At 40.8% G+C, this 103,494-nt stretch overlaps 1 protein-coding gene across 2 annotated transcripts; it reads right to left on the bottom strand.

Moving 5' to 3' along the window:
* Positions 1–274: 274 nt before the first annotated feature.
* RGS7BP (regulator of G protein signaling 7 binding protein) lies at positions 275–89,528 on the bottom strand. Of its 2 annotated transcripts, XM_031445903.2 has the most exons (6): positions 88,635–89,525; positions 87,560–87,726; positions 29,335–29,465; positions 14,541–14,688; positions 12,316–12,386; positions 275–1,301 (listed from the first exon to the last, which is right to left on the bottom strand). In XM_031445903.2, the coding sequence occupies exons 1-6, from the start codon at positions 88,797–88,799 to the stop codon at positions 1,210–1,212; spliced, it is 774 nt and encodes a 257-aa protein (XP_031301763.1). In that variant the 5' UTR covers positions 88,800–89,525; the 3' UTR covers positions 275–1,209. The 2 variants fall into 2 exon arrangements, with proteins under 2 accessions (XP_031301763.1, XP_010973219.2); XM_010974917.3 differs by lacking the exon at positions 275–1,301 and having other exon boundaries at positions 12,312–12,384; positions 88,635–89,528.
* Between the last annotated feature and the right edge of the window lie 13,966 nt (positions 89,529–103,494).

Raw genomic sequence — 103,494 nt, 5'->3', positions numbered from 1 at the left:
TCTTTCAACCCATGGGCAATTCTGTCTGGGAAATGGGCCAAAGGAAGAACAAGGGAAAATACCACCAGATCTGTATGTACCAGGTTACACATTTAGTGGAGGAAGAGAACAACAAAGCCGTGAGCAGAAAAACAAAGCGTGTGGCCTCCTCCTGTCTAAAATAGACTATTGCTTAATGTGTCCTGCTTTCAAGATTCTAAGCATAAGACAAGACACCAAGTACACATTGGAAAAGTCATATCTGCATAGTCATCTAAAATGAGACAAGCTTAGCTTAACTAAAAAGAATTTTATTAACAATGTAAAATGTTAAGTATTTTTACGGTCTGAGCTAATTTCAGCATGCCCTATAAGATTTAACACTAGGCTGATGTGCAGACATCATGCTTCAGATTTCAATTAGAACAAAATGTGATAATATTCAATTTTACATTTGAGGATAATTGTATATGTTACTACACCATTTTCTAACGGGATTACTTCATTCTCCAAGAAGCTGAAAAAGACACCATTGGATCAAAAGGAAATTAGTTGCCCAGATGCATTGGATGAAGGTATTAGGGTTATTGTGTATTTACAAAATTTAAATACTTTTCATATATGGTGTTTGTTGCATTATAAATTAAGGTATTTTTATGTTGAAGCTCTTAGATTCTGACAGAATGGAAGACTAAACGTAATTAAGTGCAGAGAAAGCAATAGGTGAGGTGGTGTATGTTCGATTATAATACTATTTCTAATATTCACTGGATTTTTGAACAGTTTTGCAGTTTTCAATAGATTTCTATGTTGAAAGACTCTCATATATGACAAATTGTTAACATGAGATCAGCAAGAGCTATAGATATACTATTATACATGAAATAGTTTTTCTCTGTATAATACACTTAAAAAAACCTTTAAATAATTTAAAAATCATAATTCCTGCATCTGTCATGGTGTGGTTTGGAGCGGACATATGCAATGTCAGCTTTAAAAATCCTTTTAAAAACAGCCTGCTTTTTGAATCTGTTTTTTTTTTTTAATCCCTTGACAGCAGCTGCTTTCAAATGTAAAATCATTTAAAAGGGCAGGGGGAGGCAGATAAAAGTAATAAGGAAGCATAGAAAACATAGTCAGAAACCAATAACTGTGGTTCAGCTGTCCGGAGGTCCTCGGGTCCTTGAGATTTTCAGGTCTTCCCAGTGGTGGGTTTCCAGGAGGCATCGCCTAGCTTGAGACGAGACAACACAGCCCAAAGAACCTTCTCTTCCGTCTTCTAACCAGAGGGTAGGGAGTTAGGTTCAGAAGGCTGCTGTCGTCTGTGGGGACACAACATACGTAGGTTCAGACGAAACAACCTGTATTTTATAAACTGGCCTTAAAAATCCACCAGCTTTGAATCAAAGTTTCTTGACCTCAGCAAATGTCAGCACTGTTGACATTTTGGACCAGAAAATTTGGACAATTCTTTATTGCTGGGGGCTGTTCTGAGCCTAGCAGGGTGTTTAGCAGTGTCCCTGGCCTCTACTCACTAGTTGCCAGTAGCACTCCCCTACCAGTTGTGACCACCAAAAATGTCCCCAGATGTGGCCAAATGTTCCTGGGGTGGGGTGAGGGTGGAGCAAATAGCCCACAGTTGAGAATCATTGCTCAGAATTAAATTTGAACTGCTTAGAGGCAATCTTTCAGTTGGGAGATGTACAGCTTCTTAGAAAGAGTCCATGCTTTGGAGTAAAGTTGGCTTCTTCTCTAAACTCGACTCTATTTACCAGCTCTGTGACTTTGAACATATTACTTAAGCTCATTAAGTTTCATTTTTCCCAGATGTTAAAAAAAACTTATCTTAGGTGAGGATTAAATGAAATAATATGTGAGAAATATTTAGCTTGGGTGGGGGACCTTGGTGCCTAACATGGAGGAAGCATTCGATAAATACAGTTATTATTAACTATTTCCCTTTACAAAGGACCATTGTCTTATCTCCATTCACCTACTTTATGCCTCAGGAAGAAGTTTCAACTATTCCTTGTTGAGTCTTTTCTATAGATATCTGCACACAAGGGCATTTAGAGAAGATTGTCAGCTGTTGAGGTCCTGTTTTGTTTTGAAATTTTTAGTACAATGACAAATAGAGAAACAGGTGGGGGGCATAAATTAGGAGTTTGGGCTTACATATATACTCTGCTAAATATAAAACAGATAAACAACAAGGACCTACTGTATAGCACAGGGAATTATACTCAGTATCTTGTAATAACCTATAATGGAAAATAATCTGAAAAAGAATGTATATATATGTATGTGTATACACACACATATACAACACATAAACACACACACACATATATATAAATATATAAATTAATCGCTTTGCTGTACTCTTGAAACTAACACAGTATTGTAAATCAACTATACTTCAATCAAAAAAAAGATAAGTAATCTGGTTTGAGCAGCTGGGGTTTATGAAATAGTGTAGTTCAACAGAGAGGGTGGTAAATACAGGCTGTTGGAACAGAACTGGCCAGTGTGGGTCCAAGAGGCTGGAGAAGGACCCCAAGGAAATAACCTAGACATTGCCAACGGGTACAGCACTAGGATATGGTCAGAATGGAACCATGGGCAACAAAACGGCTAGTTGGCTCTGGCAACTCTTACATACATAAGATTTGCCAGGACTAGTTGCACTGCCCTCCCAGAGCAGAGCTAAGATGTTCCCTCCTTTCCCCATCCTAATCTTGAAGATACAAAGCCTTGGGAAAGAGCTCAGAATCAGGAGTTAGATGAAGAGATGGGTATAGTGAAGAACGTGCCCGTCTTCAATAAAACTGCCTTCTAGAAGAGGTTGGTGTTCTTGATTATTGAGCCTTAGATGCTCAGGAAACTGTCAAGAACAAAAATGAGTCTTGGCTTTCTGGTTTTCTTACATAAATTGTCATCCAAGGTCCTGGGCTTTCCCTCCCTGTCCCCAAAGGCTCTCATGTGTCATACTTATTTGCAAATGAGTGTCACCCACCGAGTTGACAGTGTTCCTCGGAATGCTCACTGTGTTGTACACTTCGGTGCAACTGGAGTAGCAAGTCAGAGCCAGGGGAGAAAACAGGCGCCCCAGCTGGGCACATCAGATTAATCAAACACAGCCCACTCACCCAGTCTCTGCAGATTAAGATCCTCTCTTAAGGCTCATGCTCTGTTTATGTGGAGAAAAACAGGACCCTCTTTGTCCTTTTCATAGTGAAAAATAATTCACTACAATCTGGATGTCAACATTTGGAGACTAAAAATAGGACAGCTCTTTTTTTTAACAGTTAAACTTGCCCCAAATAGTTAAGACGCTGAAAGCAATGTCAAATCCTATCCATAAGCCTGATTTCTCAGAAGAATCTCTCAGAGATGAATCATGATATATTTGGAGCAGAAAGAAATGATCACCATACTTTCTCATCATTTTGGGGACTTTTACTTCTTTAACCACCAAGTGATCAGTGAACTTAACCTAATTGGATGTGGCAAAGATATAGCAGACTCTGAAGGGTAAAGAATTTTTTATCTTTTGGTGTCTCTTTGAATACTGACTACACTTCCTGAAACTCAAGTTCAACTGGAATTCCATGCTCCTTGGGACAGATTCACCAAAACAATGAAGATACTAATAGGAAAGAAAGGTCTTGTTTCTATTTCTTTGAGACTTGGAGACCTATTTCCTGAATTCCCCGTATACTTCCCCTTTCTCCAAACATTTAAGAGATTTGGGGGTGACCTCACAGGTATTTATACATTATAAAATGCAATTCTGATACGTATTGTTCCCATTATTTGAGGAAATGTCTACGTTCACTTGCATGTTGTATTTACAAAAAAGTGTGCGTGTGTGCTAGGCTGGTGTATTTGCTCCCACTCTCTCTTTTTTATGTGTTAAAAGCACACAGGTATCATACAGGAATTATGAGATTTCTATCAAGACTGACCCTTGTATCTGTGGTGTATCTGTGCATTCATCACGGTGAATCAAAAAACCTTTTGTGCTATTGAAATTCTCCTCATTCAGCCTTCTTTATATATATATATATATATATATATATATATATATATATATATATATATATATATATATATAAAAACATTCACCTGTGAGCGCTATATGTACACATGAGCACACACATACACGTATAGCATTCACAAGTGAGTAAGAAGTGTTATAATTGATGAGAAATTGCTCAGATGTTAAGCAAAAGACAGGCTGCCTATTAAGGACGACTGCTGGGTTGGGGCATTTTGTTGAGCATTTGTGACACCTTTGCCTAGCCCAGAGCTTGTCTGATCATCACCTAGGGCTGAGGTGACACAAAAGCTCAAAAAATTCTTGGCAGAAATTCACAGCGGCTTTCTACACCCTAGGAAGCTGACACCTGCTGTAAATGCTGAAATTTCACCGAGCAGTAAGGATGCCTGGAATGGTTTGAAGTGCATTCTACTCCAGGGAAAGGTGTCCTTCCACATTGACTGAAATCCTGTTTCTGAAGTGAGGGGCTGTCAACAGAATGTGAGCAAAACGCAATGTTTCCCTACTCATCCTAAACTTTCTGGGCTAGCCCATCTGAACTTGTTGGGAAATATTTGATTTTTATTGCAAATGTTTGAGACTTTTATAGTATCTTTTCTCCAAAGTGCATACTCTCAGAGAACTGTAACCTAGGACAGTTTTAAATGTGAAAATAAAAAGTGAAGCAGGAAAGCACAGGAAAAAGTGAAAGAAAAGGAGGTTAGGAAATTCAGCCATCAGTAAGTTCAAACCCCAGTCATTCAACGTTTAATTCTCAGATACTACTAAAGCCAATGACGCTGGCGTTCCCCAGGGTACAATAATACCATTTCTCCATAGCTCAATTTTCTTTTGCTAATAAAAGTTTTCCTTACATAGATGCTATGTTAAGAAACAGAAGGACATGACAATTCAAATAATAAACTGAGTGTTTGGATTTAAAGCTATGTTCTCAAAGTCAAGAGAAGTGCTTATAATGGACCTGCAGTTGCAAATTTCTATTCCAGACAAAAAGAGATCTTCAGTTAATTCCCTGGGTTGCCAAACCTTAGCTGTGTCAGCTTCTTCTGAGGGGCTTATTAAAGCACATATTGCTGGCCCCAACTCCAGAGTTTCTGAATCAGTGGGTCTGAGGGGGGCCAGACAATGCGCACTTCTTACAAGTTCCCAGACCTGCTGATACTTCTGGTCTTGGGACCACAATTTGAAAACCACTGAATTAATCAAAGTCCTGCTAAGTGCAAGGCTCCATGTCAGGTGCTGGAGGGGTAACACCAGATGGGTCCTAATAGAAACATGATCCTTGGCTCCCAGGATCTTTGAGTAACTAGGAGGCTTCTTTAGAAATGCAATTAGAGAGACATGAATACAATGCTATGAGAATTCCCGGAGCGGGGAAATTACTTCCATCTGGAGGAGAAGAAAGACCTTCATGGAAGATGCCTAGGGCCTCAGTGTTCATGCTGGGCTACAAGAGATGCTGAGAACTTGAACATTTGGTGAAGTAGGGGGGCAGGCGTTCTGGCTGGAGGAAGCAGTGTGAACAAGACATGGAGGTCAAAGGCAGCTTGAATTTGGGTCCAAGTAAACAGTCCATCTGGCTGTAATGAAGGGCATATGAAGGCAGGGATAGTACAAAACAGAACTACTTAGCGTTCCCTAAATAGGGCCGTACCTTCCCTTGCCTCCTTGCCTTTATGCATGCCATTTCTTTTTCCAGAAAAGTCCTTTTTTAAAATTTTTCTTTCTTTTTTAAAAAATGGTTTCATTATTTTTAAATTTTATTTTTAGGGGGTAATTAGGTTTATTTATTTATTTATTGCTAATGGAGGTACTGGGAATTGAACCCAGGACCTTGTACATGATAAACAGGCACTCTAACACTGAGCTGTACCCTCCTTCCCTGGAAAAGTCTTTTCTGACTGCTCCAGGCGTCTGCCTCCCTCCACGCTTTCATTCATCTGTAGACAATGGCTACAGCCCTTGGTACACTGTCTGCCTCCAACCCTGTCTGTCCACCATTCTATAAGCAGCCCTTTACGAAAATCTTAATAAATTTCCCTGTGCTGCCCAGCTCTTTATTTCCCACTCACTCCTCAACCCTCCTTAATGAGGCTTCCACGCCCCAGATTCCAAGGAAGCTGCTTTTGCCAACATCACCAGTGACCCCGATTGCTGAATCCTATGAACACCCTCAGTTCCTGTCCAGCTTAACTACCCCACACTCAGCCATCCTTCCTTTCAACTTTCTTATTTCATTATGCTGACTCTTTTCCTCAGTCCCCTTTGTAAACTGCTCTTCCTTCCCCTCCAACTTTACATTTTGGTATTTCAGGGCTATTCCCCGTGCACACTCGCTTTGGGTGGTTTCAATCATTTTTAGGGCTTCAATTACCACTGTGCTTATGATCTTTAAATCTGTATTTCCAGCGCTTCCAGCTTGCATGTGTCCCTCAGCATAAGCCTTGTACCTTCACTACAACCACTGAGCATTGCTCTCGGGGTCCCCCCACATCCAGAACTTCAGCATTCCGCTTCCTACCTCTGCTGCTACTACTCTGTTCTCTCTGAGTATTGACACCATCATTCACTCTGCTTTCCAAGTCCGAACCCAGGTTTCTTCTTGATTCTGCCTTCTCCCTTACATACTTCATCCAACCGGTCATATCTTCTTCCCCAAGCCCCTGGCTTTACTTCCAATTGTAAGCATTTCTCACCGGGCTGACTGCACTTGCCTACTAACTGAATCCCTCCAATGGCCTCAGGGTAAAATCCAAACTTCTTGCCATGAGCTACAGGGACCTTAATGATACAGCCACCTTACCTTTCTAGTCTCTCTCTTAAGCCTCTTTTCTAACCATTTTTCTGATGAAATAAGTGCTTGTAGTTCATCAGAATGCCCCACTCCTTCACCTTCCCACACCTTCACATTCAGAATCTTCTGTCTAGACTGCCTTTTTCCAAACTTTTTCTCTGGCTAATTTTGATGCACCTAAAAAATAATCTCAGCTCAGACACTTTTCAAAAAGCAATTCTCAATTACTCCCATGCCCTCCCTCCACATTTACAACTAAAATCTGGCTAGGTGAGAATCCAGTATGCCCTTGTGGTAATTGGTGTCTATGGCATTATGGCATTGTTGTATTTTAAGCACTATTTTTTTTTTTTTTTTTTGGTCTTTCCAATAGAGTGTGTGTGTGTGTGTGTGTGTGTGTGTGTGTGTGTGTGAGGTGTTTCCAGAATTCACATGCCATATCCTGAAGGCGCCATCACAATCTCTGCAAGGCGAGGCAAGTTTGTTTCACTTAAAAAAAGCTTTCCAGGTGATTCTCACTCCATTCTTCCTGTTGCGATGGAGAATCTCTAGGAGGAGAGACATCCCCAGCACCTGAGACAGAACATGGCCCATCATAGGTGACCATCACATGTTGGATAATGGCAGGGGCAATAGATGCTGAGGGGAGAATTCTGTTCTTTCTTTGAAAGACAATATGCAGGCACTTAATATTTGTGAGGAGAGGCTCAACATAATCAGAGTAATGTATTAGGAAAGAGATGTGTTATCAGTGATGAGTGTGTTAGATGGGAGGAGAGAGAGGGATTACATATGTCATGCTGAATCCTGGGAAGGTTGTAGAGATTGCAAAGGATACAGGGCAACCCATAAAACCACCCTGAGTGACAGCTGGACACCAGCTTGAAGCACAGCAAGTCTTTCTATGAGGCCCTGGGGAAGGACCTAAAAGGTCATCTCCAGGCTAGCAGGTGGCATAACTGCCCAGTGTTCTTCACTCTGACATCAGAGAGCTCTTCCGCCTGCCATGGCTAGGTTGTTTCCAGTTAGATGTCCTGACTGGAGTGGATCAGGGGTGTGGGGAGTGGGGAACTGTTCCTAGACCCAGTTTAGCCTGGGGCAGGGCTGTCCCCATGCTAGAACAGCCCCAGTTCCTGACTGATCCACTTCAGATGGACTTTAACTTATTGTATCAACAACCGAGTTCCAGGCAAGAGTAAATGTACTGACACACCACACAGTGTTCATTAAGTCAGAATTTTGGAAAAGGTGAAACTGTCTTTCAGGCTTAATTTATTCCTGCAATGTTTTGTTTGATTACAGCCTGGATTTAGAAGATGCTCGTCCTTCACTTCCTAGTCTCCTGTTAGCCTTTGTCAGTAACCTTGCGGGCTCTCCACAGGTGGTTCCATTTGTAATCCATTTGACACAGCAAGACTATCATAATTAATGAAGCTCCCTACAGCACTGCCAGTGACCCAGAATGTAGGACAGGAGAGGCGCTGATGCAGAGGGAAGGACAGCGGGCCGAGAGCCAGGAGACCTGGGCGCTGTCGGGAGGCTGCTGTGGAGCCGCCGCAGAATGAGAGAGGCTAACCTCTCTTTTGTGCACCTCTTTGTCTTAAACTGGAAGCAAGGGAAGGAAAAGGCCCTATCTCAAATGCAGGCAGAGTCACTAACCATTACAATTTGTGCTCTTGGCCACCTTCCTCTGTTTGCCACTGAAAATCAGTTTAAAGCAGATTGTTGCTGAGTCAAGTTTTGATTGTAGTGGGACAGGGAGAGGGGTGGAGATACAATTAAATCTTTAAATGCTACAATCAACATGGAACGGTTTCTGAGTTGAGGACTGGGATGCAACCTGGGGAACAGGGAGATCTGAGTATTTCCACTGCTGGCTCCCCGCCCCTGCTTGCCTGGCAAGATTTTCCTATGGTCAGGGTTTGAGTAGGAAAAAGAGGGACCAGGAAGGAGCAGTATCTTTTCCTTTTTTCTCTCTGCTTAAAGCACACATGTAAGTAGGATAAAAAGAGAAAGGAAAGAAGCAGCCAGAAGGAAAACAGATGGCTTTCTATAATGCTTTTCATCCAGTCGGAATTATGTTTTGACAATACGGTCCTGCAGAAAAAGCTGGAATACATCTTTCCTCATTACACCCCACACCATTTTCTGCATAGATAGACCTGTATAATAAATAAATTGCCTGAAAAGAATTCCAGGAAGGTTCTGGGTTAGCCCCTGTGCTCTATGTTGGCAGACACAGTCAGAGAGAGGAAACTGGCTGATTAGTTCATAAAATGGTGCTCTATGTATCTGCTAAAAAGTCCTCCCAGAGTGACTCCAAGAGACCAACTCTCCTTCCCTCAGGCCATCTCAGACCCCTCCAGTGGAGATTCACATCCCCCTTCTCCGCTGGTCAGCTCCCAGTGACATCCTGCTGTGAGCACCCATTTAACACTGGGGACAGGGATGTATCTTCACCTGCTAAGGATTCCTGTCTCTCCCTCAAAGGAATAAACCTGAATTTCCCATCAGATTTCACCTCAATTTATTGTTTTAAAATCACACTGCATTACTCCCTCCTGAGGAAGTCCTTCTATCTCCTAGCGTTTTCCTTTTCATGCCCCAAATGCATTTAAGGTTTGAGTCCTGGGCATCCCTTTTTTGGATTTTTCCCTATGACTTGTGTTTTTACCTAGAGTACCGATCATTCATTACTATTATTATATTTTTAAACTGTTTAAAATTCAAATGACTTTTTCTGTTTAAAAAGTAATACAAAGTTACACAAAATAGTTCTCTTATACTTTTTATGATTGCAGATATGTCCTAAGTAAAGAAAATACAGTTTCTGCTTTTCCACTAATGCCTGGTTCAGAAGCTAGTGGATGAACTCACTACATGAAGAGGGAATGTTTCAGATGGTTTCAACATATAGGCTCCATAGCACCCATGAAATCTGGCCTGGGGGGCCCCGGGTAGTCATCCTCCTGGGGTAAAAGCAGAGGCCCATGTGCTGCTGATCGGGGGAGACTTGTCACACACATTAAGGAGCTGAGGCTGGCTTCCGACATGAGCCCCATATCCAAAGTCTCAGGGATCAAGGTTCTGAAGAGTAGGTTCAAGGTCAACCTTTCACGGACCTGATACACAGCCTGCTTCAGAGTGAACGGCTGCCAGGCTTGTTCTGTTTGATGATGATTTGGAGTTTTCTGACATGTTAATTTCCCAAAGTTAAATGACTTGTCCCAGGGTACAAAGCCGGTCCACGGCAGGGCCGGCATTGGAACCCAAAGCTAGCCTTACCCATGCTGATTTCTAGCAGCCAGCTCGCATGCTGTGGTTCAGAGGGCTCTCGTCACTACAGCGTGCGGTAGTAAAACACTGGCTTCTTACAAACCCTACGAGGTTTCCCAAGCACTATACCCAGGGCTCAAGTCATCAAGCCTCGCTCACCGGGCCCTCCAGGGGGTGCTTGCCGTTAACCTGCAGCACCACTCCGCCTGCCGCATTTTCTGACGCCCGCCTCCATCCCTTGTGGCTCGGGTCACACTAGTACCCAGCCTCTTCTGTCTGCTGTTCTCACGTCCACCTCTCCACCTTCTGCCTCTCTGCTCCCTGAGCCAAGCGGCGCTCCAGCTCTGCTGCCAAGTCCTTTCCCTCCGCACTCAGAGGCAAGCAGCCCTCTGTCCTCCCTCCCGCCTAGGCTCTGCTCCATGGAAACAAGAGGAGTTTCTCCTCTCTAAAAATCCTTTCCCCACCCTCCATGGACCACTCTCTGAAGCTCATGCTTCACCTAAGGCTGCTCTGGCTGCGTTTGCTTAGTGAAAGTGATGATTACTGGTCCTTTGTACCTGTCTTCAGACTCTGGGGTTGCAAAGTTGGGTGCAGTTTTAACAAATATTTATCTATGCTGGGTGTTACTCTACGTTCCAGGCATTTCTCTAGGTACTGAAGATACAATAGTTAACAAAAGCATACAGAGGCCCTCACAGAACTTACATTCTCGTGAATCTCCCTGTTGCCTTTCTGTGTTAGGGTGTATACCTCATAGGGTGGTTCTGGAGACAGACTATCCCAGCCTTTCTACTTACAGTTTGTGTGACCTTGGCCAAGTTAGTTAACCTCTCTGTGCCTCAGTTTCCTGTAAATTGGGAACCATGACTAGCATTTCCCTCAAAGGGGTTATTAGAATTAAATATGTTAATTTGGTTAACACCTCTAAGGTATTTAGGATAGTGGCTGGGATATTGTGATTTATAATGAGAAATATATCCACCTAAATAGATGGGGATACAGATACAGATGTAGATATAGATATGGTCTTTGACCTCATTCCTGGTACAGAGCTACTAAAGCTCTCTAGGAACTTCCTAAGAGAGAAATCAAGGTGTCTTTTGTTATGTTAATGGTGTGACTTTTGGGAAACATCTGAGGGTGGGGGCTAGTTGGTAGGAAAACCAACCGTGTGGTTAGAGGGCTGGAACTTTGAATCCCACCCTCTGACCTCCAGGAGAGGCCCTGGAAGTTGAATCAATTGCCAGTGGCCAATGATTTAAGCAATCATGCCTATGTAAGGAAGCCTCCATAAAACCCCAAAAGGACAGGGTTTGGAGAGTTTCTGAGTTGGCAAGTACAGGGAAGCTGGGGAGAGTGGCAGGTACTCTCTCCCCACACCTTGCCTTATGCATCTCATCCATCTGGCTGCTCCTCCTGTGTAATAATAAATGGTGATCTGGCAAGTAAAATGTTTCTCCGAGTTCTGTGAGCTGTTCTAGCCAGTTAATTGAACCTAAGGAAGGGTTCATTGGACCCTCCAATCTATAGCCAGCCAGATGGTCAGAAGAACAGGGGACAACCTGGAATTGTGATTGGCGTCTGACGTGGCAGGGCGGGCCGCCTGTAGGACTGAACTCTTAACTTTTGGAATCTGATGTTATCTCGGTTAGTATCAGAATTCAGTTGACTTGGAGGACGCCCAGTTGGTGTCCCAGCATTGCTTGGTGTTGTGGAAACCACCCCCCTCACATTGGAACTGGATGCAGAATCACAGTGGCACACTGTAAGTTCTCAATATATGTTAATTATTACTATTACTTTTTTTAGATAACTGAACATCTCGATGACAGGGATTTTCCTTTGGAAGTGTTAAGTCTCTTCCACCTTAAAGGCAAGGGCCAAGTCTTCAGTCCTTTTGTGTTTGCTACACCTGGTGTAGAGTTTTCACAGCATGGACAAGGAATTAATGCTCTCGATTGAAGGGGCCAGTGAAAGAAATGTCTGTTCTGGGATCATAGTGTTTCTCGGCTCCCCTCAGAATAGAACTGTGTTCACCTGATAAACTATTCTCAGTCTTTTGTCTTCTTGAGGACAGACAAATGTATGCGCAATGCCTACTATTATTTGTGTAAACAAACTTGCTTTAATTTCTTAAGAAACAAGACCCAAGGTTATCATGTTAAAAGCATCCTCTTCCTCAAGGATAAATGACAAGACTCACCTTGATTTTTCAGTGGTAAAGGCATAGTTTCCCTGAGTTTGCTTAAAAGGTTTTTCATTTCTCGCATGTCTCTGTAAAGTTGATAAAAAGAAAAAAATTAATCAGCTGTAAGTTTCTGAAGTGCAATCTCATACTGTTCTCTGTGTCACCTGAAGGCTAATTGTACCAGCTCTACCTTCCAGGAGGCATATATTGAATTCATTTTGCTTTTATAAGAAAAAAAAAAATCTGAGACAGGTTGGCTCTGGAAGGAAGAAGCACTCCTCTGACAAACATTTGCACCGGCGTTCTGCTGTCCCAGCCCTGGTCTCTGCCTTCAGCTGGACCCGGCTGAGGTCAGAGGAGAGCCTCTGGTGCTGAGGACAGTCCTTCCGATTGCCAAGGTTGGGGAAGGACCCACAGCTAGAACAGCAGGCGGACTCTGAGCAAAAGTGAGGCCGGGGGACAGCATGTCCCAGGCCCGCTGGTCAGAGGGCTGTCCTGGTTCCATCAGTTCACTCTCCGTCGTCTCTCGTTACTGTGAATGGAATTCAGAGTAACGCAGGCGTTAAGCATTCCCAAGGGTCGACAGTTATTAAACTGACTTGGACTGTTTTTAAAAAGTCTTCCTAGTAATTTTATTCTATTTTTTTAAACCAAAATCATTTTAATTAATGAATTAATGGGGGTGGGGTCCTTGATTTTTTTAAATTTTTATTTAATGGAGATATTGGAACTTGAACCCAGGACCTCACGCATGCTAAGCATGAGCTCTACCAGTGACCTCCCTGCTTCCTGTAATTTTAATGTGCAGCCCAGAGTAAGACCCACAGATCTCTTGGGGCAGAGAGATGGGGAAAGCGAGGAAGCTGCCCTTCCCAGACCAAGTCTAATGTGGCTAACTTCTTCCAGTCACTCCCACCTCCTTTGACCAGAATCTGGACTTAAAGACTGAACTGAAATCCCGCCAACACCGAGGGCTTTTTTCTCCTATTATCATTATCAGCCGTAGCTTGCTTTCTGACCAGCTTACAAGGCTTGGATCACGCTTCTGTACAAGGTTTCCGGAAAGGAAAATGGCTTTCTGATGGATTATGCCCTGACTGTGGACTCTAGTAGATATTTCTTCCTGGAAATAGGACAGAGCATTTTCTACTTTATAAATTAAGATAAACCACTCCCTCATCATTTGTCTCTAGTTCTATCAAACTGTGCCAAACAGCTTTATTGTTTTGAATTGTTGGATTTCCAAGCTTATACAAAATCCAAGTTTTATTAATAGCTCATAATTATCACATGCTTCAATTTTTCTATAAACACAGAAATTTGGTAATTAGCTATAGAATTATATTACAACTTGAAAGTAGACCCACAATGGCTATAAATGCCACTGTGTGTTACTTTTCTAAAATTAAAAAAAAAATCAAATCGTCATCATCTTGTCAGTGACTCAACCCCGCACATACACAAGAGCACTCAGTGAAACCGCCCAGTATTTATTCAGCTGCTGTGTGCTGGCTCTGGGGACATGAGTGGCAAAGGACAAGATATCAGCGTGAAGGCCAGTAAAAAAGAGGCTCATCCCTCTGCCTCACAGAATGGAATTTTTAGCATCCTGATGCATTTATTATTATACTATTATTATTGCTCCCTTTTCCCAAATGAAATAGAATCAGTGTAGCATCTCTTTTCCCCAAGAAAGTCCCTCTAGGAGTGAGCTGCTGCTTGTTCAAACAAATGCATTAACGGGCTTTGGCCACTAAGGGGCCATCAGCTGCATCCTGGGAGAGTAAGAGAAGGGAGCTCTTGGAAAAGCTGTCTGCGAACTGGACAGAGCACTCAGCCCCTGACTGGCAGCTAAACAGGCCATTCCATACACCTAAAATCTGAGAATCTACTGGAGGCATCTTTGCACGACTTTGAATTCTCCCTTAAACAGATGGAAATTGTGGGACCCAGGCCAGTGGGTGAGCTGTGATGGGTGTGTAGATCCAACTTCCTTCCTTCCCAGGGAAGCACGCTGTTTTCATTTCCCTGGAGAAGCAAGGCTGGTGGAGTGAGATAAGCAGAGGCCCGGAGTCCATGTCCACTGGGGGTTCTGCTTTCATTCCACGGCAGGATTTGGACCCCTCGTCTCAGTTCACTGAGAGCTCTGTTTTAGAATCTGAAAGAAAATCTGGACTCCGTAGCCCCTGAGTTTAACTGGAGGAGGACTGGCAGTCTATGTGGGGTAACTGCCCACTTACCTTTCAGTGTTCTCGATGTCTGTGGAAACCTGCCAGGAATGTTGCTGAATCTCCATAGGGGATGATGAGGAGTCCTCTAGAGCCGGTGTGTCAGTGCACTCCTCAATTTTGCAATCCAGACTCTTGGTTCCCCCACCAGGCTCCTTTCCTAAGGGGGTTGGTGTTGGAAGAGAGAAGAGATTGAGAAATCATAAATGCAAGTACTACACCCAAGACATCATTGCAAAGGTTGGCTATGCTTTGAGTCAAATGCTCCATTAACCCTGAAAACTTTCCGAATATTAAAAAAAAAGAAAAAGTCTCTGTGTGTGGGGGGGTAGGGGGTATGTGTTCACAACATTCTGGGAAAGATATTTTGAGGTCCACATGACCTGAAGATCAAGATAAGAGTAAGGGCCCTGCCTTTGATGGAGTATCAGTGCTTTGTAACCCATTCTTCTTGAGCTGGATCAGGTGAGCTTGAGTGAGGGGATTCAGCCTGTGAAATCGTGCTGGTTTCTGGTCCTCAGATGCAGGCAGGGGCAGGGAAAAGGGCTGGGAGCAGGTGACACCCAGCGGGAAGGATGGGAGCTCCAGCCGTTCTCCCTGATTCTGGCGCCAGTCCTCTGGGCCTGTGGGAAGCAGTGGAGGCGGTAGACCTGCCTTCCGCTTCTTGGGCTCTCCAGCCTCCTTCAGGGTGTCTTTTTATGAGGAAAGAGCCTGGCTTCAGGATCCAGCCTTACTCTGCGGAGGCCATCAAGTGCTATCAACTAAAGCACCATGGCCTGGGTAGCTTCAGACCAGCGTACTGACGACCCACTAAGACTGTGTTGACCGTGACTGATTTCAAAGGAATAAATCAGTACTTTCTGGAAATGAATTATCCAATTGATTAAGTGAGAAATTTCAGAAATTCATTTGAAATTAAATTGGAGTTACAGCCCATGGCCCAAGTGTCCTGTTAATGTCTTTTATTCTGCCTTGAACGTGTGTGTATCTGCCTGGGGGTAGAGGTACCTTGGTATCATGGGAATGGCCTATGAGGCCCAAGAACTGGGTTTGAAACCTGCCTTTGTCAATTGTTCACTCACTCACTCACTCACTCACTCACTCATTCATTCACTTACACAGATTCCTGGGTGTCAGCTAAATACCAGGTACTGGGCTTGATGCTAGAGAGAAAGAGGTGAAGGAAAGACACAGTCTTTGTCTCATGGAGCTTAAAGTCCTGGAGCTGGAAAATGTAAAAAAATTATACAAATAATTACAAAGCTGTTGTATAATGTTATGTAGTCTGGTGAAAAGGGCAGCTATATTGTTTCTTCTATTCTTTCAGCCAGCTTTACTTGTATTGTGTAGCTAAACTCTAGACTAATTGTTAAGAAATTGTTACAGCCCATATCACGGAATATTTATGATAGCAGATACCCCACATCACCTCTTAGCCTGGGTTCCCTAATCATGATATGACTGTTTTTGCATGTTTGAAAAAACAAACCAAAAATAAAACAAAAGCACTTGTGAAGAAGATGGCTGTTCATGGTAAAATCTAACGGGAAGCTTTGCCCTTGGATTCCCCTGATCTGAATGGGACTAGCAAAAATCTTGCCCCTATCATTTATAACCCACGTGGTGGTAACACAAGGGGAAAGCAATTAAGTGGTAATTAACTGTGCACCGTTCATCAGCTTGTAGTAGAAATGGACCTCAGAATACTTGGCCAAAGCACAAACACAAGTGGACTGATGACAACTTGAACCTTTTGTGTGGACTTTGTGCACACTGATCCTGGGTGATGGAATCGCTTTTTCAATTTTATGCTATTGCCCTTGGGTAGAAATTAGTTAAGTACATAATTTAGCATATTACCATTTCCTAGGTGGGGGGATTGACCTCTGAAAAGCATTTGCTTTGCACCTCCTGGCAGATGTACAAATGCAGCCTGTTGGGCACCCATTTCTGAACAGTTCAGACTGAGCGAGTGTGGTGAAGACTTGAGAGAGGGACAAAAGGGAAGGGATATCTCTGAAAAACAGCCCTCTGCTTTTCAAGGCTCTGAAGGATAGGACCATTTGAAAGCACATATGGCTACATTTCTACTCCTTCGGGGTTGAACTTCCTAGGAGAATGGAGTTTGATTTGGGCAGCAAAGGGAAGAGGAAGAAGATTCACACAAAGAAATTCTCTGCTTTATGGACTTTGCTTGGCGTGGGGCCACAGTAGCCCCTGTCCCGTCCAAAGCTTTCATTCATGGGAACAGGGGAGGACCCACGGCAGGTAGTATGATGTTCCTTCATGGAGTCCTCTCTCTGTCTCCCTCACATGTACACCTTGTACACACGAAGGCATACAGAGTCCAATCCACAACTGTTTACATCTTAGCTCGTGTTCATTCTACCACTCACACAAGACAGATACCATTCTATACATTTCCAAAATAACATAACTATTCATGTATTCCTGAAACACTCCTATGAACTTGTAAGGCCAAGTAATACTCCCCTGTCCCTCATGTTCAGTGACTAGACCTAACTCTGCTAATGTGGATGGACAAAACAAAAACCTTGGATGCTGGACCTGCAGTTCCGTGCTTTCTGTCAGCTCACAAAATCTCTGCAGAATTTTGATCATGTTGTATCCTCTCTGGCTGAAAGCTCTTAAGACAGGAGAGATCGATATCAATTTCAAGGGTTTTCAATTCCAGAACATATGTGCGGACCTCATAGTTGCCCTCCTTTACTGATGGCACTGGCTTAACGCTGGGCACCCCTTCGCACTCCAGTCACTGCTTATTGCCTTTGTAGAACTTATCCCAATCAGAAATTATCTTGCTTATGCACTTGCTAACGAGTTTATTTTTTACCTGCCCCAACCCCACTCTCATCTTCCATCTCCAAACTGGATATGTAAAGTCTGTGAGGCCAGGAACTTTATCTGCTTTATTCAATTCTATAAACCCAGAATCAAGGACCCAGCCTTACACATCATAGGATTTCAATAGATACACAGCATTAAAAAAAAATAGTAACTGTACTACGTATGTTATCTGACTTTCTTTACCACCTTAGCATGGCTAGAGATACTTTCATGTTAGCACATCTTGATTTATTTTATGCTCTTTAGTGGATGGGTAGTATTCCAGAGGAAGGAACTGACATTGTGATTCTTCCCCTTCCTCTACGATATGCCAGTATTTGTATGGGACAGATCCTTTGAAGTAGAAAACTGGGACAAAGTTTATGTATTCACATTTTGTACTTGAATATATATTGCCAAGTGGACCTCTGAAAAGGCCACGCCAATTTACATTTCATTTCCACCAACTGTGAGTGGGAGAATCCATTTCCCCTACGCCTTTACCAGTACTTCATATTATCAATATTTAATTTTCGCTCATTTGTTGGAGAAAAGCAGAATCTCTCATTGAAGTTTTATTATTCATTTCTTTTATTGCTACTGAGATTAAATTTATTTTCATATGTTAACTGGCTACTTGTAATTCTTCTCTTCGTTTTTTATTTGTATCATTTACCCATTTGAACAATAGGGCTGTCTGTTTGATTTGTAAGGGTTCGCTCCGTATAGTAGGCACTGCTCTTTCCCACTGCACGTGAAACCGTGAACGACTAGCACCTGAGACCTGGAACCCTAGTGAAGGATGGATCGTTGATTACTTTTTCCAGACTGTCTAGGTTTAATGGTTTATTAAAATATTTTGTTCTTCTTGAATTAAATTGGTTATTCATTTGTCCTAGAAAATCATTCACTACCTTTTTAGTAGCAGAAAGTTGAATATGGTTTTCTATTGTAACTGTTTCATGTCTCTAATGCTGTGTATCTATGGTGATTTCTTTGTACACCATTGTTTCTTGGGTTCCATATCTTCCCGTTTCTTGAATTAATTTTGCTGGAACATATCCTTGACTAATTGTTTCAGAGGAGATCTGTGAATATAAAACTTCTTAGTCTTTTTATTACTGAAAATACTTTTCCTTCTCTCTCTCTGGATCTCTCTGCTCACATTTAAAGTCTAACTGACTGGGTGTAAAAATGTGTGTTCAAACTAAGTTTCTCTCTGAACTTGGGTGATGCTGTTCCCGTGTTTTCTATCTGCATCCAGCGATGCTTTGTATGTAGCCTGTTTGTGGCTCTTTGAAAACTTTTTGTTTTTAAGCTTTAAATATTTGAGTTATGAAATGGTTCCTAAATATTTCTAGGTATGCGTTCTTTCTAAATTACTCTAAGGATTACGCACCACATTTAACTGTCAGGTTTCTTTCTTCTCTCTTGATCTAGAATAGCACCCTTTTTTCATCTTTCATGACACTGATATTTTTGAATAAAGAGTTCAGGCCAGTTGTTTTATAATCCTTATAAAGCCTTCAATGTAAAATAAACAAACAAAAAATGCTATAAAGGACGTATTGGAACAATTAGGAAAATTTGAATATGGAATATACATATTAAATAGCAGTGTTATATCAAATTGAGTTGAATCATATTTAATCAAAGTTAAATGAAGTTTTTTGGTATAATAATTGTTTTGAGGTTATGTAGGAAAACACTCTTGTTCTTTAGGAGATATATGTTGAAATATTTAGGATAAAGTGTCATTAACATCTGTAACTTACTCTTAAATTGTTCATCAAAAATTATATATATAGTATATATTTATATATAGAAATTATATATAATCTATATGTATAAAACCTGTATTGTATATGTGTGTGTATATATATAGAGAGAGATACACACAGGGAGAGAGGGAAAAATTATGGCTAAATATTAACAATTAGTGAAACTAGAATATTTGGTTATTCATTGCATTATTCTTACAAGTTTGTCATAGGTGTTTGAAATTTCTCAAAATAAAAAATGGAGAAAATATATGGCAAATGCCAATCAAATGCCAAAAAAAAGGAGTCATATAAAAGGGTGGTCAGTGCCTCACTTTGCAAGATGTGCAGAAATGCAAGAGACTGAGTGAGCATTGTCTTCTAACACTAATTAACTCATCTATTGATTTTTTATCTGATGGGTAACACTTTCATTCCCAACAAATCTGTTTGCTTCTTTTCTGTTGCAGTGACTGTTTTATGGGTATGATAGACTGAAAATAAGTCTCTCGGAGAATACTGATTACATTAATATTTTAAATTCTTCATCTGTTTCTACTTTAACGTTTGCTCATCAAGTGTGAGTTGTTTAAGTGTTGCCATTTGGTATCTCCCTTTCGGGGTGCTGGTTTTTCTACTCATCCTTGGATATCTGTTCAGCTTTGTCTTTGAGGATCTCTGCCTGTCATCCTCATAAGTATCCTTCTGGTGATGGGAGAAGGGGCAGGATGCGTGGCTGGACCATGTGTGTCTAAAGCTTGTCTGCTGGGTACTTCTTGTCCTGACTGGTAAGTTTACCCAGGCACACGGCCTACTCTTTGGGTCTCGTGTTTGCTTTCAGTTTCCTGTTTACAGCTCCAACTCCGATGAGATATACAGAGCAATTCAGCCTGGGAAAAACCCTGGAGTCACGTGCTCACTTTCTTGTCCTTCTGCAGCTGTCCTTATGGAGTTTTTCACCCTCTGTCCTGCTTTGCTGCCCAGTCCTGACACCCACACCAGGTTTCCTGCTGGGGCAGCAGTGATGGTCTCTGTTAGCGTGGGGCAGCCCAGATTTTCCTGATGCACTTTCAAACATTCATTTCCCTGACAACAGTTCCAGAAACCTTTCCCATGATTTGGATTTGTTTATTCCTATTTGAAGTATCTGTGGAATTGATTTCACTTTAAATTTTTTTCAAATTTATTTAAAAAAAATTTTTTTAGGGTGAAGTAATTAGGTTTATCGATCTATTTATTTTATTACATGGAGGGACTGGGGATTGAACCCAGGACCTTGTGCATGCTAAGCATGCGCTCTACCACTGAGGCACACCCATCCTCTGCAATTAGTTTCACTTTTGTAGTAAATTTTCTCCTGCATGAATTTCTTTTATTTCTTCATGAGTTTCTTATCGACAGGTGGCTTCTTGTCTTATGTCCACCAATCCAATCCCAATTGTTCTGTAGCTTTGAGAAATCCCTCAGTTTCTGGTTTGTTAAAGTCACCCTTCCTTGTTTCTCAGAGGCATGGAAGACTCTTGTGTCTGCCATCTTGTTTCCTTTTCCTCTCACAATCAGCAGGGGCCGCGTGACAGAGTTACAGCAAATGGATTCTGAATAAGACTAGCGTATGCTTCTTCTCGACTGACTTCTAAAAATCCTCCCGTATGAACCCTCATGCTTTCTTTCTCCCCTGACGGATGAATGGATGTAGGAAATGGAGAAAGCAGAGCAGCTCAGCCCGCCGCAGCCCTGGCACGGGGCTGTGATGTGCGTGAATAATGAACTCTTCTTGTCCTCTTCCATTGAGACTTGGTGGTGCTTCACACAGCTGTCACCCCACTCTGACAAACAGAAGAACTAATATGGACTTATTCTTTTCATGATATCTTTTGCTGTTATTCCAAAGGATTTTTAGTAGGAGGGGAAATATATGAATGGGTTCAGTCCGACATCTCTGGACAAGCTTTTTTTCTCCAGTTACACGTCCTCTGTTTTAACAACAGATGCAGAGTGAAAGCAGTTCCTTTGCTTAGTCACTAGTTATTAATTTAACCTGGACTCTGCTCCAGGCACTGTGCTAAATGCTGGAGGTACAATGGTGAACACACTCCAGGTGACCAACTTTCGAGGGGACAACAGACAACCAATTGGGCAGCTACCCCTCCGTGTAATGCAGGCCATCGTCAGTGTCATGGAAGTGCCTGGCGGACACACCGGGTGGGCAGAGACCCAGCCTTGGAAGGCCAGGGAAGCTTTTTGTAGGAAGTCTCACAGGTATAATTCAAAGAAAGCATAGGGATGGACCAGGGAAAAAAAGGACGGTTTTGGGGTGGGGAGGGTGGGCAACATGGTTCAGGCAGAGAGAACAACTGGAAAGAACTTTCGAATTCCGGTTCCTCAAAGTGGTTCAAGATGCCTTGATTGTGGCAGGCAGGGCCTGGGGGGCAGGTGAGGCGCGGTGGCTGGTGAGAGGTGAGGCTGGAGAGGTTTGCAGGGTCCGTTCACAGATGTTCCTCTGAGCCACATTAAAAAGTCAGCAGGGGGCGCCCTGCTAACCCGGATGGTGGCCGATTTAAGTTCTGCCTCCCCAGGGTGCCCGTTGTCCTTAGAACGCAGCACCTGTTTCTAACATCAGGTGGGCTCTCTGCCCTGACCTCGGGAAAGCGGTGGAGCTGCTTCCAGATGGTAACTTCAAGTCACAGTTTTACTTTGCCCAAAAGTGAATATGCACTTAAAGTCATTTTTTATTATGAAATAAAAAACTCTGTCTCCTGCAAAATCAATTTCAGGTCTCAGTGAACAAATATTTTCTCGGGGAGGAGACGGGGGCTAGGGGAGAGCCTGTAGAGCACCTTGAAATCACACCACGCTGGCTCATCGCTGTTGGGAACCAGGACATCAAAAATCTGGCCTCTTTCCTCAGGGCCTCGCAAAGCTTTTTTGCCTTCAGCTCCTTTGGGATTTCCAAGTATTTTTAGCCTGTTTGTGGATAATATAATAGGCATGTTTGAGGAAAAGTTAAGGGAAACCACCCATGAAGCACATACCAGTTTGGAAGGCTGGTTATTCTTATATTCGTGAGAAATGGTCAGTCGTTCAAGAGGAACGAAAACACATCTGCTTGCCGGGCAGCCTCAAGCTCCACAGAGCTCCCCCCGCCTCAGAAGTCCTAGGCACTGGCCCAGAAGATTGGGCTGGGGTCCTTTATTTAGAGTGGGGCGTCCTTTATCACACTTCGCTCTGGAGACCTCTTTCCTGCTCCCGATCTCCTCTCTCCCACCCTCTTTCTTCTCTGTTCGCACTTTCCTCTCTCCCCTTCCCTTTCCCCCTCCTCTTGCTTTCCTGCCTGTCTTGAGGCTACAGTAACTCTGGGAAGTGTTGCCACAGACAGTGTCTCTTTGGGGGCCCTGAATTTGGCCTCTAGTGTCCAGCAGAGTCAATTTTCTCCATTTACTTCAATATCCCTAGGAATCAAAACAAAACAAACGAATCTTCTTGGAGCTAATATTACAGCACTAAACTGTCACTTCCTTGATGACAGGGGCACATTTCCTATGTCCTCTGTACTCCTGACACATGACCTGCTCTGATACTATGGGCAGGGACGGCCCCCCAGGACAGCTTTCAGGCCGACTGTGAACAGCAAAAGGGACACAGCTTACACGAGACACGTGGAAGTTCGTCCACACAATCACTCACTCTCACGCATTTTCGTAACTGGTGGGAGCTTGTAACTCCATGCACTGTGGAAAGGACACGGGAAATGTAGGCTGCTTGCTAAGCAGTCCACTTTTACTCTCGCGTTTCCAAAAAGCATGTAATTTAAATAGAAACAAGTCATATTAATTCAGTTAGTTGTTTACCTATATTTAAAAATAGTTTCAAAGGCTCTTGTATGTTAGAGTAAGAAGATATTCACAGTGCCCTAAAACACGTAGTGGAAAATGATATTTATACCATAAACAGAGCTCCATTCTTGCCCAAACACTGGGAAAGAAACACTTTCCAGTTCAGAAGGGAAACAGAGCTGTCTCCCTCCCCCTACTGCCCTGCCTCCTTCTCTGTGCTCCTTGTGACGCTGTGGTCCTATCACTGCACCAGAGCAGCAGCCGCCCTGGGGGTTCCGTTAGCTGTGTGAGGAAGCAGGTGCACAGGGGCCCCGTGCAGCACAGGAGGAGAGCAGACAATGCAAACACATTTAGGGGAGGTCCCACTGAGGCTTTTACTGATCCATTTCTGGCCCCTAAGGTAGTGCAGAACAATGTACAGTTTACTTAGCAGTTAACTAATTTCAACTTTTCCTGAATGGGTACCATGGCTAAAAAATGCTCTCTTTGGATCACATGAATGCTGCATTTTTACTGCATATAATTATTTCCTAGTTAGAATTAAATTTCTTTACCCAAAGTGAAATATTTTATAAATAATTAAATGGGAGGGGAGGGTATAGCTTAGGGGTAAAACACAAGGTCCTGGGTTCAGTCCTCAGTACCTCCAGTAAGAAACAAATAAATAAATAAACCTAATTACCTTCCCTCATCCCCCAAAATAAAAAATAAAAAAATGTTTAAAATGTTTAAATAAATAAATCATTAAATGATCTATGGAGTGAAGTTTCCCTCCCGTCTTAAAGATAACACTCTGAACTTAGTGTTATTTTGGTAAGAAATTAAATACACAATGAATTTTAGCCATGAAACATGGTGTTTTGAAATATGCACACTAATCATTAAGTATGTTGAATCTGCAGATAAAATTTGGCCCATTGTGCTAGCATCTTTTATTTTTCCATTTGATATGTTCTCTTGACTTCCTCCAGTGTAGCTCAGTGGGAAATGGTCTGGTGTAGTGGAATAATCACCAACTTTGCAGTCAGATTAATGTGCTATATGACCTTGGACAAGTTACCTCTTTGAGCCTCAGGTTCTTCATCTGTAAAATGGGGGAAATAATACTTGAGGATAAAAAGAGATAACATGTATAAAGCACCCCGCAAGTAGAAAGTACACAGTAAGTGGAAGCTATTCTCATTGCTATTACCCTCAGCTGACAACTACTTTGGCAAAAGGTGATGGATATGGTGTCTGGCTCACTGGTTGGGATGTGAAGACATGGAGACACAGTAAAAGGTGGTGTTAGATTGCCCTCAGATTCCAGAAGTTGGTTATGTTTATATTCTGCAAATAGTACAAGCATTTTCTGTGTCTTGGGTTCTTAGCATTAGATATCAGTGTTTATGAAGTTGTTTCCTTCTTGTCATTCAAATCTTAGATTACATTCTGTCTCCTCAGAGAGCATTGACCAAACCTTCTAAAGTAGCCACCCAGTCTTGGTCACTTTCTGTTACATTACCTATTCCATTTTAACTATCGACGTTGTAATTGCTAGTGTTTGGGATTTTTAGAATTTCCCCCCACCCACCCACTATTTCTCTGCACTAGACAATATACTCCACAAGAACAGGGATCTTGTCAGCTCTGATCGTTGCAGTCTCCCAGCACCTAGGACAGTGCCTTATATTTAATAGTTGCTCAATAAATATTTGTTCAAAGAACAAATGCATGTTTCTACTCATAGTCTATTTTAAGATTTATTCTGCTTCATTTCTTCTAACCTTCTGTTCTATTTTAGTATTAATTGCCTCATTACATTGACAAATAAGGTCTTTACTTGGGGCTCTATTCTATTTCTGTCTTTATATTGCTTGTTTCTTTTATTGGTGTGGGTCATTTCCTTTACATTTCTTAATAGGAAGCTAAATACAGTGAAGTAAAGACTTCTCTCACATTCTCTTTGTTGTCTTGAGTTTATCCTGTATTTTGCTGGATGGTGGTTCATTAATTTATTATTAGAGCATCTTGAGCTCTCAGCTCTCACTAGATTTTAAATTAAGATTTTTCAACTCAGCATTTCTCTCTCTTCTCTCCATTTTGTGATTACATTTCCACTGTTCTCTCTCTCTCTCTCTCCTGGTGGCACATTGCAGGGGAAGAACCCATCTTATCTTAGGGGGAAGCAAGGGAAGATGGTATACCTCAAAGGACGTGGGGACAATCTGGCTGTAAATGATAGCAGATGGTGGGGCAGAGTCAGGGAAGACCCTTGACAGGGCTCAGAGAGATGAGAATCAAGCTGGAAAGAGCAAGTTCACACGTGAAGAGGGGCTGCCCTGGAGTGTTCCATCATCTCTGCTCCTTTCAGAACGGGAATATTGTCAAAACTGATTGACTGCTGGGAGACTGTGGGAGAGGGGAAAGCCATGGTCAAAATAGCAGGATCATTCAACCGCCTTAGAAACCTGGCTCCACTTTCCGCCAATGGAGTGAACAAAACCTGCAATCTTATTTCATCTAGTGTCAGGAAACAGGCACTAATGGTCAGTGTGATATATGGATTCAGTTATGTGAAACGATTTCCTACCTAAACTAACTGTGAAGAAGTGAGAGCAACTATTTTTCACTATAAACATAGAAATTAGACTCTGTCAAGTAATGGTCCAATGTACAACTTAAAGCGTTAGAATATGAAATTACAAAATGCCTGAAATTATTCCCATCTGTCATTTTCTTGAAACAAATGAAACAGTTTTTCAGAATCACATTCTACACAGTATAATCCAATAGCCTTTCTTAAATGTGGATTTTTCCCTCATATTACTGTAATTTAATTTTGTTGGCCATGAAATAAGAAAATCATCTTAGTACTGTTTGTCTTTATATTTTTTTGGCAATAGCATGACCTTATAAAGTATAAAAGATTTCCAAGTAGACTGTACCAGTCAGACTTATGGGACAACAACAATTCAGAAGCATGGTGCATGGAAGAAGCATGAAGATTCACTGAAGATATTGTTAAGGACTAAGGATATTTAAAATTTGCTTAACTGAGAGAGCAGGATAATTTTCATTATTAAATTCAAGCTCACTCCAGGAGCTTTAAAATTATTCAAGGCTTATTTTTTCCCAGAAACAAACCATACTCTTCACCCCTGAAGTAACCTTGTGTGCCATTTTTCTCCAAAAAGCAAACGAATAACTACTCAATACAATAGTAAAACTAAATGTGATATACAATACTTTCTGGGCTTCTGGTGGCTAATTTGAAATAAAAATAAATTAAAAGTACAGATAACTGCAAAACAACTTGGCTTCAGGATCCAATCGCAATGAAAAATGGACTCTCATATTAGTGCCAAACTTAATGACTCAATTACAATTCCTTCTTTTCCCCTCAATGAAACAGAATGAGTAAAGAAGAGAGAAATGGCCAATGTGTAACCCTCACACTGAGGAAGAAGCAATTAGCCAACCTAAAAGTTATCAAAAGACCAGTTTTTATCATAGCGTTAAAATAAACACACTGGAAAGAGATTTGAAGCAGAAAGAGATTTCGAGTGTTACAGACTAGAATGGAAATCACTATTTCCCTAAGACTCTGAGGACATGTATACAGTTGTCCCTCAGGGTCTCTAAAAGGTTGGTTCTAGGACCTGCCACAGACACCAAAATCTGAGATGCTCAAGTCTTAGTTGGCTCTCTGTATCTGTAGTTCCGCATCCATGGATTCAAACCACCATAGATTGTAAGCAGAGTACATGATCTGTGGTTGGTTGAATCTGGAAGGGCCAACTGTATTTGATTTCTTGAAGGGACTTAGTGAGTTCTTCCCTAGCCCAAGGCCACACCAGAGATACCACTGTTTGGATAAAGAGAGGATTACTCAGCATCTTAAATCTTGATAGACAGACTTCTTTCTAGTGGTGATAAACAAGAAAGCATACAACAAAGTTGAAAGCATGTACTTAGGTGCGTAAAGGATAGCCAGATAAGGGCTTGGAAATTTCCATTTTTATTCCTATGATGGAATGATTTCCTTTTGTTTCAAAGGGTAGCACAATAGTTCTCCATCCTCACTGTGTTTCAGAATCACCAGGAGTGCCCTCAGATTCTGATTCATTTGGATTTGGTCCTCGGCAGGATCCATGAGTCTGCATGTTTACTCAGTATCCTGGATAATTTTGAAGCAGATTGTCTAAGGATTTACACTTTAAGTAGTAATGATTTTAGAGTAAAATAGAAATACAAGGAGACTTAATCCCACAAAGGGGAGAAATCAAAGATATTGCCAGGTATATTCTTTTCAGAATTGTACAGAGAGGGTTAGGTGCTGAGTGAGGAACAGGGGTTTATCATTTTTAAAAGAATAGGCAGGTGAGGACACAGATCAGAGACTGACAATGAAGACAGGAGGCTGCGCAGACCAAATGAGCTGATCACAGTTAAGAGTTGATGTGCTTTTTGTTTGTGTGGTCAAGACCAAATACGATAAAGAAAAAAGCTGGATGAGGGAATCCCTTTTACTTTTAAACAGAGAGCTAGCAGAGAAGAATCTTCCTTTCAAATGTCATTTGTGAAAAGACAAAAAATAGGAGTGGGTGGCAGGAGACCAGGTGAAAAACCGAGGGGTTAGAGAGAGAGGAGGGGTGGAGGTCACTGGGTGTTGAGGACAATCATCAAGGGAGATTCCAGGGGCAACATGGGAATGAAATACTGCAAGTGTAGCCAGTGCAGAACTGGGGGAAAACGACGCATACCCAGTCGATTCAACCATGATTAAAAAGAATGAAAATTCTACTCTCTATGCGTGTTCACGTGTGAATGCACGTGTGTGGGCGGGGGGCCGTGCATGAGAACGGAGAGGACAAGTAAAGACATCAGGCTGTGACAGTTGTTTGGGTGTCATCAGTGCCTCTGAGTATTCAATTTAGTGTTCAGGCATCCGGAGTGTCAAGGGGATAATCTCTCCAAACATGAAGTAAAGATGGAAACTGTGGAAGTTCAGGCTTCAGAAGGAAAAAGGAAAAAGAAGTAATCTTTCTCTGTGGAGAAAATGTTCTCTCTTGGAGCGATGCTGCATAATCTTAGTTTTAGTTTTGTCTGGTGCACACATATGTGTGTACACAAGCTCTGAATTTTGCAGGTACTTTGTCATGTCACTTAGTTCCTCCTCGACTGCACACTCATTTGATTTCAAATCTCTACGTTAGTTGCTTCTTCACCTGAAAGGCCTTTCTTTTTCCTTCCTTACCTGAACCCTATCTTCACAACCTTTTCTACAAGATTTTTCCTGAATATTACAGAGTTTACTGACCCTTTCTATCTCTGAATTTAAATCATAGACAAAGATTACCTCTGTGCATCCCCCTATTTCCTGAGCTCAAGCACAAAATGTTTGCATTCATGAGTTCCCCCCCAAAATAAGTTATTTGATGAACTAATAAAGAAAATACAGATTGAATCCCAGTGACAGAAACTTTTGGCTTCCTCCCCAGCATCCATTCCATTCCACCCTCTCCCATCATGTAATAGCCACTGGTTGGGTGGAGTTGACTCCTCTTCTAGCTCCACAAATGGGCCTAAACCAATCAGTATAATTCCATACCTCTGGCTATAGTGATTGGCTCAAGTGTAGACCCATGGTCTGACCTGTTCCAGTCAGAATGAGGCGCAAGACATTTGCTAGTCTCTTATGGGAGAAATTCTCTCTGTGCATGCGTATGTGATGGCTGAAACTGTCGGAATCAGTTTGCTAACGTAGGGAAAGGCAGTTTGAGGGTAAAGTCGACACTCAGGAGAAGGCAGAGCATCACTCATGAAGGGAGTCAGAAGTCTGATCAAACCATGCAGAAGCCACTGCCACCTCTGGAGGTTTCGGTCATTTGAGGCAATATAATCCCTTTATAGTTTAAGCCAAGGAATGAGATTTTTCTATTACTCATATGCCTCCCTATTGTTTGTTGAGTTCCCCCTGTTTTTATATCTTTGGGACACAATACATGTCTTACAATATTTGTCTTCTTGCAACCTAATATATTTAGGGAAATAGCAGCAATCTTGGAGATTATTTACTACCCTAGTAAGATCATTATGTATTTTTGTTGCTCATGCTGATTCTAACCAAAGTCATGTTCACAAGGGATAAAATGGTACATTTGAGAACTGTTTCTACCACAGTTTCTGTTCAAGAGGATCAGTGTTCTTAAGCACTTTGAAAGTCCTGAGATAGACTTCTTTTATTCATTTATATCACACATTTCCTGGACATTTATATCCATTCTAATTGTGTGTCAGTAGACATATGGTACACATAGGCCTTTGCAAAAGATGAGCTTTTGTTTTTCTCAGTGTTTATGGCAAGATATTAAACGTAGATACCTTTTCGATGAAATTGAAGAGACCCCAGCAGACATATGGATTTTAGCATCTCCGTTGTGTACATTTCCAAGCAGCATTGCAGCTGAATGTAGAGCCGACAGATTTCTGGATGGATCTCACCATCTTCCGGGCTGCAACAGAATGAAAAAGAAGAGCTGTGAACAGTCTCAAGATTTCACTCATCAGCCATTTGTCTCGGCTCTGAGAGGGGAAAATGCTCACTGAAGATTCCTTAAAGCCTTGGGTCTAAAATAGAGGATTTCTTGCTTTCAAAGCAATGATCAATGTCACAGTTCTTACATAAGTGTCTTTCTGTCTAACAGCTCTTAATATTTTTCCCCTTCAGCAGCAGATTTCTGCTGGGAGCTTAAGATTATAAATGTTTTAAGTAATTGAAAATATCAAACATTTCAATTTAACTTGGAACAAATTTCCAAAATATATTTAAACCATAAGACTATCCTTGCCTGCAAAAAGAGATTAAAAACCCTTATTTTTAGAGAAACTAATGAAGAACTATTCAATTACCATTTATAAGATAGCTCTTTAATATTAAAGGCCTAGCATAATATGGTTAGAGAGCCCAGATAACAAATTATTTTTATCAAGGTCTTTTGTCTCAGTCTAAAGGACTTTCCTTTATTGTTTGCTATGGTTAATTTATGAAAGGCTAAATGTTTTTAATGAAAAATGAAAAATCTATGAAAAAAGAAAAGTAATAAAATTCTAATAATTCTGCTTAACAATCTAAAGCTAAGTAAAGACTAAATTTATGCTCTAAAATTTATTTTAAAGTCCTTGAGCCTTTATCTATTAACTATGATAAAATGTACAAATATGATGATAAAACATGGAATAATCACTTTTACTTTTTAAGAGGGGAGAAATTAGTTATTGATAGAACTCTTTCTGTGCAACTAAAATAGTGTGTATTGAATAAAGCAAACTAAATAAAAGGGAAAAACTGAGAGAGAGATTAGACATGGAAGAAGCCTAAAAGTGAACTCTGTCTAATGTCCTGATGTAGTATCTTTACTTCCATCTCCATTCACTTAAAATGCAATGAAATATGACTAAACAACACAGCCTTTGGACTTGAGTCCTTTGTAAAGTGGTCAGTGACAAAAATGTTCAGGGCAATTATTGGGAAAAAAAATGGTGCCTTCATTTTTATGTAAGTTCTGGAATCACCTTCAAAAGAGTTTGCCTTTACACCACACTGTACCATGATAATCAGTTTTCATTTTCAATACTTACTTTGTAGATAAACCAGAGTTTATCTAACAACATGGCTTATATAACACAAGACAATGCTAAATTCTTTGCCTGAGTGTGATGCCTGCAAAGTTATTCCACGTCTTTCCTGTGTCAGAACAAAGTGCCTCACAAGAGCTTCACATGCAAAATTCAGCTTTGTCTGAAAAATGAGAGACTACGTTACTTTCTCATTTGTGTCTCATGAGTCCAGCCCTAGGCCAACATTGGAAGCAAGTGTATCTTTGGCGAAGGTCCCAGATTTTCTTTCAGAGCTTCTTCCCACAGGTGCCTTCCACCCTCAAGCTGTCCTCCTGCGCCCTAGAGTCCTCCCCACCAACCCTGCGCCACACACACACACACACACACACAGCGTCTCATTATTTCATATCATCTTCAGCCTTTCAAAACGCCTCTGCCTGTCTCCTCCCTGCCTCTCATGGCTCTGCTAAACTCTGAAGGAATCGTGGGCATCAGTGGTTCATCTAATAAAAAGTGTTCCTGGTATACTATCTGCTAATACATTGATTTTAATAGAAAAATCTGAAGATAATGTCTTATCGCAAAGGCAGGCTAGTGGGAAAATATTTTAAGGCAGGCTGGTCTTTCCCGTGCTGCTTCATCATCCCCGTCATAGCTGCTTGCTTTCACCTGCGCATAACATTGGCCCTGGTGGCTCATATGCAGATGAAAAAAAAAAAAGCTATAATGAGTCTGTGGTGTGTAGTGTACAGCTGATGAATGGGACAATTAGCCAGTGCAGGATCATTCCAAGCCATGCAGTCTTCTTATTTTCAGAAGTACAAAATATGTGTCTAGTGGCTTGGTTCCAAAAATATGCAAACTTCTTTGCATATATATATATGACATTTTATGTAATTTAAACAAATGATTAAATTACAGATATAGATGACATTTTATGTAATTTAAACAAATGATTACTGTAGTAACATATCTTAAAAGCCAATATATACTTTTTTTTTTTTTTACAGTTGTACAGTGAGAGATAAAGCAGTGTATTAAGTGCTTCTGACAAAAGGCAAGTCAGAACAGAGATTAAAATGCCTAATTCATACCATTTCCTTGGGTGCTGTCTTCCTAATGCCTCTGGAACCTATGGAGATTCTAGAAACTTGGAACCGTTTTGCTCTTCCTAACTGTTAGGGAAAGAAACTGAACAGGGGCCACCAGAAATACAATCAGTCTAACAAAAATTAATTGATGCTAAAGTTGTCATAAATTTTCTGGTGAGAAAATTCATACATATGCTCGTAGATTATCCTTTAATATCTTGGAAAATTGAAGTGTAGAGAAAGAAAGGGGCTAGTTAAAGAGCAGTGGAGAAGTTACGATACCTCTTATGTTAGTGTTTCAAATGCCTTGACTGGGTTACACTAGCCTCAGGACTTGTACAATTCATTTCCCCCACGTTAGCACTCTAAGCTGTATTACTGCTACAAATTACCAAAAGCTTATTAAAAGACAAATTGTCAAATGGGTTATAATACGTCTAATGTCATGAGCAGTGGACTGAAATATATTTTTGAGAAGCATTACGGGCATCTAGGTTATTTTCATGACAAGGGAGCAAGAGTTAGAGCCTGGAGAACGGAGAAAAAGTCAAGAAAACAGCGATGTAGAAGCTGGAAACTTCCTGGGGATAAATGGTAAAACCTGAGGAGGATTTTACGTGAAAACAAAATTAGGGCTGTAGTCTTCCTCCAGGAACTGAAGCAACTTAGCTTGGAGGTAACTTCACCACACGTTACTGACGCTTAGTCTAAGGCGATTGACTCTTATTAATCAGATTTAGGTCTGTGAGAGTTAACCCTGAGGTGATGCTCATTTAATTCAGTGAAAGAAATTTTGTAAGTTGTGACTAGGTGTGATTATTTATTTTTCCACTGAGCATAAGTCAAGCTCACCTGATCATTTTGATTAATTTAAAAGCCTAAGTATTAATAGAAAATATATCCTAAAGATTAACTTCAATAATATTTCAGTGATTTAGAGCTCAAATTGAGTCCAAAAACATTTAAAATCACTGCCAGATTATGAATCTTTCCATCAGAACCTTAAAGATGAGAATCAGGATTCAGTGTCTTAATCATATGACTTAAGAGACCTGACCTGGTGTAGTAAGGGGGACATGAACACAGACGTTGCCTAAGTCGCCCTTTAGTACTGGAAATGCTCTCTATTGTGGATACTCTTATTTTGTAATTCAAAAGTAATACGAGGAACACCCACCAGAATGGCTAAAATTAAGTAGACTGACAATGTCAAATGTTGCTAATGATGTGAAAAACAGAAGCTCTCCTACATTGTTGGTGGGAGTTAAAATGGTAATACTCCTTTGAAAAAAGTTCTGGATGTTCCTTTTAAAACAAAACATATACCTCTCTAAGACCTGAAAATTCTATTTCTAGGTATTTACCCAAGAGAAATAAAAGCCTATTCACAAAAAGGTCTTTTTAAGAGTATTCATAGTAGTCTTATTTAGAATAACTAAAAACTGGAAATAGCCTGGGTATCTGTCAAGAGGAAAGTGAATAAAGAATCTAGAATACTGCAAATCACCTATACTTCAGTTAAAAAAAAAGAAACTAGAACATTCCTATAATGGAATAATACTTGATAATTAAAAGGGGTAAGCTCCAGATACACAAAACAACATGAAAGCCTCTTAAACACATAATCTGGGGTGAGAAAACCCTTATACTGTGTGACTCCACTTATACGAAGTTCTAGGGCGGGTAAAACTCATCCATGATGATAAATACTAGAACTTTGGAGGGGAGGGGCATGGGGAGAGGAGACTTTCTAGGGTGAGGGTAATAGTCCATATCTGGATAGAAGTTTGAGTTACATGGGTGTGCACATTTGGCAAAACTTATTGAATGGTACACTCGATTTGTGCATTTGAAGAGATGCAAATTTCACTTAGAAAGAAACCCATAAGCAAATACTGAACCGCACTTAATGATCGGCATGCTGAACAGTTTAGGTATAAAGTTTGCTGATGTCTGCAACTTCAGGAAAATAATTTGGATTGCTGGTTTGATAGAGGGGCGAACATACGGGTAGATATGTGGTAAAGAAAATATAACTTAGCTGTAGACTCTAGGTGGCAGGCATTTACCTGATGTCCCAGAATTTACAATTCCCCGAGAAGTTACATGGCAAACATTGAACAGAACAACTGGAAGCTTTATGACAAGTAAGGTCGAGTTCAGGAGTCAGCACACTGGGGATTTTGGCTATTAAGTGCCTTTGCTCTGCATCTGTCTGCTCTTTTGCCAAGGTTGCCAGATTTTGGCATTCCGTGCAGCTGCTAATAGCTTCTTAAAAACCAGCAAAATATTAGTTATTTTCAATGTCTGTCCTTAATGTAATGGTTTATATATTTAGTTGAAGGCAGCCAGACATAATGAAAGGAAAATGGGTTCCGGAGTCAGAAAACTTTCTTCTAAATACAGACTTTGCTGCTTAGATTTGTGAGTGGTCAAAAAAAAACAAAAAAACCCACTATAACTTATCTGAGACTCAGTTTCCTCCACTGTGAAACATGCATAAAACTATTCACAACTGAAGTATCCCAAGGTTGTCGCAAGGATCCAATGAGATCATGTCCAGGAAAACAAGTAAAAACTGGGAAGGATTGTTGAAGTTGACTGCAATCCATCTAAGCACGGTAAAGTGTTTACTTAGCCTTACGCTTGTATATAGTCTTAGTATTAAAAATTCTCTGCTATTCTGTAACATTATTTGTTTACAGCTCCCAAGTATGGAGCTGAAGGCGACTTTGGTTAAATAACGTGCCATTAGGCTGAGAAAGAAAGGTGTGACCCCATTGACAACCACTTGGCATTTCACAGACTTCGGCGATGACAGATAAACACTTGAGGTGTGTCAGCTGGCGGAGATGGAAACCAGAGCTCCTGTTGCAGCAAATCTCTCCAAGACTCTCTTTGCAGAATCAATTCTGTTGTTGCTGATTAAGTCAAATGATGAGGGAAGACCCATGAAGCCAAAGGGAATGATACCCTTTGCTTGATTTTTCAGAGCAAATTGCTAGGGAGGAAAGGGATTACTTGACTTACGCAAGGATCCTGAGCTCCAGGGTTTCTCTTTAAATACCTCCGGAGTTTCCTGTCGGAGGAGTTCCACTTACAAGCATGCCCTCGTTTTTGTGCCAAATTCAGTGACGGCTTCAGAGCCCAGCCTTCATGTGGTTTCATGAAGGAGACTTCTCAAGGCAGCTCTGTAAGTTTACACGATCAGTGCACAGTCAGAGGGCAGAGAGCGTGTGTGTGTGTGTGTGAGTGTGTGTGACCCAGTGATTAGTCTAGGTTTCAAATTCTTAAATGTCATTATAGGGTCTATCCAAGTTCATAACACAGAGAAAATGGCAGGTGTCTACCAAACCACTATAATCTTTTATACTAAAATAAGCCCTGCAAGAGAAAGAGGAACCCAGTTAATCAGAAGAACAGAAACAAGACATTTTTCAGGGTGTCCGTATATATAATAGTTGACTTTCCTCATTGTCTCCGTTTTTCTCATAACCTTTCGCTAGCAAATTTTTATAAAACTTGTGTTTTAGGTAGTAGCCTCCTGCATTTTCGTCACAGCGTGTTGCAGCAAGTTTGTCCCCCACCCCCGGAGCCTTTGAAGAAGTAATTGCAGTGATTCCCCTCACTGCACAGCACATCGCTCATGGGAACACACGGCTTAGTGCCTTGGTCGACCCTGAACACGTATCGGGATCAAACTCTGCCCTGGAGCTATTCGCGTTCAGTCAGAAATGAATCTTGACTTTTATAAAGGGCAAAATGAAACATGTAGTGCAATGGGGTTGTCTTTTGGTGGCGACTTTGGGTCCCTTATGCAAAGTAATGGGCCTCAGAGGGGCAGCCCTTTCATGATTTAGGGTCATATTCTGGTTTTCATCTTCCTGTTGGTTTTCGTTTGCCCTCTGGCCGGACCTTCGACGTGTCCCCGTGACCCAGTTGGGAGAGTTGATAAATACTGGGTAGCATTACCAAGTCATTTTTTTCCCATTTAACAAGTAAAAACTATATTGAAACACATTTAAACACTTAAAAAAATCAATAGCCTTCTATTTCCTGACATTATGATACTTATAATGAAATAAGACTAAAAATATTACTACGGAATTGTAAATCATCTTTTATTTATCTTCAGCGTTACTGGTTAAGGCATTCCTGGGGAGAGCTGGGAATAGGTGGTGACCTTTGTGGCGATTCTTAAGGGCCTTTCTGGGCATTTCCCAGCGGGTTAGAGGTTGATGGCGTTAGTGACCTGCACATCATAACTTTCTTCCTTGATACTTGAAACTCATGCTTATCGATCAAGACAAAACTAGCATTTGCAAAGCAGTATTTCTTCACTTTCCAAAATAACATATCTTATTTTTTCTTGGCCTCTTCTCCCACCGTTCTATCCCTTTTGGCTCGAGAGCCTTTTGGTCTTTCCCTTTTCCCCTCTGATTTCCTCAGTGTTTTTCTCTTTATGGTCTCTGGTTGGGAGTCATATGGGGTTTGGAAATGGCAGTTAGGTCCTGCTTTACCAGGTCTGGTGATTCCGACAGTTAGCAACCCGTGGCTGATGTCAGAGTCTAGGATTCTTGCATCTCTGCTGAGATGACAGTCAAGCACGGTGGGTCACATGGCTACCATGCAGCCCAACCCCACTGACTATAGCTGAGATCAGCTTATTGTATATACAGCATGTACACATTGATGTTTAAATGAAAGAAACATATATGTGCTTCCACATTTTAACTGGAAAATATTTTTTGCCTCAAAAAGCAAGATTTTCAACCTCTAAGGCTCAGTTTTCACCTGACAGCAATGATCTTCAAAGATCAATCATTCATTTATCATGTGTTATACTGGAAAGAATTCAACTCATTAATTTTCATTATATTCAAAGTCTGGGTTATTAATTACAGCAAGCAGTTAATTCCTGCTTTTATCCACCAAAATTTTAGGGCTCAACATATTAAACTGTTGGTTTTTCTAAATCGCATTAAGCCCTGCATTCTTAGTTATGTCATTAAGTGAGACGATGTTGTATCTCTCTTTGGCTAAAGCTCTAGGCCTCATCAGTATTGCCAAATCAATGACATGACTTTAAAACAACCTGAGATAATTGGGCTGACCAAATTTAACTCATTCAATTAATCCAAAAGAGAATTTTTGACTTAAAAAAAAGGAATTTCCTCATTTCATTAAATTGTCACAGCACAAAATGTTGATCAATACTTTAATATCTAATGATAACATTTCAGAGTAGTTATATATACTAATATGTCTCGCTATAGACTAACTCATTGTCAAACTCATTGTGTTTGTGCCTTCCCCTTACATGTGAGAGACTGTTGATCGAGAGTGATGGTCCAAGGGGTGACAAAAGGTCATGAAAGTCCAAGGTATGGCCTGAAATTCTTTGTTTCAGGCTCACAAAAAGATGGAACCAGGAAGGCTCTTTGGGGAGGGTTTAGGAATAGGGTAGAAAGATGGCATGTGTTTATCATATATATAACAGTGGCAAATACGTAGAGCTTCTTCCAGGCGCAGGAGCTTCAGGGCTGCCAGTTTAGCCCTCTGGCTCATTGTTCAATTTACGTCAAAGATTTTGAGAAGAGTTAGAACTTTTTTAGCATTCTGCAGTCTACTTTTCCAACTTCAGACTCCTACCCAATGCTGGAGGTTCTTTAAATACTCTGCCTAATAGGATTCTGTGATGTTGTTCTGTCTTCCTATTGGCGTGCAATGATCATTTGTATTTTTTGCATAACTCTCAAAAGATGACATTTCATGCCAATATGGAAATGTGCATTTCTGAGACAGATGTAACAGCTATTTTCTACAAAAAAGCAAAAGCTTTATGCAAACAGAAGAGATCAGTATCTATACACATAGAAAATGCCGCATTCTACCATGAGTTTTTTCACTGGACTATAAATTCCTTGAGGCCAGAAAGTTGATCTTATTTACCTCTGTAAGCTCCACCTCTTAACAGATTGTCTGGTACCTAGTAGGTTCTCGGTTAAACCGTTTCCCAGGGCAGCTTTAAAAGGAGCACCTAGATGCTATGAAGAGATGGAAGACTGGGATGACAGTGCTGGTCCTGCCATCACCAGCTCCATTTTATGTGGGAGGGAGGGTATAGCTCAGCAGCAGAGGGCGTGCCTAGCATGCACAAGGTCCTGTGTTCAATGCAAGCACCTCCATCAAAGATAAATAAATTAAAACCTAATTACCTTCTAAAATTTAAAAAGTTGAGCAACCAGCTCCATTTCACAATTAGAGATCAATTTCTTAAGAATTTCTTCTCTTGCAGCCTTCGTTTTTCCTTTAAACTGTTTTATAACAGTAATACATATTAACAGACATTTTACACAGATAAGTAAAAAAAGGAAAAGATGATTTATACAAATAACAGAGGTAGCCATTTTTTTAAATTTTTTTAATTTTTAATTTTTTAAACTTAAAAAAAATTAATCAGTTTTTTTTTTTTTTTTGGACGGGGTGGTAATTATGTATTTATTTCAATGGAGGTACTGGGGATTGAACCCAGGACCTCATGCATGCTAAGCATGGCAGTCTACCATTGAGTTATACCCTTCCCCCCAGAGGTGGCCTTTATTAACATTTTGGTATATTTCCTTCTGGATTAATATCCCCAAGAGCAAGAAGTTTTATTCATTATTTCTGTTTCCCGAGCACCTAGCAGAATGCCTGGATCATGGAGACTCTCAGTCCATGTTTGCTGAAATGAATCAGACTGAACGCTCAAGGCGGACCGGATATGAGTCCACGTGCTACATGTAGTGTTTGTTCTCAAAGGAGCAAGGCTGGGAACATCAGAGTGGTCAAGTCAGGGAAGGAAGCAACAGTAATCTGACTACTGGAGGAGGAGAGTCCGCTTTGCTGCAGTGGCTCACGTCCTCTCAAGGAAGGAAGAAATATTAACATAAAGACCACCTTCCCACCTCCATATGAAGCATAAGTGGTCCTGTGTCCAACAGTTCGGGGTTTAGCTCTTGATTTCATTATTTTTAACTGTGTGACCTTGGGAAACTTCCTTAACCTCACAGTGCCTCAAAAACTGAATTAGGAAAATAATACTTAATTTACAGCTTTATTAAAAAGATTTAAGTGAAATAATATATGGGAATTATATGGTCATAACAAGCACAAATGAGTGGGGGAAGTGTTCCGGGAGGCAATTCTGCACATGATGCCCAGACATCTTTACAACTTATGGGCTTTTTCCTCCACTTAATAGTTAATTCAAGTAATATTTATTGATTTCCTGCTATTTAAAAAGAGTGAATCTGGAGGGAAAAAAAAAAAAGGAAAGCATTACTTTTTCCAGAGTCCTTTTTTAAGAGTTTATGGAAACTCCCGTTATTATTCTATGGTGTTTTTATTTGAAAATGATATATTGTAAAGTCTCCTCTAAGCCACATTAATTTTTCTGAACACTGACGGAAAACTTGCTGTCTTTTATTGTTTTTTCGATGTGGTTTCATTTTACTGCCATCAGATTTTCAACTAAATGGCTCTGACGTGGAGCTCTACACATAATTCTTTTTTCTTTCTTAATGATGAAGTATAATGTACCATTAGGTGAAGCAGAGTAAAAGAACCCTGCACCCCTGCCAACAGTTAGCTGGAGACCAGAAATAGCTCTTCAAGCAGACAGACATATGGGCAGGAGGAGATAGTGATGAACAAATGTTTAGGTCAGTCTTTCCAATAGAGACATTACTTCTGATTTTCAAATAGTATAAATTATGTAAGATCATTAGCCTTTAGCTAGGAAGAAAAAAAAAAACATGGTTGTGGGCTACACTATCTAAGGACTCAAGGTAAGAAGACGCTCTATTATTTCTTGGCGTTTGATTCAGCATTAGCAAAGTGCAGTACCATAGGATGTTTACTGGATGTTTGCTGGGTGTCAGCTGCCATGCCAAGCACTTACATCTCAGTTAATTCTCCCAGTGAGTCTATGAAGTAGTTCCTATCCTTACCCTTACTTTAGAGATTGAAGGAAATGAGGCATAGAAGAGGTTCAGAAACTTGCTCAAGGTCACGCAAGTAGTAAACACAGTGATAAGACTCAAACCTGCATTTACGCTTTGAACTGCTTTGTCTTATTACTGGAGCTGAGTGCCTAGGAACCGAACTATATTTATATGTTTGTCACTCACCTCATGCATAGTTATTGAGAGCATGCTCTATGCAAAATACTGTGCTAGGAATGAACTCTTTTTTCTCCCTTTTCTTTGTTGAGCCGCTAAATTATTGTAGTTTAAGTCGACCCTACTCATAGTTCCTTCATTTTCCCATTTCTAGTGTGCGATAATATTTTCTGCCCGTCTCAGGGAAATGCATAACACAAAGGGAGCAAACATGTAGAACACAGGAGGCGCGCCAGGCTGGTGCAAGCTGGTATATGTGTGGGAGGGCGGAAAACTGCCAATGAGAACAGGGTGCTCCCTGGCCCCGCAGGGATCCCACCATCTGAGCAGGGCAATGAGAGTGGGGAAAGGGCATGTTAGAGACTGGGCACGGGATTCTCTTTCTGGCTCTTTGTGCACTTTTCTGCACCTTCAAAAATGCATACACTGAGCAGGGGATGGGGAGGTGCCATTGGTGCTGTTCATGGATCATCATTATTCTCTCTTTTGCTCAAGGAGAGGTAAAAGGATCCAGCCTGCAGTGCAGAGGTCTCTTTTTACCATTTTCCTGGGAATGTGAGAGTTCTCTGCACAAAAGGAGAAATGAACACTGTAAATTATTTGCAAAGCATTTCAGAAGTGAGCAGTGAGATAAATGTATAAATGCAAGTATACTGACATCGTTGGTAGCTAATGGCTCAGTTAATTTAGACCAGAAGCATTTAAAAATGTTATACTTAGACAAGCAGTCGTCACACTTTGTATTTCATGCATCCCTATAAATAAAAAGATTAAGCATGCTCTCCAACGATATATGTATTTGTCAATTAATCATACATAGATAATGATATTAACATAGTGGGCATTTTAAAAATGTAAAAAATCAGAAAAGGAGACTGTAAAATATAAAGTTATAATGTTCTCTTTCAGGTCGTCTTGTTCACTCTTTGAAGCCCACAGGCTTAGATCAGAGGTTCTCAAACTTTAATGTGCATTAGAATCACTTGAAAGGCTTTTTAAACCACAGAATGCGGGGCTTTGTCCCTAGAGTCTGGGCTGAGGCCTGATCATTTGATTCCTAGTAAGTTCCCGGCTGATAAAGGAAATACACTTTGAGAAGCAACGGGTTAGCCTAATACAGTCAGATCCCTTAGGGAAGGTATACAGCATCCAAAGGAAAGAAGCAATAATGATGGTGGCCAATGATAAGGCTGATATTTAAAGCTGTCGACCCTAGGGGGTACCCCCAAATCATAACACACAGCCACAGAACTGATTCCATTAAGCAAAAGAGTAGCTTCAGTGAACATCCCAGTACATTCCAGGCACATGGAGACAAAAATGTTTTCAGATAACATTCAGGATACACATTAAGAGAATCTTAGTAAGTAGATCCAAACCCACACTTTAGCTCAAACTTAAGCAGATGGAAGATCATGGGAGGCTCAGGACTACAGTGATATAGCATCCCACGTGGCAGGCACCCCTGAGAAGCCAAGCATTGCTTGGCAGATTCTTCTGAGAGGCTTCCTGGAGGGTGTACATTCGCACTGCAAATCCTATTTGGTTTGTGCTCCAGGTTTTACTGGGCAAGGTTTTATCCCAATTTTAAAAATGTCTTGTTTAAAAAGTTTTGCTTCATTTTTCTTTCATTGATTGTCCCTGAACTCACGTCCCAACACACAATACTAACTGAGATCTTACTGCAAATCAAAGGAAATGCAGCAACATCGACTTTACAAATTAGCATATGAGTTAATGAAGAGCCCCAAATGGTGAGATGGCTGCAAAGTCTCATGTTACCAGCAAGGGCAAGGGAAAGGTTGATAAACTCTGCCTCCTGCTCTGAACAAATCACTTACATGGGTGCTCATTTGGAAGCAATGACAGGGAGAGACAGGAAATGCACAAAGGCACATATCGGCTCACACTACCAATATTCCCAAAATCCATCACAGATACTCAGTATGTCTATAGCTGATGAGAACCGCTTGAAGGATCTGAAGCTGTAGCCTGGACTGGAGCCTGCAGTCTCAGTGCAAAGGTAGAAAGACAGCTCCTGTCTGTCTCTGTGAAGAGCAGAAATCCTGGTTGTGCTTTTGGACCTGCTGCAAAGAGCACGTGTACCAGGTGGGAAGCATCCTTCAGTGGAGTCTAACAGGGAAACTAGAAAAGTTGATTCAGGCAGACAATGAGAGAATAATAGAAGCCTGGCTGACACTAAGACAGAAGGAGAGGCCCAATGAGGACATATCTGTTTGGATATGAGTGGGGATTTCGTTGCATTCCACTGGTGGAAGGTTACACACACTGGCTTCTAAAACTGCTGTGAAACATGAAATACAGTCATTCTTTCCCAGGGATTTGGGTGGCCAGGAGTTCATTTCTGTTTAATTGTTACACTCCCATTTCTCTCTGTCTTGTTTCTGTTTTCATAAACAGTGTAGCTCCATTTTTTAAAGAATGCCATTCCTTTCCCAAGTTGATTACTTTGACTAGTGTGTGCTTAAGCTACATTTCCAAACATGAATGTGTGAATTTTCCAAGTGATCTACACACATTCATTTCCTGCTACTATGAATTATGAAAGGCAATTTCCTTTGCAATTTAAACATGTCTTCTAATTAAAGATACAAATCTTGAAATGTTTATCTTCTTTCACCATACTATCCTTGCTTACACACACACACACACACACACACACACACACACAGATTTTTTTAGGTCAAGCATGCAGTGTTCTACAAGAAAGGAACACTGTCAAAAATAATGGCAAGAAGAAAGAAAAATAATCACTCAGTCTACATGGAGCCAAGAGGAAGACTTAGAAAACCAAGAGTAAGATGTTGTAGGGCAATTTTCCCAAGCAGTAAGCAATATTATATTTGTTTGTTCTTTGAAAATGAGAAAATAGCATGACTACAACATTAAAATCGTTTTTAGATGAAAAGCAAATTATCCCCCAAATCCCATGTCTTAATGTATCTAAGTGAACTCTTGTGACAAATTTTCACTATTTGGATATTCGCTTTTACACAGTTAAAATAATTGTAGGCCGATACTGTGGTGTTGTTTCTTTTTTTTAACTTATCACACTATCATAAACATTTTCTTATTTTAATTAATTAATTAATTAATTAATTAATTATTTTAACATTTTCTTATTTTAAATACTTACACGGTAATGCAGAAAAAAAAAAACCCAAACAGGAAGCTCATGGAAGAAATATGAAAAGATAATAAATCCTTTAAAAATACTCAACCTCATTAGTCATCAGGAAAATGCTCATTTAAGTCAATGAGAGATATCATTTCATACCCACTAGATTAGAAAAATAAAAGTCTGGAAATACCAAGTGCTTAAGAGGAGCTGGAGCAATGTACCAATGGGAGAGTCACTTAGCGCAATCACTGGAGAACAGTTTGAAGCATCAAGTACAAGGGAAGTTGTGCACATTCAACCACGCATCATTTCTACTCCCATGTCTGTCCTCCAGAGTAGCATTGTTCAGTAGAACTTCCTGTGATGATGAAAACAGTCTTCTGTGCTGAGCAGTATGGTAGCCACGAGCTTCATGTGGCTATTGAGCACTTGAAATAGGCTGGGAAACTGAATTTTTAATTTTATGTATTTATTTATTATTTATTTATTTTGGGGGGAGAAGATAATTAGGCTCATTTATTTATTTATTTTTAGAGGAGATACTGGGGATTGAACCCAGGACCTTGTGTATGCCAGGCATGCACTCTACCACTTGAGCTATATCCTCCCCCTGAATTTTTAATTTTAATTGCATAGATTTCAATTTCTATGCCTCTAGCAGCATATAAGTATACCAGTTTCACCACAGAATTGCCCAAACTGGATGTAACCATTTTTTGACTTTTTGCTCATTTACAATGTGTAAAATCCTATATACTGTTTTACCGTGTGGTTTTTTAGCTATTAGCAGAGTTGAATATTTTCCTTCACGTTTGCTTATTCCAACTGTGTGCTCATATCTTTTGTTCATTTTTGGCTGAAGTCTTTGCTATAAATCCCAGGCAATATATTTCTTTTTGTTTTCCTGGCAGTTCTTCCTACTTTTATATATTCTTTTTTTTCCCGTAATTTGTATCCCTTAGAACTTCAGTACAATTTTTTCCATTGTATTTTTTAATAAGCATTAAAATATTTCTGCATTTTAACTTACAGTTTCTTGTTTGAGGGTTGAAACAGCTGTAGTTAAGATGAACAGGTTCAACCATATAAAAACTAAACTAGTATTGAAACAAAAGAAAGATACAAATACTGATGCAAACACTGAACTGCATTGAGTAAAACAGACAAAAATGTTTGTGTAAAATATGAAGCTCATTCAGTTCATAAGGAAGCAATCCACTGAGAGGGGGAGCAAGTTCTCTTGTTCATTTGCAGAGTGCTTATTATCTGCTACACATTTTATTCCATTGGCATCTGGCCTTGATTTTTGTTGTGGAGAAATCTGCTTTCAGTTTAATTGTAGTTCCTCTGTAGGTAATGTCTTTTTTCGCTGGCTGCTCTTAAGGTCTTCCTTTCCCTTTGGTATCCTGTGATATCATTCCATTCTCTTTCCCCTTTCTGAAACTCTCATTAGAAGTATGTTGGACTGTCTCCTTCTACTCTTCATGGTTTCTTAACGTCTCTTCTTATATTCTCTGTAGTTTTCTCTGCTGCATTCTGGACATTTTCCTTGGACCCATCTTCCAGTTAACTCTTTATAGCTGTGTATTATCTATCCATTAGGTTTTCACTTTAATGATCATATTTTTTCATTTCTGGAATTTGAGTTCTCTTCTAGGTATGCTTGGTCATTTTACATACTGTCTTTTGTCCCGTGTTTTTAATTCTTTTGTGTCTTTAGTAGTTTAAGATGTGATTACTCTAAGTCATTATCAAGTTGTGCTATTAGCTAAAGTTCTTGGAGACAAAATCCTCCTGTTAATTTTGCATGTTCATTCTCATCTTTGCTGGGTTCTTTGTGTTTTACAATTTAAGCTTGTGATCTCATTTTAAGCAGGACTTTATCTGTAGATTTCTGAGAATTACTGATTTTTGGACTACAATAGCAGTGTCAAACATGGTTGTAATTTCTTAGGAGGCCAAGTGAAGTAAGCATCCTAGTTATCTTCTTGTGCTAGAGGGACATTTTCCCTGGACTACCTTTTCATTGAACATGTAGCATTTGAGTGTTTTGGTTTGTGTCGGAATCACAACAGGAAACAAATGGATGGTGTGGGAAGCATTTATTTACATAGGGATTGATTAAAAAGTGTGAGTGGTAAATGGGAACCATCAGGAAATTAAGACTGACCATGTGGCACTGTCACCACTCCTAGGCACTAAGTAATGAGAAGAGAGAGAAGTTCTTAGGACCTGAAAAAAGAGAGTTGTATGGTGCAGCCTCCTTGGATAGAACAGTGACTTGGGGTTATGGAGTGCAGACAGCTCAAAGGGACCTCATAAAGAGGGAAACAGGAGAACAGATATCTTGACCTCACTCCTCTCCTTTCCTTCAAACTTTTGCCAGGGTTCTCCATTGACTAAGCCCAATTGAAGGCCAAGAACAAGGGAGGTCACAGGCCACTCGGTGATACAGGGAAGAGAAGGGCAGAGTGGATCTGGAGAGCCAAAGAGCAGACTTCCAGCACATGCCTTTACGTAGGGTATCTCATTGCTAATTCCTGTCCCCATATAACCTTCCAACTGCAAGCTTCTTGGTAATGGGGCCAGCAAACTCCCTCAGGGAAGCCATCAGATCAGTCCACACTGCCTCCCAACGCACTTTTTATTCTTTCTTCATCTTTGACCTTGGAGATTTCTTTTACTTTCTTGTGAGCTTACTTATACACTTAAAAAGGTATTTGTCATATTTTATCATTGTATCTGTCTCGTTAAGTTTTAGAGTTGTCTAACTCAGTGTATGGCTAGAAATAGAAGACATGAGTTATCTCACCCAATCTTACACATATTCTCTGTTGTAATTAATATTTTAAGATGAAGAAACCAAGGCTGGGTCACTTTCTCAGGGGTCACAGAACTATGAAGCCTAAAACTAGAATGCTGCCTCCAAAATCCAGGCTGTTTCTACCACATTAAACATTGGATGCAGGGATGCTGTGTGGCTGCCATTTTGAAAAAAAGAAAGTAAAGAAGGTAGGAAGGAAGGAAGGAAGGAAGAATGGAAGGAAGGCCTACAAATTCAAGTAATACTAGGTCATCTGTAAGATTAACTGTGAAGCTCCCAAAATAGAAGATAAATAGGCTAAAAACCAAGAACACCAGAGATTCATTAATTAAGAACTAGCATTAAAGTGTTATGGTTGCAGGTTTGAATTTGACATTGATTCTTCCATGGAAGCCGTCATTAAGGGAGGAAAAAAGGTGAATCCTGATCATTTATTTTAATTTGGACGATACGCAACTTGAAACAAAAATATCCTGATTTCAGATGATCTGAGCATTTTCAACCATACCATGACCATGTTACTTCAAAACAGAATCAGAAGCTTCCAAATAGATAAAACAGTGAACAGATATCTTAGAAAGAAAGAAAAAAAAAACCCACCATTTTAAGTACAGAAAAATCTCCAATTTAAATTGAGACCCAGGTGTAAGAAGCTGACATAGAGCAGAGAAGAAATTCTGATTCCTGATTATATTGAATCAGGTCAAATAACTGCTTCACATGCAGAAGAAATTAACAATGAAGCTGTGTTAGTTATAGTGGGTCAATTATATTCTAAAACTTCCGTTTTGCAAAAGCAAAGAAAAATTCTGCTTTGTTGACAAACAGGGCAAAGAGAAAAGCAGGGAGGGGAGGAAGAAAGAAAAGAAAAAGAAGAAAACTGTGGAATGCAGTACAGTAACATACATTCTACTTGAAAGGCCAAATAATACAAAAATGCCAGAATTTGCTAACGTAGTGAATGAATTTTGGAAGGCTATTTAGAAAATGTATTTAGGAAAAAAGAATCAGAATTGATAGAAGAGGGAATTAAGAAAAGAAAAGTTCCCTAGTATGGACATTTAAAAATATCACTTAGGGACTGTCATTAGGAGGTACCCTTTATCCCCTTAGACTAACACACTGTCAAAATTTTGTGATCATCAAAAGCACATTTATTGAGTGTGGAGGTAATCTGCTTCAAGATGTACCTTAAAAACAAGGAAAATGAATTCTGTAGATAAGAGATGCTTTGGTTTTTCAAAAATATTTCACGAAGGTGCTTATCCAGATTCTGACTAATGAGGAAAGTTCAAGTTTGTAAGATACCAGACATGGAGATGATAAGCTAACCTGATACCATTTTGGGTGCCCTGGTAAACTTAATGTGGGGAACTCAGGTTAACAAATACCGTTTAAAAAGAAACTATTTGTGAATCAAATGATACTTAACTGGAAGAACTGAAAAATTTTCTGAAAATTTAAAAAAATGAAAGATTTTAGGTTAACTACAAAGAATAGAATGCTAATATGTAATGGACTAATTAATTCAAAATTAACAACTGCTTAACACATACTAAAAGAAAAGAAAGATGCAATATATTTTTTTAATGTAGCAAAAACATGTTGTTGTGCTGACTGAAAAAAGAAGCTGCATGGAAAAATCCCTTTAGTTTTAGTAGCCAAGTGCTGATCTGAAACACTTTTTCTGAACTCTTGATGTCGAAAAATAAATTGAAGCACACTCTACGGTTCTGATATAGGCTGACGCCCATAAACATCCTTAAGACAAAGTATGCTTCTGTGGAGAGCAATCTTTGTTTTAATACTGTGCTGGCAAAGGGGGCACATTCTAGAATAAGGGTGACAAATCAAGGGAAAGCTCAATACAGAAATGAGGTGGAAATGACTGGGGTTTCCACACAATAAAATATCAGTTCAGCTAGCATTCAGTTTGAGAAACTGCTGATATGATTTTATTCGGGTTTAATTGCTTTAGAAAGTACTATTTTTATGGGTTTAGACTGCTGCATGTTTAAATATACTTACAAGCGTGTTTGTTTCACAAAATGAGGAGTGCTCTCTCTATGGTCTGAAAGTTTATGTCCCCTCAAAATTCATGTGTTGAGCCCTAAACCACACCACAAGATGGTGGTGTTTGGAGATGAGGCCATTGGATGATAGATACTTAGGGTTAGATGAGGTCATGAGGCAGGGTAGGGCCCAGATCTGATGGGATTAATGCCCTTACAAGAGTCACCAGAGAGTTTGTTCTGTCTCCCTCTCTCTCTCTGCCACATAAGGACAGAATGAAAAGGGAGTCATGTGCAAGCCAGGAAGAGGGTTCTCACCAGAATTTCTGATTGAAAGGTGAGAATTTTTTTACAGCTTTTTTGAGGCATAATTGACCAAAATTATATATATTTAAGGTGTACAATGTGATGTTTTGACACACGTATACATTTATGAAATGGGTACAAGCTAATTAATATATCCATCACCTTACATACTTATAGCATTTGTGTGCCTGTGTGGTGGGAACATTTAAGATCTACTCTCTGAGCAAATTTTAAGGTCAGAAATACAGTATCGTTGACTGCAGACATCAGGCTTGGATCTTCAGAACTTACTCATTCTGCACAACTCAGACTTTGTACCCTTTGGCCAACATCTTTCCAGTTCCCTCACTCCATGGCCCCTGGCACCTACCATTCACTCTCTCCTTTTATAGGTCCAACTCTTTTAGGTTCCACATATAAGTGAGATCATGCAGTATTTGTCTTTCTGTGTCTGGCTTATTTTACTTAGCATGGTGTCCTCTAGGTTCATCAATGTTGTTTCCAATGGCAGAATTTCCTTCTTTCAAATGCTGAATAATATTCAATTATATATGTACATGTGTGATAAATAAATGTTATATGTCACACTTTCTTTATCTGTTCATTCATCCATGGACAATTAGGTTACTTCCATGTCTTGGCTATTGTGAATAATGCTGCAACGGACATGGGAGGCAGATATCTCTTTGAGATATGATCTCTTTTCTCTTGGATATACATACACCCAGAAGTGGTATTGCTGGATCATAGGGTAGTCCTATTTTTAATTTTTTGAGAAACATCCATATTGTTTTCCATAATTACTGCACCAATTTACATTCTCATCAATAGTGTGTAGGGGTTACCTTTTGGCACATCTTCATCAACATTTGTTATCTTTCGTCTTTCGATAATAGCCACACTGAGAGATGTCAGGTGATATCTCATTGTGGTTTTGATTTGCATTTCCCTAGTGAGAAATGTTGAGGCATTTCTCAAAAAAAGACACACAAGTGCCAACTGGTACTATATGAAAAGTAGGAATATTTTTAATAAACGTTGCTAAATAGACATTCATTAGGTTTAGACTAACTTACATCCTCTACTAGACATTTCTAATAATATATTTCATAACTTAAAGAAATTTTTGGCAATCTAATTCGCATTTCTTTGATTACCAAGAAGCCAGGAAATTTTTCCAGATGTTTTCTGATCATTTTATTTCTTCTTTCATGATTTGGGATTTCATATCCCTTGCTTATTGCATTCATGAAGATTAATTAATTTGTTTATTTTTACTAATTTGTCAAAGTTTTACAGGTACGTTATTAACTTATTTCTGAAACATTTGTTGAAAATATTTTTCCTAGTATGTTTGTCCTTTAATTGATAAATAAATAGCTACAGAGATTAATTGATAAATGCATTAATTATATAATTAATTCAGAAAACACTCTTAATACTATCTGTTTCCAGATTTTCTCAATGGTCCCTAAATTTTTTTTTTATTTAAAAATTTTTTGAAACCAGGACTCCATCAAGGCTCATGTAAGGTTAAGGCTCTTTCATCTCTTTTTAGTCTGAAGCAGTCCCTTGCCTGTTTTCCCCCATGACATTGACTCCTTTGAAGAGACTAGGTCAGTTACCTAGTAAAATGTTTCACATTCTGAATTTAGCTGTTTCTAATTAGCATTATTTTACTTGCATACAGAAATTTAAAAATTTTATTTAGTTAAATGTGTCAAACATTTTATTTATAATCCTGGCTTTGGTGTCATTTTTAGAAAAGCTTTTCCCATTTTGGTTATATTAATGTGTATCTCTATTATTTTCCAGTAATTTTATCACTTCAGGTTTTGTACTTAAATCTGGAACCCATCTTATTTTGGTAAAATTGTAAACAGATTTCTTAAAAGATTTACCATGACACTTGTGAGAATTAAATACGTTATTAGGTGATGATACTGACAACCAATTTTGTATGCAATGTTAACATGAATAAACATCTATTTAGTGCAACACTAAATCATGCAGGTAATGTTATTTAAGTGTCATACATTTATTTTCTTTGTCAGGTTTCAGATATTGCATCAAACAGAAACTGCATCAAAGGGAGGGAAAGATTCTGAGTCAAATTACAGAATAATCAGTATTCAATTTTATGTCCATAGTTTATTCTATTTTATTATTTTCCCCTAAAAGACTCACTCACATTCTTCAAAATAATAGAGTCTGTAATTCTGGTCATAGTGAGTGATGATTTCAAATATAGGTCATTTAAATGAAAATTAGAGGAAGCATAGACAAACTCACGACTTACACAGAATGTAAATTAGAATAGATGTATGAATGAAGAATTTCTATCATCAGATAAACCACTCCAATGTTACTAGTACACTGGCTGGTAATATTTCTAACATACTCTTAATTAGGACTGAGATTCTTTCTGACAAGATTTTCCTGACCATTATGTTATATAATTTAGCTAACTTTAAAGGAAAATTAAATTATCTCTTTCTTATGAAACATCCTGACTTATGTTTACATGTTTTTAATATTAGATTTGGTTTACTGAAGGGCAATAGCCAATGATGGGAAATACTTAAGGTAAAAGGCTTTGAAATTTTTATAAGTACCAGCTGAGAAGCTGTGGTTTATAATCTCAGAAAACCTGACTTGCAAAATGTCTGCTCACTAGAAAGCTAAAAGTAAAAAGACAGACCGTTCCAAGCTTTGGTGAGAAGAATTTTTAGATGTGGATTCTGGGAGTGTAATTAGCATTACCTCTTTCAAAGAAAAAAAACCCCATGGCTTTATTAACTCAAGCTAACTATACATCTATCCTATGATCCAGCATTTCACTCCTAGGCAGTTCCCCAAGAGAAAGGAAAATCTATGTCCACCAAAACATCATAGACAGGAATATTCACAGCAACTTTATTCATAATAGCCCCAAACTGGAAACATTGCAAAGTCATTCAATAGGAATATGGACAAATTGTAGTCCATTCATACAATGCAATATTGTACAGCAATTCAAAAACTACTGCTACATGCATCACATGAATGCATCTCACAGATACTGTATGATTTTATTCACATGAACTTAAAAAAAACTGTGAAAACAAATCCATGATGATGGAAATCAGAATAGCAGTTATTTACATCTTGGGGGTGAGGTTGGGTGAGAAGACGTATGAGGGAACCTTTCCAAGTGATGGGAAATGATCTGCATCTTGATCTAGGTTCTGTGGTTCATGGAGTGTACATATATGTAGGAATTAAGGAAACCGTATACTTAAGATTAGTGCATTAACTCACTGTGCTGCCTCATATGAAAAAAAATCTGTTGTTGATGCTTTTAACTGTATGAAGGTTAGAATAAATACATTCAAGTTTCTGCCACCTTAAAAGAAGTCCTTAACCAAGTGTCCTCTCCCAGGACCTGCCTATCCCGGTCCTTCCCTTTACAATCAAAGTTCTTTCAGAAATATCTGTAGTCACTGCTTTTATTTCTAATCTCCCAACCACTTTCTTCAACCGCTGTCCTCTCCCCTTCCCTGAAGCCCTTCCCAGGGTCCCTATTATCCTTGCTATCAAATCTAAAGGATAATTTTTCGTTATTTTATGACCTCTCAGGAGCCTACCACACTCTTGACTGCTTCCTCCTCCTTGAAATTCTCTCCCTTGTTCCTGTTACACTGCCTTACATGGTTTTACTCCTGCCTCTCAGGGTGCTGTTGTCTTACCTGTCTGTTCTTAATTTTGATGTCCCTCAGGGTTCTGCCCTGGGATCTTCATCTCACACTACACACTCTCCCTGACCCACCTTATCTGTCCCCGTTACTTTGATTAACACTTGTAATGTTTACTTCTAGCCCAGACCTCTTAACTGAAGTCCAGGCCCATTGATCCAACAGCCTATTAGGCATTTCCATTTTGATTTCCCACAGGTACCCCAAATTCAATGTTACTACCCTGCCCCCAAATCTTTTCCTCTTGTCTTCACAACCTCAATGACACCTCCCCATTCACTCAGATGACCAAGCCAGAATTTTGTTATCCTTAATGTAGTCTCCTGTTTCTTTCCTCAGATACAACTAACCACTTTAATTCTACCTTCTGAATTATGCTCAATTTCCTCTGCTTCTTTCCATTTTTTCTACATTAACCACGTTCAGATTAACATCACTACATAAATTACACCAACATCCTCCTAAGTTCTGACCCCTTCCAACTCATTCTCCATGGTAAGGCTAGAGTACTTTCTAAAGTGCAAATTTGATCATATTATTCCTTTGCTTAAAGCTCTTCAGTGGCTTCCTGTTGTCCTTAGGATAAAATTCAACTATTTAATATGGTTTACAACATGCTCTTGATTACCTCTCCAGCCTAATCTCTCTCTTCTGGTCACTGATTACTGCACTACAGCCTAATATTAAAACTACTATCAGTTCTAAAATGTGGCATGGTCTCTGGCAGGAAGTAGTGAATCAGGGGTGTCTAAAGCATCACCTTTTTGGCATTTCTAGAAAGGGAGCATTATTGAAAAGGTTTCTTTTTTTAAGTCCTCAAAGTCTACCTGTTGTACAGAAATACCAAAGACTTAGTTTTTGCCACAGAAACTAAAACTCGGGACTTAAAATTAGTGATTGAAGACTATGGCTTAAAGGCATCTGTCCTTCCCTTTTCTCTGTTCTTTACCAGAAGGGTAGAGAGGGTACCCTTTTCTCTGCCCTCCACACCCTCCACATTTGTCTGAGCACAGATCCCCTGGGAACAGCCCTCTGCCTGCGCCACTCTGGCAACTCTAACAGATCTGTCATTTTCTTTCATGACCCTGCTTCCCTAGACATAGTCATTGCTTGAGGTGGACACCAAACTTCATCAGATTCATCACAGTACCCACCTCTTGCCCCCAAGTGATAAGCCTAGAGATGGGAGCAAATCTGTTCCTTCTCTGGGACTTTTTTTTTTTTTTTCCCTTCACTTTCTCTCTAAGTGGAAGGAGCTGGTCTTGAATGAGGGGATGAACAGTCACAGAGATGACAAATAGAGGCTCCTCATGGTGTTTAAGTTCTGGATTCTGCTATTATGCAAGTTATTCCTGAAAGGACTGGAACCTCCCTATCCTTCCTATGTCTGATTGCAACACTTTCATGGAGTTCTTATCCTCAGAGAGTGCGATTAATTCTCTTTTTGGCCTGAGCTACTTCAGCATTGATTTCTGTCACCTGTAACTAAAAGAATCTTGTCTAATATAGAGTAAGATATTTCTGTCTTTGCTGTTACTACTGCAAGAAAGCTCCCCAAACATCTCTCCATCTGGCTAAATAGTCAATACACAAACTCTAGATGATGTGGTCATGTTCCATCAGGAGATGTCTTTCCCCACATAAACTACGTGTGTCCACAGATTGTCTCCTCCTCCATTTTACTTGTTCAGAGGATGACCCTTTGTGAAAAATTCTTGTCATTACCCTACTTATGGCTCTAACATGATGACTGTTTTCAATGTGTTTTTCTGACGTGTGTTGACTCTCCTCAGCAGTCTTGTACTTTCACATTAATGTGTCTTGTGCAAAGTAAAGAGGATGGAGCATCCTTCGCTTAGAGTTCTAGCAGTTTTTGAGTGTTTGACCATACTTAAGTGGGCTCTCTACATTTAAGACATGCTCTGTTGAAAGAGTTATGTATTTTCCTATGTATATCGTATGTCTTCTAAACATTTTCCACTTAACTCTTATGAAATTTCCACGTAGTACCATTTGTAAAATGGGGACATGCCTCCTGCTATGGTTCAAAAGGCCAGAAATACTGCATTAATAGGCGTTCTTCCGCATGGAAGAAAATGTCTGGAATGAGGTAGAGGAGTTCTCTCCCAACATTTGCTTCACACTTGGATGAGGCCAAAAGGGGGTGACGCGTGTGTAACTGACAAGCGTCATATACGCTTAGTAACTTTGTATTTATTTATTCATTCATTGTTGTGATGAAAATGTAGTGCCATCAAATGCTGACAAATTCTAGACACAGAATTCAGATTGTTCAAATCATGGTGCTGGAAGGGACATGTAAATTGGATACAAAAGAAATTGTGTATGTTTCCTTTTATTGGTAAATAAGCGATGCTCACATGGGAAGTAGAGTAAACAGCAGGCCTAAGACGCCCGCCCTCCTCACTAGGGGAAAATGAATGGCCTCAAGCAGAGCTCCTTATAAACATGCTAATGGTATTTTTTAGTGGAAAGATACCCGAGAGTCCCTGTCTAAAATACTAATGCTTTTTGGCATCATAGACCTGGTCTGTCTAGACTGTGTATTATAAATAAACTGGCAGTTTATGGCTTTATGGGGCATGGCTGGTTGGAGACTGGAAGGTAGTCATGTAAACATTTTCTATCTGTCTAACTAAAGGAGTATAAAAGTGGGAACCCCCATATCAAAATGATCTGTGTGAGAACAACATGTTCATGTAAATTGTTCAGAACTCAGTGGTTAATGTGAAACCAAAACACGTTGTAATGCAGGAAAAAGGGACAGTTTTGGGAAGCTGTGTCTGATGGACTCAGGCTTCTCCAGAAAGGAATAGGCATCATCTGTGATGGGTTCTTGTTAGTATCCTTTGTGTCATTTGCAAAGGTTGGTACTGAGTAAGATGTGTGGTACTCGTGAGTCTGCTCTGACCTTTCAGCTCTTGTCTAACAAACCATGTAACATAAGAAATAAGAAGCTGATGAGTGTGGGCTATCAGAAAAGAGGAAGAGTACAGATTACTTATAAAAATAGTGCTGTGAAAATGTTTTAATATTTAGAAATAAAGGGATTCCTTCCTTGGATTACATACTAGAACAAAAATAAAAAGGAAAACCCATAAAAAAAAAAGAATGAAATAGAAAATGTATGAAGTACTTCTGATTTTGTTTTAGGGAAGCTCTTTCTAAGCAAAAATAAACCAACAAATAAATAAAAGATGAACTAGCAGAAATGATAAACAAAGAGCAGGCTGAGGAAATGTATTTGCACTGCATCTGACAAAGGTAGATTTAGTATATTAAGAATTAAAAATCACTGAAAAAAATTAATACCACCATAGGAAAAGGGCAAAGGTGATGAACGAGTAATTGCCAAATGCAAAAAGATAGAGTGTCAATGAACGTGAGTGCAACACATTACTTATCAAGAAAACTCAAATGAAAAAATGAGATGCTATTCTCCATTATGCTGACCACGCTTAAGAATGTTACTATCTGATGATGATGACCAGGATCCCAGAGCACGGATGCTCTCGCATGCACTGCTGGTGGGGAGGGAAGGTGGCAGCTGTGGAGGACAGAATGTGCTGTGCGGAGTGCAGTGAGCTCACGGCCTCTCGCTGCTCCAACTTTGGGATCCACCCAGGCGTTCACGCCAATGCCACATTTTGCAGAGCTCCCAGCCAGTGACTAAGCAGGGTGGGCCACTAGACCCCAGCCACTTCTGCCCAATGTAGGACTCCTCTAGCAGGTCGTCTTTGCTCAGAGGCTGCTCATTGCCCTGGCTGAGACTTTTTCAGCACTGCACTGCAATTGGAGGCTCTGCTGACCCATTCCTCCTTCCCTCTCACTCTTCTTTCACAGAAGTCAGTCCTGCTGAAAGCTTTCCCTTCGTACTCCTGTTCCCTCACCCGTAATCCTTCACAAATGTTTCTCCCAATAAATATCTTGCATTTCTAACTTCATCTTAGTGTCTGCTTCCCAGACTACCTGAACTGAAGAAAATCAATAAGTATAATCTTTCTGGAAGTCAACACAAGGATACTCTTTGACCTTCATTTCACTTCTAGAAATTAACACTAAGGAAATCAACAGATATGCTTATAAATTTTATGTAGGATTATCTAACAGTATTGTTTATAATCGAAAAAAGTAAAAATAAACTAATCATAAAGGATTGGATACATTGTTATATCCTATAAAGTAAAACAATATAGATGGTTTCAGTTTTAAAGATATGGAATGTTATTGTACTTATTAGTGAAAAAAATGTTTACAAGTGGTACATAAAATCTTATTAATATATATGAAGACAGAAGAACAAAGTATATATCCAAGGATGTAATTTTAATTTTCTTCTTTGTGCTTTTTCCTATAATTTCTAAATTTTCTACAATGAACACATTATCTTATGGTAAAAAATACATCTTATTTAACTTGTACCAATACAGGCATTTAAAAAACAGGTGGGAAAATATATCTAAATGTAATTAGTGGTTATTCTTTGGGTGATGATGTTATAAGTAATTTTATGTCTTCTTACTCTCCTGAATTCTTCAAATTTTCTGAAATTAAAAATAATCTTAATTAAAATTAGATTTCACTGATTTTTTAAAGCAATGCATACCAATTTAAAATGGTGCTTGAACAATTGGACATCTGCATTTAAAAATATAAACTCAGCCTACTTATATTTTGTACAAAGATTAGTTCAAAATAGATCACAGACCCATATATAAAACACACAAAAAATTTTTAAAGAAAACAAAAGAAAGTCCTTTTGAGTCCTTTATTGTCGTGAGTTAAACAATGAGGTCTTAAGCAAGACACCAAAAGCACGCTTCATAAAAGAAAAATTGATAAACGGAAGTTCATCAAAAAAATTTTTAAATTGGTCTGTGAAAGACACTGTTAAGAAATTGAAAATACAAACCTCAGACTGAGAAAAATATTTTGCAAATTACACATCTGACAAAGGACTCATATTCAGAAAATACAAAGAACTCTAAAAACTTGACAGTTGGGACACAAATAACCCAACAAAAAATAAGCAAAACACTTAACCAGACACTTCACTGAAGATATGTGGATAGCAAATAAAGCATAAAAAAAAGATGCTCAATATCATTAGTCATTAGGGAAATTCAAATTACAAGCACTAGATACCTCTGTATACTTTAAGAATGGCTAAAACAAACAAAAACTAACAATACTAAGACAAAGATGCAGAGAAACTTTAAGTCTTACACATGCTGGGTGGAATGCAAAATGGTACGTCACTTAGGAAAACAGTTTGGCAGTTTCTTATAAAATTAAATACTTAATACATAATTGCCAAATGACCCAGGCATTCCACTCCTTTGGTATAAATGAAATGTATGGAAATAAATGAAATAAGTAAAAGAAAATTATATTCACACAAGAACCTATATATGAATTCTTGCAGCAGTTTTATTCATAATCTCCCAAACTGGAAATAACCCAAAAGTCCTTCGTTTGGTGAATGAATAAACAAACAGTGGCATATCTGTATGATGGAATGCTACTGAGCAACAAAAAGGAATGAACGTTGAACAACATGAACGAAGCTTGAGTAGAATCAAGTAGAATTTTAAGGAGAACAGATAAGTGAAGGAAGCCAGAGTTAAAAGGCTACCTGCTATATGATTCCATTTGTATGACATTTGACAAAGGCAAAATCAGAGGCATAAAGACCAGATCAACGTGTTCCTGGGGATGGGGATTCCCAGAGGGACTGACCACAAAGGGCAGTGTGAGAGAATGCTTTGCGGGGATGGAACTCTTCTGTGTCTTGATGTTGGTGCTTACACAATGCCATGCATTTGTCAAAACTTCAGAAATGTACAACAAAAAAGTAAAATTTATTCTATGTAAGTCAAAGAAATGTTTAAAAGGTAAAAATAAAGTAGGAGCACTAAAAGGAAAAAGGTTGGAAAATGTTGATGGTTGAAGCTGAAAAAATGATTTTCAATCAGAACTTTGATACAATATTAATTAAAATTACCTCTCTCTATGGTTTAGGTTAAGTGGATAAAATAATGCATATCTCATGCATAAACTTTTAAAATTCATAAATCCACAAGAAAACATGTTAAAGTGAGGGGAAGAGGAGCTTTAATAATTAATTGCTTGAGACAGTTACACCCTAGACTGATTTCTCTCCTCTTCCTTTCCTTTCTTTCCCACTCTTCCCACGTGGCTGCCTTCAGGCATTTAACACTGAATCAAGTTTTCATGTGGGTCTTCACGTTCCAGGTTTTAAACAGTGTATCAGAAAGCTTAGAGAGCAGTTTGACCCACCAGGGAGAGACAGTCTTCATATGATCATCTCTCTTATGGATTCTTGATACAAGTCAAGAGCCTAACACTGAAATATTTCTGTGAAAGAATTTCCATCATAATTTAGAGCAAAGTGGTCTGTGATGTAGCTTTCTGGGGCTCTGACTTGATCCAGGGATAGAAATGAGAGAAACTCACGGCTGAAATATTCCTAGAATATCTTTCTTGAATATAAATGATGTAGCCAAGTTTCTAGGGAGAAGTAAAGCTCGGAGACTCCAAAATGAACACCCCTAGCAGGTACAGTAGACCCTCTCCTACCCAGTGTCACTGACGTTGGTAACTGGGTGGTTAGTAAGTCAGCTGTAACTGTATCTGTATCTTACACTGTTATTTTAAGCTGAGACATAATTTTACACTCATCCACCAGTTTTCTGATGAAAGGCTAAATCTTCTCTTTGAATGTGGATCCATTGACTGGGGTTCCCTCATCTGCCAAAAAAAACCCCACACCCATAATACATCATGTCCAATTTCCAGTTTCAATTTCTATAAAGTGCAGCAAGAACTTAAAGACACTTGTGATACACACCAAGTGCAGAATCCTCCTAAAATTTTATGATTATGGTTTGTAGCCTTTTATAGTTATCTTGTCCACACCTAATTTGATAGTAATTTTTCTCTTAGCAGCTCACTTTTATGATCACTTTCTAAAGTATTCAGCCACTTCATTTTTATACTAACGGCTCTCTTTTTGCTCCTCCTATCTCATCAGATTACCTAGTCAAAATTACAGCATAAACATAGACATGTTGGGAAAACAGCATAACTCAAGCATAGAAGATAAGCATAGAACGCAAGCGGTAGGGCAGAAGTCCATGGCACGAATTAGAAGATGCTTGCTAACCTGGGCAGTTGTAGGTTTTATGGAGGAAGTGAGAGCTTCCCTTAATCCAGGGACTCAAGGAAGTGAAGGTCAGTTAAAAGAATACCTATAGTAGCTGAAATGTAGATATTCTGTGTTGTTGACTGACAGACGACACGTATGCTTCATATACATTTTGTTTTGAAAAGTAAAGTATGTGATATGTATTCCTTGCCTTGATGAGAAATCACCATCCACACCAGACCCATGCCCCCCACCCCCAACCCTCAAACAAAGAAAAGTTGTAGGAATAGGTGCAAATAGCACTAGGATTTTCACACTACTACTATTACCACTACTACAACACGTAGTTGGATTTTTAAAAATTTTGAATGTACGTGGCAATGAACACCAGAAGAAACATAATCACCCTGGTTACACAATTTCTTTTTCTCCGTGTCCTGCCCCCGCCCCCTCCCCTCCCACCCAGCATAGCTGATGCTCACAAGGTCCCTCTCAGAATTTTCTTATTTTTCCACTTTCTCACCATGATCATCACTTCTCGCTCCCAGTGGAGGCTGGCCCACAGAAATCAGAAATATCTTGCTTTTACTGCTGCGACTACAGGCTTCTGTCTTCAAACGCGGCCCTGTTCCAAGGTTATGAGCCGTTTTTGGGCTGTTCCTTGCTATTTAATGAGGATATTACCAACCCAAAGAGACTTCTGGACTCCAGTTCTGAAATCCCTGCTATGCAGGGCAAGACTGTTTTGACTTTGAGAGTTAAAAATAATCTCTTTCTGCAAAATAGAGGCTTAAATTGGCACCTCCATAGTAATTTTTCAGTCATGACTGCACCCCAAAAGCTTGTCTATATGAACACTCAAGACAACTAAGTCTCTGAGTCTTTTTGTGTGTGTTATCCATTTTGATTCCCAAGACTCTCTTCCAAAAGACTAGATTTTTGCCTTTTAAAAAACTGATATTAAACTGTTCCACTGACAGTTACTGGCCATGCACATCCAGCTGCTGCTTGTAGCCACCACCTAAAAGATGCTGGCAGGACCATTTAATCTCCGTAAAGGAAGATCTGCATCATCCTGTCTGCTAAAGAAGGAGGATAAAAAAGTCTAGTTCAGTTCAAAATTCTAAAGGGGAATGAATAGGGATTTGAGGAAGTCTTACTGTATGCAGTTTAATAGCAAAGCTGTGTTAGGTAGCCTTTTCATCATTTAATAATCAAATTTTATTTACAGCTTTTTAAGCTGACCATGTATTTTGCTCTTTGATTATGATGATTATTAGCTGGAGAGGTGAGCCTGGTAGGAAGCATCCTTCCAGAAGTTATTCATGCTTGGGGTGAGAGCAGAACCAGTCCTCCCCCAAGCATTCGTTCAAGTTTCTTGCAGCCATTACACCAACGAGGGGATGCACTGTACATGTGACATTCAAACTGGGATCGGGCATCTGATGCCCCGCAAAACCCTCTGGTCCCTCCCTCCGTCCTCCTCTTGCCCAACATTTCAGCAGCATTTGGCACAACCTCCACACACTCCATCCTCCCATCTAGGGCCCTACAACCCTCCCTTCCTGGCTCCTCCTCAGCCTTTGCTGGAGCTCTCCTTTCTTCCTAAACTTGCTCAGCCCTTAGCTCCTTCCTGTTGTCTATCTACATTATCTCCCTGAATGAACTCATCCAGTCCCTAAGTTTTAAATACCACCTCCATGCCAGTGACTTCCAAATTTAAATTTACAGCCCTGACCTTTCCTCTGAGCTCCAGACTCGTCCTAATGGACATTAGCGTCTAATGGATATTAATGGATGCCTAAAGGAATCTCAAAGTTATTATGTTCAAACAGAGCTTTGTATTTTGCTGTCCCCTCCCCCACAGTGCGCCGCACTGAGACCTCCCTGTTTCACGGCGCGGTGCTACCATCCGGCCAGCTGCTCAGGCCAAAAACAAAGGACTCATTTTGGGGATTTTTACTGAAGTGTAGTCAACTTCTGGTGTACAGGAATAATAGTTCAGCCATACACATACATGCATATATTCGTTTTCATATTCTTTTTCATTATAGGTTACTACGAGATATTGAATATAGTTTCCTGTGCTATGTACCATATGATATCACGTATATGTGGAACCAAAAAAAAAAGACAGGACTCATTTTTGATTCTTCCCTTTCCCTTATCCACCACCCCCTCCTCACCCCCTCCAAACCCTCACTCCGCCTGGAGGTCCTGGCCTCACCTCTAAAACCATACTTCTCAAGGAAGCCACAACCACCTGAGCGACCGATTCCTCTCTTGCCCTCTCCAGACTTTCCCCACATATTAAAAAAAACATAATTCTCATCCTCCAATGGCTTTTCACTGCAATATGAATCAAATCCACTCTTCCCTGTGACCGAGCAAGGCCCTGCTGAGCTAGCTGTTAACTCTCTCCTTGACCTTGTCTTGTCCACCCTCTCTCCCCTCTCTGGTCTGTCAGGTTCTGGAACTTGCCAAGTCTGTTCCCACCTCAGGGTCTTGGCACTTGTTCCTCCTTCTGTCTTGAATGTCCTGCCCCAGATCTTCACAGGGCTAGTGAGACCACACAGGTCTCACCTCAGATGTCACCCCCTCAGAGAGGACTTCCCTGGCCGCCCAAACCTTTGCCTGGCCCTGGATGTGACATATTTGTTGTCACATTAAAAAATAAGTATTATTATTGTAGTCTTTGCACACATACCACATTTGTCATATCTTGTTTGTCTTCTTAGTTATCCTGTGTCTCTTCTAGCAGATTCTATGAGGGTGTATCACATCTGCTTTATTTTCTGGGGTATCGCCAGTGCCTGGCACATAGTAGGTGTTCAAGAAATCTTTGTTGAAAGAGTAACTGTAACTCAGAAATAGGCATGAGAAGAAAAGAGTGGAGTAGTCTCTGATGTTTACTTGGAACCCAGTTTTATTTCAATGTGTCTAATCACAAAGAGGCATAAGGCTTTGAATGGCTGTGAAATTGCTCTTAAAATCCAGGTCTCCTGAAGGCATAGAAGTTCATTTAGGAAAGAAAAAATATCAGATGATGATCTTTATATTTAGTTCCTTACCCTGCCACTTTCAAGGACAGTGGTTCTCATCTTTGGTTGTCACTGGGATCATTTGGTGGGCTTGGCCTCACTCACTCTGAGAGATGCTGATGTAACTGATGGGGGCTGCAGCCTGAGTGGCAGTAGTTCTTAAAGCTTCCCGGGTGACTCTAATATGCAACCAAAGTTGAGAATCCTTGTTTGAGAGGCTACTTTTGGACCTCATGAAATATGGTTTCCAAAGCCCATGAAATCTGGAATTTGCCTTAGAACTGAGTTGTAGAGGTTTCCACAGCTTCTTATTCATGAATACAAACAGGGTGGGACATGTCTACTTTATCCTGGCTGAGTTTCAGGATCACCAACCACATCAGTCTCTCTATAGCTGGGAAGGCAACAAGAAAGCTGATGACATTTCAGAAGCAGTAAGAAGAGAATTGAATGCAGGTGAGAAATGACATGCCACTCAAGAGGCAAGGATTGACGGGGCTACGTGTGTGGTTCAACAGAGAAACTGGTGTGATCATCTCCTGAACCATATCAGTTGACGGAAGAGTGCTCGGGGATGACATCCAAGGGGATGCTTGGGCAGGAGGAGAGATTAAGCGGTAACAGCAGCTTTGTGTTAGCGGCATCTTGAACATGAAGGCACAAGAGCAGCAGTCCAGATTCCAGTCAGTATGTGTACAGGATGAAGCTGTGAGGAAAGAGATTCAGCGACCCAAGAGCAGCACTGTAGCTGGGGGGAGTCTGGTAACACCGGTGACTCAGGCTGCAGCGTGGGCTGTCTCAGCAGCCAGTGTAGACAAGCCCCCCGCTACCCAAATGGACCAGAGCAGAATGGCCTGGCAAGGGAGCGTGCGAGTCACGGGGAGCACCAGCCTCCCCGAAGAATGTCGGATGTGGACTATAGGTAAGAGCAGTCCCTGGGGGACTGAGAGACTTCGTTTCACTATTTATAGTGAAATTTATAGACGTATTCGAGCAGCTGGTGTTTTTACTTTCTCTGTGAAGCTGGAGACTAGATCATCAGTCTTTTTCCCTCATTGTTTTCAAATGAAAATGGTCTTCCAAATACTTAGAAAAGCAAATATCGATGCTTTAACATTCAGCTTCTGGAAACAAAAGGTTATTATTTCGACACTTGAAAAGGTGTTTCCACAATTTCTCGTAAGAGTAACCGCTCTTGACAAAGCCCATTCGGCCCCTCTGCTTTACAGAAGAAGCCTCATCATTCTAGGGAGCGCTTTCTGTTTGAGTTTATGAAAACAGACCCTGAGCTGATACAACCCAGGTTCAGCTTCAGGGGGAAAAAGGATATTATAACAAATTGTGGTGGTGCTTGCACTGTTTAGAAAAAGATTTAAACAATGATAACAGTAAGTCACTATACAGCTCTTCCCATTGATGGCTCCAGCTTGCAGTTTATTATTGAAATTAGCTCGACTTTAATTATAGACTTGTCTTTGATGAGTGCTCACCTTTTAACTTTTCTGAAAGGCAGTAAGCAGGGCAAAAAGATTTATGAAGCAAAATCTTTCAATACCTAAGATTATCTCTAAAAATAGTACTTACGGGTTAGGAATTTTTAGTCTTTAGTTGTGCATGTATGCATGTTGCAAAAAAAGGGGCAAAACCTAGCAGGTAGGAAACTAGAGGGCAGAGCAGGAGGTGAATTTCCAAGACGATGAACATTTTTAACACTGTCTAAACATATTAGTCTCTGTTACTCCCATGTTATCACTACAGGGGTCCTCTAAATCACCTAAATCCGCTGTGTGGTTTGAAAAATGAGATTACCTCTAATTCTTGCTTTGCATCATACTTAAGACCAGGGGACTCAACTTTATACATGCAAGGACAGGCCCACCACACACATGAACAAACCAGATATTTTTTTCAGGATCTATGAATTTTTATCTTTGTGATCCCAGAACCGGGTACTGGAACCTTCACTGTGTTGCACACAGAAGATTGAATGATGAGTGCAGGTGGAATGAATGAAGGAACAGAGAGGGCGTTTGCAGACTCTGGCTTAGAGCAGCTGTGACCCTATTGCATGGGGTGACTTCACGTACTGGAGCTGGATTGGAAAGCTAAGGAGAGCATCCCTAAGTCCGCAGACCTCTGAACTTGGAAGATGGCAAATAACACACTTTGTGGGTGCTGAGTTTTGGTTCCTTCTTTTTTTGCAAATTGATGTTGCCCATGGGTTTGAGTCATTAACCATAGATTTTTTAAAAATTAACAGAATAAATAAAGACATTTTTCTTTTTAGAATAGCTTGTAATTTTCCTTAGACACCTCTCATGAGGTTTTTCCTAACACTGCAGGAAAACAGAAAAATACAGTTATGTATCTTTAAACCATTGTTGTTCTGCAAGAGACATTTGTAATTTTCTTTGGCCCTCCAACATTCAGCCCTTCTTGTTGGGAGATTCCCCATTATCAGTGGTGCTGAGGGGTCACAATGTCCCGCTTCCCATTACGGAAGCTGAAAGGAGCCACTCTTCCTTTCCTCCCTGCAGCCAGGATGCTGCCCAGGACCAGGTGCACAGTCCTACCAGGGTTTGAAGCAGCATGTGTGAGCCAAGAGGAAGGGTTGGTTAGGACTCATCTGGGGCAGCAGCATCCATCAGTGGCATTGGCAAGGGCATTATCCTGGCCAGCCCGTTTCTGCTGTGTAGCCTTGATTCATGTCCCTTTTCTAAGCCCTCCCTTACGCTCCACCGTTTGATTGTATGATCCTCACCTAACCTTTCAAAATATCCTCCTATTTGCATAAGCTATCTAGAGCAAGCTGCTCTTGTTTGCAAAAACAAAACAAAACAAAACCTTAATACATCTCCTCGATTACTGATCAATAACAGAGCAGTTATAAAAAAAAAATAAAGGGGAAAGCAAAAAGTTATAAATTATCAAATAAATTCGAACCACATTCAGGTATTATTTGTGTTTTTCCAGCTGTGGCACAGGGGAAAGTCCAGTGGTCTTTGAATCAAGAGGTCATGAGTTCAAGTACTGACCTTGCCATTTATTGACTATGTGACCTTAGGCAAAACAAACTCTGTGTGTCTCCATTTCCTCACCTATGGTGCAAAAATAAAAATATCACACAGGTATGATCTAAGGATAATATGAGGTTATTTTTATCATTAAGCACTTTTGAATCTTTGTTTTAAAATTGAAGTATAGTTGGTTTACAATGTTATGTTAGTTTCTGGTGTAAAACAGTGATCCAGTTATGTATATATTCCTTTTCATATTTTTTCATTATAGGCTATCATAAGATATTGAATATAGTTCCCTGTGCTATACAGTAGGACCCTGGTTTTTTTTTTATCTATTAATAGTAGTTAGTCTCTGTAAATCCCAAACTCCCAATTTATATCTTCCTCCCCCCTTTCCCTCCTGGTAATCATAAGTTTGTTTTCCATGTCTGTGAGTCTGTTTCTGTTTTGTAATAAGTTCATTGTGCCATGGTTTTAGATCCCACATATAAGTGATATCATATGGTATTTTTCTTTCTCTTTCTGGCTTACTTCACTTTGTATGATGATCTCCAGGTCCATCCATGTTGCTACAAATGGCATTATTTTGTTCTTTTTATGGCTGAGTAGTATTCCATCATGATCTATATCTATATCTATATCTATATCTACATCTACATCTATATCTCCACAACTTCTTTATCCAGTCATCTGTCTATGGACATTTAGGTTGCTTCCATGTCTTGTCTGTTGTCAGTAGTGCTGCTGTGAACATTGGGGTGCATGTATCTTTTTGAATTAGAGTTCCCTCCAGATAGATGCCCAGGAGAAGCTCTTTTAAATCTTAAAGCTATTTTTATCACTCCAGGCCAACAAAATCTCTTCTATATAATCTCATTTTGTCCATAATCCACATTTGTTATGTATTTCCTAGTTTCTTCTTTGCATATAGCCTAGGAGGTGAAATACTTGTGGCTTCAAATTCTTGTTTTAACAAAATACCTTATTATGACTTCCAGTGTAAGCCATAAAGCTTAAACTATGTTGAAAATATGAATAGATAACTTTCTTGTTTCTCAGTTTCAAAAGCTAAATTATATCTGACCCAACTTCTCGCATCCCCCTACAGGCAGATTTACAGAGCAGATCTCAAACCACAGCTCACTTGCCTGTTAATCACCAGATTCTTCAAAGTTACCATTTGAACTTTGGCTTCCATCCCAAATTCATGGTTGAAACATGTTTTCCCAGTTTATTGATGTCATTTGGTATAGAATTAAAGACCTGCCATAGAAGCTCGTAAGTGGGCCCTAATGGAAGTTTTCTGGTCATGTGATACAGGCACAACTAAAGGAAGATTGTGAAAACTGAGGCAGAGATGCAGAGATGCAGAGGAAGGGAGCTGGCATGATGCTGGCCCAGCAAGGATTACAGTCTGCCATCTGGTCATTGGTCTTGGATGATGTCACATCAATTGTTTCTGGGCAGTTGGTGTAACTCTTCCAGCAGAAGGCAGGAAAAAGAGGGGAAAGGAAAGAGGGTTCCATGGGGGGCTGCTCTCCATTGCCATGGCCTGGGAGGACCTCCTTGGGGAAAGAGGAAGGGAGATGCCTTGTGCCATGTTTGTTCAGTGGTTCCTTTGTCTATGCCAAGGGTTCTCAAAATTGTCTGTGTATCAGAATCACCTGGGGATATTTAATAAATTCTGGAGCCCAGGCCATACCCCCTACCCGTAAATCAGAACCTCTGAGGGTGAGACCCAAGCCCTGATATTTTTTTGAAGCTCCCCAGGGAATTCCAGTGGGCAACACAAGTTTGGGAACCCTTGGTCTACGCTGTTCTCAGATCCTATTTATGTCAAGGAAGCTTGTGAATTGCAACCATCAACGTCAAAGTTTCTTTTTTCCCATTTCTCTACCTAGTCTTAGTTCTCTTGAACCTTGAATCTGACAACAAAGTCAAGATACAGTCATTACACTGTGTTGTTTTGAAAACATTTCTTAAGGCCTAATCACTTTTCTAACAGCAAAATACTTGCTTTAAAGCCAAAGTCATTTTCTAGGGTAACTGCCTTTCTCTGTGGCTCCTCATTCCTCTAAGGCACTTTTTCTGAAATAAAATATTCTATTCTTGGTGTCAAACCACAGAGGGATTATTCTTGAGCACTTGAAATAATACTCTTATTTTAGTATGGAAATGGTGGGAAAAAATACATTTTTCTAATCAAAATATAATCTTCCAAACTATTTTTGTCCTTTCCCTCCCAAACTGTTAAAGCTCGAAGCTTGTACGATTCTCTTTTTGTGGCTTATGATGAAAATCTTATCGATACCGCAAGGTGTTCCTGGTTTAGGATACTGGAATAAGGTGTAATAATAATAAGAGCTGGCATCAATTGCACACTTGCAACGTGTTCCATGTTTTGCTTGGGGATTTACCTACATCACCTCTTTCAATTCTCACAGCGATCCAGGGAGGTCGGTGCTATTATTACTCTCACTTTTTGGGGGGATAAACTGAGGCTTCAGGGGAGGAGGATGCTGTGAGGTCACACACTTGGTTAAGTAGCTAAGTTATTTCCTTCACAGAGGAATGTGTGAATGAGTGAAAATTTACTGATCAACTGTGTGACAAAAGGTGTGCTAAGTCCTCGCATGGATGTCTCTCATTTTATCTTCATAACCACCAACACAGGCAAAAAATATGACAGGAAGCTCTAGGGATGAAAAACAGATCAAAAGCCTTCTCTCCTGGCTCTCTGTCCTCCCGACTTGCTTGCTCCTGTTTCCTCTCTAATTATTCTCTCCAGTGAAATGGGAGCAGCCCCACCAGGACCCAGAACAAATACTGCAGGAAAAATGCTTTCTCTCATTTTTTCCCTCTAGATCAGTAGTTCCAAATCAGGAAAATGAATGAGTCTAAAGCTAGTCTAATTTTGAAGGTGACCTAGAGGACAAGCGAGGCATCAGGGTTTTGCATGTAGCTGCCCCATAAATAGAAGAGCTGCAATTCCACACAGACAAATGTAATTATTTTTGAAATTTTCTACAACTGTATTCAAGCCTGATTTTCAAGGTTTGGCATGTGTCAGTAGATTTTTCCCCTTAATATTTAATATAGAATATTTAGAAAACACCAATATGTAAAAAAAGAAAATGAAAATCACTTAAATCACTTATCCAGAAAGGAAAAACTGATGATTTTGGTGCATATCCTTGCTATTATGTTGAGCTATATAATTTTCACTTTTCCCCCTAAATGGAATCATACTGTAAAACTGTTTTATAATCTGCTTTTTCCACTTACTGTCATTTTAAATGTTTGCACAGTATTCTAGCACCTGAGTGTATTGTTACTTATTTAATTCTCTGTTGGATATTTAGATCATTCCTCATTTTTCACTATTACAAATGATTCTGTAATGTACTATCCACATTTTTCAGCTTAAAGGAAATTTAGAAAAATGGTAAGAAAACTAGAGCCCAGAGCAGTCAAGGGATTAAGAAAAATTACTCGTTGAAATCTTGGCTGAAATTCTAACCGGATTACCAGTCTGGGCTTCCTTCCTTTATACCAGTGGTTCCCATCCTGCAGAGATTTAAAAAAATGTTATGTCCAGGCCTCTCTCATAGAGGGGATCTGGGGTATGGAATCCAGCTATCAGTATTTTCAAAAACTCCTCCAGGAGCTCTAATGTGCAGCAGAGTTAGCACCACTGCTCAACACTGTGGGGCTTCTGGAATGAGAAGCCCACAGGGAGGTGTCCTGGGAGCCTCTCCACATTTCTCCTTCTGCAAGTTAAAGGGGGAATCTCGAAATATCCAAGTAAGTATTCTTTCTTGAGTTAACAGTACCCAAATATGTTACTCTGGTGACTTCTCAGTCACTTTTCACGGAGTATTTGGTCCCGAAAGTTGAAAGACAAGTGCATATTCTTAGAACTGCTCAAGTTTTCGAGAGCTTTGGATGTTTGTTTTAGAGCTAGTGCAGGGGAAGGGCGGGAGGGCCAATGAGGAGCTGCAGCTTGAGGGAAAACTGAGTGTCTTGGGCTTTTCACGTGTACTCACAGCTACAGACTCCCTTAGCAGGAGCCCTGAGCTCGCCAAGGCTCTGATCCCGCACCTGCTTGGTTGCAGCCAGCCTCCCCAGGCATCTCCAGGAACCCTGGGGTTGTATTTCTGTGAAATACTGGTACATATCTAAACAGTCCCATTAGTTGCTCACCAGAGCAGTAAGCCAGCCTGAGTCTTCAGCCCCAGGCCCCAACTGTCCCACAAAAGTGCCAGATGAACTAGAACTGGCCATCACTGCCACTGCCTCTTCCTGGCTGCGGTGGAGTCAGAAATTGATTGTACCCTGAGGCTGGGGAAAGTGAAGTTCACCCACCCCTCCTTCAAGTCAGAGACCAAAAATTAGAAAAAGACTGCTTTGCTATGTCTTCTGTGTATTTGGAGAAGCCTCTGGAAGCAAAGTTAACTGAATTGCAAAACTCTAGCATTTAATGATTTAGCTGTCAGTTCAAAGCCACAAGTTCCATTCCAGGGCCTGGGTTGGAAAGAGTTTCAGGGCTGTGCTCTACCTAGAATACCACTCTCTTAGAAATTATAGCGAAGTGCCAGATGCCTTCTTCCTTCACGGTGGATTTGCTCCTGGGGACCCCCTGAGGTCCTGTCTAGGATCCGGACCCTTCAGGTGTATATCATGCATCAGTATACCACCTGAAGGTAACCAAGGGGCCGCAAATGGAGGAGATGCATGTCTGTTTACAAGAGAAAGATTCCTTGAAGACAAATAGTAGGATGATGGAGAGTAGGACCTATGGGGCTGTGGACAGGATCATGGACTGGAAGGCAGGAGACCTGGCTTCTCATTCTGACTGTGTCACTCACAGGCTGTGTGGCAAAAGGCAAGTCACGTCACCTCTCAGAGCATCAGTTTCCTCATATATAGAATCAGGATAATAATTCCCAGCTCAGAGAGGTATAAAAGAGATTAAATGACTTAATAGTTGCAGAAGCACTTGGCATCCTGTAAAGCAAGAGACACCTAGAGTGACAGTGGGTTTTATTTATTCTGTAAAGGATAAGTGCACCTCTCAGGGGCCTTTAAGTCTCCAAGAAATCAAGGGACATTAGACGGCACTCACCTGAGCTCTAAAGGTGTAGGACCAAAGAAGACCCGCGATGGTAGGGAGCAGGAGGAGTCTTCACAGGACTACCTGGGGGGCACTGAGCCCCACGACTTATTCCTCCAACTGCTTGAAGGGGCGTGGGGAGGTCACTAGGGGGAAGAGCAAGAGAAGAATGGATGATCCCCTGGGCTACATTCAGTCTTGAGTCTGGAAGGGACACAGTGAGTAAAAGGAAGGTTTGGTGTAGGTTCCACACTTGCAGGCAGAGAAATCTGATCATAGAATGAACCCTCTTTGCTGGGAATTTAGAAATAGCCACCTAGAAATGGCCATGACTCTTTCTTGCAAATTTGTCAGTGTTTTGTATACAGCATCCTCTTTCAGTGAAGTCCTACTAGCTACTCAATCATATAAATATTAAGAAATCAGGTTAAGAGAGTATTTTCTCCTCCTAGGATCTCATTTCGATAAATTAATATATGTATGTCCTACATTTAGCTTTCATGTGGAACTCAGACTCTGTTATTTATCTGACAGGCTATTTGTCTTGATTCTGATCATAATAAGATCAATGGCTCCTGTTTGATACAAAAAAGTAATGTGTGAGGTATATGATAATTTAAATAATTGTCTCAGTAAAAAAAAAAAAGAGGCCCTTTCAAGCAATTTGACTTCAGGAGACAGGTATAAATATTGTCCTTTCTTTCCTTAGGTTTAATTCCAGAAATGTTTAACGTGTTTCTAAGGCTAATTAAATATGTCTGGCCTTCGCTAACTAACAATTTTAGGCCAAAATATATTTCTCTGTTTTTTTTTTTCTATTTTTGGTAGGGGTTTTTGTTTAATGAGGTGACAAGTATTGGCAAGTTTTAATACTCCACAATGTGCCATTCTGAAAGCGACAAAGAAATTGAGAAGGTGATGCAGTTACTAACACAAACCCAAAACGGAAGACATCCTGACATCTCTCTAATTGTTCATATCCAACAGTCTGCAGATATTCTGAGCAAGCAATCAGGTGATAATTAACAGAGGTAGACACCGATGGCTAAGGGCCGCTTTTAGTCAGCAGACTTTTGGTGTTGGCCAGCTTAAAAAAAATCATGCTATTTCACGCACAGACATGAATTTATAGATTCTCTTAAGGAAAAAAAAGCCACGAATACGGCACATTTGGCTCACCTTTCCACATGGGAAGCAGTAATCAGTGGAGCCTGGTGGCAGCCTGCTCAGATCCACAGGCACACACCCTCCAGCCCATCACTTCCCCACCTGGCCCGCTTCACTTTCGCACATCAGCCATCTGTCCCTTCGTGGATCTGAGTTTGGAGACCCTGAATTATATGCTGCCTCCACCCCTGCGCCTGTGTGTTCCCTTCAGCTTCATCCCTTTATCTCATGGCAGTGCTAACTCCTTAAGCAGCACAGTTCCCAAAGAACTAATTACTTCCTCCTTTGCTGTTTTCTTTCCTCTTTTCCGGCCCAGTCATTCTCCTTCCCTACCTCTTTCCCCTTCACATCCCACAGTTTCCTTCTCAGCAGTCAGAGAATGCCTTTAAAATGGTGAAGCGTGAAGCAAGACTTTCCCTGGACGAACTGTGGTGACATGTCTTTCAGAGAGATTACGCCTCAACAGATAATCTGCACTTGCTTCACATTTTCACATCAGATCTGCAGTGGTATCTGCACGATCACCTAATACTAACATTTAGAGAATAATTTAGAGCCACTCTGAGTCTGAACAGACTTGGTAACTGAAAACATATTTCATCCTCAGAAAACAAAAGACTGAATCTATGAATATAAAACCAGTTGGTAAGGCTCCTTCCGTGGAGGGAACATTTGCGGAGTGATTCTGCATTACGGTGCCTGCTGTGGCCTAAAAGGATCTGAGCAGTTTCTCATTATTCAGTGATGGTACAGTATTCAAACAGACGCAGCCATTTGAGCTCAAACTTCAGGGAGTAAGAAAACAGGATTTATGGCAAAAAAAAAAAAAAAAAAAAAAAAAAGCTCCACGCAAGTCACCCGTTTTGGAAGATACAGCGATCCTGTATCACATCCACGTCCTGACCCTCAGGGGAGGCGTGGAGGAGCCCTGATCCCGGACCACGTGCTGACAGACAGGATCCACCTCAACTGTCCCCTCACTGTGCACAGAGAGACGTCTTCCCAGGGGTCCACCGCTGGTCTCCCCACAGCCACGCTCTCAGAATCATGAATTCTGGGGCTTTCAGGCCTCTGCTATGGTCAGGGGAACTGACCCAGGGTAATGATTAATTTTACGTGTCAGCTTGACCACAGGATTCCCAGACGTGTGGTTAAACACTGTTTCTGGAGGAGATTGGCCTTTGAATTGGTGGACTGAGTAAAGCAGATGGCCCGCCCCAATATGGGGGGGAGGCGGCACCACTCAATCTGCTGATAGAGCAAAATTGTGAAAGAAAGCTGAATTCTCTCTCTCTGCCTGAATGTTGAGCTAGGACATCCTTCTCCTCCTGCCCCTGAACTGGGACTCACAGCATTAGTTCCCCTGGTTCTTGGTTCTTTGGACTTTTAATTTACATATAACTAAGTGGCTTTCCTGGGACCCGGTTTGCAGAGGGCAAATCCTGGGACTGCTCAGCCTCTGTAGTTGTGTGAGCCAATTTCTCATTTTATACAACCTCCCCCCACACATACACACCCTATTGGTTCTGTCTCTCCGGAGAATCCCAGCACGCCCAGTGTGGGAGACATCTTCCACTCACCTGTCAGCCGGGTGAGTGTTTCCCTCTTCACAGTACAGCTGTCCCCATGCAAGGTATACATCCCCAAATCATAGCCACAGAAAGATTCTGACCATTCATACCTGCCTCATCTAGCTCCCTTGGCAGTGAAAACTCTGTTGTGGGCTCAAAGGGAAGGTCTTTCTACATCAAACGCTATTTTTGAGCAGGACCCAGATGGAGATGATCACAAAACCAAAACAAATAGATTTTTATAAAAGTTAATAAAGTGCTAGTAAGAACAAGAACAAGAGTCTTAAGGTGATTTATCCTTGACTCACTCCCCTAATACTCATTTCTTACCCCATCTGCTTCTTGTTACAGCAGAACAGGACAGACAGGAGTGAATTTCTTTTCCCAAATAATTCCCCTTGGAATAGAAACAATGACACAAAACCAAAAATGTTTCAAGTGTATAATTCAAGAATTTCTGTTTTCTACCTAAATTTTCTCCCACGTCCGAAATGTTTTGGTGAGGGGGAATGGTTTATTCTTTACTTCTAAGACAGTAGGAATTTTTATAGTAATGGCACAATGGAAATATGATATCGAAAATAATAAATCAGAAATTATCTGTTTACCAATCAAGAATATCTGAGGGAGAAAAACAACACCAGCATCATACAATCCCTCAGCTCAGGGAGTAGACAGCAAGAATGGAAGTGAGAATTCCAAGCCAAGTTGGAGTGCTGCAGCATTAGACCCACTAAGGGAATAAGAGTCTAAAACTCGGAGCCTGAAGCTCTAACAAGCCGCCATTCTGGCCAAAACCTGGAAATCCCATGAAGGGAGAAATTTAGATAATTACTACATATTACAATTTTAAACTCCATTTGTGAGGAGAACAGGAGCTCTTGTGGGTTTATTGACAAGGTTTTTTTTTTTTTCTTCTCTTTTTTTTGGTGGAGGCACTGGGAATTGAACCCAGGACCTTGTGCATGCTAAGCATGTGCTCTACCACTGAGCTATACCCTCCCCCCAGTTTTGGGTATCTTACGGATAGGTATGTAGAGATTGGCCTGGTAGTCTCTTCCTGTTCTTGTTACTGGTGAGCCCTTCCCAGCTCTTCACCCAGCCTCAGTGCTACTTTCCGGGGTGTTCCCATCAGCTGAGCCCCTCCAGCCCTTGATTCCTCACCCTCAGCTCTATTTCTCTTTCACCCCTGTACTCGCCGATGTCTTGGAGTTGAGCTGGTGGCCGGTGTCACTGTGGTAGTGGGGTGTCCTGCTCCTCCCCAGATGTCCTCTGCTGGGAAGAAGCAGGTTGATTCTTGAAACCCAGAATTCAGCCTCCCTAGACCTAGGTCAAAGTCTGGGACATTTCTAGAACTTTCATAGGCAAACAAAGAAGAAAGAAGGTGCCTGAGGATGGAGTGAATTGCGGCAGACATAGTATGGAGGAAGGAAGTCTGATAAATTCGGGGCCCAGAGAGAAGTGCTGAGGCCTAAGGAATGCAGAGCCAGATCCATTCACATTCAATTGGCAGCTTTAGCAAGGCCATAATTTTGTTATTTTTTTCCTGCCTGCCTGTTTTTCCCTTCTTACTAGCCAAGGAAACCTGAAAAACCCTCAAATCAGCTGTGTGCCGTCTGAAGAGGCCCTTGTGCTGAAGTGTGTCCAGGGGAGGAGGGAGACTCGGAGTGGGAATACTAGCTTGTGGCAGGGGCCGGGAGGGAGGCAGGCCAGCCAACCCCGAGGCCGCTCCGAGAAAGGAAGGGACTGCGGGGGAAAAGGACAGCCCAGCGTGGCGTCAGGAATAAGGACTCTGGCCCCGGAGAGACCAGTGTTCCAACCCCAGCCTCACCAAATATCCTGACGAAATATCTCGACGTTTTGCCTTAAAAAATACTTGGCATGTTGGGTGCTCTGGAAAGCTTCCAGATGATGCATGCCTCATCTAGATCCAGGGCTCAGCCCTGGAGTCGTATGGGCTCTGGATGTGACTGCTGTCATGGAGCCATCAGGGCAGGTCACTCGGACCACTGTGCTGACATGCTCCAACTTAAGAGAGAACCCCAGCTCCCAGCTCCCTACACGGTGGCCTGTGAGTGGGCCTCTGCAGGCTGGTCACTGTTCCTTGTCAGTAAATGCATTTCTTAGCCACCGTATCTTACTTTAAAACGTTATCACACTGGGTTCTAAGTAAATATTATTTCAGAGGGACTCATTTAATCATGGAGAAATCTACGCAAGGGCACAGCCCACCATTGGCTCTTAGCACATCTAAACTCCTATTTCTGCTTCCTCTTGGTTCATGACAGACAAATAGTGTCCCTTAAAGTTTACTCATGGCAGGAAATTCAAGGCCAAGCAAACAAAAGAGAAAGGACATTGCTACTTGCTCTCAAATCTCAGTCCAGCAGCGGCATCCTTCCCTTTATGAAGTGGTCTTTCCTGCCTACACCCGCTCAGGCAGGGCTGATGGCTGCCTCCTTCGTGCCTCTACTGGACCATCTGTGTATTTCTTTCTTTCTTTTTCTTGAAATATATAGTTGATTTACAATGTTGTATTAGTTTCAGTTATATATATATATATATATATATATATATATATATATATATATATATATATATATATATATATTCCTTTTCATGTTCTTTTTCATTATAGGCCATTACAAGCTATTAGATATAGTTCCCTGTGCTATATACAGTAGGACCTTGCTGTTTATCTATTTTATATATAGTAGTTAGTATCTGAAAATCCCCAACTCCCAATTTGTCTCTCACCCTCTCCTTCCCAGCCTGGTAACCACAAGTTTGTTTTCTATGTCTATGAGTCCATCACTGTTTTGTAAATAAATTCATTTGTGTCCTTTTTTTTTAGATTCCACATGTAAGTGATGTCATATGGTATTTTTCTAAAATTTCCTCTGTTTAAATATTAATGGAGGTACTGAGGATTGAACTCAAGACCTCGTGCATGCTAAGCGTGTGCTCTACCACTGAGCTATACCCGCACCCCACCCCTCACCCATTTTCTATTACAGCATCGACTGCACTGTTTGGCAGAGATTTGTTTACATGTCTGTCTCTACACAGGTGCTAGGCGATAAGCTTCTCAAAGGGCAGGGGCTCTGTTTTATTTCTCTTTATACTTCCAAGCCTAGCACAGTGTCTGGCCCACAGTAGGTGTTCAATATTTAATGAATAAATGGATAGGCCAATACACCAAGAAGGGAAAGGGCAGGAAGGGAAGGGAAAGGCATCTCCTCCCACTTCTTTTCCCCACTTCAGCACCCTTTCCTTCATCCAGGCACCCTACCCTTCCTGTCTCCCCAGTCGGGCTAAAGATCCTGTCCTCGGCCTCAGGAAGCATCCCTTTGACCTACATATTGGGAAACTTTTGTCCTCTCTAGGTAGCTAATATGGAGAGAGATGCCTGTCATTTGGATCATGAAACTTGTAACCAGGAAAGCCACATGCACAGTCCTGGCCAATGAGATGTTCAGAAGTTGCTGTGTCAGGCTTTGGAGAAAGCCCTTTGAAAAGAGACACACTCAATTGTTTTATGTCTTTGCCTTTTGCTCTCTGACCTTCCTACTTGCTGGCAATGTGGACACAATTTCTGGAGCTGAAGCAGCAATCTTGGGACCTTGAGAAAGAGGCCTGGGTTATTACATAAATCTCAGTTCCAATATCTTTGAATCATGAACCAGTGCATGCTAGCTCCTATCCCTGGGCTTATAATTATGTGAGAAAATAGGCCTTTATGTAGGTAAGTCACTGAAATCTGGTCTGTGTTACTTGCAGCTGAAGATAACTGCAAACTGATAATCTAGTCTTCTTTCTTTTCCTCAGACACACCAAGGTCGGTTCATTTACGGCCTTTACACTTTATTCCTTCGGCCTGAAACGTTTTTCTCTCAGATCATCACATGACTTGTCCCTTCTCAAAGTCAGATACCAAGTTAGAATATCACCTTCTCAGATGTCACCAAATTGCATCCATCATTCTTTAATATTGTCCTATTTTATTTTCTCCATTGCATTTATCACACTATCTGAAATGCCCTCTCTTTGCTTGTTTCTTATTTTCTTAGTCCATTCAGGTGGCTATAACAAAATGCCACAGACTGGGTGGCCTATAAACAACAGAAATTTATTTCTCATGGTTTTGGAGACTGGGAAGTCCAAAATCAAGGCATGAGTGTGGTCGTGTTCAGTAAGAACCTTCTTCCTGGCTCATAGCCAGTGCCTTCTCTCTCTGTCCTCACAGGTGGAAGGAGTGGGAGAGATTTCTGAGGCCTCTTTTATTTAGGGACTAATCTCATTTAGGGGGGCTCCACCCTCATGGCCTAAGCACCTCCCAAAGGCCCTACCTGCCAATATCATCAATCAGGCATTAAGATTTCAACATATAAATTCTGTGGGGATACAAGCCTGCAGACCACAGTACTTCTTCATCTTCCCCACCATGAATGCAGGAAGCATCTCTATTTTTTTTTTCAGAACTGCTAAGTCTCCAGCACCTAGAAAAGCACGTGGTATATGGTGGGTGCTCTATGAGTAGGTCCCAGAAACAGAGACGACTTCCAGAGTTGGAAAGAAATACATTTCCCCGTAGAATGTACTACCATGTGTTGAATAGGTTTATAATTGAGGAAATTATGGGTTAAATACCATTTAGGACCTGACTACTGTATATAACATTGTTTATATGAGATAACAATTTCTCTTAATGAATTCATTATAATCTTGATCATAGATCATCTTGCAGCTTATCTTCATACCTAGAAAACCCTGCCTCCCTCATTTTATTCCTAATAGCTCATCGGATTTCAACTCCTTGATGGAATTTTTTTCTTTGATTTAAAAGAAAGTTTAAAAAAAATTTTTTTAAAGAGTCCCACTCAATCTCTGGTAGGTTTTTTGAAATTGATTTCTTGAGTGCCATTCCTTAGCCCCCTTGCTGGCCCTATCCTATTTCACATCCTGTCTCAGGAAATTTATACTCAAGCCCTTTCAAAGGCACCTTGCCTGACTTCCTGTCCTCCCAGTGGCTCCTGAAACTCTCATCTTTTCCATAGGCCTATTTAAAAGCAGCAAAATCTTCTTAATCCCATTGGGACCCTTCCATCTGCTCTGGATTTCAGTGTGAGGCGCACTGGCAGACAGTGAGACTGCAGGTAAGACCTCAACGTTTAGAAGAATCAGTTATTCCTTTTAATATCTAGAATATGCTTTTCCATATAGAAACCACAGATAGAGACTAACAGAATGGGCCATCTTGTTACACACACGCCTGCTACATACTCTTAAGGAATAAAAAGCAGACTAGTTTGAGTAAGTAAAGGGTTTACAGATTAAATGGTAAAAGGTAAGTCTAGGAACACAGATTGGGGACAGAGATCGTTAGTTGTTTGGAAATAGTCACGCTCTCCCTTTTTCTTAGTGATGAGGTCCTCCTTTTATTTAAGGTGACAATGATAAATGAATACATCTCCCAGTCTCCTCTGTGGTTAGGTGTGCCCATGTTACGCAGTACTGGATGAAGTTTTGTTTGGGTTTGCTTAAAAAGAGGGGACCCAGCTGGGAAGTGTGGCCCTTTCCCCTTCATCCTTTCTTCCAGTCTGGAACTTGGACTGATGGCTGGAACTCCTGTAGCAATCCTGCATCACAAAGTGGGGTTGAGGATGGAGGTCACAAGCAGAAACACTGATTCCATGGCCCCAGTGCACCAGTTCCGAATTCCCCATTCTGGGGCTTCTTTTCTGTGCGAGAATAAACCTTGGTGTCTTCAAGCAACTGCTACTTTGAATTTTTTGTTAAATATAACCAAGTATAATCCATTTTGATACTAATGCTCACAGGGGAAGCTTTAAAAAAATATCCCGGTGCCCAGCCTGCATCCCAGATCATTTATATCAGAAACTCTAGGGATGGAGTTCAAGCATCAACAATTTTTTAAAGCTTCCTGGGTGATTGCAGTGTACAGCCCAGGTTGAGAATCACTGCTTCAGGCTGACAGGCCTCATAGTTAGCATGTTCAAGAATCTCCTGGGTGATAGGGCAGTGTTAAAAAATTGGCTTTCCAGGCCTTATTCCCCCAAATTTTGGTTCTTTCCCTCTGAAGGCATCCCAGGTGATTCAGAGACAGGCAACCCAGGGATCACATTTGAAGAAACACTGCTTTTAGCAACAGGGCATCTTTGGAAGTTTTAAAGCAAAGAAGTCACAAGATTAGAGGAGAGTTTTAAGAGGATTAGTCTGGATCCAGTGAATAAACTGAAAAGAAGTGGGAGATTGATGGTGAGGAGACCAATTGGGAGGGACTATAATAGCTGATGGCCTGAGGGGATGTGATTCTGAACTAAGTGGGTGGCCACAGAAATGGGGAAAAAAGAGACACACGGTAGACACTGAAAAAGATAAAACGCTACAGGACTTGGTAACTGACAGAACAGGACTGAGGGGGACTTCAAGATACTTATTTTTAGTGACTGAAGAGTACACTGGGGGATGATGACTTCTGGGCTAGTATGTATTTCCCCCTTTTGCTAAACTCAGTTACATTGCTGTGGGTTATTAGTTTACTATGTATCCACACCTGCACATGTTAAGTTGCTTTTTGTTCACCTGATTGTATCTAGAATCTCTTGGTAGATTGGAAACATTATTTGCTAAATCAGCTCTTCTATTTAAAGGCTCAGACATTTTGTCCTAACAAGAGTCTGTTTCACGGATTTTAGTGTCTGTTTAGAAATATATAGAAATACATGTATATGGACAAGCAATATACATGTGTATATACATATGTAGGAAAGCAATTAAATATTTTTTATGAGGTTTTTACTTTTTCTAAAGTCATATTTTGTAGAGCAGAGGAAATAAGCGGGTGGTTTAGTTACTGCTCTGAGCTCTGCTTTATGTAGATTTTTTTTCAGATGACCCACAACAAAACTTTTTTTTTTTTCTCTGTGAGTTATCATAACATTTTGTGTATATTTCCCTGTGCTATACAGTGTAATCTTGTTTATCTGTTCTACAATTTTGAAATCCCAGTCTATCGCTTCCCACCCTCCACAACAAAACTTTCAAGGGCTAAAAGTTTAAAGAATGGATTTTAAAAATGATCTCAGGGGAATCGTTATTTAACTATTCAATGTAAAGCCACCAAGCACACAGATGTTAGGGTGATATTTTATCAAAGAACCTAAAACATAATTACTTTAGGAGTAATTCTAAAACACACACTGCTCACTGATGTATTGTCATAATGAGCACATATGCCTCAGAAATATCTTAGGTGTGCTCTTCCAGTCCCCTCTTATTTACAAACCAACATAATGGTTTTATAGTTACAAACCAGAAAAAATAACAGTCAAATGTAATAGAAATATCATAAAATATCAGCTAATGTATTTGCTCAATTTTTACTAGTTGTTCTTTTTATTTCTTTTATTGAAGTATAGTTGATTTTTTAATTGAAGCATATGACACAGTTTCTTTTAGGAATAGATTTTAAAATCCCAAGTAAACTTAATGAACAAACAAGGTGCACATCCCCTCACTGAGCTCACCACTCCACACAAACATGAATGAAACAGCCTTGCTCTCTTGGACCTCAACAGTGTAAATAATGAAGTGACGATGAGTTTTCCTAAAGTTCATTTAAGAATCAATTTTCTCTCTAATTGGAACATCTATTAGAAGGCTCTAACAAGGTGAAAGTCATTAGATCTATTCAAAACACAAAAGGGCTAACCTTCAACAGGCCACGGGAGACCGTGTGTCTAGATTCCATATCACATTTCCCTTTGTTGCTAAGAATAGCTCCCTCCTTTAATTTGATATCAGTCCTTTGTCACTTGCTCCTGAGGATACTTATGGCCCTTAAGCGACAATGCTAGCCTCACCAAGGGACCACCACCCACCCAGTCCTAGTCACGCGGAGAGGAGGTGAATGCACTATATGTGGCAGTCAGGTGCCCCTGCTACTCCCTGCAATATTCCCTTCGGCAGTTGGATTTTGTTTCACTTTCAGACACCAGTAATTAAATTGGTTACAGCAAAGTGCTGACCATGCTGGGGATTCTTTGTGATTCGTTTCATACAAAAAGAATTCTATTTCATGATAGAATTTCATGGTCACAGACCCCACCCCTAATATGAGCTACAATCTTACAAATGATAAAATACCAGGCACTGGGAGGTCTGTGCAAAAGTGTTGAGAAAGTATGTAGACAGTGTTGGGCAAAATTCTGCCCTAATGGGCAAAACAACCCAAAGTGTGCTGCATACTGCAGATGGGCGAAGGGAATTTGCTATGGGTTGAATTGTCTTGTTTCCACTCCCCAAATTCATATGTTGGAGTCCTAACACCCAGTGCCTCAGAATACGACCTTATTTGGAAATAGGTTGGTGCAGGTGTAATTAGTTAAGTTAGCAGGATGTCATACTGGTACCGCAGGGTGGGCCCCTAATCCAACATGACTGGTGTCCTTGGAAAAAGGGCAAATTTGTACCCCCCCAACACACACGGAAGAGAACATGTGGAGATGAAGGCAGAGATGCTTCCACGAGCCAAGAAACAACAAAGATTGCCAGCAAACCACCAGAAGCTAGAGGAGAGAAACAGACACACCCTCCCAGCCCTCAGAATGAGCCAACCCTGCCTAACCTTGATCTTGGACTTCCAGCCTCCAGAACTGTGAGACAAGAACTTTCTGCTGTTAAAGCTACTCAGTCTGTGGGGCTTGAATACCGTAGGTCTAGAAAACTACCACAGAACTGTTCTCCCACCACTGTCCCTGACGGATAGCAAATTCTTTTGGTGCATATATAGCTCACCTTTCATCCTTTGACCCGTGAGAGTTAAAAATTTAAAACCAAAGCACCTGTAATAGGAAGGGACCATACAGGACAGGTGGGTGGCCTGGCATGCCTGCCAAGCAGGCCTCTTTTACTCCACCCCAGGTCTACTCCATCATGTGGACTAAAGAAAGCTGAGTGAGTTGGCTCCATGGTCACCAAGCCCTTCTTCCCTTCCCTACCACCCCAGGTAATCGCTGCTGTCTCAGCCAAAGTGCTGGAAGGCTGCACTCCTGACTCAGCCACAGCTCTGTGTCCTCATTCTCCCACCTCCCCGCGTCCCAGCAAACAGCACAGGGAATGGGCAAGAACGAACTAGAAGGGGGACTGGAAAAAACAGGGCAGAAAAGTCAAATGAGAGTCAAACAAAACTAAAATAGACCAAAAATTAAATAAATAAATAAAAGAAAAAACAGGAGAGATACAAGGAGAAAAGAGAAAGAAAAAACCATAGGCATGGTTGGCCAGAAAAATCGTTGCTGAAGGAAAAACCTTAAAATCTGTGGGGATGGATTCCTAGAATAGTCATTAGATTGTTCCAGGAAGCCACTAGGAAATTAAGATTCTCCTTGAGATCGTAGTTATATGCACATCTTGAGAAATTATTTCTGGAATTCAGTCGTCAAACTTCCTACATGGTGTTTTTTTTTTTTTTTTTTTTTATAGCTGAGTTCTGTAAACAAAATCTATGTGATGCTATGTGAATTAATAGAGAACGCTAGAATGATGGAGCCAGATGACTCTGAAATCATTCAATTCAATTATTGAGGTGTAAGAGAATTTGAGACTCGTCCAATGTCATGCAGCCTATCCCAGAGCTAGGCCAAAAGATTTTGTAAATATTATGATTCGTGAAGAATCTAGGCTGATTTACACAAAGAAAATATTTCTGAACTTAACTACGTTTGACTCCTCACATCTCCATATTGTTTTTCAGATATTAAAGAAAAGGCCTTTTGAGAAAGCCGTCAGGAAAACTTCAACTTAGAAAATTCCTCAGAACATAATGGAAGAAACTAAGGTAAACAAAATTCTATTCCAGCTAAAATATTTATTTGAAAAATATGTGATGGATAAATTTATTTTTAATATAAATGTATCCTGACCACTTGAATTCTAAATTTCTTAATAATTACAATAGCAATACTAATTGAACTTAATAGCATTTGCTATATGCGAGGCAGTCTTCTAAGTGCTTGATGTATGTCACCTTACTTAATCCTCAGATTACTATATGATTTGGTCCCATGATGTATTAACCTTATTTTGTCGATGAAGAAATTGAGGCAGAGGGAGATATCTTTGCCCATGTCACACTGTTTGTGAGTGGTAAGGCTGAGATTTGAACACTGGCAGTCTAACTCTAAAGTCTGTGTACTTCACTATTGTACCAGACTGTCACTTACCACCCTATGAAGAAATTTGCGTATCAGTCCACACATATCCCTCATAAGTGGTAAAGCCAGGATTTTATCCAGGTCTAATCTGATTTAGAGTCAATGCACTTTCCCATCCCAGCTAAATGCCTCTCACATTAGTGTATTTAAACCTCACTTTCACTGTAATCAGTGGCCACCAACTAAAGGTAGTGGTGTGAAGATTGAGTGCGACACAAACACCACAGAAGCAGTCCAGGAAAAGGACCCCTGAGCACGAGCCCACCAGCCATGGCATAAACTCGCAGGTGTGTTGGAGGCTGTTGGCTCCCCTGGTCACTCCTAGCTTGTGTGCTGTGCTCGTCTCTTCAGTCTCAGGGGAGTGTGTGGATGATGGAACAGACACTAGACCAGGGAGCGAGAGACCAGGCTTCCAGCCTGGGAGCAGCCTCGGACTGGCAGAGTGCCCCTGACGGGGTTGGCATCACCACCTGGCTCCTCCCTCAGTCCCCCCTGGTACCCCCAGGAGTGTGCATGACAGCAGTTTACGGTGAGGGGTGTGGGATTCAGAGGGTTAAGTAATTCCATAAAGGTCCCCAAAGTGCTATTCAGTCCAGGTCTGCCTGACTGTAAAATCTTCCCATATATGCCGCCAAGTTGCCTCTAAAGTCATTTAAATCCTCGAAATCCCAGATTCCTCAAATATAAAACAAGGGCATTTTGCTAAGTCAGCACTCCCTGTATGACAGAGACCTAGGGATTCTTTCACGGTGTCTCCGAAGTCAGCTTTGGAAGGAAGTACACACACACACACACACACACACACACACACACACACACACACACACACACACACACACACACACACACACACACACACACACACACACACACACACACACACACACACACACACACACACACACACACACACACACACACACACACACACACACACACACACACACACACACACACACACCCCCCCGAGCAGTGCCCCTCTTAGCTTTAACACCTCGGAGAGGATCACAGTACAGTAACTGTGGTAAATCAAACCACTCGGATTCACCTGGCTGGTGCTGTCCAGAAAACATCCAACGACTTTCAAAGAAAAGGCTGTCCCCAAATTTCTGTTAATCTAAACACAATTCGAGAAAGTGTATCTGTGAAGATGGCTTTCTGACCCAGGCCAGCTAGTGAGAAACACAGTCTGAGTTTCCTTCTCTTGCTGTCCCCATTCCTGGACAATTTTAAATGGGCAGGGATGAAAAGGGATGTACTATTTGTGGCTTAATTTGAACTCATTGTTTTTTCTCTTCCTTTCTATTTATCTTGCTGCATTCTCTTTTTACCCTGTCCGATTTCAATCCTGTCTCCCTCCTCTGGCCCCAAAACCAGGTAGGAGACAGGAAAGGAGTAGTCGGTGTGGGTACGAAATGAATGAATTCATTTACTCCCTCAATTCCTGCCTTCCCCCACCTGTCTTCATAAAGCAACGCATCAGTGCTTAGATGCTCAGATGATTGCTGCCAGGCAGGCATCTTGACGAATGCATGGAGAGCCAAGGTTTACTTTCTCCCATCCCCACAGCTTGTATCCCTTTCAGGAAAAGCTACATATGTGGAAAAGAATAAAGCCAACAAAAGGCAAGTGTTCATCATGGTGACAGTGATCAGACCTTTTTAAAAACACTTATTGAGGTATCCTTTACACACCATAAAATTCACTCATTTTAAGCGTGCAATTCACTGAATTTTACCGAATATACAGTTGTACAACTATCACCACAATTCAAATTTGGAACATTTCCATCACCCCAGAAAGATACCTTAAGCTCATCTGCCGTCACTCCCTGTTCCCACCCCCAGCCCTAGGCAACCACTAGTCCACTGTATGTTTCTGAGGATTGGCTTTCTCTGAGCACTTCACGTAATGGAATCATATACTATGTGGTGTTTTGTGACCAGCTTCTGTCATGTTACATACTCTTTTGGGGGTTTGCCCATATGTTAGTACATTTCTGTACTTTGTTCCTTTCTATGTGACACCTTTTTGAATGGCAGCATTATACAAAAAAAAAAAAAAAAAAAAAAAAGATTATGGGTTTCAGAAGCATGCAGATGGGAGGCCAAATCAAAGTTGTACCACTTCTTGGGAAGTTCTTTAACCTCTCTGAGACCCATTTTAGGATGAGGATGATAATCCCTCCCTCAGAGGACTTGGCTATCAATTAGCTGGATTGTGCCGGCAAACCATGGGCACTCAAGACATCCAGTCTTTCTCTCTACGTCCCCAGGAATCTTTGCCTTTGTTACCCTGCATCAAGTTGTAAAATGATTCCTACAGCCTCCCTGCCAGCCTTCACATCAACCTTGAATTGGAAGCCCTCGTAGCTAGCAATATCCGAAACGGAATCCCGCCAAGGGAATCACATCCTTCATTAATGGAGGCCCAGATGGTGAGGAGCTAAAGGGACTTCCTTCAATTATATTGCTGTCATTTTTTTTTTTTTTAGAAAGAAGGTTAAACTGTATTTAATTGTTATCCAATGGAAGAAAATGTTTCAAATTCTACCCTAGAACATTTTACAGATTTGGCCTTACCTTTGCAGGGATCTAAGAATATATTTTCCCACTAATTCTTATAAAACTGCCCCCAATAACATCAACTTCTGGATAACATGGAAGCCAGTAGTGAAGGGCTATCTATAACCCTCTGAATTAATAAAATTCTCCTCAAGTCCTCAAAACTCAACTTTTAGCGAATAGTTTCAGACTCTTTCCCAAACTTTTACAAGAATCTGAATTTCATGTATGTCACAAAATAGACTAAGTTGAACTCCTTGTTCATTTCTCTACTTCATCTTCTCTGGTTAGAACACGTCATCAATTTGAGTTCCAACTTAAAGGAATCCGGATCTAAACCCACCATACACTCTTAGACTCAAAGTTTACAAAGATGCGATTCCTTAGCCCTGAGCATAAAATTCTCTGTTCTAAACCCGTTTTTCCTTCTGAATCATTATTTCTCTACAGTTTTTAATCCACCATGATTTCCCTTTGTGTTTCTGATTGCTTTTCTTCCCTTCTCCTCTAAGATTTATCACAGCTGCATTTCTTCCCCAGTTCCACCTAGACTCACTCCCAGATTCACTTCCTGGTAAGTACAGTATAACAAAACAGAAAAGGATAATACTTTTTAACATCTCTACCAAATAAAACAGGTTTGCAACATACTTTACTTATCTCTCATTTCTAGGAGACTAGCGCAACATATCATTTTTCATGATATAAAATGCCCGTTGTCAAAAGTAAGCTAGTTATTAAGAAAGGCAACATACAGCTTTCTGATCTTTATATACCAATAGTTATCACTGTACATGCTAATGGCTTTGAAGATAACGAAGAGTGATTCTTTTAAATAAGTAAATTGGATATAATCCCAACAAGTGATCAATCTGGAACATTTTCAGGTCAGTCTGACTAACTAGAACTTCTATTCTGATAAAACCATACTCACAAAGACAAATAGATAAAATCTATACCCGGGCCGAATCAAACACGTAAATCACTGTATTTGTGTAAGGATTCCCACGCTCCCTTGCTCTTTGTGCTTGTCTGACAATAGGCACTGTTAACAAAATGCATGACTAACCCCTCCCAACACTGAGAGGTCAGAAGTGAATGGGGTCTCGAGACAAGTTTTCACTCACTGTCTTATCACCTAAAATAGGCGTGAGAATCCATAAATGTGATAAAAAAAAATAATGAGGGGGGACACAAACAGCTTAAATGGAGTTAATTTTGTAAATTTACCCAATCTTTACAAAGCTTTTCTTATGTTAAAACTTCCCTTTCATAGACTACAGTGAAGAGAGTAATTTATATCCAAGACTTTATTTTGGGAATTTTATTTTAAATGATATCATAGGAATTTATCTCATGGTATAAACAGTTTATTAAATCTGGGATTTAGCAAAGATTTTTTCCCTACTGCAAAGGCCTTTTGTACAGTAGATGTTTAGCAGCAGATGAGCAGTTTTCACTGACCTCCTGTGCCAATCTTGAGGCATGATAACTTCAGTTTGATGCTCAAACATTCTGCAAAAACATCTGAAGCCCCAAATTCCAATGTGTGACCAGCATACAGAAAGTTAATTTTTTAAAAAATCACTCAATGACCAAAATCTTCAATATATATACAAGAATCACACAACCTTCATATTATCATTTGGCCTATAGTTTGCTCATAGCTCTCTAGGGAATCCTGATCTCAGGGTGATTGGCTAAAACCCCACATTTGCAGAGATAATCTCTGAGGTCTTGGTCACCATAAATATCTGTCAGCATCCATGCATCATGCAGATGAGTTACCAAATAATGCCAAGAGTCTCCTACCCTGAGATGGCAGCAAGTTTTTGGTGTGCCTGGCGGGCCATTTCACAGCCTTTGGTTCTTGTCTTGTGCATTTCCGCCCGGAGTGATGGGCAGCTGACTGAGATGTCCCCGATAGAAATGACCAATTCTCGGTACAGGGCCACTTGTGTGTTGAACTCTTGGACAAGCTGGAAAAGAAGTGAGTTTCTTTCATGAGACACATCATCAGAAAGTTTCCTGTTTTGGTGTACCTAAACAGGGGTTTTCATTGACCCCTGTGTCACCTCCCCAAATCTCACACTAAGGTGCCTACAGATTGTTTAAAGATTAAGTCACAAAGACAAGTGTTTGTCCAAGGCAAGTGTTTATTTTTATTGGGTAAGTCTGGTCATTGAAGCTCTATTTCCAGAACTACTAGCCCCGACCGTTCAGGCTCAGTTTCTGAAGAGCAAGAACATATTTGGAGGGCTACCAGGCCACTCCCAGGTCACTAGAGTAATGCTGGGAACTCATGCATAGAACGCTCCCCTCTACTATAGCTAGATGTGGTTTTAAAGTTGCCTGGGGATAAAGGCCAAAGGTAGGTTGTGTTAGGCAAACCGTTCACCTCCCGCCGGCCCCTGAACAGCTCCGGGAGCCTGATGGGAAGACCTGCCACAGCCTCAGCGCTGGAACCTTCGTCCCCTCCGCAGCGCCCGGTGCGCTCTATTTGGATTTGTTTGCTACTGTCTCCCCACAAAGCAGCACCCTCACCTACCCAACCCCTCCCTCCCTGGTGAGCGAGCCGGTCCACCGTAGCCTTTCGTATCTGCCATTCTCCAAGGAGGTAGAGGCACGACCTACAGCCGCTGACCCCAAGACACTTGCCACGACACTTCTTTGCAGGGCCATTGCGAGCCGGGTGTCACCCCGAATCTGGGGGACTGCAGATTTAAAAATAGTGCATGTGCACGTGATCGGCATGGAGGAGCTGAGGGTGGCGGAGTAGCGGCACTCAAGCAAACGATTAACATACACGATTCCCCCACCTCACCAAAAAAAAAAAAAAAAAAAAAAGAAAAAAAGAAAGAAAGAAAGAAACGCATTTTTCACCTACCATCTTGCAGTCGTCCAGGGCTCGTTGGGTTTTGTGGGCGCTCTCGGAGCCGCTGCCCCTGCGCTCCCAGTCCCCGCTCTGCAGCGGGGGCTTGCTGATCTGGAAGATCGAGGAGCGGGTGGACCTGCTGGGGCGCTTTTTGCGCCCATTCGGTGCAGAACTCATGCATACACATCCACCAAGCCGAAGCCGCTGGTGCAGTGCGCCCCGGCGCGGGCGGCCCGGTCGTTGCCCTGCGCGCCGCCGCCGAGCAGCCGGACCCGGGACCCGAGGCGCGGCGCTCACAGGGTTGGGGCTGGCTGCGCGGGTGGGTAACCTTCAGCTTGAAGGAGAGCTGGGGAAGCGCTGGCTGTGCCGTGCAGCATCGCTTCCACTAGCAGCGAGGAAGGGGCTCCGTCAAGTTCCGATCAGCAGCACTGCCGGCCCTGTCCCGGGAGCTGGGCGCTGGCGCGGGCTCGCACCGCCTTCCCCTCGGCATGGACTGCAAGGCTGGGGGAGAAGGAACGCGCCGCCCGGCGGTTCCGAGTTCCCATTCAGATGGGAGAGCAGCTTTCACAGCCTGCGCTGCCAGATGGGGGTGCCGGGCGGAGAGTGTCGCTCTAGCTTCGGTGTCTTCCCGCAGCGGCGCTAGGTTCGTCTGTCCCCTCCCTCCCCCGTCACCAGGTCTCGAAGCGCTGGCGGTCCCCGAAGCAGGCAATTGGTTCTAATCGGCTGTCTTGATCCCTCGTCTCCACGGGCTTGTCTGTTTGAGGATCCCAAATGAATCCGTGGCGGGACTGGCAGACGCAGGGAGTCGGTCCGGCTGACGTGGTTCGCGGCCCCGCACATTGATAGGACAGGAATACTAATGTGATCCATCCATACAACCCCCTTCCCCCTCCACAGTTTATGCACTTATCCAATCACATCCCCAGGAACATCAATTGCAATCTTACTTCATCGGCTCTATTATTAGAAATGAAAAGTGTCATCAGAGTGGAGCACATTGCCACATGCTAGGACCTAAACACGAATTGCAGATCAACCCGTGTGGACTTGAGGCTCTCACCTGGGGCCACAGATTAGCAAAACCGAAGGAGGAGGGAGTGACGTTTTGGCCGTAGAAGGAAGATCTCTTAGTAACAGTTTTAAAAAATAGCTTTCTTTCCCTGGGTTTTGTTGTGGTGGTGGTTTTGGTTTTTTGTCTTGGTTCAGCGTGTGCGGGGAGGGAAACGGCAGACAGTGGGGCAGAATGCACGCACGAGGCCTTCAGTCAAACCCGTCCTCACCTCATCCCGTCTTCACTAGCAAAGCTCCTGGTTTTCCAGGCCAGAGTCTCAGGACCCCAGCTCTGAGAGTTTCCCAGCAGAGATTTGAAAAATTAAGAGCCACAGGCCTCCCTGGGCACTCAAAGTGACTGTTCTCCTTTATGGGACATCAGTGACCCAGAGGCCAATGGAGGTGGCCCAGGAAATTGGGGAGCATGACTGCATGGAAGTGGGCCCGGAGGTGAGTTCCTGGGCCGTTTAAATTCACCCTCACCACTGACATCCCAACGCTCTTCTGGGAGGAAGAGAGACAGAGGGAGCATTCAACTCTAGTGTGCTGAGATGCTTGTTCCCATGAATGGTTTGTTTGGAGGGGCCAAAGAGGTCTGCCCAGGGGAACTAATTATGTGCAGAGAAGCCTAAGGGAGAGCAAAAGGGAGGTTTCTGGCCAATTTCTTAAAGGGATATGGAGGGTCCACAGAGAGGGAGAGCCAGAAATAGCCAGGAAGGCTAACAGCCTAAGGAGATACCGCTAGAAAATTTTTACAAGGCAGGTAAACATGATGGGGTGGTACAATAAGAAAGGTATTCGGTCTTTGTCCCCAGCTCCTGGCAGAGATCTCCTAAAACCTTTGTAATTTTCTTAGTGACAAGGGGGATAGGAACTCCCTGTCTCCAGAAAGACCAAGCCTTGATTGGACATTTGGAACTTTCATCCCCACCCCCACCCCCACCCCCCGACTTCCCCAGAAGGGAGAGGGGCTGGAGATTGATTTACTCAATCAATCTGATACCTGATTTAAATAGCCAATAGTTTAATCAATCATGCCTACATAATGAAGCCTCCACTAAAACCCCTCGGTGATGGGGTTTGGGGATCTGGGTTCGGGAAGACAGGGAGTTACTGGGAGGGTGGGCCTGCTCAGAGAGGGCGTGGCAGCTCTGCCTCTCCCCGCCCCCACCTTACCCTATGCATCTCTTCCTGCGTTGTATTCTTTGTAAAAAACTGGTAAGTAAACTAAGTTCTGTGAGTCATTCTCCCAAATTATCGAACCTGAGGGGAGTTTGTGGGAAACTGCATTTGTAGCCAAGTTGGACAGAAGTGTGGGTAACCCTGGGACCTGATCCTTGTGTTGGTCTCTGTAGGGAGGGCAGAACTATGAGACTGAGCCCTTAAACCGGTGGGGTCTGCCTCTAACCCAGGGTATTGAATTGTAGGACACTCAGTTGGTGTTGGAGAGTTGAAGCAGTGTTGAAAAAGATATCTTGTATTTGGTCGGGGAGGGAAAAAACCTTAACAGGTGAATATCTGGAGAATCAGCTGTATTTGCATAGTACTTCACTCAAGATTGAGAGTCAGTTTTCCCTAAGGAAGGGTGGGGGAGGGAGGCATCAGCCCCCACCCCATTCCTCAGGGTGTGCTCCTGCCCTCCAGGTGTTCAGGTGGTCCAGAGACCAGGGTCAAGGGCTCTTCTGTTGGCTGAGTCTCCCCAAATGTAGGACAATAAAGCCAGCTCTCTGACTATTTCTCTTTCCCTCAGGCCTAATTTTCTCCCTACTTGATGTGTGTAGGGAGGAGAGGTTGAGGCACACATCAGGTGATTTGGTGAAATTTTCTGGGATTTGGTGAGTGTTTGGGATGCTGAGGGAAAATACAGGGAGACTAAGGGAAGGGGCTTTAAGGAAGGATGGATAATACTCATTTGTAAATTAGGTCCTATGATATAGACCCTTTTTGTTAACACTAACTACTATCAGACTTAAAGAAAAGTCTGCTCCAACCCAAGGGTGGAGGTGCTTTGGAGAATTAAAGGAAAGGGGACTGCATTTTACATATATGTGGACCTAGGACAGAGAAAACAGGACACTGGTAATCTTTTGCCACCACTCTGCTATTTCATCCCATTTCCCTGCAGGGAAATACTGGCTGCCACCCGATTTGAGCATCTCCAAACTCCTCAGGAGTGGGCTTCTACTCCAGCTACAACCATCTGGTTTCTACTCCCCCCTTCTGCCTAGAGACAATTTCAACAAATTAAAAGGAAAAAAAAAGGCAACACAATTGCATAGCTCTGTTTCTATGCCACATTTCTTGCAGGAGGTAGGGTGAGGGTCAAACTGAATGGCACATCGGAAGGAGTACAGATCTGGGAAACTGCTGAGGGATTAGGCAGAAATTGTCATTTGCCGGTGCCCCTTGGCCTTCCCCAATACACAGCCCAAGTCATTTTCCTGAGAAGGATGAAAAATAGCATGGATCCCAGAGCTGTCTCTCCCAGGGACAAATGCTGTAATCAGAATAGCAGCAGGCAGGCGCAGTTCCCTCACCTTCCCCCACATTTGAAACAGTGTGAATTTACATCCCCGGGGCTGTCTGACTGCCAGATAGAAGGGTGAAGTGCAGTTGGAAACCCCAGCCGCAAGGATACATTTTCCGGTTATCCAGACCCAATTTTGGCACAATTCTGTAATGGGTCCTGTACAGTTATGCAGCTTGGACCCAACTCACATCCTAGATTCACTCCAATATACGCTCCACCTTCTGTTTCATGTCCTCATTATGGTAATTTTAGAGGATTTGTTTTGATTTAGGATTTTAAAAAATGAATATTAGTTTAGAGCGCATATGAAAAACTGGTAAATTTCTTCTAATTAGCGCTATCAGAACCACAGTGGGACCCAGAGATGCATATCTCAAACGGGGCTGGACAAAATCAACAAGGACCTCACCTGTGTGGGTCAGTGACAGAGGCACAGAAAAACACATTAAGTTGCTGAATTCTGAGAAGTTGGAAAGATCTGAAAGGAATGATCAAGTTATATTCTATTAGTGTTGAAAGACATTAAGTTACTGTGAAGAATTTAGTGAATAAACTACTTAATAAATGGTTTCTTTCCACTAAAATCAGGAAAAAGTACAATATATTGGGAACACTTATTTGTTAATTTCACAAATGTTTTTGAGTGTTTCTTATTAGGAACAGTTCCAGGTTTTGTCAGTCCTAAAGCTTATAAAATTGAGGGCCCTTCTTTAAGAAAAAAAATCCAAAATTTAAATACAAAATTAAGTATATGGTCTTGGAAGGAGCCTATGCAATGAGGTTCCCTGAAGTCAGGCTTCATTACCTTCATGGTAAATCCCCACATTTAGTGTTTGTTATATGCACACACACAGTGGGCATCTGGTGCTTTGCCACCTCTGATTTTATTTTCCTTTTTCTGATAATAGCACCTTAAATTTCCTTTGAGAAACCAGTCTTTTCTCACTTTTGGTCACATGGCTCAGGGGTGAGCATATGACTCAGACCTGGTCAATAAAGTATTCCATTCTAGAGGCCACGGTGATTGGTTTCATGATGGGTATGAGATGTAAGATGAACTAAGGAACTTTAGGTCTTAGGAACTTTTCTGGAACTATTATGTTGAAACATACAAAATTGCCATTATTGAACCATTTTGACCTACATAAATGACAATTTTATATATTTCAACCCGATAGTAAGCATTTCTTTCCCTTGGGTTGCTAGGGTAATAAGATGATGAAAGCCTGGAGTTTCTGGTAGTTACCTTGGCCACTCATGACCAACAGACGGCCTGAGAGCAAACCCAGAGAAAATCAGAATGGAGAGATGGAGAACGACTGATTTTCTGGGTGGGGAGGATAATTGACTTTCAACAGTATATCAGTTTCGGGTGTACAGCCTACTGATTCAATATTTGTATACACTGTAATCAGAATAGCAGCATGCTGGCTTAGTTTCTATGCCTTCTCCCACATAAAAAAGATTGCCAAAATAAGACTGTGTCTGCAGATCTTCCTCAACTTAATGACAATGAGGTAACTTCCCAATAAACCTGCTGTGAGTTGAAAATATCTTGGGAAAATGCATTTAATACAAACATCATGGCTTAGCTTAGCCTACCTTACACATATTGAGAACACTTAGATTAGCCTACAGTTAGGCAAAATCATCTAACATAAAGCCTGTTTTATAATAAACTGTTGAATATCATATGTAATTTACCAAATACTGTCCTGAAAGTGAAACACAGAATGGTTGTGTGGGCGCAGAATGGTTGTAAGTGTATTGGTTGTTTATCCTTGTGGTGGAGTGGCTGACTGGAGCTGCGGCTGCCCAGCACCACGAGAGGGTACCATACTGTGTATCTGCTAGCCTGGGGAAAGGGCAAAATGCAAAATTTGAAGTATGGTTCCTATTGAATGCTGATCGCTTTTACACCATCCTGAAGTTAAGAAATTGTATCTCAAACCATCCTTAAGTTGGGGACCATCTGTAGTTAACATCCATCAATAGACAGAGTTACACAGTAGCTTGTATCTGCCAATCCCAAACTCCCAATTAATCCTTCCTTTCCCCCTTCACCCTCTGGTAGTCATAAGTTTGTTTTCTATGTTTGTATACAGAGTAGATAAACAGTAAGGTCTTACTGTATAGCACAGGGAACTATATTCAATGGCTTGTAGTAACCTGTAATGAAAAAGAATATATGTACATATATATGTATAACTGAATCACTATGCTGTTCACTGGAAACTAATACAACATTGTAAACTAATACAACATTGTAAATCAACTTGAATTAAAAAAAATGGGGAAAAAACATACATAATTACAGATTTCTTTTCTTGTGATGAGAACTTGTAAGATTTATTCTCTTAATAACTTTCAAATATGCAATACAGTATTATTAACTATAGTCTCCAGTCTGTATGTTACATACTCTTGGCTTATTAATTTTATTACTGGAAGTTTGTACTTTGTGGCTCCCTTCATCCATTTCACTCCCTACTCCATCCCCTGCTTCTGGCAACACCCCATCTGTTCTCTGTATCTATGAGCTGGTCTTTTTTTTTTTTTTTAATATTTTGTATGTAAATAAGGTTATATGGTGTTTGTCTTTTTTTGTTGGACTTATTTTACTTAGCTTAATGCCCTCAAGGTCCATCCATGTTGTCACAAATGGTAATTTTCATACTTTTTTTATAGCTGAAAAATAGTTCTTTGTATATGCACCACAATTTCTTTAACCATTCATCTCTTGATGAACACATGTTGTTTCCATGTCTCTGCTACTGTAAACAATGCTGCAATGTACATAGGGTTACATATATCTTTTCTACTTGCTGTTTTTGTTTTCTTCTGATAAATACCCAGAAGTGGAATTGCTGGATCATGTGGTAAAAGTTCTATTTTTACCTTTTTGAGGAACCTCCATGCTGTTTTCCATAGTGGCTGCACCAATTTATTTTCCCACCAATAGTTTACAAAGATTCCTTTTTCTTCACATCTTCACCAATACTAGTTATTTGTTGACCTTTCTATAACAGCCATTCTGACAGGGTGTGAGGTAATATCTTATTGTGGTTTTGGTTTGCATTTCCCTGATGATTAGTGATGTTGGGCACTTTTTCGTGTACTATTGGCCATATGGAATTCTTCTTGAAAAAATTTCTATTCAAGTTTTCTACCCATTTTTAATCAGATTTTAAAAATTAATTTATTTTTTACTATTAAGTTTTGTGAGTTTTTTTATATATTTTGGACATCAACCTCTTATCAGATATGTAACTTACAAATACTTTCTCCTATTCAGTAGGTTGCCTTTTTATTTTTGTTGATGGTTTCCTTTGCCATGCAGAAGGTTTCAGTCTGATGTCATCCCACCTGTTTCTTTTTGGCTTTGTTGCCTTTGCTTTTGGTGTCAAGTCCACAAAAAATCATTGCCAAGACCAATAACGAGGAGCTTGCTGCCTATGTTTTCTTCTAGGAGTTTTGTGGTTTCAGGTCTTATGTTCAAATCTTTGATCAACTTTGAGTTAATTTTTGAATATGTTGTAAGATAGAGGTCTAGTCATTCTTTTGCCTGTTACTGCCCAGTTTTCTCAACAACATTTAATGAAGAGAGACTGTCGTGGTCCCACTGTGTATTCTTGGCTGTTTTGTTGTAAATTAACTTACTGTATATGTGTGGGTTCATTTCTGGGATCTCTATTTCTGTTCCATTGATCTATATGTCTGTTTTTATGCCAGTACCACACTGTTTTGATTCCTATACCTTTTCAGAGATTTTGAAATCAGGGAGTGTGAAGTCTTCAGCTTTGGTTTTCTTTCTCAAGATTGCTTTGGCCATTCAAAGTCTTTTATAGTTTCATAAAATTTTAGGATTATTTGTTCTATTTCTGTGAAAAATGTCATTGAAATATTGACAGAGATTGCATTGAATCTGTAGACTGCTTTGGGTAGTATGGACATTTTCACAATACTAATACTAATTCTTCCAGTCCATGGTCATGGAAAACCTTTGCATTCATTTGTGTCTTCTTCAATTTCTTTCATCAGTATTTTATAGTTTTCAGTATTTAGGTCTTTCATGTCCCTGGTTGAATTTATTCCTAGATATTTTATTTTTATTTTTTTGATGCAGCTGTAGAAAGATTGAATCTTAATGATACATATTTTAAATTATGTAAATATTATTTACTTCTTTTTTATGAATTTAATTTTTTTTCTTGAAGTGTAGTTGATTTGCAATGTTAGTTTCATGTGTACAATTCAGCTATACATATACATTTTCAGATTCTTTTCCATTACAGCTCATTACAAGAAATTGAATATAGTTTCCTATGCTATACAGTAGGTCCTTGTTGTTTATCTATTTTATATATGGTAGTGTGTGTCTGTTAATCTCAAACTTTTAATCTATCCCTCCCCCCACCCCATTCCCCCTGGTAACCACAGTTTGTTTTCTATGTTCGGGAGTCTGTTTCTGGTTTGTAAATAAAGTGTATATATATATTTTAAGATTCCACATATAAGCTACTTCGTATATTTGTCTTTCTCTGTCTGACTTTACTTAAGTTAATGATATTATTTCAGCACATGGATTCAGTTTTCCCTGAAGTCAAAATAGACCTGTAATTTCAGTTCAGTGAACCAAATTCCTTTTAAATTAAGTCACTTTGATTTGCGCTACTACCATTTGCAAACCAAAAGAGTCCTGATTAATATAATACATAAAGAATGGTTGTGCAAAAGCATAAGATACATCAAATCAATTCATCATCTAGTACTGATTTAGTGTGCACTATGAACACTGTGTTAAAGACTAGATAGAATGCAATAAAAGACATAATTCCTTCTAAAGGACTTAAAGAACAATAAAATATGTATTAGCATTATTTTCTGGTGTATATAAATATTTTAAGAATTTAGAGATGAGATCAACCTCTCTGTAGGCTGAAGTTTTAGAAAAGATGACATAATAGAGATGCAACCTGAAGTAGGACTGGGTAGAACCTGGAGAGATGAAGGAGTGGGGAGAGCTCCTCAGGAGATTACTAATAGCAGGGGCAAAGGCTCAAGAGTAGCGTGAATGAAGAGCCTGCCCTGAACTGAAGAGAAGGAAGGGAGGCTACTGTGCCAGTGGTATGGGTAAGGTCACAAAAGCAGTATAAAAGACTCAGTTCCTTTGGTTTAGGAAAAGAAGGAGGACAGTAGGTGAAAAGCAGAGAAAACTTGATGGTTTTCTTTGGATGGCAATAATGTACATGATTGGAGGCCACACTGGGAAGCAGATTACATGGAAGGACTAACCTGATGTCTACCAGTGACCTCCTATACTTTCAAAGGAGTGGACTTGGGAGCTGAGCTCCACTGTTCTGAGGAATCAATGATGCAAATTATGGATAGGGTTGGAACTAATGTTGGCTAAGCATGGGTTAGTTCACATTACTTAGACCTTTTAGAGCCAAACAGAGGAGTTCAGTCTTGAGGCTGGGTTAGGAAAGACCTTGGGCAAAAGAGGACCACTGCCATTTCTTGATTATGTGAGCTAATAAGAGGCAAGTGATGCTTTAGTAAAATTAATTTGGCAGTGATAAGATGCATTGGAATGAAGAGACAGTGAAGCCATTTTTTTAGGCTATTAACATAATCCAAGTGGACAAGAAGCCTGAGTGCCAGTAAGAATCAGGCAGGAATTTAGGACTGTTTCAAGGTAAGAGCATTACCTCACAAAAGGATTGACTAGAAAATAACATGAACTATCCAACGTAAAAAGCAACAGGTATATTTTAATATCTCATGGAAATAACAAAGCCCATTGGCAATTATCCCTGAAATTTGCACCTAACTGTGACTCTATAGAGTCATTCCTGCCTTGTATGTACACAGGACATGTACCCATTGGGCAAACTCAAGCCTGCTGTGTCCATGGACTCTACTGGGACCTCTTGCTCATTGACTAGACCTCTTTACAGCCAACCAGGGCCCTGGTCTAAATCTAATCTGCATCATACCAAACCTAGTCACTGATTGGCCACTGCTTTGCTGGCCCTATTTCCTTTTGCTGGCCCCACCAACCCTGTCTGCAAAGGCCACTCTTTCCAACACAATTTGGTTCTTTTAAGGACACTCTGGACCAGCCAAGAATGCTGAAACACACACTGGAGGAACACTGCAGTGGACAGGCTGTGTCTGCAGGACCAGTTCCTTAACTGTCCTTTGACCCAACTCATTGCTGGCCATTCCATTTCCTACTTTGCCTCATTCTCTGGTTCCTCTTTGCTCTCTCACTCTGTGTTTCATGCTCTTTCTCCCTCTCTCCCTGTCTCGCTAATAATCACACAACTAATACAAACATAACTTTTCCTTATTCTAAAAAACTACATTGCGGATAAGGATAAAGTCCTCTTCGTCCACCAGCCTCAGTCCTCTTCTGTCTCCCAGAAATAATCCTTCTAATCAGTTGCTGTGCAAATCTTCTGTTATGCAATTGTATACTTACATCTCCCTGAAAAAACAAGCAGTGTTTTAGTCTTGTTTATGTGTGTGTATGTTTTTATAGAAATTATATGTTGCATGTGTCTTTTTCGGACATACCTCTCTTCTTTCTATTCCACATTATGTCTTTGTAAAGGCTTCTGTATTAGTGCACATCTACTTCAATCTTGTGATTCTGTGTGGTATTCTGGATAACAGCTATATCACAGTTTATGAAACCATTTCTTAGTTGGGACATTTAGATTATTTCTAATATTTTAACATTATCAATAATGCTGCCATGAAATTCTTAAGCATGCCCTCTTCTTCATATGCAAGTATATTTTTCATAAGTATATATGAAGATGTGAAATTGCTGGGTCATAGAGTATGTGCAATTACATTTGTAAGAGACACTGACATTTCTTACCAAACTGGTTGCATCAAATTACACGCATGTGGGCTATTTATAAAAGTACCTGTTTCCCAGTTTGATATCATTAAACTTTTCAACTTGTGCCAATTTGACTTCCTATCTTGATGCTATATTCTTACCTCTCAGGCTTCTCCTCTCTCCTCTCAGGATTTCACTGATTTAGTCTCTCTTAGCGAAGAATCTCTGTAGACTGATACTCTCCAGACTGGTAATGATCCCCTCCCCACACTCATGTACTACCCTCCTGCCCAACATGGTCCCAGGACTCCTGCTCACATCAGTAGCCCTGGGTGGGTGCAGCCTATCTCTGAAAGAGTGGGCTTCCAAGTTGTTTACTGATAGGGAAAATAAGCAGGGCAGGGATGAAAGAAAACAGTACCAGATGAATTCAAATTTCCTCCTCTGAGAAGTTATAAAATGGAGCTTTCCCTGATAGAATTGGACAACTGAAAAATATTAGGGCTGATGATGTATACTGAGAAGTTAGAAGGAAAATGTGGTCAAGGGAGCGTCGAGAGTGGATGTGTTTTCAGGAAGCAGCAAGGGCAGAAAGGGAAAAAGGCAGAGGGAAGGTTAAGTCTCAAGACATGTTGGCAGGTGAGAGGTGGGATACAGGGAGGTGTCAGGAGAGCAATGGAGAAGGGATTGCCAGGAAGACAGAGGGAGAAACCACTGAATGCAGCGTCGTCGAGCAAAGGGCAGAGTCACTTTCAAGGAGTGAACTGTCTGTTGTCCCAAAGGTATCAAGCTGGGAAGGGATTTAGAAAACTACGTTTTAGCAAGAGGAGGTCATTGTGGAAAGTTGTGTATATCGAATGAATGGAAGGAGCAAAACCCAAATTGTAAGTGAGCAATGAGGACAAGAAGTGGGAGAAGCAGGCGGGGACCCTAAGTCAGAGGGGAAGGACAGAGATAGGACAGTTGTTACAGAATGGTAGGTTCTGATGAGTGTGTGTTTACCTTTTAAAAGATGTATTTGAAAAGAAAAGGAAGAACCAGTGGATAAGCCAAGATAGATGTTGCCTTTATAAAAAAGCATAATTATAGAAAAAGGCATCGGAGGAGAGAAGAAAGAAGGTATCCTACCACGCAAATGAATGGAACTCTACTGATTTTTTGCAAATGAGGAGTCTGGACAATCTTTCCAGGAGTCCTCAACAGGAATTCCAGTGTTGCTGAGCTCAGTTTAATACTGAAAATGAAATCCACATTTAAAGTATCTAGGTCCTTAGAACAGGTTAATAAAATGATTTGTTGAATAAATAAAGGGCTGTAAAATAATATTGGTGGCCGGCTTTGAGGATCAAGGCATTTGAACTCTTGAGTTCTCAATCTAATTACTGAAATTCTGATGCATCAGAGGGTGCGAAGGGGTAGTCAGAGTCTCCCACTAGGGAGCCAGCTCAGAACCTGGCCTGTGTTTTTCCTCCAAGGTTGGTTCTGGAAGAAGATTCTTCAATTCCTCTCAATTACCTGTTCTAGCAACCAACAAACTTTGCAGTCAGGACATTGGCCTTTATGTATATTCTAAATTTCTTCCTGGAGCAATTTAATTCCATTTCTTTAGTGAATATAAGAAATACACAGCATTTGGTGCCAGACTTGAAGTACGATGGATGAGTTAAAATAAAAACTGGCTTTTCAAAGTGATGATGTAGCTATGTCTGTTAAGCTCTGACAGAAATGGGGAGAGAATTAGGTTGGGAGAGTGCATCTTAACTCTAAGGCATGGAAGGTCTAGGGTCTTTCCCTGGGGGAACTGGGGAATAAGAGGGTGCTTCCAGGGGGGTTGAGGCAGAAGTTTCACATCAGACTAGGATGGATTCCAGCCCCTACTGTCTGGCTCATTCTGCCCGCCGTCCATTTCTGTGCAAGTTGGAAGGACGTATCCAATGTCTCTGTTCTGATAGTCTGGCAGGAGGAGAGGGTGTGTGACTTCCAGTTTGGCAGCAAATGCAGCCGCAGTACCTCTGGCTTGTTCAAAACTGCCAGTGCACAGTCCATCACCAGCTCTACTGATCTGCTGCACGATCATTGGTAAAATGAGGCCACTAGCCTCTTAATGGTGACCCTTACATCCTTAAAGAGTCCTATCAAGTCACCTGTCAGGTTTTTTCCTTCCAGGCAAAAATAATTTAGTTCCTGTATCCTCCCCTCAAAGATGTACACAAACATGTATAAAATTTCAAAATAATTGAAATTAACTTCTATAATAAGGTCTCCAATAATAACTCGATTAAAGTAAAAGCAATTTTCTTATACCTTCATATTATACCTAATTCATTAAGGTGTTAACTATTACTTTTAAATAGAAATGACTACATTAATAATATATGTTGACTTTGTGATCCAAATGACAGATATGAAATAATTCTCACCTTATATGACAATATTAGTAAGAGAAAATATATAACATAGACATTTAGATCAAGACTGAAAAGAGACATAAAATAGATAAGACAAGAAATAAAGGTTGATTTATTTAGGAATTTCAAAAAGAAAGGCCTTGTTTTCTTGCTTGACTATATTTTTTTGTGGATTAAAAGGAGCTAATGACTCCTTTCTTTTTGTAAATCACATCTTTCTTGTTACGCCGTAGTTAATGTAACTGTAATGAAAATTGCCAGAAAGTTCTTAGATGAGTAGACTGGGCAGGACTCCACACTTGGAGGAAATGTCTCAAATCTGGCACAGTCAAGGATACGGTGAGGAGTAAGAAACTAATATTGAATGATTAATAGATGATCCTTCATTACAAAACTAAAAGACAACAGAGCATTTCAGTTCTATACAATAAGTTCAGATCATCATCAACAAAACCTTCTTGAATGCCTGGTGTTTTTAGGGCACTAGGCTATGGAATAGGGAGTCTGAGAAGTTAGATGACACCCTTTCCACTTTCAGAGCCATCCAGATACATATCGATCTAAGATAGCAAATGCTAAATGTTAAAACTCATGCCTGACTGTGAGGCATTCTGGGAAGTTGGTAGTACAGGTAGAAAAGGGGAAGAAGAGAGTCTGGAAATGGGAGAACTGATCCTCAGTGGCGAACTAACTATCTATTACATAGTGTCCAAAGAGATGGGGCGAAATTGTTCCCTTCACAGTGTTCATCGAGGTCTACCTTAGTGGAGATTTTTGTGGGGTTCACAAACATGACTGTGTACCTACTATGGGCCAGTTGCTGGGGATGCAAAGATAAACAAGGCAAATCCCTGCCAAAGAGAAACTTACAGTAACAGAAGTAAAAATGACAAGTAATAAGCAGGGCGGTAGAACCATCTGTGAAAGAAGTCTGCTGCTAGTGAGTCTCCCCGCAGACAAGGAACCTGGCGGCAAGCTGACGAGAGCCCAAAAAATTGGGGGTTGGTGACACAGAGAAGTGGGTTGAGATACAGCGCTGGAGTTCCATTTCCAGAAGGAACTGGAGAGCTGAAGAAAAATATGAAGCAGAAGATCAGTGATATGGACCACGTCAACACTCTTGAGCAGAGAAAGGCTGTAATCCGATGACCATCTGGGTATACAGACTCATCCACGCCAGTTATCTGGACTTTGCCAACAAGACTGATTTTTGCATCTGGAGATTTCTAGTGCACTACCTGCCTTAGAGGAGTGTCGTGGGACCTGGGAGTAGAGCTGAGCTGGCTTGTGACACACACAGGGACTTGCCTGACTACAGCTGAGGAAGTGGGAAGGTTCATGTTTTATTACTAAAAGAGTGAAAGGCTAGACTGCCCATAGAGGAAGGAGCAAGTACACCGCTGAAGTTGTAAAGAAAGCTTTCGGGGAGAAATGAAATTTAAGGCGGATTTTGAAGAAAAGGTGTGGGATTCAGATAAGGAGAAAACATGGGGGAAATATTCAATGCAGAGGAAGCGGTATGAACAAAAGCACAAGAGGAGGGTTTACTTTTTTTTTAATTGAAGTATAGTCAGATTACATTGTGTCAATTGCTGGTGTGCAGCACAGTGCTTCAGTCATATGTGAATATACAAATATTTGTTTTCATATTAAGAGGAGGGTTTAAATGCACATAGTATGTATGGGGAATAAGCACATCAGTTTGGCTGGATCAGAGGGTTCATATAAGCAAATACTAATCAAGTAGATTGGAAAAGTGGGTTGGAGCCAGACTATAATAGGTCTTGAAATACCAGGCTAAGTATTTTGGACTGTATCCTATAAACAATAGAGAAAATTGATTTTATTTTTCATTTTAAAGTGGAAGTCTAGCAATATTTTAAGAAGGTTAATCTGGTGTCAGCGTATGGAACTGTTAGGACGTAGGAGTTAGAGTCGGAGAGAAGAGGAGAGGAGAAGTGAAGTAGAGGTTAGAATGAGAGACGATTCTCATTAAGGTAATGGAGCCTGGAATTCAAAAGCAGTAGT

The sequence above is a fragment of the Camelus dromedarius genome, chromosome 3 (genome assembly GCF_036321535.1).
Source record: "Camelus dromedarius isolate mCamDro1 chromosome 3, mCamDro1.pat, whole genome shotgun sequence".
In the NCBI taxonomy this organism is placed as follows: domain Eukaryota; kingdom Metazoa; phylum Chordata; class Mammalia; order Artiodactyla; family Camelidae; genus Camelus; species Camelus dromedarius.
Note: the sequence above shows the minus strand (reverse complement) of the source record. Positions and strands in the feature narration are given on the sequence as shown.

Bases quoted from the DNA above. Each gene is read 5' to 3' on its own strand.
- RGS7BP (XM_031445903.2), bottom strand. From the start codon at position 88,799: ATGAGTTCTGCACCGAATGGGCGCAAAAAGCGCCCCAGCAGGTCCACC. The intron at 87,727-88,634 runs GTAGGTGAAAAA...CTTCTTTTCCAG, and splicing joins CCCTGGACGACTGCAAGATG to CTTGTCCAAGAGTTCAACAC. The intron at 29,466-87,559 runs GTAGGAGACTCT...ATTCTGTTGCAG, and splicing joins AAACTTGCTGCCATCTCAGG to CCCGGAAGATGGTGAGATCC.